The sequence below is a fragment of the Lagenorhynchus albirostris genome, chromosome 12, assembly GCF_949774975.1.
Source record: "Lagenorhynchus albirostris chromosome 12, mLagAlb1.1, whole genome shotgun sequence".
NCBI classification, from domain to species: Eukaryota; Metazoa; Chordata; class Mammalia; order Artiodactyla; family Delphinidae; genus Lagenorhynchus; species Lagenorhynchus albirostris.
Window position 1 is genome coordinate 61,667,625 of NC_083106.1, and position 144,179 is coordinate 61,811,803.

Here is a 144,179-nt window from a genome sequence, read left to right on the forward strand (position 1 = left end):
AACAAAACAAAAATGCCATCTACTAAATGGGAGAAGGTATTTGGAAACAATATATTTGATGATGAATGATTTGCAAATTGTATGAGTAACTCATGAAATTCAATATCAAAAACACAAAGAACCTAAGTTTTAAGATGGGGAGACTTTTGTGGTGATAATGTGGATTAAAAATTAGTGGCTCACAGCATCATAGAGAAACACTGTACTTACTAAATTAAAAACATTTAAGGAACATGGTTGTAAATGCACTTGGTTGTGGTGCACATGTAACTCATAATTGCATGAAAACTGATTCAATATTATACAACTTAAAATAAAATTTGTAATTATTGTTATATATTTCTTATCAAACTAATGCCAATTAGAAAAAGAAAGTCTTTTAACTTGGCAACGTGCACTTTTTTGTCCCTTTGCCTTTCACCAGTTAAATTTTAGATTTCTAGTTGTTAGACAAGTTATTTTAACAGCAAATTATTTTGCAACAGGATTTTTTCTTATGAAGAAATAATCGCCAAAAATAACAAGACAGCTGAAGGAAGAAAGAGGGGTAAAGGAAAATTCTGTATAAGGCCTCTTCTGGAGTTCTGAATTTTGAAATTCTCATTCAGGACATAGGTGTAATATCTTGGAACATAACTGCAAGAAACTGGGTTTTGTGTAAGCCCAGCCAGAAAGAGAGCTTAGAGCCAGTCCTGGGGAAGTCAAAGCCAGCTTAGTTCATTCCTGGAACCTAGAGATGGAGCCATTCTGGTCTCCCGAACTTGAACTTAATAACCCGAAGTACAGCCACACACGTTTATGTTATCATAACCATATACCAAAAAAAAAAAAAAAAAAGGGCCTCTCTCTTTCCCAGGCTTTAGTGTCCTGGTGTAAAGGCAAAAGTTCTTAGATAATCATAGCTAGAAAACAGCTTCCTTCTTATCTTAGACTTTTGGAAGGATGGTGAACACACCACATCACATAATTTCTAAAGCACATGACTTGCAAAAATGAATGGAGAGCAGAGTAGTTTGAGAGATTTTATAAGTCAACTTTGGGGGAGAAATAATTTTACAAACTACAGAACTTGGGTAGTAACTTTGTTTTATGGGTGTCATAAACATAGTTCTAATACCTTTCTATATGTTCATTATGGGTGTTGATGAATAGGTTTTTGGTTTTCTTTGTCAATAGATTAGATGAGTAATAAACTGAATGTAGCTGTCAACCAAGTTTTTATTATATGTAATATTATTGACTTTTCAATTTTCTAACCACAAAGGATTTGACTCATAAGACACAAAGGAGGGTAAAAGACTGAAGATCCTAGGAGGCCTAAGTATGACCATATTGAGTAAATATGAAAACAAAGAGTACAGAAAGTTAAAAGTAATTTGAAATCTTCAAAAAAAATTTTTGAGGCCCAGATTCCATCTATTTTTTCACCTAAACCTTTTTATGTGAAACTACTTTATATGTAGAATTTCAGAATTTCAGATGTGAAAGGAAATCTCAGATCAAATAATCATATCTGTACCAGTGTATAGGGAAAGAAAAGGCACAGGAGAATTATTTATTTTATATAAGATTATATATTTCTTAGTAATGACAATTCTAGAATGTAGCTCTTCTGGATCCCCATCTACTATTATTTTTCATATTATTTAATGTTTATTTCTATAATTACTTTTAGTGACAGGGTTGAGGGATAGCAGATCTATTGTTTATAAGGGTAGTCCATGAAAAGGAGAAGTAAACAATGCTTATACACTAGTCCTTAATCAGTGACATCCAGAACACTTATTTTCTTGTTTTCTTTTTCTACTGTTTAACTTCTAGATAACCATAGCTAGAAAATAGCTTCTTTCTCATCTTAGAGTTTTGGAAGAATGGTGGACAACTGCATCATGTAGTTTCAAAATCACATTACACACAAAAATGATTGGATAGGAAGACAGTTTAACAAATTTTATAAATCATGTTTTGGGGAAAAATAATTTAAAGATGTAATTATATGATGCAGAACAATATTAATTCTACCATATGATTAATTAACCATATGATTAATACCATGGTATTAATTTTTCTTTTCTTTGAACTGCCCCATGTATTACTATAACCAACTGACCCCATACTCCATAATCTTATCTTAAAGCATACCAAATGACATCTATATACTTGTTTTTTACATTTTACTCTAAGTTCCTCATAATATGATGTTTATTCAACAGTTTTCTTCCAATACCTTGCTCCTTTCTCTAGTAAAATCGGTCCTTTTTGCTTTATCGAGATATTCTCATTACTAGTCCCCTCTTAGACTTCTAGAAAGCATTCTGGTTTTTTGTGGCTGTAAGTAACTATGAAATCTAAGTGGTACACAGATGATTCAGGGTTGGCAAAACTGTCATTTAGTAACAAAGATGCTCAGGATTTTAGTGATTTAACGCAGCAAACGTTTGTCACCCACTCTGCATTTCCAATGTCAGTTGGAAGACTTCATGCATAATCACTCATGAGGGAAGCTGACCGACTAAGTGAGGGAAGCTGAGAGTGAGGCTGGGAGGCCTCATCTCAACACAAGCTTTCACAATCACTGAGGCAGGAGAAAGGAATGTGGTGAACTGTGTGCTGGTTTTTAAAGCCATATTGTAGAAGTGATGCGTGCATTTTGACTCTCCTTTCATTGCCAAGATTAAACAATAGCTGTCTCTAACTTCAAAGAAGGATCTGCTGGGAAATGGAAACCTACTCTTTGCCTGGAGGGAAAACCAGAACATTTATGATAGCGGGTCATGTTCTATGTAATCAAACCTTAAATTCTAGTCTCACATTTTTGTGGCAGGATTCTGAGGTGACTTCAAGATTGTCTGGAGTACAGTCAGTACAATCTTCCTTTTTCATTTTTTAATTTGGGCAGAATCTGTAAATATGATATTACTCTCGTGATCAGGCTGAATTAGATGGCAAAGCTGAAAGAATTTTGCAGATGTAATTAAAGTCCCAAACAAGTTGATTTTGAGTCAGCCAAAAGGGATATTATGTTAGGCCTGTCTTAACCAAGTGATAACTCTTAAAATAGGACTGGACACTTCCTGAAGAGGGAAACTATTTCCAGCTTTGAAGAAGTAAGACTGCCATGTTGTGAGGTGGTCAGAGAAGATTTTGGTGAGGGCCACATGGCAAGGACCTGAGAGAGGCCTCTAGCTAACAGCTAGCCTAAACTGGAGCCTAGGAAGACACTGAGCTGAGAACCCAGCTAGATATGCCCAGACTCTGGAAACACGGACCCTGTGAGTAGTAAATACATGCTGTCTTAAGCCTTTGTATTTGTGGTAATTTGTTACACAGTAATAAAAAAAATAATAAACGTTTCCATGCTCATTAAGAATCATCTATTTTATATATTTTTTGTAATTTAATAGATTATATATTTGAGTGTAGTGTATTTTTTTAACATCTTTATTGGCGTATAATTGCTTTACAATGGTGTGTTTGTTTCTGCTTTATAACAAGTGAATCAGTTATACATATACATATGTTCCCATATCTCTTCCCTCTTGCATCTCCCTCCCTCCCAATCCTACCCCTCTAGGTGGTCACAAAGCACCAAGCTGATCTCCCTGTGCTATGCGGCTGCTTCCCACTAGCTATCTATTTTACATTTGGTAGTGGATACATGTCCATGCCACTCTCTCACTTTATCACAGATTACCCTTCCCCCTCCCCATATCCTCAAGTCCATTCTCTAGTAGGTCTGTGTCTTTATTGCCGTCTTGCCCCTAGGTTCTTCATGACCTTTTTTTTTTTTTTCTTAGATTCCATATGTAGGTATTTGTTTTTCTCTTTCTGACTTACTTCACTCTGTATGACAGACTCTAGGTCCATCCACCTCACTACAAATAACTCAACTTCATTTCTTTTTCTGGCTGAGTAATATTCCATTGTATATATGCGCCACATCTTCTTTATCCATTCATCTGTTGATGGACACTTAGGTTGCTTCCATGTCCTGGTATTGTAAATAGCTGCAATGAACATTTTGGTACATGACTCTTTTTTTTTCTTTTTTGTCTGTTTTCTTTTTTATTTAATTTTAATTTTATTTTTTATCTATTTTTTTATTGAAGTATACAGTTGATTTACAATGTTGTGTTAATTACTGCTATACAGCAAAGTGCTTCAGTTACACATATATACAAATTCTTTTTTTTATATATTCTTTTCCATTATGGTTTATCATAGAATACTGAATATAGTTCTCTGTGCTACACAGCAAGACCTTGTTGTTGATCCATTCTATATGTAAAAGCTTACATCTGCTAACCTCAACCTCCCACTCCACCCCCCCCAACCCCTCCCCCTTGGCAACCACCAGTCACTTCTGTTTGTGATTCTGTTTCTGTTTCATAGATAGGTTCAGTTGTGTCATATTTTGCATTCTAGATATAAGTGATATCATATGGTATTTGTCTTTTCCTTTCTGGCTTACTTAGTATGATAACCTCCAGTTGCATCCATGTTACTGCAGATGGCATTATTTCATTCATTTTTTAAGGCTGAGTAGTATTCCATTGTATATATGTACCATATCTTCTTTTGTGTGTGTGTGTGTGTGTGTGTGTGTGTGGGAAATGGAATTTTATTACAACCTTCCTCCTATGCAAATGCCATCAAATTTTCTTTATCCCCACTAATCACTTGGGCAATCATTTTAACCCAAATGATTTAATAAGAAGTCACATCTTTGCTACTGCTGTTCAACTTGCATGATATGCCCTCCCTCACTTTATGTTTTACATCTTGATTGGAGTATAATTGCTTTACAATGGTGTGTTACTTTCTGCTTTATAACAAAGTGAATCAGTTATACATATACATATGTTCCCATGTCTCTTCCCTCTTGCATCTCCCTCCCTCCCACCCTCCCTATCCCACTGCTCCAGGCGGTCACAAAGCACCGAGCTGATCTCCCTGTGCTATGCAGCTGCTTCCCACTAGCTATCTACCTTACGTTTGGTAGTGTATATATGTCCATTCCTCTCTCTCGCTTTGTCACAGCTTACCCTTCCCCCTCCCCATATCCTCAAGTCCATTCTGTAGTAGGTCTGTGTCTTTACTCCTGCCTTACCCCTAGGTTCTTCATGACATTTTCTTTTTCTTAAATTCCATATATATGTGTTAGCATACGGTATTTGTCTTTCTCTTTCTGACTTACTTCACTCTGTATGACAGACTCTAGGTCTATCCACCTCATTACAAATAGCTCAAGTTCGTTTCTTTTTATGGCTGAGTAATATCTCACACCAGTCAGAATGGCCATCATCAAAAAATCTACAAACAATAAATGCTGGAGAGGGTGTGGAGAAAAGGGAACCCTCGTGCACTGTTGGTGGGAATGTAAATTGATACAGCCACTGTGGAGAACAGTATGGAGGTTCCTTAAAAAACTACAAATAGAACTACCATATGACCCAGCAATCCCACTACTGGGCATATACCCTGAGAAAACCACAATTCAAAAAGAGTCATGTACCAAAATGTTCATTGCAGCTCTATTTACAATAGCCCGGAGATGGAAACAACCTAAGTGCCCATCATCGGAGGAATGGATAAAGAATATGTGGCACATATATACAATGGAATATTACTGAGCCATTAAAAGGCAAAGTAAATTCTCTTTGTCCTGAGTATGGAAAATGCTAAAATCTAAGCAGCAAGAGGAATACTGGTCTTGGAGGAGGGGCTCCTTTAAATCTCAATCCATCAGTGAGTTTGATGTTATTCTACCTGGATCTATCTGAGGACAGCAAACGTTAGTTGAAGGAATTTTTTAAAAGTCCCTTTGCAGGATTTGGTCATTATTCATTCTTCAGAGGATTTTAAATGTAAGAAGGTCTCACTTAGGATGGCCTAGGTCTACAGGCAGCAATGTGGTCTGAAATTTCCCAGTGAATTTCATTCTTGATACTGTAAGGCTCAGAGTAAGGCAGATAAAGGGCATCCGAACAGAAAAATATCAGAGGACAGTATGAATCTTAATTTCCTTGGAACTGTTTCTGGATTTATCGTAAGTTTTTAGGAATGTTGCAAGGAAGTCAGTGACAGGAATAAGGACAAAAACTAACCACCCCTTTTTCTTTTCCAGCTTCGGTCAATCAAAAGAAAGCATGCTGTCAACAGCCTTCACCGCAGATATCTAGTCAAGCAGGCTCAGCCAGAGATTGATTCACAATTGAACTATGTTTTCACATGATTAACCTACTCATTCACACCTGAGCCACATTATAAGGCTGGCATGGGGAAGCTTTAACTTTTGCAGCTCATGCTCCATCAATCCTGTGAACAGAGGCCTCATGATGACATTGCTCCCTATCTTGTGCTATGTACTAACAGAAAATTAAGTTTGGAGGGGGGAAAAAGAGGTCAACTGCTAATTTTATTGTTTAGCATTTAGTTTTGTGAAATGAATTTCATCTTTAAACATCAACTCCAAATTTGATTTTTGATTTGTAACACCTGAAAAATAAATCTATTGTCTCAAATTTAACCAGTTTAAAATTTGCAAGTGAGGAAGTGATTTGAAATAAATTGAATCTAGGGTTTCTCTTTCTTATTTATAGTTTTGGCATTTTTGTAGGGAACATGCAATATGTGGCATTCCATAGGAAGAGGGGAGAACAGACAATGATTCTTTCTAATTTGTTAAAATATCAACTTCATGGAAAAATCATCCTAAAATGTAATATAAAATTTTAAATTTGATTAAGTTGTTTCATCTATTACTCAAAGTTTTAAAAGCTGGAAATAAGGTTTGTTTCTCATTTAGAGTCTTCACAATGCTTTTGAGCTAAGTTAAAATTGACTGAATTAAAGACATTATACTTTAATTAAAATTGCACCCATATTGTAAGAGTCAGCTGAAGCATTAGCTGCATCTCATAATCATTTCCTTTAGTTTTATTATATTTAAAAATGCAATAGATGCCATATAATTTCTGTTAAAAAGTAGTATGAATTGAAAGTCATTTGTGGGTATAATATTATCCTTTTTTAATTTTTAAAAGATATCCTAATCTCTAGCTCATAGTTTGAAAACTGCAGTCGTTAAGTTTGCCAACATAAGCTTTAGTTCCATTACAAAGGAAAGAAAAAATAATCCCCCAAAGGCATGCCATTTAATCAATCCCCAGTGACTGTACAAATCATGATGTCTCACAAAACAAACAAACAAACAAAATGTCTACTTTGCTATTAGATATTGTACCCTGGCAGCCTTTGTGCTAGCACTTCTGTAAAAGTAGCCAATTCCACCCTTTTGACCAAATAAATATATTTTCTTCTCGAGGAGTGAATCTCAGTATTACAGAACATTTGACTTTTCACCATACCTCTAAAATGTGAAAAGATCACAGTTAGCAGTGTCAAAGCAAGTAGAAGAGGGAGGCTGTGTGATGTTCAGTGATTTCCCAAATACATTGTTCAGTATCTACCTACTATTTTCCATTTTATAAGTTATTGCCTCTATTGAGACAGCAACAAGATTTTGAATGCAGAGTTTAGTGATGGGGAAATGGCACTAACATGCTTTAGTGGGTATCATTTAACATAATTTTACATTGAACCACTGTCATGTTGGAGAATATTTTGGCCAGCAATTAATATGATTCAGTGCATAACTAGCCAGGTTGTAATAGGAGTATACTCCAGTTCTATTTCATATTATTTTTGCTTCTACTTTGCTCCAGGTTATGTACATTTTTTTCTTTCTCTAATAATGACACTTCATGTTAGGGATCTTATCCCCCTGTTTATATCGAGGAAAGTAAAGCTTAGAAAGATTAGGTATATTCATATTCATATTCATTCATTCATTTATTCATGCATGTATAAATAAATTATCTAGTCGTGAATTTTTTGATACTTTGATTACCCAGCTATGTGTAGGGTACTGTCCCAGGTGCTAAAGAATCCTAACAGAATTCTAAATCTAGAAAACAGCAGTCCCAGGATTGTGAACAGAAAACTACTGTCTAAAGCTTGTGATTTCAAAACATCTTATTATGAAAAAGAGGCTAAGTTGAAGTTTCACTTTAGAATTAATGTGTTGAAACTGCAGTAGTCTTTGGAACCTAAGAAGAATCTCAGTAGCCCGCACATCACTTTGCTGAACTAACTTGAAGCTGTTATGTACTGTCCAGCGGAGTGCAGTAATTCTTTCTCTGCTCTTGGACTTTTTGATCTTGTTGTTAGAGATTGTGGTGTTTTGGGACTGAGTTGAGCCCAAGGTAGAGTCGCTTCAATAAAAGGCAAATGTAGAGGATTACTTCCATTTTATGACACATTGTTACTCCCAAAACTTCAGTGTGATTACTGGGATACAGTAATCAACCTGAAAAATTCACTGAAAGGCAGGAATTCTCTGGACAGAACAGCATCTCCTTTGAATCCACGTCTTTGGCACCATGTAAATGGAGTGCTCCAATGTGGAATTACAGGCCTACTGGGAAATTCACTAAGGATTTTAAATTAAAATCAAATAAATCTTGCATTAAAAAAGACAATTTCTGTGAATATGATAGCTAAATTAACTCTTATTTCCCAGGTTGAGGAGTTCTGACAAACAACTGCAATGCTACGATAATGCCTTTGACAGTAAACAATACTGTGAAATGAAGCAAGTCGTATTTTCTAAGTATCATAATAACGCTTTAGTGTAGCACAGATTTTAATGCATCATAAAAGAAATGATGTGCCAATATATTTTATTAAAGAGTTTAGCAGTGGGAGTAAAACTCAATTAAGGGCAAACTCATTAACACAATTTTATTTGGGCCATTATTGCTTGTAATTGTACAGTTTCTTAACTTTATCCCTCACTCTCACTCGTAATTCTAGTAAGCCTTACATCTATCACGGAAGACAGTACTTCTCTGTGAAAAGCCCGTGGTCAAATTTTTCATTTGTGAAAAGACATGCGATTTCTTTTACTGCTGACATTCCCCTGATTTAAGAGAGCCGGTAGGGAATCAGATCCTTGTAATTGTGAAGATGCTTCCAACCGATCTGAGACAATAGAAGGAAAATGTAATTGTGACATATATCAGTAGCTTCATGTACATGGCATAAATAATACCTGCAGTTTTTGAATAGGCAGGTACCCGTGGATTTAAGCCAAATCTAGGATTTTTAGACATGTGTAAGTAGTCTGACATTCATTTGGAGCTAGTCATTTCAAAGTTGGAAATTGTACTATTTATTTGAAAATAAAATACTATGATAGTTGTGTTGGTTTTCTCAGAAGACATGTATTACTCTATTATGTCAGTACTTTTATGAAGAAATGTTAGTGTTCCTGTATTCCATATATAAGTAAAATTATTATTTCAGAATTTTATTATAATTTATTATATATCTAAGCACAAAGAAAAGTACAAACCTTAACATTACAAACACCCATGTAACAACAGCCAAAAATCTAATAAACATTAAAATCTTACCTTGATAACCTCAAAATTATTTATAAGTAAACAGTTGTCACAGATAACGTTGAGGAGATGATGTTCCCTTTGTACCTGTCCTCAATCTTATTCCTCTCCTTTCTTCACAAAAGCAACCATTATCTTGAGATTGATGTGCCTCTGTGTTGCAAAATTTTACTAGTGTTAATTGTATTCATAAGTAATATATTGGATGGTTGTGTGTGTATATTTTGAATGGCAAGGACTCTCTAGATAGAAAAAGGTCTTTTGAAGTCTTTTATGATACTATGCCATAACATGCTTATCATTCAATAGCTTGTTTCTTCACCTTGGTGTTTTTGATATATGAAGTTTTGATATATGAAGATAAGAAAAGAAGATACATAATTCTATACATATTCTTCTACTTGCTTGCTTTTCTAAATAAATTGTTTTTGTGATTTAGCATTTTATATAAATGTAAATCAAATATATTATTATTATTATTTAGAGTTTTTATTATGCTTTTCTTTATTTCCTCCCATCTTCTCCTCCTCTGGAATAGATTTTTTAGTCTCCCTTTTATTTGATTTCTTATAATAGAAAAACATTCCAACTCTATTATTTTAATGGTTACACTTAAACGTTTTAATATAAACACTTAAGTTTGCTGAATAGTCTAAAGTGTCTTTTATAAGCACACAACACAACAGACTGCTCTTAATTTCCTCTTCTTATTTTTCCAGTTATTATGTCAATTTCATTATTGTTGTTTAAAACCCCTTGAAATTAGTGGTAGATTGCTTTTTGGAAGTAAATAATAAGATTTTCCAAAATCTTTAACTGTTTATTTGCTTATCATTGTTTATTCCATCTATATCTTTCTTTATCTTTAGTTTGTTTTCCTTGCTGAAGTGTTCCTTTGTTCCTTTATTCAGTGAAAGTATGTGAAATGTAAACTTTTGGCTTTTACGTCTGAAAAATAATCATTCAGCCTTCACATGTGAATAGTATTTATCTAATTTAGTATTAATATTGCTAACCTAGTATGGATTCCTAGACTGACAACTATTTTCTCTAAATAATTTGAGGGTATTATTACTTTGTATATTAACTTCAAAAGTTTTGCTGAGCACTCTGCAATAAAGTTTATTATCATTTCTTTGAAAATAATCATCTTTTTTTTCTTATTTTTTCCTTTGGTACCTCTCCAAGATTTTTTCCTTATATCTTATACTCTGTATTTTCACTATAATATAAACAGATATGGGCTTATTACTTATACATGCTGATTGGTTTTCTGTGGGCTTTTCATTCTGAGGACTAATGTATTTTTTTTTCTTTATAAATTCTGGAATTTTTCATTTATTATGGCTTTGAAAATATCCTCTCACCTTTTAACTCTATTCTCTACTTCTGGAACTCTTTATTAGTTATATGTTGAAACTTCTTAACTTTTCTTTAATGTCTCTTAACAGCTCCTTTATATTTTCCAAGGTCTTATTTATGTTGTATTTTTTCTATTTCTTTAAATCTAACTTCCCATTTTATAATTCTTTCTTCAGTTTTGTCTAGTCTACCTATAGAAACTATTAACAACTTTTTAAAAAAAATCAATGCCTTTAATTTTCATCCTATAAATTTTGTTTGTTCATCCTATAGTTCCCAAAATGAACTATTTTTTTCCTGTATGGATTATAGTTCTTCTCATCCTTTCTTTGAACATTTTAAAAGTGCTAAAATTCCCCTGGGTGGTTCTATTCTCTGTCATTCTTAAAGTATGAGTTTTTTCTTTTGTTCTCTTTGATTTTGCTCTTTTTCTTTTTCTCATAGCTGTTTACTCTCTGTTCTGGGCAATTTGCTTCTTATCTCATCCCCAGTGTAAGTCACTTGTTTGCTCTGGTGATTTTCTCTTGCTTTAAATTGCAGTGGTATTCCAGTGGGGCTTCTCCATGTTCATCATGAGTTTTTGAATGCCATCCATCCTGTACCAGTTTTTAGGTCAATTTTGGGGCTGACTTTTTTGTATGTCTAATTAGATAATATGATTTTAGACTCCATATTTAATGGTAACAGCTTGGAGTCTCATCTTTCACTGGATGCTTCTTTTATTTCTTCCCATAAAATTAACAGTAGGAAAAGTATTTTTTAAATGGTTTTACAACCAGGCACCTGTGAGAATTCATGTAACCTTCTAGGTGATAACAGTTTCCAGTAACTTATATGATCTATTCTGTTTAGTACCTGATGAAATTTCCAGCCTTGAATTCTTTCCTTATCATTGAGATTGTCTTTTCCTCTTTTTAAACTCTACTGTATATTTGAATTATTTTGGCATTCGACAAGAGACTACTTTTATTAGCTTGGTGGACCATAGTGACCAGAAGTCTCTCTGAAACTTAAAACCCCTTACTGGAACTTTGTGTGCTGAACCATGTACTTTTAATACCCCAGTTTTACACATAATTCAAAATACTCCCTCAAAAACTTGTCCTGATCTTTCTAACATCTAATTTATATATTTTCTATAGAAATAATTAGCAGAATACAGTCACAGGGCAATGAAAATCTCAAAAATAACACGAATAAATGCGTACTGGGGATTGTTATAGTTATGATGATATTAGAAAATATTAAAAAATGACACCTGGTGTTTCCCTAATCAATTATCATTTTTAAAGCACATTCACAGACATAACTTTTAAAAACTTGATATCCAAATAACATTGTGAGATATACAGGCAAAAATAAAGTCAGAGCTTTGGCATTTAAATATCTGTCCAAGTTCATAATGTTATCAGATTCGGGGCTGGTATTAGAGTCCTTTCCAACATATGATTTGAAATTTAGTATTTTTATAAATTTTTAAATGCTGCTTAAGTAAAATATCTGATTTTAAACACTGAAAGCCAAAATTTTAATTTTATCTTCAAATCTAATACTGATCACTCTCAGGAGACAAACTGAACATTTATTCACTAAAAGTCAAATTCTGATATCATAGCCAAGCCTAGTTTATGTTCAGGCTCATTTTCCATTTGTCGATTGTAATGCAGATAATCTTGCCTCTTATTGTTATCCTGATTAATTGCTTGCTTATCTGGCAGTTCCTTCTGTTAGCTTGCACCCTTTCCTTTTTCAACTTTCAGGTGTAATTGTTCACACTTTTTCTGCTTAAAGCTCACTGGACAAGGGGAAACAAAAGACTAGCGTTCTGTTTTGTACCAGCTGGAAAGCAAAATTGATTCTCAGGGACAAGGTGAATATGAGTCACGTATTGAAACTAGGTAGTTTCTAATTTCATGTCTTGATGTTTCAAATGTTTGAAAAGGGTCTGAGATTAAGTATAAATATAAGTAAACAACACATTCAAGTTTTTCATATTTTATTTTATTTTTTTTAAGTCCTTTTTTGTGAATGCCAGTTTGCGTTAGGTTTCTTTTTTTTGGTCACGGCATTTTTTTTTTTTTTGCCATAGCAATTAGGTTTTTTTTTTTTTTTTTTGGCCACACCTGGTGGGGGGGGTCTTAGTTCCCTCACCAGGGATAGAAGCCACAACCCCTGCAGTGGAAGTGTGGAGTCTTAACCACTGGACCACCAGGGAAGTCCTTGTATTTTAAATAAATAAATTAGCCTTATCACCATTTTGTTACAGATCACAATAATTAACTGGAATATAACCACCCACTCTCACAAGTCAGAATAAAAATTAAAATTTTTACTTGCAACTCTGAATAGCAATAATTACCAAAATGGTAACAGTATCAGTCAGTTTGGTTTTGGTATGTTAATTATTTATCATATTATTTCATCATTATTTATCCAACACTTAGTGCATATTAGGCACAGAGTCATGCACTGAGTGTGAAGAGATGAACAAAGCTTAGCATCTGTCCCTTGCTCAGATTCATGTAGTGTGTCTCAGGGTGTGGCTGGAGAATTACTTGCCTCAGAATCTACTTGGTATATTCATTTAAAATGCAGATTCCAAACCATAATTCGAAAAGATACATACACCCCAATGTTCACTGCACCACTATTTACAATAGACAGGACATGGAAGCAACTTAAACATCCATCAACAGATGAATGGATAAAGAAGATGCGGTAAATATATACAATGGAATATTACTCTGCCATAAAGAAGAACAAAATAATGCCATTTACAGCAACATGGATGGACCTAGAGATTGTCATACTGAGTAAGTCAGACACAGAAAGACAGATATCATATGATATCACTTACATGTGGAATCTAAAAAAAGGGTACAAATGAACTTATTTACAAAACAGAAATAGAGTCAGAGATGTAGAAAACAAACTTATGGTTACCAAGGGATAAGGGATAAATTGGGAGATTGGGATTGGCATGTACATCTACTATATATAAAATAGATTACTAATAAGGACCTACTGCGTAGCACAGGGAACTCTACTCAATACTCTGTAATGGCCTATATGGGAAAAGAATCTAAAAAAGAGTGGTATATATATATGTATAACTGATTCACTTTGCTGTACACCTGAAACTGACACGAAAGTGTAAATCAGCTATACTCCAATAAGAAATATAAAAAATAAAATGCAGGTACCTACACATCAGCTCAAAATTATGACTGAGAATTTGGGGAGGTTTCGCCGTGGAATATTTCTGGTTTGAGATACATTGTTCCACTGGATTCAGAGTCAAAATATTCAGATTTAGTTAGTTCATTTTTATTAAACTGTCCTCCAAAATTCAATATTTGAATTTTTCTGACCCATCCGTGCTATTTATTTCTTTCAAATTGAGCAATTTGAAATAAATTAAAATTTTTAAGTAACATGATTGTAATAATTATATTACCATAGTGCCTTTTAGTATAAAGGAATACTGTCCATTCATACAAGTATCATAGTAATAGCAAGTAGTAATAGCAATGTGTTTTAGGATATAGTATGCATCTGTGTGTATATTGCCTCATATAATTCTCAACAATTCTATAAAAAAGAAATTATTACCTCAATTTATATTTGATGAATCTAAGCCTTGGAAATAAAGTAAATGTTTGATTCTTGGTCTTTATAACTCCAAAGCTTTTCTCTTCACTGCTGAGCTGTATTATGCATTATACATGTTCCCAGGTACTGATTGGATAGAAAAGTTGCCTAAATCCATCTTGAGCATTAGCAGAGCCACCCAGTGTAAGTTTGCTGCACTCAGATAAGGTGTATCAGTTACAAGATGAAGGAAGATTTATTCATATAAAAATAACACTGAAAATCTAATAGACAATGAAATTGAACAAATAACTTGAATGTCATTTCATCTGATCAATCATTACATGTGGGCATAGGCTTATTATTTGAAATACTTGATTGTTTTCTATTCATTCCTAAATCATTTTATCTAAAATAATGAAAAGTATTTTGATCATTTTGTAAATTCTGGTTCCCCAAGAAAAATAGAAGTTCAAGGGGATAAAAATACTAATTAGAAATGTAACATAAATTATAATTCTAAACTCTAATGATTGTACATAAAGTTTTGTTAATTATAGAGGTTCCCCCAGACATTTAGTGAAGTTGATTAGAATCACTTGTAGACATGAGAATGCTCATACAATCAAATGAAAGTAAGTGTGGTATTTTAATTATCCACACCTGCAAACATTTGAAGAAAAACAGCCAGGGATTTTTTTTTTTCAAGTGTAGAAAATAAACATCAAACTTGTGTTCAGTCTGAAATTTCAAATAAGTCTTCCAAGCTTTATTCTTTATGAGGCATAAAAACAAGTATTTCTCAATAATTCCATGTAAAATATTTTCCTATTTGATTTATTTTTCTCTGTCACTTCTCCATCCCTTCCACTTGTCACTTTGCTGTTAGTGTTACCTTTCTACAACTATGTTTTGATTTTTTTTTAAGCCACTAGTACTATACCATTTCCTGTAGAAGAATCTATAATATTTTGGCATAGTATATGCAATCATTCAGAAATTGGGTCCAAACTTAATTTTAAAACTCTTTGGTAGCCATTTATACTCACTGTGCTACAAATTCAATTCTAGATCCCTCTAGAGAGGGGTCCATAAACCAGCATCACTGGCATCCCCGGGAGCTTGATAAACATTCAGAAAATCAGCACCACTCCAAACCTCCTGCACTTTAACAGCTCCCCAGGTGATTTAGTTGAAAAATACTGATAGACAAGTCTCAAAATGTTATGGAGGATGTTCTTTCCACTTCTGTGGGTGGGGTGGGGGGCAGGGGGCTGTCTTAAGGACCATTTTAAGGAAAAGAAACTCATTTAAACTAGCTAGGAAATTATTGAAAAGATACAGAATTGTCATAAGATCCAAGCCAAAGATACAGCTGGATCTGACCAGGGACTTGAATTACCTGTCTGCTTTTCTGAGCCCCAGAAGTTCAGGCTGATTGGTTTCCCATTTACTTCTCTTTGTAGCTTTTTCCTTCTTTTCTGCAGTCTAGATTTTCTACTTTTATTTTCAGAAAATAGCCTTTCTATTTATAGATATATGCTTCCCCCCATTCTCTATTTCTCAAATCTTAAGTGCTCTGACTCATGCTGTCCTAAATCCTAATTCTTAGGAGAGACTCAATCAGATCCATTTGAGGGCCAATATCCACCCTTGTCTAATCAACAATGGCAGGCTGGTAGGAGGGGTCATGGTCACTTCAAACTAACATGAGAGGTAAACCCAAAATGCTATAAAGAACTGTAGGTAATAATTAGTTCACACAGAAGGTAGTGTGACCTGGACACAGTCTCCTCCTCCAGTGCCCAGCCCCAATCTATAGGAGCATTTTCAAAACACCATCATTTTCCCCCAAACATAGCCAGGCCCACACGTGAAACGTCTCTGCCGAGGGAAGCCAGCTTCAGTCTCCAGGTTCAGGGCTATTATGTTGAGCTGGTCACATGATATGGTAATGGAAACTCAAGACTCCAACAATAAAGCCAGGTGTATCACCAATCTGGGTGTTCACACAAAACAATCCTGATAAGTCCTGACAAGCTGGTGAAGCATGTCCCATTGCTCTGAATACCCGCAACAACATTATTAATCAACAACAGAGAACATTCTCTGGGTCACGGTCCTGGGGGTTGAGCAAGAATCAATCGTGTTTGCAGATACCCCTGGAGCCATTCAAAGATTGACCAATCAGACTTGCTGTATTAACTCTTTCCTCACAATAACATTATCAATAAGGCCTTCTCGTATATATGTAGTACTCCCTAAACATATTTTTTTCTCCATGACACTTGTCATCATCTGAAATTTCTTGTGTTTCTTGATAGTCTTCTCTCAAGTAAAGACCTAAGAGGGCAGAGATTTTTCTCTCTCTCTCTCTCCTATCTTTTGTGTCCCCAGGACCCTAGAAGTACGTAGATGTTCAATAAATATTTATTGAATGAGTTAATGAACATAGCATTTTTTATGTCCTTTAAACTATTTTTCCCTTTCTTTTCTTTATTGAGATAAAATTGACAAATTTTATCAGTTTACAAATACTTTCTCTATTTACTAAGTTGTCTTTTCATTCTTTAGATTGTTTTCCTTGCTGTGCAAAAGCGTTTAATTTAATGTATTCCTACTTTTTAATTTTTATTTTTCTTGTCTATGCTTTTGCTGTCATACCCAAGAAATTATTTTCAAGACCAATTTTCAAGACCAATGTCAAGAAAACCTTATGTTTTCTTCTAGTCATTTTACAATTTCAGGTCTTATGTTTAAGTCTTTAATCCATTTGAGTTAATTTTTGTGTATGGTAGAGATGAGGTACAGTTTCATTTTTTGCATGTGGATATCCAGCTGTTCCAACAATATTTGTTAAAGAGACTATCCTTTCCCCATTGTGTCACCATTGTCAAATTTCAGTTCACTGTATATGTGTCGATTTAATTCTGGGGCATCTATTCTGGTATATATGTTTGTCTTTACGCCAGTACCATACTATTTTAAATACTCTAACTTTGCAATATGTTTTGAAATTAGAAATGTGATGCTTCCAGTTTTCTTCTCAAGAAAACATTGGCTATTCTGGGTCTTTTGTGGTTCCATATGACTTTAAGGATTTTTAAAATATTTCCATAAAACAATTATTTGGGATTTTGATGGGGAGAGCATTGAATCTGTAGATTGCTTTAGGTAGTTTAGACATTTTAACAAAATTAATTCTTCAAATCCATGAACAAAGAATGCCTTGTGATTAGCTTTTAATACCTTCAGAAACTTCCACTATAATGCATAACTGATCCCTAAAATTTCATACTGCTAATGTATTCAGAATATATTTATGTCCACACACTCAGTGGGATTAAAAAAAGTCATACTATTCTATTCTTTTAAGGAGCTAAAATAAAAATCTGACCCTAGATCTGAGTTCCTTCCCTGAAAGTCCAATATTTGTCAATATTAGTTCTCTTCTCCCAGCATTAAGCAAGGTCACTGAAATTTCAGTAGGCTTGGGCAGTACAGCATAAGTTTTCAGGCTAGAAACCTGTCTGTTTGGGTTCAAATCATGTCTCTGCCACTTGGTTACTTGTGTGATCTTGAGCAAAGAATGTAGTATTTCTTTGTCTTAGTTTCTCTGGTTGTGAAATGGGGTTAATGCTAATCTAATAGTATTTGGTTGTGAGAATTAGGTATGCTTATGTGTACAATGCATAGTAAATGTCAGTGTGTGTTAGGCTTTTTTGTCAGTCCACAGGTTGCCAACAAGAAAACAATTTCTCAGCTTGTATGGCCATTTATAACCTGGCAGCTTGGCTACTACTGCACCAATTGTGTTGCATGGATACCATTGGAAACCTCAGTGCCTAAATACTTTGTTTTCCTTAATGAATAATCAATGCTTGCTTGCAAGCTCTGTGGGCTGCTGCCACTAAGTGGTATATAGATCTTACTATTCTGAACCCCTCAACTTCTGTCTCCTTCCTCAATTTGGAAAAAGTCTTCCTTTCTCTCACCTTGCTCCCCAGAGCGCTTCTCTTTCTCCTACCCAGACACATGGCATCACTTCTTCAGAGTCCCCAAGTTTTTAAAGTCTTCTGACACTCTCCATAATTCCTCCTACAAAACATCCTGAGGCATGACATTTCAAAGGGCCTGCTTAGAATACACCTACTTTGAACAGGAATGAAGGGGAAATAAGGAGGAAAACACAAATTGATATCTCAAAAATGATTCTGCCATGTTGAAATTGTCACTCTATATTTTTTCCTTTTTAGTGTAATTTTAGCAATCAGTAGCTGAGTTACAGCCACACTTTAATATATGCTTTAATTTACCTCATACTATTAGGAGATAATTTCCTGCATCCAATCATATTAATTTTTAAAATAAACTAAGCATAGTAAAAGAGGATCTTAAGATCATTAATGAACTAATGGGGAAGATTACACTATAGAGACATAAGAGCATAAAGTAGATAGGAATAAGAGTCACAGAGTCAGACAGATGTGGAATTGAATGCCGATTATTCCAATTAACTAGGCACTTACTAACTCCTGACCTTTGGAAAATGAGTTGCCTTACTTTTAAAATGGAATAAGGCAAATCGATAAAGATAGACTGCAGATTAGTGTTTGCAGGGGACTGTGGGTAGGAGGAGAAACTGACCCTGAAGCAGAACAAGAGAATTTTAGGGGGTGGTCAAAATATTCTGTAACTTGATTAGGGTGATAAGACAAAACTAATTAAACCAGATGCCTGCAATGAGTGAATGTTACTATATGCAAATTATACCAAAATAAACCTCATTTAAAAGAAATGGGATGATGACACATTTTTAGGGAAGTATCTGACTCCAAGTGATCACTTAATGAATATTAGCTTGTGCTATTATCACTTAGGATTCTCATAAGAAATGATATTCACCTTAGATATTTTTAAAGTTTTGTTATAACACGCCAAGTACATAACTATAGGAAATCAGGAGGCAGTAGCATTGTCTCTCAAATCTATGCACATGGAGAACTGAATAGAAGGACATGGTGTTGAGAGTGGAGCAAAGAAGGTGGAAGTAAAAAACAAGAAAAACAGAGAACAATTAGATCATTACTTGCTTTCTCTCTTTAGCTATACGAATGATTTGTGGTTTCTCTATCACTGGATGTCTGGGAAGTGGACCTCTCTGCCACCTTTTTTATACAATGGTTTCTTTTGATTGTCTGATTTAAGCTGCCTTCTAGATCAAAGCCAGAAATCCAGGGCTTCCTTTTAAAGTGATTATAAAAGGAAAAAGGAATGAGATACTAATATTATACTAAGCTACTTATTCAGAACTTAACTGAAGTGTGTAATTGCAGTATTCTGGAATATATAATATATTCAATGCTTCTGTAATTCTAGGGGTTTTGAATAACTTTCTGTAAAATTAGTGTGTTTATTTGGGGATTGGTTCAGTTTAATAGACACAAAAAATTTATAACCCCCTTCAGTGAGAATTCACATCATTTTTTAGATAGTTTGAGACCTTTTGCTGGCTAACAACCAATACACAGTTGGTTTACGAGTAGAAGAACAAGCAAGCCAGACACTTTCTTAGGCTCATCCAAACACTTCCTAAATTGCCTCCACCTGGCCATTGGCTACCTGTTTATTCATTATTTGGAAGCTGGAGTTCTCTTGGGAATATTTGAACAGGAGCATAAATACTTAAACTGAGGTGTGTTTAATTATAACTATCTTTGAATTTCAGCTCTGCTAAATCACTAGATATATGACCTTGGACAAGTTACTTAACAATTCTGAACTTCAATTTCCTCTCTGCAATATTGGAGGAATTACTGTACCTCCTTCTAGCGTTGTGAGGATTAAATCTTATATATCAAGTAAAGTGCTCAACAAAATGCCTACATGTAAGAACTCAGTCAGTATTCTGAATGTATTATTTTTTTATTTAAATAATTTGATGACGTTAGGGAAAGAAGCTCTAGCCCCAAAATTTGGAAGAAAAGCAAACTTGATATGTGAATACTACTTTCCAAATTACATTTGTTTTCTCTGTCTCTTCCTGTATACTTCTTTTCATCTCACAGGGGTGAGGAATTTATGCCATTAAAATGAGTGGGTTTGGGGGGAGAAAATATATATACAAAGAATAACAATAAGTAACATTTATGGAGCACTTATTCACTCCAGCCCTACTTAAGCAATTTTTGTGTGCTTAATAAATTAAACCTCACAACTCTAAGAAGCTAAGTACTATCATTATGTCCCTTTCAAAGATGAGGAGACTAAGGTTTTACACAGGTAGTTTGTTCAGGTTACACAAGTATAATATGGCTCAAAGAGTCTTTGATTTTAGAAATGGCTTCTGGAAATAGAAAGTTAAAATGATGGTGTGTGTGTGCATAATTATTTGTTATTATTAAAATAGCACCCTGACCTTCTTCCTTCCTCCACTGTTTTTCTTTTTCTATTATTTATGATGTGCTTATTATATTCCATGGACAGTACCAGAGAGCTCCCATATATTACCTCATTTGATAGGCATGAGTAAATGAGGTCAGAATTACTCTATTTGCAGATGAGAAAACTGACACTGAAACTTGCCCAGGCTTATTAAGAGACAGTATCAGGATTCCCACATCAGCCTGCTCGCACAGTCCGATGTTGTTACCTGGTGTATCACTAAAGGATGTGATTGAAATGCTGTCTGACCACTGTTCTTACATGACATGACATTGGAGACACAACTGGGAAAACATATTGCCAATTTCATTCATTCACAGGAAACAAAATAGCATTGTAAGATGGTGGTTAAACTGGTAGCTATGTAATTATTATTATAAATCTTATGCTCAATAATTTCTAGGCCTCAAAACAATTACTTTTCTATCAAAATGCACCACTAGAGAAGTAGATTTAAGTGTCTGGTTCTATGTCTCTGCACAATGTCACCTGTTTCTATCTCTGACTTTACCTTCCTTCTCTATTAGATTGGATTCAAATATTACTACAGGGAGATAGACTCTCAGAGACTTATTATCTTCCTTTCTCCAATGCCCTCAAGGGTGCTGTGGAACAAGCCCTGACACCTGCTTATTACCTCCACAGGCCTCATATGATTGGGAACTACTGCACATTCACATACCACCACAGACACACACATACACACATGCAGACACACACTTATGTATACGTTTGCTATTCTTTTTTTCAACTGGGCAAGAAAACATAAAGAAACTTTACTTCTAAAAATGACTGCAGATTTCACTTTTATCATATAAAATGAAAGAATGTCTGATAAAATGCCTCCCTGTTCCCTTGAATTTTCTGTCATTTCCACCTTGACCTAAATTCTATAATCCTTTACCACTTGACTCATCCCTGTTGATATACTGTCAAGTAGATAATTCCCTCAAAAGTGTCAAAAATATCTAGTGCCTAGTGTTTTATTTCTTTGTTCTCGTCAAGAAAAACAAAGGTCACTCTTACTTAACACCAGACCTTAGAGCTCACATTTTATAGTCTGAAGCTTTAGTCAAATTTAGGTTTCATTTTAGACTTTTTACTACTTAGCTTAATAACTTTATATTACACATTTAAAAAGATATTCCTTGTTTATAAACTTCACATAATATCAACAGGCTTTCTGTTATGAAATATTGAAAAAAATGAAATAATTTAATTCCTCATACTTCCTTACCTGATTCACCTTCCTAAGTTTTTGCCATTATATTCTTTAATTTTTTCTTATTATAATATTTTAATCCTTTAGATACAGTTGAATTGTATTTAGCAATCAAATATGCTTCCACCACTTTCTATTGATTTATAAAATTTAGATAAAATCTATTAACTGTATACTAAGAAAGATATACACTATTCATAAAAACTCGTCGCATTAATATTCTCTCTTATCTCAAGTTCCACCTTTTTTTCTGTTTTTTTTTTTTTTTTTTTTGGTTAGCTATCCTAATTGTGGTCATTGCACTTTCCTGGCTAAACGTATTTCATATGAAGAAAGAATATGTGATATGGCTTTTTCCTGCTACCTTGGCCCAGTTGTCCACACGTCAAGTTTTCACTTAGAAAAATTTTACTCTTTTTTAGCAATTCTTGTTCTGCTCTAAACTCCTTGAAATGGCTGCAGAAACTATTTCACACATATGTTTACTCTTCATGGAATTTCCCAGGGCTTATGTGAGCTCCATAAAAACTTTAAGTGGTTGACAATTATAATTTTTTTATTACTGAAACTATCAGTGAAATTGCTGTGACCCTAGAATACTAAAGCACTGTGTCCTTTACGAGAGAGATATTAGTGTTACGTTTTTGGTAAAAACATCTTTAAATTATCCGTATGTTAACATGAGCAAACTACAAAATGGCAGTGCCTTTTCCTTATGTCTCTTAATTTGAGGCACTTAAACCAAAGCAACTAAAATGACAGGATTTTGAAATAGTTTATTGTTCTTGCAGTCTAACCCGAGAACATATTGGGTTAGAAAATTTTGTTTATATTTTAGGGATTGTCACATAGTAAACGCTCAAAAATCTCAGCTGTAATTTTTATCATGACAGAAGGAATAATTGTGCTTCAAAGCAAAATGTGGTGGTGGTAGACAACATACAGATCTTCCAAGCATTTTCCTGTGCTAACTGAATTATAGTTTAGTATCTTTCTCTACCAAGAGAAGGGCAGCGATTTGTCATAAAGAATAAAGAAAAAATTATGCGCTTCACATGGAATTGTTGAATGGGTTATCTGGATAATCACCTCCCTCTCTTTGCATCAGAGGTAGAAGCTGATCTGAGTACTGCATTAGACACATTGATCAAGTTCTTGTTTCCAAACCTTATCACTCTATCACGTATATGTTTTAGAACTTTTGAAAAAGTGTCTGGCGGGAAATTGAGTTGGTATAGATCAATAGAGACAAGAAGTGTGCCAGTGGGAAGGCTATGGAGGTGTTTCATATTTTGAACATATGTGTAGGGGCTTTTCACTGTCAGTGTTTTCACTGAAGATTAGATGGGAGAGAACCGTGATTTATACCAAGAGTTGTACATGTTACTATAACTAAAGAAAGACTCTTCGTCCACTTCATGCAACTTGGTGGGACACATTTTATCTCAGGACGCTAGAAATGATAACGACTTTCTGAATTTGCCTTTTGTGTAAAATGCAGAATTAAGTTCATTTCATCTGGATACTGATAGATACGATTTGCCTTCCTAAACTGGGAGCAAAGTAACAGGGATTCTCTTTTTAACATGTATTATACATTTAACATAGGCTCTTACGTTGTATGATTTAGTGATTTTCTGTGGTGAGCAAAGCAATGGGTCAGCAAATATCTGTGCCTCTACTTACAAGCAAAAGTGTACAAGCAAACTGCAAATAATTAGTCTTAAACTGATGTATGTCTTAGCCTGGATGTAGACAAAAGTAATATATTCTTCCATCAGCTTTTTTTTTCATCAGGATATACGTAATGGGAAACTTTGAAGCAGAATTTAAAATTTAGAAAAGCTAAAATATTTGAATAATTCTCTCTATAAATTTCTTCTTAAAATGAAAAAACAAGTTATTGAACATAGAACTCCAAAATCCTCTATTTCTATTAGCTACATGAATTTTGAAGGTAGTATTAAATAAAACAGATAATGTCAAGAAAATAGTCTGATATTGGGTTTTGCCAAGAGCTATAAATTAATGCTATAGAAGGATAGGCTTTTTTTGTTTTTTTTCTTAAGTAAGAAAAGTAGGCCAGTGAGAAGATGTGGAAAACAAGAACAAGAAAAACAAAACTTAAATATTTGACATATTTGGGACAAGGTATTCTTGATGGACCATTGTCTTGGCTTGTTTGCTGACCCACATTGTACCTAATATCAGTGAGAGAGAAAGTCTTCTGAATACAACCCCATTTATGAGTACTTCTCCCCAGCACTCTGGCAATGGTTAGGAAAGATTTGATTTATTCACTCAGAATTATTGTCTATTCTATCATGTTTTTCCCTGTTCAAATCATGTATTCAGTATTTCCACAAATACAAATTTAAAATTGCAAATAGGGACTTGAAAGCACTGGCCTGGATATGGGTATATATTCTACATAGATCCAATCTACTGGTAAGAATGACTGTTTCCACAGAAATTCAGCATAAAAATACCATAAATGTAGATCTATGTTAAAAAAATTCTGATACAAGACACATCTCTGTTCATAGTACACCTGATACCAACGAATCCTGTGAAATTATGAAATTGCTGATCCAACAGAGCATTTCAATACAGTTGAACATTTAGTTTTACCCAAGTAATTGGAAAAATGTTCTTATTCAGGTGGGTATTTTGATGTCATTTGGATATAATCTATATTATAATATCAATTCTAAACATTGTCAAGGCTGTGTGATATAATAGGGTTCAGATAAAAATTATAAAATACCAGTAAATTACTAGATGTTTTGTCTAAAGAAATCTAAGAGTGCATATATTTACAAGCATTCAGTCAATAATTCTAGTTTTTAAATTTTCATCTAGATAGTTAACATTAATTACTGAAACTTTAATTCAACATATTGTGTACTAGGTTTTTTGAGAGAGAGAAAATGGATTAAACAATAGTGATTTAGAATTATTTTCATTAAATACTTTTTATTTTAAATTACTTTGTATATCATTTGAAATGCCATAAATAAATATTTTACCTTTAAATACATGGCTTCCTGTAGACAAGTTTTTGTGTATTAATATCACTAGCAAAGATAATCCTGAAGGATGAATCTTTTGTTCCTTGTATCATAGTTTTCCTTTAATTTCAATGTGAAAAGCCAAACTTGCACTGTAATACAGGACCTGACAAGAAAAGAAAAACATGTGCAATGATTTTATTTGTGATTCTATTTCCTAAATTGCATTAGCTGCAACATAAAACCTTTTACACAAAACATCAAAAGAACTTTATTTTAACAATTAAAACTTTCATGAAATAAAGCACTCCCAGAATGAAAACTGATCATGTTTCCAACAAGCAGTCTGTGTTTATTTTATCTACCTGAAACATTTGCATCTCTAGGTTAAGTAGTTTTGCTAATCGGTTTACATCTCCAAGTAGGCTGTAGTTCCTTAAATATTTATACAGTCTTAATGTACACCATGCTGGTTTTATTAATTTTAACCCCAAAGCCTCTTCTATCAGTTACCACTTAATGACTGTATTGTTTTTCCTTTTGATCGCCTTTGTTCTTTGGTAAGATATTAAAAAAGCGGGGCGGGACATAAGGCTGAAATAGAACAGCTAAATAAAATGCCACTCTGAATGATTCACCATGCAGGACCTCACTTTTCTGACTCACCTGTCTGTTGCAGGCTAACTTCCCTGTTTTGGTTTTGTTTTATTTTTCTTAATCCAAAGTCATACGCTTTCTTTTTATCCTAAGAAAACAAAATTTTAAAAAATCTTTCTGTTTGATGGAGTTGATTTTAGGCTTGATGTAGCTTGATAAAAGCACATCAAAGTCCTTGAATAATCCTATATCTCTTGACTGATCAGCAAAAGAAAACGGTTATGCCTTTCAGGAGCTTAGTAAGATCATTCAACCAAAAAATATAAGCTATTATCCTGGTGAAACTTACCTAATATTTTATTTTACAAAATATGCTTGTCAATAAAAATTCTATACTATTATAATTTACAAACTGGAAACTGAAAAATTCAGTTCTTCTTCCCAAAGGATATGGTTTAAAACTATATTTTATATATTTATACATATTTTAGTGAGATTTCATATACCTATATAAATATATCAATTTTATCTCTCTTTATATTTATCTCTTATTCATCTATCTATGCATTGTGATATGTGACATATATATGACCATTTATACAAAGTTTATATGTAAGGGCTATTTAAAAATATTTCTTATATTTCTTATTTATCTATGGCAGTGGAGGAACAGTCTGAAATGCAAAAAGTTACAAATGGATCCATTTGTACTGTATTTTTTTTTTGTACTGTATTTTTTTTTAAAGCTTGATTTATTATTCATCTTAGTTGTGCTGTTAGGAGTCACTGGTTGACATAGTTATCCAAGTTGTGAGACAATTTGGTTGCTTTCAAAATGATTTATACTCATTGTTCCTTCTATTATCTCAGGTCCTTATAATTGTTCTAGGTTTCTTTGTTTTGGGTGGTGGTTCTATTTAGCAGGCAACCTACTGAAAATAGTGTGAAAAAAGAATTTTATAAATTATATATAAGAAATCTACATTAGGTTTAGTACTTAGTCCTAAAACTACTAAAATACTTATTTAAGTATTTACATTGCCTTCTAGAAATGAGAAAAAAAAATTGCATGTTGCCATTAATATACAGTTTCTAACATAAATCTTTTTAATAAATAGCGCTTACATATAAACCTTACAGAAATATTCATATCAGTGCCTGACACATAGTAGGTGCAAAAAAAAATCTGATGCATATATGAATAGATCAATAAGTAAATTCCCTAATATAAGTTTTCAGTTAATCTTGATCAACTAACCACGGGGACAACTTTCACGGTTTTAATATGAGTAAACATGTTGCTAATATTTTCTCTTTAACATGCCATCTTGCAAGGATTCATGTATTGCTTTTTTCTCCTATTTAAGTTGTACACCAGCCTCAACCTATTCAGCTTTCTGGGGTCACAAGGTATTCAGGACCCTTTCTAGTCTGTCCCAGATGACTTTTCTAACCCTTTCTCCCACTGTTCCTGGGCATGGGGCATGAATTCTCTTCATTCTTAAGAGAATAATCTACCAGCGCTTCCTCAAACATATCTAATTCACTTTAAACTTTACAGCTTTGTTGCTATTGAAGCCATTATGCTCTGGCTTCTTACACAAATCATACTCATTCTTTAAGCCCCAGATCAAATCCTTCCACTCCCAGGAAGCTTTCTCGACCGCTGTGGTCCCTTACTTTTCTCTGAATTCCTACCCTGTGTTATGACTCAACCATTCCTTTGTTTGGAGTTGTGATACATGCTTCTCTTCTTTCTCTGGAGACACAGACAGTGGATTTTTGTAGAAAAACTAATTCAGTATTTGTATATAAATGCTCAATACGTTTTAGTGAGTCAAAATAAGCCGATCAGTTCTGCTGGGTAATTAGCTCATAATCAGTCACATCTCCATACTTACTAAAGCAGAGTGAGGGGCTATCCTGTAGAAATTGCATAGATACTACAAAGATTTGATCTTGTCATTTGAAATAGAGCAATCTTTCCCCACTGTGTCAATCCTTTCCCGCCCCACTTCCATGCCAAAGAAAACACTTGAATTGTCTTTTTGTGTCTTCAGAATCGCAGGTAGCTGAACTCTACTTGGTCCCAACTAACCTAACATGTGTGAATATACATCATTAAATCAGCACCAAGCCACAAGCTGCTAGGTTAGTGTAAGATTTTGTTTTTTAAACACATCAAAAATGGAAGGCAATTTGCTTTCTCTTTTTGGCTTTTACTTTTTGGTTTTTGGAAAGGCAGATATCACCAATACAAGAAACGCTATTCTAATCTGTATTTTGGTACAAGAAAATCAAGATTACAGTATAAAGATTTTAGAGTACTTCTTATTTTGAAATCTGACAGTCAACTTTTTTTACAAGGACTTCAAGAGATGAATCATCTATTTTTATATTCTGGAATTCTGCTGTACACGGAGGACCGCATTGCTTGAAATTTCCTTCCCTCTATACATAGATATTTTTATAAAATATTCATAAGAAATTGTTGACTATAGAACTATGGCAATTCTCTTGAGTGATACTGGGAGTTTTTCAGTCAATGAGCTCCATGCGGCTCTGGCAGCATGAGCCATGCTCCATAAATCAGACTAAAACCATTTTAGGCTGCTTTTAAAATTACTGCTATCAACAAAGCCCATGAGCCTGAATTACTTAATCTATGCAGATGTTGTTAACTGCATTAATTATTTAATTCTGACAATAAAACAGCAGTTCCACTTGCCTTAATACAGACCATTCACGCTGCTAATTTTTGAAAGGACATTTAACCATATGACCACTAGATGGGAGTAGACAACTTTTTAAGCTGCATAAAGCACAGTATGAAAATGGCAGTTGCTAAACTTAGATGTAAGGTAATTCTAGGTTACAGTATTGCATTTCTAACCAAAGCCCATGAAATACCTTTTGTTAACTAGTGTAGGTTACATTAAAATTGAATTACTTTCCTGGAGAACCGAATTGATTCAAAGGAACTTTCTTCTTCATTGCTAGCGGAGTCATCTTTATGATTTCATGAGGAATAAATAATATAGAAACTTTTTTCTATCCTTTTATTGACATGAAAACCAATTTTACATACCAGTTAGATAGCTACTAGTTTGATGAATTAAGTGGTCCCGTTTGAAATACGATTGTATTTTTTAATGATCATAATATTAACTAGAAATTAACAAAAAGGAATTGCACGGATTATTGTCCCCTTTAGACTGCTGTTTAATTGATTACTTCTTGCACATGTGTTGAATATTAAGCTTCCCCAATCAGACATGAGCATAAAGCAAAATGATCTTTTTTTTTCACCAGGACATAGTGAGCCGTGGTAGGTCAATGAAATTATAATTGGTTCTAATTAGCACTGTTCAAGCTGTTGATTTTTTTCTTTTTAACCTGCATCTAAATCACACAGGAAGAAAGGTAAAAACTGTCTTAGGAAATAACAAAGATTCCCCCAATACATGGCTCTTTAAACTTGAGTAAACATCTCCAAAGATTAAATTCTTGATTCTTTTTTTTTTTTATATGTCTTTTGGGTGATTTCTGGAAAAAAAAAATTCACTTTCAATTGAATTGTTTTTTCCAAGAAAAAGCACATAAGGATGTCATTGTAACAGTCATGCTCTTTTTGTTATTGTTGTTATTATTTATAGCTACACAGGGAGTGAGGTCATTAACTTGAGGCATATGTCACATTTTCTGCATAAGCTTTGAGCTTTCTTACTTTGCTTTGTTTCAAGAAATGCTGGAAATCTCTTATTCTAGCTCCAGTTGTCTTCACTGAGGCCTGCCACACATGTGAGATGAACACGAAACTGATTGTTCTTTGTGCAATGCAACCTGACATAAAAAATTCAGATATCTACTTCTCTTACACATGTCAAATATAAAAAAATCTTGCAGATGCATGGTCAGACTGTCTAATAAACTGAAATCTCTATGACTTTTTTCAATGCAGTGAGGTTCACCTCTGTTTTTAAATGTGAATGTTTCAATGTCAAAACTTTGCAAAATGTCTGAACAGATGAGAGAATTGGAGCTGTTCTTTCAGGTTTATTTTCTCTATAATGCCAATATGCTTTTTAGCAATCACTTTTGAATCAGCATTTATTTTTATGTAATGCATTTTACTTTATTTCCGATTTTTTCACACAGATTTCATCACAAATTTAGTTTCTAATAATGTCTTCTATGATTAAGAAATTATTCATAAATTTAATCTCTTACTCTAGGTTTCTTCTATTTGATTCTTTAACCACAATTTTCCTATTTCAATTTTACATCACAGTTATAATTTTAATAAATTCACACTAAATCTTCAAAATAACTGTATTTGCAACAAATGTTAAGTTTTACTCCAATGTTAGTATGTTTTTCTAAGATTAAATATTACATGTTTTAATCGATAGAAAAGTGCTTAGGTAATATGTAAAAACCTGCTTTTATGGCAATTGTGGAAACAAATAATACTTCTAGTAACTTAAATATGTCTGTTGTCCCCTTAACTTATAATAATATGTCTGCCAAAGGATGAGCAAGACAAAGGAGTCTTTGCCGTATAAGATAAAAAAATGACATTTTAGAAGAAAGTTCTAATCAGATTTCAATGCCTCCAGTATTCCACCTAAGATAGTTGAATTATGTGGCAACATTTTTTAACAGTAAAATTAACACTATGTGTCTCAATATATTGTTAAAGTAAATGTTTTCAGTCATACACATGATATAAAAATACATAAGCTTAGACTATCAAATATATGAGTCCATTTTTATATGGCTTTAAAAGTCTGATAAATTTATTTCAGAAAAACAAATATAACATCATGAGACAAGCTAAAAAGAACTTGTCAGTTCCAAACCAGATCTGATTTAATTTGCTTGTTTAAGTGATCTTGACGACATAGTGGCTAGAGAAAGTCTTAACTTACAATTTATAAACCTCAACAGAATAACCAGAAAGTGAAAGATTGCTGTTAAATGATGATTTCTCCTTCTTAGTCTTTATTTACTAAAATTAAAACAATTCTGTTTTCTTGTGAAGTTCTGTTTGTGTAAATTTCCAATTTTGACATTTAAATTAATTTAAATAGATGAATTTTTAGAGTATTAGTAAGAACTGGATTTTTTTTACATTTTCTTAACCATTTTGTTGAAAGAAATTGTGTCAAAGGTCTGTATAATTGGACAGGAGGAACTATATTCTAGATTACTTTTTATTATCATGTTTAGGATCTTACATGGTATTAAAATCTTTGCTGATAGAAGCATGTTTTTGGCACATATACAGCATTCTATATTTTCCAATTAACTGATTTTTATTATTGTTCCTTGGTTGCAAATATTAATGAGGCAAATAAATATATTTTAAAATAGATGAATATTTATAGAATATATATTTTAATTTCTATACAGTCTTTCTGCATTTACATAAAAATTGAGATGTCTTAATAGAAACCCTCTATCTCTACCCATGTGTTCTAATTCATAGCCCTGCAGTCAATCATCAATACAGCAGAAAACACCAAGTTGACCCTGCTGTGGACAACTGAACCAGGCTACACAGAATTTGGCTCTAGGTTTTGTTATTTTCAAAAATGTCCAAAATGTTTAGAAAAATGTACAAATCCTGGAGACAGCAAGCCATCTTCAGTTTAAGTATGTAAGTTGCAAATGCAGCCAAGTAATACATGTATGTACAAAATATAAGGAAAAAAGAAACCAGGTATGAGAGCTTGCTAAATTTTTGCTTATAATTTATTTACATTTTGTTTTCTTAAAATAAAGCAAAATGTGTTATTGCCTGGGAACAGACCAAATACTTAACGCCACAGGCAGGAGATTCCGCTCCACCCTTTACCTGCTGTGAAACCATCTGCCATCTCCTTAATCTTCTGAATACCTCAGTTTCTCCATTTATCAAGTGACAAGAGAACACCACCTGCCCTCTATGCCACTTTTATTTTAAATTACAGAAATGTTAGAATTAATGAAATCAGTTTTGCAAAAACACACTGAGACCTGAGGACAAGGAGAGGGTAATGACCTGAGGAAATCTGACATGATGATAGCAAAGAAAATGCCTTTTAACAAAGATACTACAAATATTTGCAAGAGGTTAACAGAACAACCAGTGTGTGTTCAAAGAAAGCAGTATTTTAGAGTATCTGACTTTTCTGCATGCAAACCTAGAGCTTTGGGTTTGCCAGTTAATGCTGTCTGAGGATTATACAACATCAATAACTAAATAGCTTAATTGCTATAAATATTTTTGGCTAAAGCTTAAAATGAATCTGTTTATTTTCATTTAAATTATTAGCAAAACTGTATGTTATGAAGAGGTAGAATAAACATTGTCTTTTGCTGTTGGTGGTGGTGGTAGCAGATGTTATATTCTATTCTGCCATTTGTGTTTAATGATAGTTACAATATATGTATTTAGGAAATTGCATATAGCTAAAAGCTGATCTACTAGTAGGAATCTAGGATTCCTACTGGGCATTTTAAAAATTAGGAAATTTATTTATAATTAGATTTTTCGAAATGGAGTATATGAACAAAAACGTAGTGCAGCTGTAACTATTGAAATTGACAACTTCAATTAATGTAAAACATCAAATATACATAGACACAAAGAATATCACATAAGGAAAAGATATACATATTGGTCTCACCAGCCATTTCAGTTTATCCAGTTAAGATATAATCTCAAGCCCTATTCTGTTAAACAAACAATAAGTAGTAAAAGAGATTGTCCCTTGCTTCAAAAATGAAATATACATGTAATTTTCATAGCTCAATAATTTAAATACATAAATGCATATTATGTAGTATATTATATTTTATAGTCACAATAAAGATATCTCACAGAAAAATCATATTCAGATTACATAGTTGAGTGTGAATGAGAGCATGGAAAACATTACAGAAGTCAAAGAGGACCAAGGGAGAATAAAGCTATGGCTTCAACATTTGCAAAGAGAGTAGAACAAACCTCTCTAAACAAGCTTATTTGATTTGGGAATTTTCCAAGCTTGCTTAACATAAACTACACTTTAATTCCAGAATAATCAGTCAGAGGGAATGGTTTTATAGTTGACACATAAGGTTTGAGATCCTTGGACTTCCTGAGACTACAGGTTCAAATCTCAGTAGTGCTCCATTCTTCAGTGGTGGCTGAGTTAAGTAACATGCACGTGTACATACATGTGTGAGGGGATTTTTTTTACAGATGAAACGTCCTAAACGGGACCATTGCTTGCACTGTGTGAAGATCCCAATGCAGTTTTCCTAAGAACAGAGTGTGTGGCTCATGAATGACTGCAGCTTCTGGGAATCTTGCCAAAAACCTAGGGTAACTGAGAGTGTGGCTTTGCTCTAAAAGAGATTAAACTCCCTATTTAAAAGCTCCCTATACTCCACCATTGTGAGGGTTACACTCATTATTTTTTCCATGTTAGATGGTGAGTTAATACACATGCCTAAAATGCAATATCTTAATTCTCCTCTCCCTCCCTGTCTGACGGAGTTGGCAGACTTGCCACACACAGCATTCAAGGTTAGTGATTTTCAAGAGCACTCACAAAATGCTATTACAAGGGAAATATCGTATGCACTGGATGGATAACCACGTAAAAGATGAAAAGTGACCCACAGCAGTTAGCTCAGTAACAATATAAAAACAAATATGTTTTAAAAGCTAAGGTAATGAGGTCAAACTCCCTGTGAGCCATTCAGTTGCACGTTTTCTAACTGTGGTCTGTGGTCCCTAAATATCACTATTTGTTGCAGGTAAGGAAATATGAATGAATTAACACTGTATGTCTTTTAAAGTTTATTTCCTACTGTGCATTGGCCAATATAGTTGTAGTTATATATTTATGAGGATTTAGATCAACAATAAATACCTCTTGTCAACTTACCTCCTACTTAGTATTGGTCAATATAGTCCATATTTATTTAGGAGAGAAGTTTGTTTTAAAGGAACATCTAATACTTCTGAAATTATTCAGTCATAGAGAATGTGAGATGGGGCATGAGGAAGAAAATGTTTTTGCTGCTGTTCCTTTCCATTAGGAAAACATCTTTATTCTTTAAAAATATCACTGTTATAATTTAACAGTGTAATACTGGAATAAATATGATATAGGCTTCCAACAACCTTTTTTTCTATTTTTAATAAAATTCACTAAATTGTTCCCCTGTAAAATAATCCAATAATACTTCATTTTGTAGAATCCATGGGATCAATTGACATAATGGATTTAAATGTTCTCTGAAAAATGTAAAGTACCAAGATAGTATATGATATTATTATTTTCTAATCTTAGGACTTGTGTTAACATTAGCAGTTTTTGAAGGGACTAAAAGAAAGAAGAACGTAACACACAAAATATTTATTGTACAAGTATTCCAAATGTATCATTAAATTGTAAAACAAATTATGGTAAATACAATTAGACTACGTTTAGCATTGGAGGTCTTAGAATTAGTGATGCAATTGGTTTACCAGCATGCTCAAGTCTTTTTTTATTTTTAAAAATCCATTCTTGGGCATAGAATATTCGAAGTTAGGGTGTTTTATTTTATCATTAAGAAAAAAACTTTAATTTGCTGTAGTTGCAAGGTTAATAGCGCTGAATGTGGCAGACAGGGTGTCAGTTTTTGTTTTGCCCTTTCATTTATATGCAAAAGGTTGAGGTGTAATTATTCACAGATGGCATAATTATCTACATAGAAAAAAACAAAAACATACAAATAAGCCATGGTTTCTAACAAAAGATTCTACTGAGTTTGTTGTATTAAAATCTTAATATAAAACTTAGTTGAATTTCTATACACTGGCAACAACAATCAAAAAACCCGTTAAAGTAATTTTAAAAGTATGCCACTTGTGGTACATAAGAAATAAAGTGCCTAGAAGAATATTAACATGCTATTTATGAAAAAAGTTAAAATGTTTCATCAGAAGACACTAAAGAAGACTAATAAATTAAGACATATACTAGATTCATAGATGGAAAGATTCTATTACATGTAAATGTCAATGCTCCCCGAAATGATTTATAGATTTGACACATTTTACATCAAAATCCCTACAGTTTATTTTGTGGATCTTATGCAGATGACTCTAAAGTATATATGTGAGAAAAAATGCCAAAATTTCCTGTGAAGAATAAGGAAAGAGAAATTGCCTCATGAGATATTATAAATTATTATAGACCTACAGTAAATGGACAGTGATATTGGTTTATGAACTAAGAAAACATCAAGAAGTAGACCAGAAAACCCAGAAACAATCCACAAATACATGGATTTTTGATTTATCACAAAGCTGGCTTTGGTTCTTCGTAAACTGATAAACTTTTAAATAAATGATGCTGGTATGATTGGTTATGTTCACTTATATGGATATAAGTAAAGCTGGAGTTTTATCTTATACTATACACAAAAATAATTTCCATGTGGATTAAAAAAAACTTTACTATAAAAGGAAAAAGAATTAAACTTTTGGCAGACAATATAACTGAAGACTTTGTGACCTCAGTAGAAACTAACTTAATAAAAATCAAATAGTAAAAGTAAAATAGGGATTAATTTGACAATACTAATATTTAAAATTTCTATTGTTCAAAATATCAAATAGAAAATAAAATGACAAGGTAGAAGCAGCAAGAATATTTGCAACACATGTAGCAGCTCTCCCCACAAATTATGATGAATAAAAGAAAATGACTATTCAAAAGATAGTCAAAAGTCCTGAATAATCATATGAAAAGTGACCCAGGGACATGCAGATATTCTAGAACTATTTAAAAATCAGGGAAATACAATTTAATACCAATGAAATACAATTTCTCACTCGGGACTTTTGAAGAAAATTTTTTTAAAGTTTTGACAATAGGAAGTAAAGATAAAGCTATGGAAAAACTGGAATGTTGTTATACTGTTGGTGAGTTAAAATTAGTAAAACCACTTTAGAAAAAAAATACTGTCATGATCTCATAAAGCTGAGGATGTCGATGACGCAGCAAATGCTTTCCTTGGTATTCACCCTAGAGAAAGATGTGTACCTAGAGACATATAGCAGAACGACCCTGGAGACATGTAGCAGAATGTCCATGGCAGTGCTATTTGTCTTAGCCAAAAATAGGAAACAATTGTCCATCAACAGTAACATCCATAAATAAATGATGATGTATGAAGGAAGTCCATACATCAGTAAAAATGAATAAAGGAGAACTATAATAAATAACATGGTTGAAGCTCAGGAATGAAATATAAGGCACCAAAAACAAATTGCAGAGAAATGTATAGATTTGTTTCAATTTATATAAATTTAGAAAACAAGACAAACTGAAAAGTAATTTATTAAGTATAAAAATAACTTTAGTAGAATAATAAATAAAAGCAGGGAAATGATAAACATGAAATTCAGGAAATAATTTACCTCCTTAAAGAAAATAAGATGGGATGGGAAAAAGTCACATAAGGTATTTCAAAGTAATAAAAATACGTATTTTATTTCTTATATAGCTTGGCTAATAATGGGTATTAGACTATATGATTAAATATGTTATATATATATATAAATATATGAATGTAAATAATCTCTTGCATCTTTCATTACTTAACAATTGTCTTTCATGCTCCATGATAAAAAGAAAAACTATATCAAATAGTCATAAAATTATTTTTCACTAAAGACATTTTAACTAGGCTGTCATAACTCTAATCAGACGAGATCATTTGTAATTGCACAACATTTTAACTGCATTCTGTATTTGGGCAACATTTTGAGTACATTCTAGGCTTCTTTTCCTGACATGTGAACTGAAACTGTGACACTGGACTTTACTGTTACATGATAAGAGGAAACTATTATGATATATTCATGGTATTCATAGTTCAGACTTTCTTAAATACAGCATTCACTACATCATACATTATTCTCTCATCAGGACTAATGAAAAAATTTGTCTCAGCACTAAGCTTAAAAACATTTATTTCCTTAATAAATGATGCCTAAATTAATAGTGTGGACCTGGGAAACTCTTGTGACAATGTTTAACTTAGCTCTGAATCTTTATTTCTGGCTTTAAGGCCTCACTGAACTTAGGTATGGCCAAACTTTGGTCACCAAATAAGAATTTTATAGTAAGAGCTTTATATATTTACCCTATATTTTACATTATTTTCCAGCACTTATTTTCCTTTTAATTCCTGAAACCGGTATATCTTAACTTTGCTCCATACTCCATATATGCATGTATAAGCTGTTGCACATTCTTATCTGAATGAATCAGAGTATATATAATTGTCTCCAGAATGTTTAAAGTGTTTAAATCTTGTGACTCTATCTTTTATCACTGAAAAATCGGAATCTGAATTTTTGAGGATGTTCTCCTACATAAGTGATCTTGACAAAAACACACCAGTTTCAATATTGAGTAATCCAGGATATGGACAAAATTTGTAAGCCATTTACAAAAACCTTATGATAAAAAACCCTCTATAGAAACATATGATACATATTTGCTTTTCTTAAAGAGACAAGTATCAAGAAGCCATATTTGAAATACAAGGAATACTAACATAATACATGCAGCATGTACACTATGGAAAATAAGAAAAAAGAAATAAAAATTTGTTTAGATAAAAACAAAACAAAAGAAAAACCTATATCCCTTGATATCTAAAAAATGACTTGAGAGCTGTCTTTTCAAACTGGCTTAAATTTTTGACTGGCGCCTCAAATCACCTTTCTGAAAACTAGGCAAATTTCTGCTAAACATTTTTGAAACTGAGTCCGTAGCTTAAGCCATACAAATGCATCAACATGCTTGTACAGCAAAGCACAGCCAGCTTCGTAGTGTTTGGCATCAGGTAGAGGGTGAATTTCAGCATGGGCTTTTCCTTTCTTCAACTGTCATCAGGAGAGTATACACATTCCTCCTGCCTCCATTATGAAAGGAGTTATCTAAAAAGGACTTCAGTATCCATTATTGTGGTAAAGAAAGTGAGCAACCAACGTTAAATATAGTTAAGTACTGTGCTTCCCTTACCAAACCATCACCTTTTCACCAATACCATGCCAGGGCAAAGCTCCACCATAGCTCAGAATGCCAGGAATGGACCTTAGTTTACAGTCTCCTGTGCATTTTTATAATGTTTTGGGAGTTTTGGGGTACTTTTTGCAGTATTTTCAGTAATATAGTTTTTTCTTTCTGTCTCTCTCTTCTTTCTTTTTCATTATTTTTCTCTTTTTTTCTTAATATCATTTTTATTGGTGACACACACTGTTATAATTCATTGTGTTTATAATTATGTTCCACCCTAAATCAAAAGCTATTTTAAGCATATTTACCTGTACTAATGAGAGATGTCAATCAAGGATTGGTATGTTCTAGTTATCTTTTTCAGGTTTAGAGATTTTCTTAATTGATTCCAGTCACAACATTTTCATCCCAGATATTTCACAAAGCAAGTGAATCTTAATTAAATCATATAGAAATATGATAGATTCAAGACTGACCCTCATCAAATGGCTCTATAAGTTTTAGAAGTATGTATAGTACTTCCAATCTGAACATTTCTAGCCCAAACAACCTCAAGCTTCATCTGCTTATCTTTGTTTTCATATTCCCTCATATTATTATATGAATCAAGGATAGTTAATTAAAAATATATATATATAAATTTTATTTACAAATTGTCATAAGCCCACAAATAAATTTAAGATGCTTGTATTCTTTGGGTGCTATTCTTTTTTTCAGTAGTTCATTATTTACTTACTGAAAATGTATATATCCTAGACACTGTTCTAAGTTTCATGAATGTATGAGTGTGGAAAAATTGTGACTTCATCGAGCTTACATTTTATTGGAGGGAAAAATTAATTGCTTTTAATGTGCTAGACACTGGGAATTTTACATGCAATAATGCATTTAATTCTCAAATCCAAACTGTGAGTTTGATATTATATCCCCATTTATTTAGCCAACAAGAATTGCTTGTCTTTTATATGTCACGCAGAGTTGCTGCCCTTATTTCACATACAGTGTAGTGGAAGATATACATATTAAACAAAAACCACAGGAAAAAATATAGAATGTTTGTGGGATTTATCTTAGACAAGGAAGGTTTTCTTGAAGAAGTTATAATTGAGATGAAAACTGATTAAATAATAGGAGTTAAGCAGAGGTTATGCTAAGTATTCCAGGCAGAGGATACAGTGTATGTGAAAGCTCTATTCCTCAGATATTGTTTCCATAACAAAGTATACCATTTCATTGTCAGTAGGTATTTCATCATTTTTTCAAAATGAAGTAGAATGGGATTATCAAGTCCTGTTTAGTTAACAAATGATGCAGAGTATGGATGGCTTGGAAGCATATTTATTATTACAAGAAAATATTTGGTTTGGGCACATGTGAACAACCCAAGCATTTGTTTCAGTTGAAAACATTTCTTTCAGAAGAAATTTGGCTTTCATATTTGTATGCAAGTTTCCAAATTGGTTTCCAATTGTAGTGAAGTAAGCATTTGGTTGGTGGCAGTTAGGATAGCCAAATGCATCTGCACATGTTCATAGAGGCCTGGGGACACGCCTGAGGTCCAAGTCCTCTTATTACGTTTTCACTGGTTGTCTGATTAATGATTTATCACATAGCTGTGCAATTATAATCACCCAAACTTTCATTTAAAGGAAAATTAAAATTTACAGAAACTTACTAGAAGTTAAGCAGGCCTCCACCGTCTTAGCAAAGGACATTTATTCTTTCCTCAGACTATAAAACTTTAAAGAAACAGAGGGCATTGTGCAGACAGTAACTATGCTATATTATTTATGTATTTATTTACCACCCATGGAAGTATTTTTTAAAGATACCCTAAAAATTTTAAAGATTTTTGAAGATTCTTTTGAAGATTACCTTAAAGAATCAAGTATGACAAAATGAGTTATTTGTTGAGATTAATAGCAGAATATTCCGTGTTTCTCCTACTGTTTATTAAGATAAGATAGTCAAGTTTTCGGTTTATTGAAGAGAAACCTAGAGTAAAATTTTAAGATATTGTAGAAAGTTGCAGTTTGTCTCCCATATCTATTCTCAATTTTTCCTTAGCCTATGAATGCCCAGTCAGTTGCTATATTCTCCAGGCTGCCTTATGGCAAGGTCTGGCCATGCAATTAGGTGATTACCAAAATGATATGAAAGGAATAAATAAAACTTACATCTGACCAGCTTCTTAGAAAATTCCTTGTCTTGGACTTCCCGCCTCTCTTTTTCCCTACCCACAAGCTGAAACATGGATGGGACAGCAATCTAGTATCACAAGCCAAGAACACTGCCATAGGTGGTCGGATCACAGTAGGGTAGACTGTACCATGAGAGAGAAGTCACTTCTCTTAGCAAAGCTATTGTATTCTGGGGTCTCTTTATTGCAATAGTCCAACAATTATGTGAACTATTGTAATGAATATCTATTCAATCAGATTGCCAAGGTGGTAATTTTAGAATGATGAGAGTGTCTCTTATATAGTTATTAGAGATTATTAGTTAAGTTTAAATATAACTAATAGTATCTGAAAACATAAAAATGTTGCTTCTGTCAGTCCCTACTATTTAGGTAACTAAACCTCAAGGATACATATATATCTATATGGACTTTTACTCAGGATCCCAACTGAATGTATATTTTTTAGTTTTTAATTTTAACTAAAATGAAAATAAAATTACCAAAGATGATCATTTAGGAACCATTTTGGCCAGAATATTAAAATAAAATAAAATACTATATAGGAAATTTAATCAAGAAAACATATTAAGACAAAATCAATAGAGAAATCAAATTTTGTCTTAAACAGAACCTGGAATTTAGCAGATTATATATTCAAGGATAAATTATCTTCCACAAGCAAGAAGCATAAAATGAAAATTAAAATGCACCCAAAATGCAATCTTTTGTGTAGGAAATACCACAAATTACATGGAATGTCAACAAACAAGCAAGCCAAGTCAACCTAATTGTAAAGAAGCAATATATTCTGACAGCTAAATAAAAAAACATTTAAAAAATACTTGAACATATATTTGAAACCAGTTCTCTATCACAGGCTATATCAGAAAATAGTTATGATACATTTTAATTTTTTCACAGATATATGTAAAAGAGATAATATTAATTTTATGTATCAATGTAAAAATCACAAAATCTAGATGATACACTGTCCATATTAATGAATATACCTACAGTGAAGGGTGATGGATACTAGAAGTTAGTGTTTTATTTTATAAAATATAAATACGTTTGTTTAATTCCATGGTGATACTAACAATATTAATACAAGTTCAATTGTTTTTCACCTTAATATTTGCTTTTACATTATCATATCGTTTGATCCTAACAAGAGTAGACACTGTGTCTTGTTCATAATTGATCACCAAAAGAATGAGCTTGCAACAGTATTTTTTAAACGTTGAAAACAACCTGTGATTTCTGTTACTAAGACAAAATGGCTTAGGTTCACTTGTCTCAGTTTATCTCCTCTAAATATGAATGCATACCCTGGAAATAATTCCACAAACATAAAAGAATTCTGTAAGGTGAAAGGAAGCTGCTAGAGTAGCTAGAGATGTCAAGATCTATATAATACTCAGGTAGTTTTCTGGCCCTTCTTTGTTATATCCTATATATCCTGGATGAGTACTACAAAAAATTCCCACCCCCAGTTGCTAACAATCATAGAAACAAAACAAAACAAACAAACAAGAAAAATACAATAAAACAAAACACACGCAAAACCCCAACAATTAAACCACATGAAAACCTGGTCTTTTTGGCCAAGAAATCAGAAATGGGGAAGTCCAGTAGGGACCTAACTGGAAGACCATATCTAGTGGCCACAGCAACCAGATCTGCCTATCCTCCCTGACCCTACATCCCTGACAGGGGAGCAGCAGCAGCAGCAGCAGGATCTGCATCAGCCCACACCCTGCCTTAGGGCCCCACTCAGTAATATACCTGGCAGGCCCACTCAACTCATGTCCTGCATCCACTGGCAATAGGTGGGCTCCTCCACTTGTACGGGCAGTGCCAACAGGCCTGGTGTCTCTCCATCTTCTACCCAGTGATGGAGAGGCACATTCCTGACCCTCAACTCCAGTGGCAAAAAGAAACCTAGGTCAAGAATCTCTTAGCCCTCCATCCAGTGGGAGGAGGCAGTCTGGGTAAGTATTTTCCTCCTCCCATGCCACCTCCAGAGATATAAAGGGAAGTCTAATGGCACTGGGTGAGAGGCTCTGCATTGTAAGGGTTCAGTGTCCCCCATCTAAGGGCCCTGGGGATACTTTCCACCTCTGCTAGCAACACCAACAGGGAACCAGCAATCAGCCAGAGCCCACACAGAATGAGAAGAAGAAAACAGACCAGAACAGTATTGTGAGGGCTCAGAAAACAAATTGCCATTGAAATTACAGCCTGCAAAAATAGGCCAGGACCTACATAATAAACCTAAACAGGGTGGCTGCCTGCTAAAAGAGAAGATTTTAAAAGAATCAAGTCTCCTAGCATAAGTTCTAAAATGTCTAGGAGGCAGTAAAAACAATCACTCATTATATCAAGGACCAGGAAAATCACAACTCGAACCAAAAATGACAACACACTGATGCCAACACAGAGGTTAAGCAGATATTGAAGTTATCTGACAAAGATATCAAAATAGCCATCATTAAAATATTTCAACAATGAATAACAAATTCTCTTTAAACAAAAAACAATTAAAATGTCAGCAGAGGAATGGAAGTTATAAAGTTATAAATAAGAACCACAAGGAAATTATAGAACTGAAAAATACAAAAAATCAGAAGAAAAAACTTGCTAGATGAGCTTGATAATAAAGAGGAGATGATAGAAGATAGAATCAGTAAATTTGAGAAGAGATCAAGGGGAATTTATTCAATCTGAACTATAGCATCTAGACTGATAAAACAAACAAACAAACCTGAACATAGTTTCAGGGATGTGAGGGACAAAACTAAATATTAAACATTTGTAATATTGGAATCCCAAGGCAAGGGAGAAAGAATATAGGCCTGAAAAAGTATTCAAAGAAATAATCACTGAAATTTCCTAAATTTGGTGAAAAATATAAATTTAAAGATTCATGAAGCTGAGTGAAACCCATATAGGGTAAACCTAAAGAAATCCACTTTATGACTCATGATAATTAAACTTCTGAAAATGAAAGATAAAGAGATATGTCTTAAAGGCAGTCAGAGAAAAATGATGCATTACCTCTAGGGGAATATCAACTCAAATGAAAGTGGATTTCCCACTTGAAACCATGAAAACCAGAAAAAAGAGGCACAATATTTTTTAAGTTCCAAAAGAAAAGAACTACCAACTTCAAGCTCTATATTTGGCAAAGCTATCCTTCAGTAATAAAAGGGAAATAAAGCCATTCTCAGACAAAGGACCATTAAGATAATTTGTTGCTAGCAACTTATTCTTAAAGAATGACTAAAGAAGCCTTTTCAAATAGAAAGAAAATGATAAGAGAAGTTTTGGAATTTCAAAAGTAAAAAAAAAAACAGAATAGGGAAAAATAATAGGCTTTTTTTTCTCCTCATAGTTTTTAAATCAGATGGTTGAGGCAAAAATTATTTGGTGCTTAATGTTTGCAGAGGAAATAATTATGACACAAATTGCGAAAATGGGGAGAAACAGACATAAAGAGAATAAAGGTTTCAATATTTCACTTGAAGTGCTAAATGGCAATAACAGTTGATTGTGATAATTTAGGTATGTATATTATACTATAGAGAGTAACCACTAAATATATGCAGAGTGATACTTTTAAAACCACTACAAAGTTTGGAATTCTACAAAATGTTCATGTACTTCAAAGGAAAGGAAGAAAAGGAAAAATGAGGAATGAGAAACAGAGGAAATAGACAGTAAACAAATAAAATCACAGACTTATATACTACTATACCAAAAACTACATTAAATATAAATAATCTAAGTAGGCTAATTAAAAGACAGAGATTGGTAGAGTGGATTAAAAAAAAATCATGATCCAACTATACACTGTCTGTAAGAAATTCACTTCAAACATGTCATAAGTAGGCTGAAACTAAAAGAATGGAAAAAGATCTATCATGTTGAAACAGGAGGGAAGGGGGCAGGGCACAACCTTTAAAAGGATAACATAGCCATAGTACATGACGAAAACCAGTGAGAACCAACTAGGTCCAAGATGGAAGAAGATGTGACTTCCAATGGACCTTGAGCCTCATTATACGCTCATTGTAATATATTAGCACACAAAATGACACACACACCAGTGCCATGACAGTTTTGAGGCCAACCATAAAAGGTCAAAAAGTGGGCGGTGGCCCAATTCCTGGAAATCCCCACCCCTTCCTCGAAATAGTTGGAATAATCCTCCCACTCATTAGCCTATGAAATTACCCAGCCCATAAAAATTAACCATGCTATGTTTTGAGGCCTCTTGCCTTACGAGAAGGCCCACACTCTGTCTGTTGAGTGTTTCTCCCAAGCTCTCTCTCATCTTCTGAGATGGCCCACACTCTGTCTGTGGAGTGTGCTGCTCTCTAAATAAATCTAATTCTTACCTATCACTTCGTCTCCAAAGTCTTTTGCAATGAAGGAAGAACCTTAAATTCACCGGGAATGATGTCAACATCAATTTAAAAACAAGTAAGAGTGACTATTTTAGTATCAGAAAAAGTAGACCTCAGAGCAAAGAAAATTACTAGAGATAAAGAAAGACATTACATAACGATAAAAGGATCAATACTCTAAGTTTTATGGAATTGTGCTACACCAAAATTCTTATGTTGAAGCTTTTTCTCCCAATGTGACTGTTGGAAGATGGGGCCTTTAAGGAGGTAATTAAGGCTAAATGAGGCTGAGGCCTTAATCCAATATTACAAGTGTCCTGTAGGAAGAAGAGATACTATGAATGCAAATGCACAGAGGAAAAGCCAGGTGAAGACACAGTGAGAAGGTAGCTATCTGCAAGCCAAGGAGAGAGGCCGCAGGAGAAACCAAAAATGCTGTCAGTTTGATCTTGGACACCTAGCCTCCAGAACAGTGAGAAAATTTTTTTTGTTGTTTAAAAGCATCCAGTCTGTGGTATTTCATTATGGCAGCCCTAGCAAAGTAATACAGTTCCAAAGTGATCATTAACATACATACATCACAAAGCAGACCTTTGAAACACATGAAATAAAAATGGATAGAGTTACATGGTAAAATAGAGATATTTACAGTTATAGCTGAGAACTTCAACACCCTACTTGCAGTAATTGATAGACTTAATAGAAAGTTGGCAAAGATACAGAAGAACTGAACAAAACTGTCAACAAATGGGATCTATTGTCACATATGCAATTCTTCACTCAACAAAAGCAGAATGCACATAAATGCCTACGGAACACTCATCAATGTAGATTGTATCTGGGGTCATAAAACAGTTTTCAAAAAATTAAAATAAATTGAAATCATATAGAGTATGTTCTCCAGCCATAATGGAATCAAACTAGAAATTAATAAAAAAAAATAGAAAACTTAAAATATTTGGCAATTAAACAACACATATCTAAACAATTCATGAACAAAAGAGGAAGTCTCAAAGGAAACAAAAAATACATAGAATTAAATGAAATTAACACAATGCATCAAAACATGTTAGATTCACCTAAAACAATGTAGAGAATGAAATTTATAGCATTAAATGCTTCTATCAGAAAGAAGGTGACAAATCAATAATCTAAGTTTCTATTTTAAGAACTAGAGAAAAAGCAAAATAAAGCTAAACCAAGCAGAAGAAAAAAAGTACTTGATGAAATAAGAACATAAAACAATGAAATCGATATAGGAAAAAAAATAATGATCAATAAAGCAGATGCTTATTTTTCAAAAATATCAATGAAATTGATAAATCCCTAGCAAGACTGATAAAGCTTAAAAGACAAAAGATACAAATTACCAATATCAGAAACGAAACAGGGGAAGTCTTTATAGATTCTTCAGTTACTCAAAGGATAATAAAAGAATCCTATAAACAACTTTATAGTCACAAATTCAGTAACTTAGAAGGAAGAAACTGATTTCTCAAAAAAGTGCAAAATACCAAAACTGAACCAAGATAAAATTGATACTAGTCTTATAATCATTTAAAGAAATTGAATTTCTAATTAAACTGTTCAGAAATAAGCAGTTTCTGTTTATTTAGAAATAAATCTCTAGCCCCACAAGTCTTCACTGTTGAATTTTACTACACATTTAAAGAAGAATTAACACCAACTGTACACAATCTTCTCCAGAAAATAGAAGACAAAGGAACACTTTCTTTTCCATTACATAAGAAAAGAAAAAAAGAAAGAGAACAGACCAAAATCTCTCATTCTCTCATGAATTTAGATCCCAAAATTCTTATCAAAATATTAACAAATCAAGTCTAGCAAAGAATAAAAAGAATTCTACACCATGAAGAATTCTAACAATTCTACAGTGGGATTTTTTCATGTATGCTAATCAGGTTCACCATTTGAGAATTAATCAATGTAATCCATCATATCAACAGGCCAAAGTAGAAAAAGCATATAATTATATTAATTGATACAGAAGAGCACTGGATAAAATTCAACATTTAATCATGACAAAAACCCTCAACAAACTAGGAATATAAAGAAACCTTATCAACTTGATAAAAATCATCCATAAAACACCTATAGCTAACAGTATACTTAACAATGAAAGATAATACTTTCTCCCTAGGATCACCTTAGGGAATTCCAGCTCTCACCACACTGATTCAAAACAGTATGAAAGTTCTAGATACTGTATTAAGTCAAGAAAAAAGAGGTAAAAAAGCATACAGTTTGGAAATGAAGAAATAAAACTGTCCCTATTTTCAGATGACATGGTTGTCTATGTATTAATAGAAAATCTCAAGGAATCTATTAAAATACAAAAGCTTCCTCGAACAGACTTTGAGCTTACCAAGATTTCAGGGTACAAGTTCAATATGTAAAAACAATTCTCATTTCTACATACTAAAAATGAACTGTAGAAATCAAATTAAGTACAATATCACTTTTATCCAAAATAAAATAAAGTACATAAAACTTAAAGAAAGCTTGTAAAGGGTGTGTATCCAGAAAATTAAAATATGCTGATAAAAGAAATTAAAGACCTAAGTAAATGGGGAGACATACTTGTGTTCATGGAACGAAAGACTCAACATAGTAAAGGTGTCAATTTTCCCCAAATTTATCTATAGAGTTAATGCAATCCTTATCAAGATTTCTGCATGATTTTTTGTAGATACAGATAAGCTTATTATAAGAAAACACAGAAGCCACAGAAAGGCTAAAAAATCTTCACCAAAAAAATAAGTTGGAGGATATCACTCTACCTATTGTTAAGGTTTACTATACAGCTATGATAATCAAGAGCAGTGGTCCCCAACATTTTTGGCACCAGCGACCAGTTTTGTGGAAGACAGTTTTTCCACGGACTGGGGGTGAGGGTTCAGGCGGTAATGGGAGTGATGGGGAGTGGCAGATGAAGTTTCCTGGGGGTTGGGTACCCCTGATCAAGAGTATGGAATTAGAAGAGGGATAGACACATTGATCAGATGGACAAAACAAAGAACCCAGAAATAGATCCTCACAAATATATTCAACTGATGTTGACAAATGTTCAAAAGCAATTATTGGAGGAAAGATAGCCTTTTCAACAAATAGTGCTAGAGTAACTGGGCATCTATGGACAAAAATATGAGCCTTAAAGTAATGCATATTATATATACAAAAATATGTTTATGAACTTAAATATAACACATAATAATATAAAACTTTTGAACACTCCTACACTGTTGGTGGGAATGTAATTTGGTATAGCCACTATGGAGAACAGTATGGAGGTTCCTTAAAAAACTAAAAATAGAGTTGCCATATGATTCTGAAATCCCACTCCTGGGCATGTATCTGGAGAAAACCATAATTCAAAAAGACACATGCACCCCAGTGCAGCACTATTTACAATAGCCAAGACATGGAAGCAACCTAAATGCTCATTGACACATGAATGGATAAAGAAGATGTGGTATATATACATGCACACACACAATGGAATATTACTCAGTCATAGAAAACAATGCACTAATGCCATTTACAGCAGCATGGATGGACCTAGAGATTATCATACTAAATGAAGTGAGCCAGACAGAGAAAGACAAATATTACATGATATCACTTATATGTGGAATCTAAAAAAAAAAAAAAAAAGAAAGAAATATACAACTGAACTTATTTCCAAAACAGAAATAGACTCACAGACACAGAAAGCAAACTTATGGTTACCAAAGGGGGAATGGGGGTAGGGGGAGGGATAAATTAGGAGGCTGGGATTGACGTACACATACTGCTATATATAAGATAGATAACTGACAGGACCTACTGTATCACACAGGGACCTACTCTATCACACTATACTCAATATTTTGTAGTAACCTATAAGGGAAGAGAATCTGAAGTAGACTATATATATATATATAAAACTGAATTACTGTGCTGTACACCTGAAACTAAGACGATATTATAAATCAACTATACTTCAATAAAAAAAGTTATAAAACTTTTAGAAAAAGCATAGGATAAAATATTTGGAATCTAGGGCTAGAGAAAGAGTTCTTAAATCTGATAGCAAAATGATGATACTTAGAAGAATAAATGGATAAACCAAACCTCATTAAAATTTAAAACTTTTGTTCATCAAAAGACCCTGTTAAGAAGATGAAAAGACAACCAGTTAGACTGGGAGAAAATTTTTGGAAACTGCATATCAGACAAAGGACTCATATGTACGATATATAATGAACTCTCAGAATTCAACAGTAAAAAACAAAAAGCCAACCCATAACCCCAAAATCAATCCAATTTGAAAATGGGCAAAAGACATAAACATACATTTCACAGAAGAGGTCATACAGATGGCAAAGAACATAAAAATAACATTAATGAAATATCAACATCATTAACCATCAGGTAAATGCCAATTTAAACCACAATATTACTACATCAGAATGGTTAAAATAAAAAATAGTGAAAACATCAAATGCTGGCGATGATGTAATGTTACTGGATTACTCATATATTGCTGGTGTGCATGTAAACTGTCACAGCCACTCCAGAGAACAGTCCGGCAGTTTCTCATAAACTATCATTGGGCTTTTATCTCAGAGAAACAAGAACTTTATGTTCACACAAAATCTATGCATACATGTTCGTAGCAGCTTTATTCATAAATAGCCAGAAACTGAAATTAACCCAGATGTCCATCAAATGTGTAAATGGTTAAAAAAACTGTGGCAACCCATATTTTGTAAGACTACTCTGTAGTATAAAGGAATGGACTATTGATACAGAATAAATCTCCAGGGAATTGCACTGAGTGAAAAAAATTAATCTAGAAGTGTACATACGGTAGGGTTTATTTTATAAAATATTCTTGCTACAAAAATATTATGGAAATGGAGAACAGATTAATGGTTGTCAGGGTTCAGGAACAGGAAATGTGGAGGAGTAGCAGTGTGGCTATAAAACAGCAACAGAAGGGATCTCTGTGATGATCAAATGTCCTGATTCTTGACTGCATAAATGTCAATATCCTGGTTGTACAAAATTTATATTGTATTGCAAGACATTACCACTGGAGGAAACTGGGTAAGGTATACAAGAGCTATCACTGTATTATTCCTTACAAGTGCATGTGGATCTACAAAAAATCTCTCAAAATAAACCTTTAGAAAAAGGACCCACGAGAGACATAAGTCAATAATTATTTTCCTTGAGGAAATCAAATTCAGAGAATGAGATTACTTTTCTGAGGTCATGCAGCTGATCTATATTAGAATTGGGACTAACACGTAGGCTTTCTTAGATATGGTCCAGCATTCTTTTCTCTCAAACAGTCCATGCCAACACTGATTCCTTGTAAGGCAAGGCCTAAAATTAAGGGCCAATATATGTGCTGACTAGACCAATAGGGGAAACCAGGAGAGCCACAGATGGCCTAGCCACAAGTTGTGGCTTGTGGCTCAACTTAAGGTCCCCTCAACAAGAAACCTACTTCTCAAACTGAAGAGGAAGCAAGTGCAGGCCAGTTTTGGTTCCTTGCCAGCCTGCAGAAACATTCAAACAACCACCCATGGGAACTAGGGGACACCTAATCCTCTTGATACTACAGTGCCTGCCTTCCACAGCCCTAACTGTACAACCCCTTCTAAAGTGCAACTCTGGGGTGGCCCTGTGTGGCCCTATATGCCTCTCCCCGCCTCCCTGCACTAGTTATAAAGTAAGCAGAGCAAATTACAATGATGAGATTGAATCACATTCATGGGCTTCCTAAAGAGTTTGTTGTAATGGAATCATGTAAATAGGTGGAAAAGGTTTTAAGAATTAAGCTCATGATAGCCTTCACATGTCTGAGTCCTCTAGGAGATTTATACTATTGGAATTCAAATAAAAACATATTATCATCAATTCATGAAGCACAGAAAGATAGCTCTGGATAATTCCTGCTTGGGGGGTGGGGGGACTGCTTTAAAAAAATCTAAAGTAACATAAAGAATATAATTTTGAGGTTGTACCCTGGACCATAAGTATTTTTACGAAGAGGGTAATATTACAAAGATAAGTAGTTTAGTAATAGCCCTTGATTTACAATTTACAATAGCCTCTCAATAAAAATATTTTTCTGTTATGCAGTTTTTCTTTATATCATCTGGCTTATAACTTAAAACATGACCAAATATTAATGTCCTAAGGAAAGTATTAATCCATTTTTATTTAAAAATTAGATGATTGGTATGCAAACTGAGTGGAAGTGCCTCAGAAAATATATAGTATAAATGCTCTAAACTAACTCATAGTGACAGCTGTGTTAAAGTCATATGGTGTCTAGGTTTTCCAAATAATAGTGAGTCTAATTCAATAGATTAAAACATTTAAGGTAGTTATGACCTATACTTTGCTTAGTTGACCAACTCACTTAAATGATAAGATATTTCTCAAGTTTAGGTTGATTAGAGTGAAATTCTATGGACTCCTGAGGTCTTCACTAGAAGTATCAAGGATGTTTACTTGTTTATATTTCTGGCCAGAAAATAAGTTTTATAGTTTAATGGCTACATGGCCATTTGCACAAAAATTTGGAATGATTATATATGGAATTATATTCCCAAGCACCCAAATTCTGATATATTTGTGCTGGGGAAAAAAAATTAGAGGAAAACAATAAAAAGGAAGTAAGAAAAATGTTCTTACTTGATATATTGTTGGCAATTGTTAAGTGTCCAGGAATTATGCCTTAAAATTGCTTAGCAAATGGACCAATACACCTATCACATTAGCACAAAGAATAAAAAGAAATAACATAAAATTCCAAATCATAATTCAACACAAAAATCTTTATAAATGACTAAATGTCAATTTGGCATCTTCTGTTCTTGATTGTGAGTGTCCTTTAAAGTATCGATTCTTATTGCATAATGAATATTTTGGCACTAAACTTGGCTAAATTTTAAAGTATTTTATATTTAAATTTACATATACCATAATCTTAAACTTCCATGTGAATTGAAAACAAAAAGTTTGATGAAGTAAATAATTCATGGAATTAACAAGGAAAGTTTAATTGTGTTTTGCAGGTTTTTCAAAACGTGATTACCCAGGTAGCAGAGTTAATCCAAAAGATTATATCCTTCAATATCTGCTTGAGCCTTTGCATGGCAATAGGATTTTTATCCGGTTGATAGTGTCCCAGAATAAATACCACATTCTCCGGCCTTTTTCTCAGGCAGCAGTGGCACGAGACTAAGGAAACTTCTGACAATCTTCTTTACAAAAGAACTCAAGAGCGCTTTGCCCTTTTTTTACCCTGCCCTCTATCCTGTTGATTAGAATGTGGATGAAGTTACCGAAACCCCATCTTGAACCTTAAAGATGGAAGGCATACCCTAAGAATAATTTAGCACAAAATCAGAGGTAGCCTAGATTCCACATGACAGCTGACACTCAAAGACTCTCTATATCTGACTTATACAAAAGAAAGAAATGAATTTCTATTTTGTTTTCATTGCTACTTTTGAGAACTCTTTTGCTCATAATTGTATTTAGTCCTAACTAGTTCAATGTATACCTAGAAAATCCTGTTGCTGTGGGGCAGGATGGAGGTGGGATGTTGTAGGTTTAAAATCTACATAACATAGACAAATTTAACCCTGATGGAAAGTTATATTTTTCATAATATATTCATTTAAAATATTTTAAAATCTTCTTATTCACAGTATCTATCTCTATACATTTAACAATTTAGTATTTATCATGACATTTTAACAAAAACATTGGCAGCAAAAAAAATACAACTCAGTTCTTTAAAAAAGTTTCTTTTCCTCTAATTAACATATTATATATAGTTGACATATTATATTTCATGGATAAAATTATAAATACTCCTTAATTATAAGTATAAATATTACATATAGCTGACCATAGTCTCAAAATCTTCTTAATCTCTCAATATGTAAAAGATATTGTGATATGCACACTTAAAAATGCAAATGCATTTTCTCAACATTATTTAATCAGTCTGTAGTTATATATTTTTTCTATTTGGGTTGTTCTCTTGTATAATGTTATTTTGAGTTGGATAAATAGTGTTTATACTCCATTCCACTTAAAGATGATAACTAGGCCCTTGGTGATGTTATTTGCTTGTAAAAGAAATTTAATCTTAGATTGATGGAATATAAATTTTAAGTATATAATTCTGCCTTTGTAACTTGTATTTGTTTTGGTGGAATATATTCATTCTATCATTTACGTTGCTTTTATAATTCTATATGCTAGTTATCAAAGAGAAAGATTTGTCCTGAGTTGATCAGTGTGCTTATGACAGTTCATATGTTTTTTCTTATGGCTTTTTCTCAATTTATGAATATTCTATCCAAACAATACTTTATTTAGTGTTCTTATAACAAGTATTAAAAATAACTTTACTAGTATAGTAATAGAATCAAATTTTGTTTTATTCCTACTCAATCCTACCTTGACCCTCCATTAGGCAATGGCCTATAGTTAATCCCTAAATATTTTATAAATTATTATCAATTTTTTCAGATTGCTTACAATAAGAAGTCATAGTGTACATAACTAAATAGATCAGTAAGATTTGTTTTAATAATATAATGCCCACATAATGTCCACAGTACCCTGTAAACATACTCAATAGTTTCCCAAAACTTTTAGTTTAAAATTAATAAAGTATAAGACTGAATGGTAGTTCAAGTACATTATCTTTGCAGTAAAGCACAATATATTAGAAAAATATCTACATGGCTTTGAGACTGAAATTGATTTAATTTTCCAAATTCATGGATTCTAGGAAAGTTATGCATGAAAACGTTTCCCCCGCATCTTTTAATTACATTTTTCATTATAAGCAAACTTATATGTACTTAATGTTAAAAATATTCAGTTAAAGAGTTCTGTAAGTTCTTCACACTCCCCTCACCTACTGCTGATTTCCAAAAATAACTACTTCCAACTGATTTAGCTATTTTTCTTAATTTTCCTTCATTTCTCTAAATAACAGTGTGTGCTTCTATGTGTTGATTGTTTAGTGGGAGGCATCATCTATTCACCTTACACAATGAAAGCTCACAGCCACCACCCAAAGTATTTACATTCACAAAATCCTACACATTGGTACCATTATTTAGAGTTTTTTTAATTAAACCGATACTCAGATAAGACGAGTCTTCAACAATGCTATAAAGTTTGTGATTATTTTTGCTTTCTTGCACAATATTTTGTTTGCTTTGCTGTAAATAATTGCCTTGTAATTTTTTTCCCTTAGTTTTCTATGTACTTATCACTAATTCAACACCAAACTCTTAGCTGACTTTGTAAATCTCTCCTCTATATGTTCCCAATGTCAAGTATCCTACCAATTTTACTTTCTTTATGAAATCTCTGCTAGACCTGCTCCAATCTGAACCCTTTTTATCTGGTGAACAATTGTCATCCTGGAATCTCCTTGCACCACTTTACTGAGCCGGCACACCATTAACATTTGACAGGCACAAGACAAGAGAACAAACAGAGACACATTGTTCTATATCTCACCCCCTCGCTCTTCCAATCCTGGTTCCAGGGAACAGACCCAACGAAGAAGCCAAGAAGCCATCCACACGCTGGGTCTCAGTGAAACACCATTTTAGGCAGGGAATTCCTTGCAGTATCCTACCTAGAGCATATTGGTTCTATGGGAAGATGCTGTGTGTTTCAGATTCAGTATTTTAGAACTTTGTTGAAGTCTACCTTCAACTGTGTCAGGTGTCCCTGAGTTAGAGATTTATTTTTTCTCCTCCAGTTTTCTTCTGAGATGAGAGAAGACCAGTCACCTATTTCTCAGAGTGAAAGAGGAGACCTAAGGTTCTGCTTCTTAAACACGTATTTATTCAGTACTATTTTAGACTTATCTTAAATCTTATTGTCAGAGATACTAGGTATCAACTATTCCATAGCCTTTAAGGGGTTTACAGTATACATATCTCTGAGTCTTGCATTTACACGATTGTCTTGGAAGAATAATGTAGTATTAGTAATTTTACCTTACACCACTTTCTCCCTGCTCCAACCGTGGTGAACTTCTCCCAGTTCTTTAAACAGTGTTTTAAAATTTTCTTTCAGCTTTCACATATGCATTTCTCTCTGCTTAGAGCTCTTTATCCACATATCATCCCTTCATTTACATACACTCAGTGATCCTTCCCAGGTTAAATATCACTTTCTTAGGTAAATCTTCCCGAGGCCCCCAGATCAATTAGGCCCTCTTATTCTATCTTCCATTACCTCCATGACTCCTCTTTGGCAGCACTTGGCATACTTGTCATTCTGTACTTAATGATCTATAATGATTTGTTTATTGTTTCTCCTCCCCATAGACCATGTTACTATAAACTCAAGAACTGTGTTTGTTTTCTCAGACACAATCTTTCTAAATCTTAGCTCAGTGTTTGTATCAGTTTCTTGTGGCTGCTGTCACAAATTGTCACAGACTGGGTTGCTTGAAATGAGAGAAATCTATTCTCTCAGTTTTGGAGGCTAGAAGTCCAAAGTCCAGTAGGGGCATCTCCCTCTGGGGCCTCTTGGGGAGAACGAGTTCTTTGCCTTTTCTAGCTTCTGGTGGCTACACCAGCATTCTTGGGCTTATGAATGCATCGCTTCAATTTCTGCATCTATGGTCCTGTTGCCTCCTCATCTTCTGTCCCTCTAATCTCCCTCTATCTAACTTACATAGCAATACTAGTCATTGGATTTAAGACACACCAGGATAATCCATGATGATCTCCTCATCTTTGGATCCATAACTTAATTACATCTGCAAAGATTCTTTTTCTTAATAAGGTAACGTTTACAGGTTCCAAGGATCAGGACATGGACATACTTTTGGGGGGACTGCCATTCAACCCACTACAGTGCTTAATCTTAAATGTGTGGTACTGCATATTTGTGAGAGATAGTCCAAGTTTTTTCAAAGTGTCAATAATTTTTTTTCTTTTTTTTATTTTGCTGTGTTGGGTCTTCATTGCTGCGTGCAGGCTTTCTCTAGTTGCAGCGAGTGGAGGCTACCCTTCATTGCAGGACGTGGGCTTCTCATTGCAGTGGCTTCTCTTGTTGTGGATCACAGGCTCTTAGGTGTGCAGGCTTCAGTAGTTGCAGCACGTGGGCTCAGTAGTTGTGGCTTGCAGGCTCAGTAGGTATGGCGCACGGGCTTAGTTGCTCCACAGAATATGGGATCTGCCAAGACTAGGGATAGAACACATGTCCCCTGCATTGGCAGGTAGATTCTTAACCACTGCACCACCAGGAAGTCCCTCAATAAATGTTTAGTTGTACTATATTTTTATTTTGAAAAGTATTAAGGATAAAGAGTCACCTTCAGTTGTTTGTGACTTGGGTTTCTTGACAGAATAGCTCACAACATGACAGCAAGTTTCCTTTAGAGCAAGAAACAGTGCAAGAGAGTGCCCAACAGATGTGGAAGTACATAAAATGAAAGCCAACCTACATACTCTATAATTATGCTACAAAGAAAAAAATTGATCATGTAATTATAGCACTTGGTAGTAAATATCAAGGACTTTAATGCAATATATTGTCAGAAAATTTTGGAGACAATTTAACTGATGGGGTAATGTGATGATGGGGACAGATGATGTGGATACACATAGCTGTATATCAAGGCTAAAATGAACAGCAATGATAAAAATAAATTTCTTGACAATGAAAGTTCTTCAGAATCACTGTGATTCAACATCCCTTACTTAACTAATTAAAATTCATAAACAGAGTTTGGTATTCTGACCAGGACTGAGCAACTAATCCAACATTTTAAATTGAAATTAGGAAATTTACAAATCTTTGAAGCAACACTATATTGTAAGTTCTGTTTTTTCCACATGTAGATTGGTAAATTACAAAATTCATTTGAGTTATTACAATATTTGATGAAAAATGCTAGCTTCCTACCATAGGTAGGGTGAAGGTTAGTTTTTGGTGTCAACTTGACTAGGCTGTAGCACCCAGTTATCTAATCAGACATTAAGCTAGTATTACTATAAAGGTATTTTATAGGGCTTCCCTGGTGGCGCAGTGGTTGAGAGTCCGCCTGCCAATACAGGGGACACGGGTTTGTGCCCTGGTCTGGGGAGATCCCACATGCCGCAGAGCGGCTGGGCCCTTGAGCCATGGCCGCTGAGCCATGGCCGCTGAGCCTGCGCGTCCGGAGCCTGTGCTCCGCAACGGGAGAAGCGTACCACAAAAAAAAATAAAAATAAAGATAAAGCTATTTTATAGATGTGATTAACATCTACAGTAAATTGACTTTAAGTAAGGGGAACTACCCTCAATAATGTGGGTGGGCCTCATCAAGTCAGCTGAAGGCCTAAGAGCAAAATCTGAGGTTTCCTGAAGAAGAAATTATGCCTCAAGACCACAGCAGTAACTCTTACCTGAGTTTTTGGCCTGTCATCCTGTTCAATAGATTCTGGACATGTCAGCCCCCATAATCTTGTGAGCCAATTCCTTAAAATAAAATAAATCTATATCTATACACATATAGCTATAGCTATACAGATAGATCATATATATCAATACAGTTCTACCTATATTTATATCTATCTATATCTACATATCTCCTATTCTGTTTCTATATATTTTTTTAAACATTGTTTTTTATCCGTGGTGATTATGAAAAAAAATATTAGGGGTATTTGTCAGGAGCCTACAATGAGACAGTAATCACAGGACAGTTAAATTTGAACTTCTGATAAAAGTGAAAAGTCAAAGAAAATCATTAGCAAATTCTTGGTGAGATGGTGCCAAGCTTAAGTTCTGGAATCAGACAGTCTCTGTCCAAATTCGGGTCCTGCCATTTTAGGGGCTCTTGGGTAAGCTACTGACTTCTCAGAATTCCAGTTTCCCATTTGCATAATGACATTATTAATGATTCCTACCTCATGGAGTGTTGCAAAGATTTAATGAGGTCCTGGATAGAAAATGTTAGCACAATGTCTTCACTGTAGATAAATTTAGTGGTAATCATTATTTCTCAGTTTTAGAATAGGGAATTACGCCAACTGTAGGCACAAAGAGAAATAAAAGGATAATAATCTGGTTAAAAATATCTAATGATACCTTAAGGAGAAAATATATGCCAGAAATTTGCATAAAACTCTTCTATTTCTAATTGATAAAGACATATTAATAGGAGAGGGAAAAAAACTCTTCTGAAATAAAAAAAAAAATATTCCCTAAATGAGAAAAACTTCAAAATCCAAATGGTCTGGCAAGTCAAGTGCAAAATAGAACTGAAGAAGCAAAAATGAATTTAAGAAGTACACTATAAAGAACTCTGAAGGCAATGATAAAAGACAAAGGGTCAAATAAAATATCAGAGGAACATTTGCTTTCAGCTTATTTTGTATTACAAGTATGTGTTTCTTGAGGCGCATAACAAACTTGTCAACAAAATAACATAAAGCTATGGTTTTCTCTTTAACAGCATTCATTCACTATTCTGACACAGTTAGCTATTATTTTCAGCAGTCACTGGGAACGTACCACGAGCCTAAGTAGAGCATAGGCAGTCAAGAGTACAAGGGTAGGTGTGGGTGATGGTCTGGGCTTGTATGGAAGAAAAATGTATTCCCTGAGAGTAAATTCCCCATAATTGACATAGCTCCCTGTAAGGGAACCCCGGGGGAAGAAGAGATAAAAGCATTGCTCCTGACCTTGCTACCCATTTCCCACAAACATCACATGAGGCTACTGTTGCCACAGCCATTGGTGTGGAAATAAAATGAAGTAATATCTAGATTGGTTATGCTAACGGCTTTCTCAGATTATAGTCATCTTCAAGGAATTATGGATTCAGTATTTGAGATTTGCAATTAAGTTCTGCAAAGGATTTTTCATTCATAACTAATTTGAATGTAAAGTAAATGCCTTCTTTCACTTTTCTTTTAAATCGCCTCCATTTATCTGTTCTGCACATAAATTTCTCAGTATAATTGTTTAAATATCTTTGCAAGTCTATTTTTATATTTTTATAATGAAATATAACAAATTGTTTTATCATTATGGAGTCTTTTTCTATGCTGATTTCTGCTAATAAAAGCAGTCATAGAATGATTCTGTAAATTAACTTTAAATCAAACCTTAGTGGAGTTTTTCTTTGATTTATTTTTTGGTTTTTTGTTTGTTTTTAAAGGTTGCTGGTGCCAACCCCCAAAACTCTTCAATTTGGGCAGGTTTTACTAAGGAAAAAACAATAGTAACAACAAATAGCAGTTTGACACACAAAAAAGGAATATTATGACAAAGCTGCATGAGTCCATTAGAAAAATAATATTTTGCCTGAGCCTTTACAAAGTGTTAAGAGGATCTGCCGTTATGCAGAGAAAACCCTGAATAATGTCTTAAAACACTGGAGATAATTTCAACCTGCTCAGGCTTCAGTACCCTTACCAAGTTGCTGCCACTTCCCACTCCACATACTCTCACCACACTTGGTTCCAATGCCCCATGACAGATGCTACCACGACCTCCTGTTACATATATATTTTTTCCTGTTACATATATATATATATATGTGTATATATATATATATATAATATTTTGCTCATGTCCCTAACAGCTTTCCTTGTTAATCATTCCAAAGCAAAGAAATAACCCAGTAAGAGAATTCTAGTCACTTTAAGGACAATCTGAGTGTAGCATAGTGGCTGTCACTTGAATCCCAGCACATTCTCAAATCTTCATTACAGGGAGACAGAAGGCTTTACAGAAAAACATCAAGCAAAATATGATAACATTTTATTAAACTAATTTTACTATTTGACTAAACTAATCCTGGAGACAAACAGCACTGTTTGAAACTCCTTCAAAATTGCATTATAAGCAGCAGAGACTTGTTTTCCCATTACACCAAACACACATTTTATCCAAGGCCAGAAGAACCCCAATTTTATCTTTCTTTTCTTTTCTATTGTCAGAGAAAATGGTAGAAATTAATGGCTTCTGGTATAAACTAATTTATGAATATATGCGTTTTGAAAAACTATGTAGGGGTCTGTCCTCCCATCATGAAAACAGTCTATATCCTTTAGAATTGCCTTGATTATTTCTCTGCTAATGGATTTGTACTATTCATCTATTGCTGTGACTCTTGCTGTGTAACAAACAAGCCCAAAATTCCAATGGCTTTTAAGAAGTAGCACTTACTTTTCTTTTACACAAGTCTGTGAGTTAGCATGGACAGCTCTGTTTAAGGCAGCAGGTCTATTTCAGAACAGCGCCATGTGTTTCTCATTCTGGGAGAAGCAGTTACGGGAGGCAAGCTTTTATCATGCTGAATGGCAGAAACACAAGTAGACAAGAAAAACCATGCAAGTACACTGAGGCTGCTTCTAATATTCTTCTGTCTATAGGGGTAAGAATGTATATTTTACTTATATTGTATAACAGCAAAAATGGAGAGTGATGAAAGAATTGTGGAAAAAGAAAACAATGCAATCTATTTCAGGGTTTTTCAAGTTGCACTCAGCTATTATAATGTTGACAAACTGCTAAATCATTCAACAAATAAATGATTTCTTCTAGGTTTTACATACAACATAATCTCTTGGTGTAAAAACATTTCCATTTGATAGGAACTTAATGAAACACAAGTATGACAACAGTGACTTTTAATAAAAGTAATATTCTACTTTGATGAAGAACTCTAAATTTTACATGAAGAGTTCTAAACACTTCCTTAAGCTCTCAGTCAATAATATGTAGTATATATTTTTATCTATATAAAAATACACTCAACAAATATTACAGACTAAAGTAGAAAGACTCCTAAAGTTTCAATAATTTCTTTGATATTTTGCTAAAAACAAAAATGTTATATATGCAGAGTTGTGGGATAGTGTGGTATTGTTTAGTGATAATATCATAATTGTTCATCACTTTGAAGAAAGTGGCTCACCAGCTGTGGAATTCTAGGTGTGCCAACAATAATCTATTCTGAAACGTCCAAACATATCATTCTATAATAAATTGTTAGTATATTTATTACAACCGATACGTTTTTTAATATGTGGCAGAACAATTCAAGGTGGAGAAATAAAAGCTAAATCCAAACATTTGAGGAGTGCAAGATGGCCGTGGAATTCAACCTAAGAAGAGCATCAAACTGCATAGGATTAAATATAAAAATACTGGTTAATGAATGGTGACAAAGGAAAAAAAATATTTGGGGAGTTGCTATATGAAAATAATAATAATTATTATCATTATTATTATCATCTAAATCATGTAATCCTCTAGACTTCTCATTCCATAAACATCATCTTTTGGCTTCTAGTACCCAATTTTAGTGTTGGTGTGTGTGTGGTTTTTGGGGTGTTGGGTTCCCCCACACCAATAAGCAATTCTCAGATGTCAGTAGGGTGTCAAAGAATTCAACTCAATTCTGATACCGATTTACAAGGAGATAGCATGAGATTCCACAGGTTATGGGTGCAGTCTTAGAAGACTGTCTCCCTCCCACCTTCACACACCAGTGGGAAGTCCAGGTTGTTACCTGTACTCCTGATTGCCCTGTAGTCTGGCTTTAAATCAGAGGTTTCCACAATCCCCTCCTTGCATTTAATTAATTTGCTAGAGCAGTTCACAGAACTCAGGAAACTAGATTACCAATTTATTGTAAAAGTATTAGAGCAGGCAGATAGCTAGATATGAGCAGAGTAAGGGGGGCAAGGAGCAGGTGGCAAGAAACCATACATCTTGTAAACAATAGGGGTCCTTGGGAAGACAAAGAAAAGTGGGAAAAGGCAGGAATATCTGGAATGTAACCTTTTGCTCATTATGCCCTCATTACAATTAAATTAGCCTTCAGACAGGAAGTACCCATCATGCACCAATGCCATGACATTTCTAATCAAGACCAAATAAGGACAAAAATCCCTCTTCCCCTTGGGAAGGTGGAGCTGGGATGAAAATCAGGAAATACCACCCAAAGCCCCTCCCTTCTCAATGAATATCCCACTCATTCATTTCTACACCCCATATAACCAGGTTACTAAAGAATCTCAGGGCAGCTACTCACTTAAGTCTGCCCACTCTCCCCTTAAGAGTGTACTATCACTTAATAAATCCTCACCTTGCTTTCCTGACCTCCATGTTTCCTCTCTTAATTCTTTCTGTGATAGGCAAGAATCTATTCTCCGGTAACAAAAGGATACAACTCAGGAACCGCCAGATGAAGAGATGCATATAGCAAGGTATACAGGAAGGGGAGCAGAGCTTCCATGTCCTTTCTAGGTGCACATTCTCCCCAAATATCCATGTGTTTACCAACCTGAAAACTCTCTAAACTCTGTCTTATGGGGGTTTATGGAGGCTTTATTACATAGGCATGATTGATTAAATCATTGGTTGGTTGTGTTTGAGCTCAATCTCCAGCCACCCTCCCCTCTCCAGAGGTCAGGGGGTGGGACTGAAAGTTTCAGCCTTCTAATCACAAGATTTTGTTCTCCTGGCAACCAGCCCCCATCCTTAGGTGGGACCCAAAGTCACCTCATTAACATAACAAAAATACCTTGGTTACTCTTGTCACTTAGGAAATTATAAGCTCTGTGCCAAAACTGGGGATAAAGACCAAATATGTATTTCTCATTATAAATTACAACATCACACATCTGATATCTATTTATGCTTGTACTTTATCATTAATTCCTTATCACTGAATTAAAAAATACATGCTTATCTTAGAAATTTTTATCCTAATTTCCTGGAAATGAGTTGTAGATCTGGGATGGTTAAAAAACTGCAGAAATAATACAAATAGAGAAAGTAATTTGGAAATTAACTTACTCCTTACAACAGGGTCCAACAAGAAAGAGAGTTTACAGATATTTAAAATGAAGGGATTTTAAGTGTGAAATACAATTCGTATTTTATGGCAAGGCAAGAAAAATTTAAACATAAAAGATTCTTCTCTGCCCTTTGGATTCCTCCCCCTAAACTGTGCAGTGTGTATCTGCATTATGCATCAACCAAACCTTCCCCAACTCAAAAAACTTATATAACTGTGCCTCGACTTCTAATGGGCAGGACAGTTCTCAGAGCTTTCTGAGATGCTCTTCCTGGGTTATAATCTTCAAATTTGACTTGAATAAAATTTTCCATTTCTTTCTTAGATTGCCTGATTAATTTTTCATTGATGTAAGGAAGGGACGACTTATAGGTGTGTGAAGGGCAGCAAAAAAGGAGGAAACATGTAAGGTGAGGCAATTAGAAGACAGAGCAACAAGCCTTCCTGGCGGTTAGGAATGAAGGAACAAAGGGAAGAAACAGTGCCGCTAGTGCCCAGTGAGAACTGGAAGCCTATGGGAGTGATCAGCCAGGTGAGATGTGGGCCTGCAAGAAGCACACTGCTAAAAGAAATAGAAGGCAGAGAAGAAACTTTCTGACCTGTCTTATACCCCAATCTCCAAACTTCTGGTTTTTCCCATTGGTTAAACCTAACTAAAAGCCAGCTAGCAAGAAAGCCCTGGTGTTGCAGTGGACAGAGCTCAAACTCCCAGGGCACAAATCAGGATGGAGAAGGATGAGGAATGAATCTGGAGAAGGGAAAATCCAGCATATACCTTCCTGTGCAAAAGTGATCACTGGAGTAGAGAGATAATAATGACTAAGGTCAGTGGTGACAATACAGAGAGCATACAGCCCTGCAAACCGAATTGACAATGACCAGCCTGCAAGAGCAAGGTGTAAAGCAGTGAAAGTGTCACTGTTGATTCTCTATCAAGAAAACATACGTGACATCCTAGGGCACTATCAGAGGAAAGGAAAGCAAGTTGTGGTAATTCAACTGAGAGGACTCATTTACAAAGAATAAATCTGCCACTAAGGGGGTGAAACCTGGGGAAAATAACATAATAATCTTAAAAACTATAAATTAAACCTACCTTAATTAATGAAAGATGCTGTAGTTGAATATACTGTCTACTGAAAAAAAATGCACAACCTGAAAGTTAAGAATTATGTTTTATTCAGAGGACTTTCTGAAGACATACGCTTGGAAGAGAGCCCTTCAGATGGTTCTGAGGTACTACTATTCCAAAAAGGTAAAGGAGAAACCAGGATATATAGGAGTTTTTGCAACAAAAACCAGGTAGTTGCAACATCAAAAGATTACTGTTAATTAAAGAAAACCAGACATCTCAAGTTAAAGAATTTTTCACTTTTCCATATACAGGAAGACATAAGAGTCTGCACTCATTGAAATCACTCCTTTGGAATGCACCTTAACTCCCTAGGGCCACTATCCTGCTTTTCTCCATCCTGATCTCCTCAGGGTGCACAGTTGGGGGCAGCTGCAGTGACTGATGGCTTGATGGCCGCAAGATTCTTTGTTTACTGATATGGCAATAATCCACAATATTGATATTTTTAAAGGCTCACGAAATGTTTTTCTAAAAGCAAGTAATTCCTTAGTGCCTTTTAATCTTATCTAATATGTCTTGTATCACTATAGGTTAAGTGTTTTTACATAAGCATTTTCCAAAGCTTTAATGAAGAATTCATTTTGTGTATGAATACCAAATATACATTTCTTTGCTCTAGTTTAAACATATAATATTATGGAATTTTGTATAACAATTTATACACTACAGATTTTATTTTCATATTTATAGCAAAGTGTGTAGTTTTGAGTCATTTTTCATCTTGTTCAGGAATTTGAGATTGGAGCTTCCTTTTTTATCTTCTGGAACTTTGCAGCATTAGAGAAAAATAATATATATGAACTTAAAAATATTCTGAATTACTCTTTACCCTGGAGTGGTATTTATTAACACACATTCCTTTTTAAATGTGATGATCTTTTTGTTAAATTGATGAAGGTAAAAATTATCATTTTCTCTTGAAGAATTTGAAACAGTATTCTGAGTTGAGAAGAAGCAGTGGAATTTTTTTTTTCCAAAAATTATGTTTAATAGTAGCTTGAAATCCCTTAAGCTTTTATATTATCTCATTGGAGTTGTTAAACTATGTCCTGAAGGCCAAGTCTTGCCCACTGTCTGTCTTTGTAACTAAAGTTTCATTGTAACATAACACGTTTACTCATTTATATGTTATTCATGGTGTTGGGCTGCATCCCTAAGACCTGTAAGGCCTGTACTTGCCCAGCTTCAAGACAGAAAAAAGAGCTCTAAGTTAGCAACAGAGCTATCAATGATTTAATGGATAGGGAGAGCTTACATGTCTGAAGCAAGGTCCTGGAGCAATGCTGCACCATGTGCAGTGGATGGCAGGGGTCTTTGCTTCTAGGGGAAAGGGGAGATTGTGGTTATACAGGGAATTGAGGTCAGGTCGCTCATTGGTTACCAGGGAAACTAGCAGAGGGGCACACCCCTCACAGCCCCTTTGATACAAAAAATCACTAGCTGGGGCCTGGGGCAAGGCTATAGGAAGGTCAGCCATGTGAGTAGGGTATAGGTAAAGCAAGCACTGGTTGAGCAAGTATTGTATGGAGAGCAAGAGAACAGCCACCCTGAGTGGCATGACAATACACATGGCTTAGAGAAAAACAGCAGAATTAAGTTGTTGCAACAGAGACCTTATGGCCCACAAAGAAATTTTGTCCACACCTAGCACGTAGTGATATCCTCCACTGATATTAAGAAAGCAATGCAAATGAAGCAACTGACAAAGGATTCATCTCCAAAATATACAAACAGCCCACGCGGCTCAATATCAAAAAAACAACCCAATCCAAAAATGGGCAGAAGACCTAAACAGACATTTCTCCAAAGAAGATATACAGATGGCCAAGAGGCACATGAAAAGATGCTAAACATCACTAATCATTAGAGAAATGCAAATCAAAACTACAATGAGGTATCATCCTATGCCAGTCAGAATGGCCACCATCAAAAAATCTACAAAAAATAAATGCTGGAGAGGGTGTGGAGAAAAAGGAACCCTCTCGCAGTGTTGGTGGGAATGTAAATTGATACAGCCACTATGGAGAACAGTATGGAGGTTCCTTAAAAAACTAAAAACAGAACTACCATATGACCCAGCAATCCCACTACTGAGCATATACCCTGAGAAAACCGTAATTCGAAAAGACACATGTACCCCAATATTCACTGCAGCACTATTTACAATAGCCAGGACAGGGAACCAACCTAAATGTCCATCAACAGATGAATGGATAAAAGACATGAGGTATATATATATACACTGGAATATTACTCAGCCATAAAAAGGAGCAAAACTGGGTCATTTGTAGAGATGTGGATGGACCTAGAGTCTGTCATATAGAGTGAAGTAAGTCAGAAAAAGAAGAACAAACATTGTATATTAACGCATATATGTGGAATCTAGAAAAATGGTACAGATGTTCATATTTGCAGGACAGGAATAGAGACGCAGATGTAGAGAACGGGCCTGTGGACACGGGGGTGAAGAGGGGAGTGGGATGAACTGGGAGATTTAGATTGACATGTATACACTGCCATGCGTAAAATATACAGCTAGTGGGAACCTGCTGTATAACACAGGGAGTTCAGCTTGGTGCTCTGTGATGACCTAGATGGACAGGATCGGGGGTGGGAGGGAGGAGATATATGTATACATATAGCTGATTCACCTCATTGTACAGCAGAAACTAACACAACATTGTAAAGCAACTATACTCCAATAAAAAAAAAAAGAAAGCAAGCAATATATTTTTGCCTGGCATACTTCTGATGTAGCAATAATGACATGTAATTCTAAAGTAGCTACTTGGTTGCAATTCTTCCACTGACAGATGGAATTTATTACACAAAAACCTTTTGGGAAAATAAAATCCTTCTTATAAAACTATATTAGGCCAGCACAAATAGGCACTCCATGAATTTTTATTCCACTGAATGCAATTAACTACACATTGAAGAGCTGCTCTATAAATATATTTTTAGTATGAATGACATATTAAATCAATTAATTAATGTAGCTATAAAATCTGCCTTCATCCAATAAAGTCCCTTCATATTAGGCCCATATTTTTGGAGAATAATATACATTTAGCATTCTACTTCATAAAAGTCTCTAATTCTATGATTTAATATTAATAGATTTAAATATCTCTATAAAAATATATAACCAATAATTCCTGAGGTATCACAAAGACCACGTTACAAGTCAGGCTATTTCAGGCAAAGATTGAGAATCATACCCATGTTGTAGCTTCCCTTTTCTAGCAATATTTTAGAAATTATTGAACTCAATAAACCAAATAAAGAAATATATAAACACAATTTTGAAAATAAAAATAAGTATTGATTATCTATCAGAAACCATGAAGAGCCTTTGAAAGCAGGCAAGCAGACAGGATGGGATTCATGAAGAAAACCATAAGCAGAAAAGATGACTTGAGAGGGTGAGGTAACTCGAAGTGTGATGCATGGAGGTGGGGGTCTGAAAGGCAGGAGTGTGCCAAGAGGTCACTATCTAGGTCACTAGGGATGGAGGTCTCTGCAAGAGCCTTCATCTACGAACGTGCTTCATACACTTGGGACAGGTGGCAACAGTGGTGTTTTTCTCTTCACTGTTAGTGGTAACAAGATGGTACCAGGTGGACCAGTAGGAACTGTGGCTTTCACATTCATAATGCTGGTTAGGGAAACACTCCACCCAGCAAGACTGGATGTTCTGGGCTTCCCTGGTGGCGTAGTGGTTGAGAGTCCGCCTGCCGATGCAGGGGACACGGGTTCGTGGCCCGGTCTGGGAGGATTCCACGTGCCACGGAGCGGCTGGGCCCGTGAGCCATGGCCGCTGAGCCTGCGTGTCCGGAGCCTGCGCTCCGCAACGGGAGAGGCCACAACAGTGAGAGGCCTGTGTACCGCAAAAAAAAAAAAAAAAAAAAGGCTGGATGTCCTTCAGTTGGTCTCTGTTTATGCAAGCAACCATTCTAACTTCTGAAGCAAGTCCTGTCCAATCCAACATTTACATTCATATGTGCAAGCAGACTTAGCAAAGTCTAACAAGTAAACAAGCACAAACATTGTACACTCATACACACACAGTGGCTATATACGTGTGAATATATATGTATATAGATAATATAAAAGTATATATATTTATATAAATAATTGAGGGGAACCTACCACACAAAGGAAAGATATGACAATAAATAAACAGAAATAACTTATAACAAAAGTAGTAGTGATAACTGACCAAAAAAAAGAGGAATATAGGGGCAATATATTTAATACCCTCAGGGAGATGCATTAAGGTACAGAATACATACAAGGAATGAAACTGAGCAGGACGCTGCAGGGCCCTGCTGGGTGCAAAAGCCTTTCCATGTCCCTCATTTCTTTTTTGTAGGAAAAGGGCTTCAGCCTCCTGGCCCTCCCTGAATTGCAAAGGGCAGACTCATACAGTTAGTGATTAGAACAACAGAGTTACAGGACTCCTAGTTCTTCCTGAAGGGATGTACATAACAATCTGCTACACATCTCTGAGTTCTTCTACAGGAACTAAGGCCCCCACCCAGGTGGCTGATGGTAACTACAAGCTGAGCACAAGCACGTGGACCCCAGACTGGTTGGAATCAGAAGTCTTGCGACTGAGATTCCTGGAACACCACCCTGTTACCTCACCGTCAACCAATCAAAAGAGAACCACACACCCTGCAGCCCTTACCCTCAATTTGTCTTAAAAAACTCTTCCCTGAAACCCATCAAGGAGTTTGGGCTTTTTGAGCACAATTCACCCACTGCCCTTGCTTGGCCTTGCAATAAACCTTTCTCTGCTCCGAACTCCAATGTTTTGGTTTGTTCAGCTTCACTGTGCATGGGACACACAAACTTGAGTTTTACACCATAATTCCAAAAGAGAACATGGAAATTAAATTTTTGATCACTCAAATTAAAATAAACAATACAAAACATAAAAGGTAATCATAGACATGGCTGAAGAGGATACTTGTGATATTAGGTATTATCTAAGAATTAGGAGAGCAAGAAATAAAGGTTAATTAAAGTAGAATATAGATCTAATGCTTCTTCCACCTTTTAAAAGAAATTCCAAAATGAATGACTAGACTAAATAGATGAAAGTAATCTTCAAAGAATTCATACAAAGTTTCCAAAAACAGGGGTTAAAAAAAAGAACACAGATTTAAAGTGCCCAGTGAGGACTGACCCACTGAGTAAGAAAAATTAATAAGAATAAAATAACAACACCTGTTACTATCCAAAAGCATTGTTAAGGTTTAATAGAGAGGGAAAAAATTTAAGATTATCTACTAATCAATAAAAATGAGATTTATCTCAGATTTCCCATTGGCAAAACAAACTACTTCTACTAGTACAACTCTTACAACTACTATTGTTAATAACAATAAAATGGAATAATATTTTTAAATCTCTAAGGAAATCAACATTACTGCTAGGATTCTATAGCCAGTGCTTCCTTAGTATATAAAAGGCAATACAAGTATACTTTTAAACAACAACAAAAAATGGCATTAGACAATTTACTTCCTCAGATCTTCTATGAAAAATTATTAGAGAATTTATCCCACTAAAATGAGCATGTAATCAAGAGAAAATGATAAGCTAAGCAAGTTGTTTGTATAGAAAAAGCAGAAGTTAGCACACTTATTAAGTCTAAATAAATTAGATATATATTTATTAAAGAAAATATATAATGGTATAGAATAAAATCCCAAATAATGCCAACTTAGAAAGTGGTAGGGAAAACATATATCAGGAGAAAACTGAAAATATGAATAGTCATATATATATATATATATATATATTTTTTTTTTTTTTTTTTTTTTTTTGCGGTACACGTACCTCTCATTGTTGTGGCCTCTCCTGTTGCGGAGCACAGGCTCCGGACGCGCAGGCTCAGCAGCCATGGCTCACGGGCCCAGCCGCTCCACGGCATGTGGGATCTTCCCGGATCGGGGCACGGACTCGTGCCCCCTGCATCGGCCGGCGGACTCTCAACCACTGCGCCACCAGGGAAGCCCAGTTAGTCATTTTTAATGTTCGCTCACTTTTCTGTTCAAATGTTACCTCTCTGCTATGTTTGTGCTTGATTGTCCTAAGACAGCACATTTTGTCATCCTATATCCCATTGCTCTGCTTATTAAAACTATTTCTGAAATAAGTATCACTGCCAGGAATTCCATACTTACTCATCAAGTAGTCTATTATTTGTCTCAGTCAAAAAGTATATCAGGTCCATTAGATCAGAAATTTTGTTTTGTTCACTGTTATAGAATGGGCCCTGAGAATATTAAATATAATGTAGGTACTCAATAGACATGTCTTAAATCAGTGAATAAATGATTGAGTAACCTTACATTCACACAATAAATACTAGGGAGCCAATAAAAAGAATGATATAGTTCTAAAATTATCAATATGGACTAATTTAAAAATGATATTAAGTGGAAAAACCAAGGAATACTAATTTAAATTGAATAATCTCACTTGTTCATTTTACTTTATGAGCTTAAATAAGACATTATAATGAAAACAGACCAGAAAATAGACCTTTAGATCCATTTTGTACATAAGCAGAGAGACTGAGAAAGATAATATCAAAATCATAAGTATATTAACTAAAAAGTAGAAACCTGATCATATTGGGTTTATTCAAAAGTTCAGGTATAGTTTAACACTTAAAAACATGTTATATGTAATGACACCTATTCTATAAATAGAGGAAAGGAAAAAGGCATAACACAATTATCCCAATAGACCACGAAACATGTATTCAATAAATTAAATTCAATAGGTTTTAAAAAGAAATATAAATTTAAATTAAATATTATAGTAAACTAAAAAGAGGACAAACCTTCTTACACAGAGAAAGTGTCTGTCAAAGTAAATAGCAAAGATAATATATGATATCTAAATGTTAGAAATACTTTTATAAGAAAAAGACTAGATTCTGGTTCTCACACTGATATTAACTTTGTACAGGAAGTTGCAGCCAATGTAATTAAATAAATGGAATTAGTGTTGAAAGGAAGAAATAAAATTCATTATTTCTAGATGATATGGTTGTACCCCTAACACATCCAGGTGAATCAAATGAGAGCCATAAAAATTGTGTCCTCATAATATCGGCTAACATTGATTGATTACATTAAATATGTCAAGTAGTATCAGAGGATCTTTACATGTATTACCTCATTTTATTTTAACTTTTAAATCTGACAACTTTTCAAAATAAATGCTATCATTATCTCCACTTTAAAAAGGAGGAAATTTATAATTAGTTTCTCCACTGTCATGTAGCTAGTAAGTGACAAAACAAGGCTTCAGTGTGGCTCTGAAGCCCATGGATTGAACCTCCAAGTTTTACTGCCTCTTCTAGTTCAGTCATGGCCAATTAAGGAATATATTAATAAGAAGTTCAATATCAATTGCAACTGTAAACTACAAAGTACTTAGAAATAAATCTCAGAAGAATCTGTGACATTTCAGAAGAAAATACTGAAACTTTGCATAAACATGTAATAAAAACATGAATAAATGATATATGATATAAACTGACATAAAGACAGGGAGAGTTAACAGTGTAAAAATGCCAGACACTCCAAACTAATTCATAAATATAATCTAATCCCACTAAAATTCTAATACAATGATTATAAAACTTGTCAAACAAGCTTTCAATTTCATCCAGCAAAGTTAACATGAAAGAAGAGTGAAGATAAATTTGAAAAAGCAGAACAAGAAATAGACCTTACCCTATAATGTATCAAATTACATAGGAGGTACTAATAAAATAGCAAGGTAATCAATAATAAATTATTAGATTAATAGAACAGCATTTACAAAGGATTCATGTGTTGGGAAAAATATTATGTATAAAAATGACATCCAATTTGGAAGAAATTAATACCATCTACAATAAAGAATCTCATAATAAAAGGATCTAAACTTAAAAAAAAAGACAATAATATTGACTGTAAAATTAGTAAACACATCTGTGTACTTCTCTAGTTTCAGAAGAGAATACAGGAGAATATCTTTTAAACCTCAAGAAAGAAAGCCATATTTAACCAAGACAAAAGTCATGAAGGAAAATATTAGTAAACCTTTTTCTATAAGCAAAGCATCGTTATTAAAGTTAATATATAAGTAGACTAAAGGAAGAAAATATTTGCTGCATACACATAAAAGGATTAATACTTAAAATTAATAATTTTAACAAATCAACAGCAGAAATTGAGAATGGGAGATAGAAGTGACAAATAAATATATAAAAAAGTTGATCAATGTCATTATTATTAGAAAAACCCATATTAAAGACACAAAATACCTTTTTCATTCATCATATTGCCAAAATTAAGAAGTTTAATCGTGTTAAGTATCAATATTAGTGAAAGTATAGAAAAATTGATACTCTTCTGTTCTGCTGCATGGAAAGGAATTGATAAATCCCCAGATAGGACATTTTCATCTATTAACATTTAACATATACCAGCACATTAATGGAAATCCCTCTCTTGATATCTACTCAGAAAGACACTTGCACACATGCACAAGAAGGGATCTAATAGGGCTACCCCAGTTGGAATCAGGAATCATCAGACACAGATGAAGTGCTCATCATTAGGGGAAATACTGTGTGATTCATACTTTGACATACTAAAACAGTTAAAAAGACTGATGTGGATCTACATAAATTGGTATTAAATAAAATTTTTAAGGCATATTGGCAAATTGTTGAACAACAAAACCAGCAAAATTTTGAGTACAAGCTTAGAAAGTACTAAACCAAAAGAGAATTGCAGTGTTATCCAACAATGAGAAAAACTAGAGTATCTGTAAATTCATAAAATTACTTGACTTCATCAGGTGAACTGAATTCCAAAGAGTGACAGGTAACTCCAAAGAGAAACAGTATTATAAACTGCTTCACTTTGAGCAGATCATGGGAAGAAATCAGTGGGTAAGAAGGAGTTAAAAATTTGAATGACTTCTTAAATGACCGCTATGAGAGTTCACAATCCCTGAGAGAACTAGACACAAGGTGGTACAAGTTTTTGCTGTTAAGAACAATGAAGGGTCTGATTTTACCCTAATTTCAAGCTAAACTTTTAGCCTGCCATAGCTTCATGGATGCTGGCAGAAGACACAAGACTCCTGGTTCAGAGACAGATTTTATTATTCGTGGCTCAAGATGCAGAATAAGCCTCATGTTCACACTAGTTCTCCTTGCCCCTGAAGTCCCACAGGGATGAAGTGGAGTAGGCCCAAGTGGATGCTGTCTCTAATAGATCAAACCAGGGTGGAAGATAGAAGGTCCAGCAGCCAGGGAGTCTAAGACAGTTGCACTGGTTTGGGAGAACAGCATCCTGACATTTTCCTTCTGGAAGAAGCCTTCACAGGCAGTTATGAAAGACAAAAGATAATTAATGACTCCCTAACATGTTTCCTAGACAAAGGGAATTGTCTTCCAACTCTTACTAGCTTGTTAACATGGCTCAACAGCAGATGTTCTCAAGAAATATTGGAGGCAGAACAGGAAAACTGATTAAGCCCCTACAGCAGTACATACAATCTCACAATATTCCAGACCCCAGTCTCTTATTAAATACATTCTTCAGCTGCTAAAGAAGTAGCAGGAAACTCTCCCAATTAAAGAGCCTAGAGGGGGCCTCCCTGGTGGCGCAGTGGTTGAGAGTCCGCCTGCTGATGCAGGGGATGAGGATTTGTGCCCCGGTCCAGGAAGATCCCACATGCCACGGAGCGGCTGGGCCCGTGGGCCATGGCCGCTGAACCTGCGCGTCCGGAGCCTGTGCTCCGCAACGGGAGAGGCCACAACAGTGAGAGGCCGCGTACCACAAAAGAGCCTAGAGGATTATGTACTACCTTGGAGAAGGAAAAAAACAAGTGGTTTAGTACTAGGGAAGAGGTAGAACATCTTGGGCTGAAGATGCTATACTAATAAAAGAGTTTGATTACTACCCTGAGAGCATATGTAAACTCCATTCCAACCCAAGATCTTCCACAGATATAAGGAAGACCTTGGCTGCCATGAGAAGGAGGAATGGGGACACTAAGAAAGCTCTGGTCTTGGGGCCCAAGGCCTGCAGCTATGCCAGGAAAATTGAAAACTACCCTGTCCCCAATACTATTCACCTATTTAGTGAAACTTCACAGCAATCTGCAGCTGGGGGAGGGACAAGAATGTGGAAGAAGAATACTGTGATGCAGGCCTACAGGCCTTACAGAAGCAGAGGGTGAGACATTAAGAATGGGTTAGTAGCATCCTGCCTCTAAAGGAAGTTGAGTTTGTGGTATGTTGAGGTAATTATATAATAACAATATTCAAAACCAGCTCAACCATTGACTGAATTTAATTTCCATACCAAAAGCCTGAGAAAGGAAGAGGCATCACTCTGTTTACCACGGTTTCTAATGTTTTATATCACAAAATGCCCACTATTCAGTAAAAAAATAATTCACTAAAAAAATCAAATCAAGAAGAAACAACAAATTGTCAGGAAAAGACATGGTTCACAGAACCAGGCCTAGAGATCACCAAGTTGTTAGAACTATCATACAAGGACTTTCTAAAGACTATGACAAATGTTTTAAATGAGCTACTTCAAAAAAGTACAACATGAAAAAACAGAAGAAGAATTTTGCTAGAAAAATGGAAAAAAGGAAAGAGTCACATGGAAATGGTATTATATACATATATAGTATATTATATATAGTATATATTTATCTTTCAAATACAAATATTCCTTTGATAGTATTTTCAACTGACTGGACACAATAGAAAAAGGAATTGTAATCAAGAGAAATTATCCAAATTGAGATACAAAAAAAGAAAGTGATTTAAAATGATTCGGAACACAGCACCTGAGAGCTATGGGGCAATATTAAATGTCCCTACATATGTATAATTGAAGTCTCAGTAGAAAAGGAGTGAGGGAGAGGGCAGAAGAAATATTTAAAGAGATAATGGTGTAAACACACAAACATACACATACACTTAGTCAATCTTAGTCAAACTGCTGACACCAACAATAAAGAGAAAATATTGAAATCTGAGAAAAAAATACAAAGTACACAAATTAGGACAGTCTTCTGTTAAAAAGAAAATGCAAGTGAAAACCAGAGGATAATGGAGTGGCACATTAAAAATTCTTTAAAAATAACTGACAACCCCAAATTTTATATCCAATGAAAATATATTTCAAAACTGAAGCCAAATAAAAACATTTCAGGTGAACAAAAGCTAGAGGATGCATCTTCAGCAGAACTGCCCTATAAGAAATACTGAAGGAAGGAGTATGATATAAAGTGTGAATTTTGATCCATCCAACTAATAAGTACAATAAATAAAGGAAACATAAATGTGAAAAATGAAGATAAATGTAAAATACATTTAAAAAATTTCTTTAAAGAATAACCGATTTCCTAAAACAAAAATAGTAACAATGTGTTTTGGGGATTATAATATATACAGAATAATGTATGAAAACTGTATGGGAGGTGAGAAATAGAAAGCTTCTGACACTGAACATGAAGTAGTATAATAATATATGAAGGCAGAGTTTTATAAATTCAAGAAATATATTAAACTTTTAAGTAAACACTAAATTGAGTTCTAACTAATAAGCTAACAGTGAAGATAAACAAGCCCATATATTTTATGTTATTTTAGAAAATAAAAATCCTCAACAATTGGCAGGAAAATAGGAATAAAGTAACAAAGAATAGATGGATTAAAAACAAAGCAACTATCAATAGAGGAAATTCAAATTAAACCATATAAATAGTTTAAGCACCCCAAATATAAGAAGAGATTGTTAGATTGGACAAAATAGCAAGAAATTTATGGGTCAAATTTGAAGTCACAAGGAAAAGAGAAAACAATCTGAAGTAAATGCAAATAAAAATACAAATACAGTATGTTAAAGATTATGGGATCAGGTACAACAATGCTAATAGGAAAATTTACTGCATTCAGTATTTATATTAGAAAAGAAGCAAAATCTCAAATCAATCACCTACATTACCCTTTTAAAGAAAACAGTAGAAATAGGGCAAAATAAATTAAAATCAATTAGAATTATTAAAATAATAAACACAGGAGCAGAAATGAATGAAATGAAACAGAAAAAAACCCTGCAAAAATCAACAATATCAAAAGATATGTCTTTGAAAAGATCAAAAAAATCCATAAAACTCTAGTAAAACTGACAAGAATAAAAGAGAAAATTCAGGCTTCCCTGGTGGCACAGTGGTTGAGAGTCCGCCTGCCGATGCAGGGGACATGGGTTCGTGCCTCGGTCTGGGAAGATCCCACATGCCGCGGAGTGGCTGGGCCCGTGAGCCATGGCCACTGAGCCTGCGTGTCCGGAGCCTGTGCTCCGCAACGGGAGAGGCCACAATAGTGAGAGGCCCGCGTACCGCAAAAAAAAAAAAATAAAAGAGAGAGAAAATACAAAATGACCAATATTAGGAGTAAGTCATTACTGACTTTTAGGCATGAGAGCCATGAAAATAATAATAAATGGATACTGTAAACAAGTCTATGCAAGTCAGTTCACCAACATAGATACAATTCAAAATTTATATGAAACACAAATAACCAACGTTCATCAACATGAAATATATAGCCAGAATATTATTTTCTATTAAAGGAAATGAATTTATATTTCACCTTCTAAAAGTCTGCCTGCATGGTTACTCTCAAGAATTTTATAAAACGTTTAAGAAAGAAGTAATATGAATTCTACATAATCTCTTCTAAAAAATAGAAATGAAGGAAATATTTCTCACTTATTATTTGAGGCCAGCATTACCTTAATACTAAAACCAGAAAAAGAGAAGGCAGAGTATTAAAGAAAATTGCAGAGTAATATCCTTTATGAACACAGATAAAAAATTTTCAACAAAATGATAGCAAACTAAATCCAGCAAAATACAAAAAGAATGATGCATGACCAAAAATATGGGTTATCAGAGTAATGCCAGGCTGTTTCAACATTCAAAAAGGAATTAATGTAATCCACCATATTAGTAAAAAAAAAAGGGTAAATATGTGATTATAGGAATTGAGGCAAAAAAAAGACTGACAAAATTATACATCCATTCTTATAAAACAAACAAAAAACTAAGGCTAACATCATACTTAATGGTAAAAGATTGAATGCTTCTCACCTTAGCTTAGGAGTAAGGCAAGGATATCTATTCTTACAGTACCTATTTATTTATTTATTTATTGGCTGCACTGCATGGCTTGTGGGATCTTAGTTCCCTGACCAGGGATCAAACCCATGCCCCCTGCAATGGAAGTGCAGAGTCCTAACCACTGGACAGCCAGGGAATTCCCAACATCATACCTATTTAATATCTTACTGTGAGTCTTAACCAGTGCATTAAAGCAAGACATTTTTAAAAGATCATTTTAAAAAGGTAAAGATTGAAAAGGAAGAAATATATAACTGTCCCTATTCATAGAGGACATGATTGTCTACATAGACAATCCCAAGGATTCTAAAAAACAGATCCTAGAACTAAAAAGTGAACTTGTCAAGGTTGAAAGATTAAGGTCACCATATAAGTAACAATTATACTTTATATATTATCAATAGACATTTGAAACTAAAATTTTTAAATAATACAATTTATAATACCTTAACAAGATATTTAGGCATAATACTAACAAAACATTTCTAGGATATATACGTGGAAAACTACAAATACTAAGGAAATAAAATTTAATTTTGTTTTTTTTTAATTGGAGACACAGTCTTTATGAATTGGAAACCCAAACTTTTTAGACGTCAGTTTTCCACTAACTAATCTTTAGATTTAATGCAATTTCACTTGTGGGTTCAGAAAAGCAGTGGCATTCAATACTTACATTAGAAGTAAGAGTGGGAGGTTGGGGTGAGCAGATATAAGGTGTTATATATGGAATGGATAAACAAGATCCTACTGTATAGCAGAGAGAACTATATTCAGTATCCTGTGATAAACCATAATGGAAAAGAATACATTAAAAAAAGTATATATATAAATCACTTTGCTGTACAGCAGAAATAAACACAACATTGTAAATCACTATAATTCAATAAAAAAATCAAACACTAAAAAAAGTACATTAGAAAAGAAGAAAATTAATTAAAATTCATTCATTCATTCATCTCCCAGGAAGAATTTCTGTAGATATTGACAAGATGATTTTAAAAGTTATATGAGTTAGCCTAATTTTAAAAAATTGAAAAAGAACAATATTACAGTGTTCACCCCACCTGATTTTAAGACTTAGCATTTAGTTATAGCAATTAAGACACTATGGTTATAGGAAAATTTATCTACCTGTTGATTAGAATAAACAGTCTAGTGAAAGATTTACAGAAATATGGCCAATTGTGACAAAGGAGCAAAGCATTTCAATGGAAAGAGGATAGTCGTTTGGTCTTTTTAACAAAAGGTATAGAAACAATTAAATATTCATATGCAAAACAAAAATGAACCTTGATCTATACTTCCCGCTGCATACAGATTAAATTTACTGTGTATATATTATGCTTTCAATAAACCTGACTAAAAGTATATAACAACAGTATGATGTCCTTCAGTTTTTTACAGTAATATATTCTATACACATGAATATGTGTAAACACATGGTATAGTTCAGAAATATACTAAATAAATATATAATTCTAAGCATATTGTGATTGGCACTGGTAGTCAAAGGGAACTTTCGGCTTTCTATAAATATTTAACAATATTAATTCAGTACCTGCTGTGTGCTAGCACTGTTCTATAGCTTTACACATATTAACTCATTTAATTTTCAAAGAAACCATAAAAGGTAGATACTATAATTATCTTCATATTGAAAAGGAATTAAGGCACAAAGATGAAAAATAGCTTTGACGAGGTTACATTTATTGCTCATGGTAGATGAGTCATTCAAACCCAGGCAGTCTTAATCCAGGTTACATGCCCCTAATTGTGAAGCCAGGTTGTATTTTTGCTATGCTTCACTTCTACTCTGAACTTTACAAAAGTGAAATTGTAAATAATTTATGAAATCAAAAAATAACCTGATAAGTGGGTGGAAAAATACAAGTCACAGTGTTTCAAAACCTCTGCATGGGCTTTTAAAATAATTACCATAAATAAGTCATTAAAACACATGGGCAGGAATCATACACAGGCTCTATCAGTTCTACTATTGAGCCATTTTGAGGCAAAAAGAAAAATGTATTGCATCAGAACTTATTGATATTTGTTTCATTTCTCTTCAAAAGCCTCAAATTTCTTTTGGAAGCTTTTTACAAAAAAATCAGTGATTAAGATCTCTCCAAGAACATAGGAAAGCTTTACTTGGATGAGTATACATTCATATATGAGGATAGTAGGTGTTGAACAAGTTGCAAGTATCTGCATATTATCACCACAGCTTGTGTGTCCATGAATTAGTAGATATAATGTGTAGAACAACTAGATAAACCACTAGGACCAGACTCTTGACTATAATGAAGAGGTAAAATATTCCCAGTCCAGACATCTATCTATGACATCAAGTTGAGGAGTGAAAACTTTTAATGACTTTATCTTTACGATGTAGGTCAATGCCCTCTAGCTAAATACCAGTAGGAATGTATCTGTACTCAAATTTGGTTTATTGCATCACACATGGAGACCTCACACTAAGGGGGATGGGGGTGTTAGAAAGGACTTCTAGGATTTAAGTTCATGTTAGGTTTTTTAGGGGTGGAGCCAAGGAAAAAAGGCTTTGTTTTGGATTCTATCTGGTCAAGAAGAAGCAGAAGTGTGTATACAGATACACCAGTCATTCATAGGATTCTAGGATAGGGAGTTGCTTGGTATATTGTGGTTTAGACAATGTTCTTGTTTCTGTTTTGCTCAAACATGATTGCAGAGTGGTCTTATTTTTATCTTGATCAATCACAGTCACAGAGTGGCCTTATCTGATGCTGGTGTTCTGTGAAATGGTTTATGTCCATCAGCTATTAGCGTCAGGACTAAGTCAGCAAAATTAAGCCCATGGAGCTGATAGTTCCAGAATAGCTCCCAGCTGTCAAGGTCTGCTTTTATCTTGACCAAGACAAAACAAACAATTAAGAAGAAGGATGCACTCACTATTAAAAGAGAACTCCATACATTTTACTCTAAAATTTACTGAAACTATTAGTAAATAATACATTTAATCCAATAAGCAATACGTGTATCAATAATGATTTCCAATTCCCTACTCATTAAAGAACTGCAAAAGTCAATAACAAGAGGTGACAAAGTAATGGTCTGTGCTCAGATCCATTCTGTTTTTCTTTTCTTCTTTGCTAATCCCTTTTGATATTCTTTTCTACTATGCACGCATAGATGGTTCCTTACCCTAGGCTCATTTTATTATTAATATCGGTGGGAATTTCTCAAGATCTGTTCCTTCAATTGCTCAAAATTCAATGTTAATGAGAAGTCTCTATCATTGGCTTTCTACAGAGATTTGCAGTCTATTCTGGTATTTAAAAAATACCTGTATAAATATTTTCACTTTTTCTAGGTAGAGCCCTGTGTGTTCTCTCTACTATAATTGTGTTCTAAATAATTTGGGTGAAGTAAAATTGCCCCCTCTTGCTTTTTTCCTTTATTTACCTGCTCCCCCCCGTCCCCCCGCCACCGCAATGACAATCATCAAATTCTGTTCCCAGTTAGTGCAAAGAATTACCCCCTGATAATTTGGCCCCAATGAGAAATTATGACTCAAGTGGGAAGAAACAAGAACACCTTTATTTCCTGTCTCCTGAATTAATCTTCTCTTTACAGTTCTGTAACTTAAATTTTACCACTTATCCACTGAATATGAACATCCCTATCAGAGATATCTCTTTCAGTAACTTTTTTTGTTAATTTATTATTTTTAGTCATTATTTTCCAAAGGTTAGCATAAAATATATACTTTTAAAAAATCCTGTTTGGGTTCCTCCTCCATTCTATTCATCAAATAGGGGATTTCATAATAAACTTTGCAAGAGTAAATACTAAAATGTATAGTTACTTTGTTGATGTGAATGTGTGTCTACGTGTATGAATGTATATATATTATATATATGTGTGTGTGTATATACATACACTGAGTTTACTCTGCATAATTATTTTGTAGATAAGTTGTTTGATCTTGTTGCTCAATTATTCTTTAAGAAATTTATTGGGCTTCAATTATTATATATTATCATCATAGCTTATATAGCTGAAAAATCAAATCATATCTATAACCTGAATTATCACTAGAGGAAGAAGCTGTCACTTGATTCCTTTGAAAATGAGGGCTGATTGGCACACGTCAAAATGCAAACAAATTCCACAGAGAATAGGCTGTCACTAGGAAAGCAGGCAATTCTGGCAATAGCTGTGTGTGTGTGTGCGTGTGTGTGTGTGTGTGTGTGTGTGTGTGTAGTGAGAGAGAGAAGGGACCTGACTGAACAAGGAGCTTACAGAACACATTCTGGAAAGTGACATTTAAAAAGTAAACCCTTACCTAACTTATATTCCTTTATTTGTACTTTTTAATTTCTTGTTTCTGGAAGGATTTGAAAGGACTCAAATCTTCCTGTTTATTACTTTGTAGAGTCTTTACTCAAAGAGATCTGTGTTCAAAGTACCTCAGGTCACCTGCAATGTATCAGGAATATTATCTCTGATATTTCAGGGCTTTTGTTCCGGTAGCATCCTACTAAATCCTTGGTATTCTTTTGACTCCTGATACTACTTTTTATTGCTTTTTCATTACTGTTGTATTTCCATTATACTAAACTGTAACATTATAGGAATAAAAATGACACACAGATCATAAAATAGACATCAAATAAGACCATACAGGCCACTGACATGTTGCAGAAAAGAAACATAAGTCTTTCAAGGGCAGTAACTCCCTTGGGTGCCCACTTGTAACAAAATTGGGACTAGAGTGTTGGTGCAATTCAACATCAGGCTTCCTATCCGTACTGCCTATCCCAAACTGGATTGCTGCTAATCAAGTATTACTCTAAACTTTTATAGCTATATTAAAATTTTAATCAGAATAGTACGTTTTTCAAAGCTGTTTTTTCCCTTTTTTTTTTTGAGAGGTGATAGGATGCTACTTTAAAGAAATATATAACTACTGCAACAAACTAGACATTTAAAATAATCTCTTTGGGGTAAATTTTGACATATTTGTATTTTATACTAGTATAATAATTAAAAATATTTCACAATTTCCTCATATCTCCTTTTGTCGCTTTAACATGAGGTTCAAAAGCAAAAGAAATATTCCATTTACTGATATTTGGACCTAAAACATGGGCAAATAGTCCCACAGCATCCATCTAAATTTATATAACTGTATTCATTAGTGATCAGCCTAGTTATAAACTATTACTTACATATTTTTATACTTGTATTTATGATAGCTATACTAAGTAAACAATAGCACATATAAACATTCACTACTTCTAGCAAAGTAATCTAAAATGGGTAAATAGAATAAACAGGTAGAAACTGCTAAATTTCTGGTAGCTTTTTAACAATTTGGTTTTATGAATCAATTTTAATTATTTCATTACAATATTTTATTTTTGTCTCTTTTTTCTTAATTTCCACCATAAAGAAATGTTCCCCATTCTATTATATACAACAAATAATTTAGTTGTTGAATCAGATCAGTGTACCCTGCTTTTCCAAGTGGTTGCTTGTGGCCTCTTGGTATTCAATTGGTGAAATAAATTTTCCATCTGTTGTCGTGATACATCTGTTATTTGACTTAGGCATGATTTTTTAAAACTTTCGTATAAATACATAATAATTTCTTATTTTGACTTGACACTTTAAAATTCCCAACCAGTCTATTCCCAAGACTAGTTCTTACATATTTTAATTTAAAGTGCTTTTCTAATGATAATATAATATTCAAGCCAGTTTACAATCAGGTAGATGTTATCTCAAGAAGCATAATCACTTTTATAATACTGTTACTTCACTTCACTGCATGACATGGTACAGAATTATTTGGTCCTTAGATATACACACACTTTTTTGAATAACTTCTATAATACCAATTATTTCTTTTTTACAAATCTCTTTTTTCTTGATTTTTTTCTATCATCATGGACTTATGCTTCTATGTAGAATTACTAACCCTCAGATTAAGCCATTAAAAGATGAATCTGTCATTTCTAAGGGTGAAAAAATGTGACATTTGAATTTTTTAAAAAAGGAGCAGGTCAAATATAGGCCAAAGAAGAGACCTATAGAAAAATATTCTTCAGCTTTCCCTTAAGACATTCATCTGATAATAAAATGAATAATTTCTCATTAAATTTAAGCCTTTTAACATATTATTATTATGTTTGAAAATGACAGTACTTTTGCTACTATTTTTTGCACTTGGAAGTTTTTGCCTCCCTTATACAAATGTTATTTTTATGTATTAAATAGTTCCTGAATTTATTTACACATTTTATATGAAACCACCATTATTTTTCTACGGTGTTTCTTCTCTGAGCATCACATTCACTATCTCGTCTTACCATTAACAATCCTACTTTCCATTTCTTATCTCATTTCTCCTAGCTCACACAACAAAATATTCCCTAGTCCCACACAACGAAATATTCCCTAGTCCCAACAACGAAATATTCCCTAGTCCCACACAACGAAATTTTCCCTAGTCCCACACAACGAAATATTCCCTAGTCCCACACAATGAAATATTCCCTAGTCCCACACAACGAAATTTTCCCTAGTCCCACACAACGAAATATTCCAATTTTATCACCTGTAAATTTAATACAATGCAGGTGCTCACCATAATCTGTGGTTTTGGAACAATTCTCAGAAGTCTCAGAACACGATGTGTTTTAGTACTGAGATAGCTTTCTTATCAAGTGCTTTTATTAGGCAATGTTAAACACATACACAATATAATCTATCTAAAATCACCCTCATTAGAAATGTCATCCGAGAGCAGAGGTGGTCACTAATCCAATAAAGCTTAAGCTTTGGGGTCTCTAATTAGCATGGTGCCCTTCCAAGGCCTTGAAAGGGGCCCCAAATTTTTATATGACTAATATATTTTTCTTTTTCTAAAGAGCCTCAAATTTTATAGGCTTCAGGTACTACAAAATCTAGATCTTTCCTTGCCAAGAAAGTATAGGGGATGATTAGACATCCATATTGTTTCTAAAATGTAGATCCCCACCCCAACCTTCTAGAGTCATTCAATCTGGTAATCTTCCTTTGTATCCTTGAACACAAAGCTTGAAATCTCAGAACTTAGACCTGGATATCTACTTTGGGCTCAACTATAAGTAAAGAGATTTTTATTTTGTGGTTTCCAATTGCAATACCTGATCTGAATTCTAGCTTGATTCTCAAAACCATATGGGCAAGGTAATGATAAACTGAAAAACATTAATAATATCGAAGAAAGAAAAGTAACCTAGCAGCACAAATATATAAGAATGAAGAATTTATCATTAGACCAGATAAATTAAGCAAAATCAGATGACTTGAGGAAAAATTCAATTAAAGGAAAAGTACATTAAAAATCAGTTTTATAAATTGTAAGTTTAAGTCTGAAGGAATTGAAGAATGAAAACTGAAAGAATACTTGTAAATATAAGTATGCAAATTATTTTAGATTTTTCCCTATTAGTATTTCAATGGTGAAGAAGACAGAAAATTTTAAGTTTGGATTTCAGTTTGAGAGGTAACAGCTTTGTTTGTATTATTAATTGAGGTCAGGATGTACTACAATAGTTCATCTGAGAAAATCAAAGTTTTCATTAATTTTTTCAAGTAAAAACATATAAAAATGAAATGACTAAAGATAAAGGACTTAGCAAGAAAAGACCAATGCTCATTCTAAAAGAAATGCAGTAAAAATCAGGTCTGATTTTAGGTTGTCAGTCTGAACTGCTAGGTCTCATTAAGATTTCCCTGAGGGGATAGAGCCTGCTACTTCCAGGTTTTCTCTCTCTGGGGGAGACTGAAAGACAGGTGACAGAAAATCAGATCAAACAATCAAAATGTCAGAGGTGCCTGCTTCTGCTGCTCTCACGCTGGGCACATAGTAGGCACTCAATAGGCTTTTGAATGATGAATTGTCCGGTTAACATTTAAAGAGCAAGGCTAGAATTAAGAATAAGCATTAGCATAAAGACTTCCATTATAAGAATCTTCTAAAGATGTTAAGGTTGTGTTTTGTTTTGTTTAAAACCCAGTGCTTGGCTACATCTCAGCTTGTATATTCCAAATGTAATCTCTTATTTTCTAATTCTAAGGGATGCGTCCTTTTAACCTCTGCAAATGTTGACCAGCTATACAGGAATTTAATTCTTTAAAAATAGTCCAACACTGCCACATATTTTTGCTGTTATTTTATACCATTTTCAAGATTTATTTATGAAATTCAGTTTCCTTTTCCATGAATTCTAAAACATTTCTACTGTGTTGTGTGTGTGTGTGTGTGTGTGTCTGTGTGTGTGTGTTGTGTGTGTGTTTATAAGAACAGTGACTGTGAGAGGGAGAGGTCGAGAGAGCAAGAGAGTTTTCTCAATAGCTGCTTTTAGACATTTGTTATCATATATTTCAATTTCTATGCTTTTCATCCTAGCATATGATGGATTCAGTAACAGTTAAAAATAGTAGTAGGCACTTTTCTAAAATCTTACAAGGTTAATAATATTACTACATCCATATACAGACAAAGAAAATGAGGCACAGAAAGCTTAAGGATGTGCATATTTAAAATTTGATAAAACTCTTTTATTATTGTTGTTTTATTAGTAAGGCTGGATAATACAACAACCAATAAAAAAAGAACGGGGAAAAAAATGAAAACTTTTCAATTCCAATGGCTTCTTTTGCCAGAATCATTTGTTTTGTTTCCTGATCCTATTTAAAACACAAAGCAGTGAATTTCTACTTCTCACAATATAGTAGACAATATTCTGAAAGACCGTCTAGAGTGAAGAATTATATGCTAAATAAATAGCTAAGAAAAATAGTTTAAATTTCTGCTCATGTGAAAACAGAAGTGAAATCAGAAAGTCTGGCAAATGAGCATGTACAATACTGGCTTTCACTAGGGAGGTTCTGCAGAGCCCAACATCAGGCATGCGGAATAAGAGATAAAGGCTAGACCTCTGTTCTTCCCAACGTACCACGCCATTAACGAGTTTAACAGAGTTTGCAAAAACCTGAGACCCCAAGCGTCAATGCCATCAGTATACTTCTATTAATATCAAATTTTCTGGAAAAGGTTGATCAATGTAATGTCATACAGTTGATGAAGGTGCAAGTTGCTGCAACTACTTTGGTAAGTTTGTAATTACCTATTAACTTGAAAATTCACATGATCTTATCATCAGCCATTTCTCTAAATGCAAGAAGCTTCACATATTCTTATTTACCTATTTGTATATAATCTATCAAAATTCTTGAATATAACAGCCAGAGACACAAAAAGAAATATTTATAGTTATATTTTACATAATAGTAAAAACGTGGAAATACAAGTATCCATCAATCTAGTAATAATAATCTAATAATGAATTACTAAATTGTGGTGTGTACATAAAACAGAATACTTTCAGCAACAAATATTGAATAAAATTTAACTAAATGCAACAGCTTGAGTAGATCTCAAAAACATTATAGTGAGTGAGCGGATCGAGTCACAAAAGAACACACCTATTATTATTTCATTCATATAAAAAACAGATTGAACTAAATGTTTTATTTTTAGCAAAGGAGTATAAATGCACAATTATAATAGTGGTAACTTCTGGGGAGAAGAGAGAATGGGATATTTTGGGAGGCAGCACAATAGGTTTTACAGTACTTGCAAGCATTCTATTTATTATTGTGGAGGGTGCTTATCCATTTTATTTAAATTGTACATATTTTAAAATTTTGTATGTATAACATATGTCACAGTAAAAATAAGAGTCAGTAAAATGAAAGATGAGAAGTGAAAGGGATACACAGTAAGAAAAGCAGAATGAGGGAGTATAACAGTGGTCTTGAGTAGCAATATGGATAAGGATAATGGATTAGAAATTACTAAATATGAGAGTGACCTTTGTTGAAAAATGATAGGTTGAATATGTGTCTTTGCATTCACTCTTCCTTGAAATCCCATTATACTGACACTAGGCCTAAGTCCTCAAAGACCAACAGAGGTGGAGAAGCAAAAACACAAACTATTGCATGTTGAAGCCTAGTCTTCTCTTTTTCTCTCTCTCTCAGCCCATATAGATAGAGATGGAGATAGACATAGACAGAGATCTAGCTAGCTAGCTAGCTATCCATCTATGTATCTAGAGAGAGACATTAAAATTAAATATAAAATTTTGAAGGTAAGACCTAAAAAACATCATAGAAAGAAAGAAATCACAAAAGCAGCCAAGAAAAGAGAAGAGGAAAGAATATTGGAGGATAAGCAGCATTGGTGGTACAGTAGTGAACATTGCTGCCTTCCAAGAATATTTGAGGATCAATCCCAGCAGTCAAGCTGTCATCCTTTAGAGTAGTAGGGGTGGCAAAGATAAAGAATGTCTTTCCTTGTGAAGGAAATTAGTCAGTAAAGAGTTATAAGATAGGAAGACTGAAATGTCCAGATTGAAAGGGCTTACTGATTGACTGGGAAAAGGAAGTCTAAAATGCCCCCATGAAGATATAGCATTATGAAATTTTAGAACTCTAGGGATAAAAAAAAAAAAACACTCTCAACAACATGCTGAAAGAACACTAAAAGGCCATGTATAAAAACTCAAGAATTACAATGACATTGGATTTTTAACAATATCAGGATTAGAAGGTAGAGAACAGTTGAGAAATACCTTGAAAAATCTGAGGAAAAATCTTTTTTACCTAAAAATTTTATGTACAGGTAAATTAAGATTCAGATAGAAAGTAGACTAAAGACAATTTCAGATACACAACATCCTGAAACTTTCTCTTATATAGAATCTTTCTCATCAAGATGAAGAATAACATGGTCATAGAAAAAGGAGAAAGTAAAGGAAAGAAACTGTTATCCAACAAAGAGAAAAGATGAAAAGAATCCTCAGGATACTGACAAAGGGAGACTCTAGGATTACAGCCAAGCCTGGAGAAAAGCAAACCCTGGCAGGAGCAGAACGTTGGAGGGTTGCTGGAAGATGAATGTCAATTTACACTTCCAATGAGTTGGAGGACAAGTTATTGTTCCATATGAAGAAAACTAGGCAAGCAAACGTTAATGAGGAAATATAATCACAGTACACTACATGTCTCAGCTTGGCATGAATAGGGTGGAAAATCAAGAAATAGAAGAAAAACATTTTATTTTTAAGAAAAATACTATAAACTCATTGCTTCAGTAAATCAGAAACCAAAGCTGGGGAAACAGTGATACGTAAGAAAACTGGTTTTCATTATAAATCTCATAGAATTATTTGTTTTTTAAAAGGTATTAGGTATAAGATCTAGAATAAACCTAATTTTTAAGAGCAAATGACAAAAGAATGATAAAGATAAATATAAAAAGTAGTGGAAGGAGGGTGACTACTTCCATGGCTATGACTATTCCTCTTCCTCTGGTCCTAATGTTGTTCCTTCTGATTTCTCTTTTTTCCTTTTCCTGGACTCCCTTCCATATTTTTCTTTCCTATTTAGTACATAATATTGATTTTTTTGTCTCTTTAATTATCCTTGCCTTATTTTTTCTACTCCCCTAATATCATAAGTTTTTATTTAAAAAGTATCAAAAGTTGGAACATGTTTCATTACCTGTAGCTTCCCCAAAATATTTTAATACTTTTGGATGTGCCTCTTTTACTTACATTGGTTCTATGGTCCTCAAAGAATTCAAAGTGTAATATGGGGAAAGTTTATTAAAATTACCAGAGGAACATTTTCAAATTATACCTACCCTTATATTCTCATTTGGACAAGAATCCCTAGAGTCCTATACTTTGATTAGTATCTATAGATGGTTCTAATAATGTTTTAGACTATACCTCATTATGGACTTTTTTAGGTCTTATCCTTTTGTTAAATTAAACTTTATGCTCAAATTATGAAATGCTCTTAGCAGCATGATTGAATATCCTTTGGACAGCAAGACTAAAATATTCCTCAGTCAGTAACCCAATAATAGGATCTATAAGTTCATTTCTATTATTGAAACACATACCTTACATCTCAACTGGGGCTTTAAATAATTTAATTCACAGAAAGCCATTTCAATAGCTAGCTTTTTGTACAATGACAACTGATTTATCCCATCCACTTTTAAGATAACAATCTGTTTCAAATAAAAGTACTTGATAAGTTTAACAATAAAGGCCAAAATTTAAACTTGACATATAGCAATTAAATAAAATGAAAAATTATACTAACTGATAATGTAATGAAAACTTATTTTCAAAAAAGATATAATCTGGAAGAAACAATAAGTTAAACTGTTCCTTTACTATTCTCCAATATGTCATATATTTTCAAAACTCCATTTTCTGCATATAAGGATTATTGTGTGAAATGTTCTTATCTCCATTTATCATCCGCCAAATTCACCACCCTTTACAATCATAGCACATTTAAAACTTTTTGTCAAAAGTATAACAAATATTTACAGGCTTAAAAATTATACCAGTATAATAAGACTCTTGAGGATGGTGACCTCATTTTGTACTTTTTTTTATATCTCTGGAGTTTGGAAAATTAATATATTTTTCACTTTTTATTGAAAAATTTTTGAGTAAATGAAATTAGTCCAAATAGTATTGTGAGTCCCCATATACACATGACTCATAATCACCAATATCTATAAACATATAAAATTTCAGTGTGTATCTCTAAAGACAATGCCTCTTTTTTTAAACAGTACCTAAAATATCACTGTTACACTTATAAAAGGTTTAAAATAATTACCAAATATCAAAAAATCAAAAGTAGTACTCAAATGTCCTCAATGGTCTCATTTTTTTAATGTACACATAAAACAGTGGTGTGCTTGAGCCAGATCATAACGCCTTGTAGGGGCCTCTTGTTGTATTTTCAATAATTTCGTGAGCTCAGTGTGAAATACAGCCATCATTAAAAATTAAATTATATAACCATACAATTAAATGTATTTAAAATGAAGGTAAGAAATACTAAAAACTCATCTCCTCGCTTCCTAATTATTTTACTTCATTTTTCTAACATTTTTCTAACATTTACTTCATTTCTAACATCTAACATCTAACATTTTTCTAACATCATCTTCATTTTTCTAACATTTTTCTAACATCTAACATTTTTCTAACATCTATTTTTCTAACATCTAACATTCTAATTATTTTACTTCATTTTTCTAACATCTAACATTTTCTAACATCTAACATCTAACATCTTGAGGTCATTTACATATATTGTATCTGTACAGTGAAAATGTTATATACTATTGTGGGACAATGCATCATTTCTCAACTCTGCTTTTAGTGACACCACTTTAGTAGCCTGAAGTCAGCCATGGTGGGAAAAAATACACACACATTCATGTCTGTTCCTAGCTGTGTCCACTGAAAAATCTAGAAACAGTGAACAACTCAACAGTAATGAGAAACTCTAGTGCCCAGATTGTGATCTTTAATAACAGTTCATTAGAAAGAATCAAAGCTCCTTGGAGAAATAGCTAACTCCAGATTGGGAGTAGAATATATACAGGAGGAGCATGGAACATCTTATTATATAAAAATCATGGAAGCTATAAAGACTAAGAGGATTATAATAAACAAAACAAAACTTTACTAGACACCTTCAGTCAAAGATGGGACAATATGAGCATCAAAAACAATAACTGCAGTAGACTGAAACACAACAAATATGCTAATATTGTTGGATTAATAGTTATATTAAAATATATGTTTGTCACATTTATTACATGCTTGGGAAGTAATTATTATTCTAAATAATTGGTAAATATGAGAACAATTCAAAAATTTATTTTGCATTTCCCACGTGAATTACACTTCATGATACCTAGAATAGTGTCAAGAATTCCAGATAATGAATGAGGAAGATGTGATAGAAGTAAAATACCTACACTTTTCCACCTCTAAAGAAATAATGGAAGTAGACAATCATTATCAATGGCAGCTAAAGCACTTGGGTGAAAGAATGACAATGAGTTTTATACGGATGGATCAAACTGAGAGCATCTAGACACAGTGATCAAAATTAACCTAACAAAACCAGGTATGATCAGGCATCACATCATGTATCTCTTGATAAGGTGCTCTAAGAAGTATAGAGTACCTCTCTGTTATTATCAAAACTGCGCAGTATTAAAGATTTGTGAATGGATGTGAAAATAAATGGAATTTTTTAAATTATCAGATGAATATTTCTATTTCTAAATGTCCATTGTCTAAAATTAAATGAAATCACATGTTGTACATGAAGAGGAACAATAGAACAATATATAATGATAGAACAATATTTTTAAAAATCTGTTTGCTTATTATTACTTTTTAAAATTGAAATATGGTTGGCATGCAATATTATGTTAGTTTCAGGTGTTTGTACAACATAGTGACTTGGTGTTCAAATACATTACAAAATGATCACCAGGGTAACTCTAGTTACCATGCAAATATATTACCATGCAAAGTTATTACATAATTATTGACTATGTTCTTTATAGCATACATACAATCCCGGTAACATTTATCACTCGAAGTTTGTACCTCAATCTCCTTCATCTGTTTTGCCCAGCCGTCCACTACCAACTTCACCTCTGACAACTACCTGTTTGTTCTCTGAATCTGAGCTGTTTCTCTTCTGTTTTGTTTGTTCATGTTTTTGTTTTATAGATTCCACATATAAATGAAATCATATGGTATCTGTCATTCTCTGACATATTTCACTTAGCCTAATAGCCTCTAGTTGCATCCATGTTTTCACAAATGGACAGATTTCATTCTTTTTATGGGTCAGTTATATCCTATTGCATATATACCGCATCTTCTCTATCCATTCATCCATGGATGGACACTTAGATTGCTGCCAGATATTGGCTATTATAAATCATGCTGCAATGAACATAGGTATCCGTATATCTTTTTGAATTACTGTTTTTGTTTTCTTCAGGTAAACAGCCAGAAGCAGAATTGCTGAGTTATATGGTAGTTCTATTGTTAATTTTTTGAGGACCCTCCATAGTGTTTTCCATAGTGGCTATATCAACTGACATTCCCACCAGCAGTGCACAAGGGTTCCCTTTGATCCACATCCTTGCCAACACTTTTCATTTGTTGTCTTTCTGATGATAGTCATTCTTATAGATACGAGGTAATATCTCATTCTGGTTTTGATTTGCATTTTCCTCATGATTAGGGATGTTGAGCATCTTTTCATGGGTCTGTTGGCCATCTGTATACATTCTTTGGAAAAACATCTGTTCAGGTCCTTAGCCCTTTCTTTCATCAGATTTTTAAAATATTGAGTTGCAAGTGTTCTTTATATATTTTTATATTAACCCTTTATGAGATATATCATTTGCAAATATCTTCTCACATTTAGCAAGATGCCTTTTCATTTTGTTGATTTTTTTTCAAAGTCCAAAAGTTTTTTAGTTTGAGGTAGTCCTATTTGTTTATTTTTGCTCTTGTTGCTCTTAACTGAGGAGACAAACCATGAAAAATATCATTAACATCAATGTCAAAGAGCATGTTCTCTTCTAGAAATTTTATGGTTTCAGGACTTACATTTAAATCTTTAATCCATTTGGAGTCTAGTTCCCTTATTTTGCATGTAGCTGTTCAGTTTTTTCAACACCATCCATTGAAGAGGTTCTCTTTTCCCCATTGTATATTCTTGCCTCCTTTGGCATAAATTAGTTGACCATATATGTGTGGGTTTATTTCTAGGCTCTCTACTCTGTTCCATTGTTCTATGTGTCTGTTTTTGTGCCAGTACCATACTGCTTTGACTACTATAGCTTTGTAGTATTATTTGAAATCAGGAAGCATGATACCTCCAGATTTGTTCTCCTTTCTAAAGATTGCTTTATCTATTCGGGGTGTTTTGTGGTTCCATACACATTTTAGGATTATTTGTTTTATTTCTGTGAAAAATGCCATGGCTATCTTTTTTTTTTTTTTTTTTGTGGTACGCAGGCCTCTCACTGCTGTGGCCTCTCCCACCACAGAACACAGGCTCTGGACACTCAGGCCCAGCGGCCATGGCCCATGGGCCCAGCCGCTCCACGGCATGTGGGATCTTCCCAGACCAGGGCACAAACCCGTGTCCCCTGCATCAGCAGGTGGACTCTCAACCACCGTGCCATCAGGGAAGCCCCTATCCTTTATATTTCTGTGGTGTCTATTATAACTTCTCCTCTTTCATTTCTTATTTTATTTATTTGGGCCCTCATTTTTTCTTGATGAATCTGGCTAAAGGTTTATCAATTTTATTTATCTTTTCAATGAACTAGCTTTTATTTCCACTGATCTTTTCTATTTTTTGTCTCTATTACATTTATTTCTGTTCTTATCTTTATTATTTCTTTCCTTTTACTAACTTTGGGTTTTCTTTGTTCTTCCCTTTCTCTAGTCCCTTTAGGTGTAAGAATAATTTTTTTTTTTTTTGAGATTTTTCTTGCTTCCTGAGGTAGGCTTCTCTCTCTATAAACTTCCCTCTTCAAACTGCTTTTGGTGTGTTACACAGATTTTGGATCATTGTATTTCCCTTTTTTATTTGCCTCAAGGTTTAGCTTTTTAATTTCCTCTTTGAGTTTTTTAATGACCCATTGGTTGTTTAATAGCATGATGTTTAGACTTCATGTGTTTGTGTTTTTCTCAGTTTTTTTCTTATTGTTGATTTCTAGTCTCATATCACTATGGTTGAAAAATATGTTTGATATGATTTCAAACTTCTTAAATTTACTGAGACTTGTTTTGTGCCCTAATATATGCTCTATCTTGGTGAGTATTCCACATACACTTGAAAAGAATGTGTATTCTGCTGTTTTTGGATGGAAAGTGCTGTGTATATCCATTAAGTCTAACTGGTCTCATGTGTCATTTAAGGCAAATTTTCCTTATTAATTTTCCATCTGGATTATCTATTTATTAATGCAAGTGGGTGTTACAGTCCCCTACTATCATTATATTACTGTCAATTTCTCCCTTTATGTCATTTACTTTATGTATTTAGCTGCTCCTATGTTGGATACATATATATTTACAAGTGTTATATCTTGTTGTTGGATTGATCCTTTTTCATTATGCAGTGCCCTTTGTATCTTGGTATAGTTTTTGTTTTAAAGACTATTTTATCTGACATAATTATTGCTACCCCAACTTTCTTTCCATGTCCATTTGCATGAAATATCTTTTTCCACCTGTTCACTTTCAATCTCTGTGTGCCTTTAGGTCTGAAGTGAGTCTCAAGTAGACAGCATATGTATTGGTCTTCTTTTTTTTTTTTTTTTTAATCCATTCAGCCACACTGTCTTTTGATTGGAGTGTTTAGCCCATTTACATTTAAAGTAATTATTGATAGGTATGTCCTTATAGTCATTTTGTTAATTGTATTCTGGTTGTTTTCACAGTTCCTTTTTCTTCCTTTTTTCTACTCTTGCTCTCTTCCCTTGTAATTTTATGCTTTCTTTAGTGTTATGTATGTACTTCTGTCTTTACTTTTTGTTTATCTATTATGTTTTTGGTTTGTGATTACCAAGAGGTTTTTATATAAAAACCTATGTATATAGCAGTCTGTTTTAAGTTTATGATCACTTGTATTTGAGCATATTCTAAAAGCACTATATTTTTACTCTCCTCCACCCATTTTTTTTGATGTCATATTTTACATTTTAAAATTTTGTGTATCCATTAACTAATTATTTTAGATATAGATGATTTTACTACTTTTAACCTTCATACTATGGATAGCTATGTAAGTGGTTTATCTAATAGTTTTACTGTATGTTTGCCTCTACTAATGAGACTTCCCCTCTCATAATTTATATATTTCTAATTAAGGTATTTTCTGTTTAAATAAGTCCCTTTAACATTTTTTGTAAGGTTGCTTGAGTTGTGATAAACTCCTTTAGCTTTTGCTTTTCTCAGAAACTCTTTACCTCTCTTTCAGTTATGAATGATAATCTTGTAGGGCAGGGTATTCTTGGTTGTAAGTAATTTCCTTTTAGTACTTTAAATATGTCATGCCTTTCAAGTTTCTGCTGAAAAGTCAGCCTGTAATCTTATGGAGGCTCCCCTACATGTAACTAGTTGTTTTCTTCTTGTTGCTTTTAATAGTCTTTCTTTATCTTTAAATTTTGACATGTTAATTATATTGTGTTGGTGTGTATCTCTTTGGGTTCATTTTGTTTGGGACTCTGTGCTCCCTGAACTTGGATTTCCATTTCTTTCACCTTGTTAGAAAAATTTTCAGCAATCATTCCTTCAAATAGATTTTCTGTTCTTTCTCTCTCCCATCTTTCCTGGGAACTTTATACTGTAAATGTTAGCATGCTTGATGTTTTCCAAGCAGTCCCTTAAACTATCCTCATTTTTTTTAAATTCTGTTTTCTTTCTGTCATTCCAACTGGATGATTTCTACCACACTGCTTTCCACACTACTTATCTGTTCTTCTGCATCCTTTAATCTGCTGTTGATTTCCTCTGGTGTAACTTTCATTTCAGGTATTGTATTCTTCAGCTCTGGTCCTTTTTTAATCTAGAATTTTTTAAAATTCAAGTATAGTTGATTTACAATATTATGTTTCAGGTGTACACACAGTGATTCAATAATTTTATAGAGTACACTCCATTTAATGTTATTATAAAATAATGGCTATATTTCCCTGTGCCGTACAATATATCCTTGTAAAATATTTATTTTATACATAGTAGTTTGCACCTCTTAATCCCCTACCTATATCTTGCCCCCCTGTCCTCCCTCTCCCTATTGGTAACCACTAGTTTGTTTTCTACATCTGTGAGTCTGTTTCTGTGTTGTTATATTCATTCATTTTTTAAATTTTTTATATTCACACATAAGTGATAACACAGCATTTGTGTTTCTCTGTCTGACTTATTTCACTAAGCATAGTACCCTCTAGGTCCTTCAATGTTGTTGCTAATGGCAGAATTTCATTCTTCTTTATGGCTGAGTAATTCTCCACTATGTACATACCACAAGTTCTTTGTCTATTCATCTGTTGATGTATACTAAAGTTGCTTCCACATCTTGGCCATTATAAATAATGCTGCTATGAACTTTGGAGTCATGTAGATTTTTGAATTAGTATTTTCATTTTCTTCATATACAGTAAATCCCCTACATACAAACCTTCAAGTTGCAAATTTTCAAAGATATGAATGTGCATTCGCATGTCCAGTCACGTAAGTTAGTTCACATGTCTGGCATACATTGTCATGTGTGTGAATCCTCTGCAAGTGGTTGTGCTTTTGTGTACTTTACTGTACAGTACTGTATACAGTAGTACAGTATCTTTATTTCAAGCCCAAGATGTCAAGAAGCAAGCATAAAAGCAGCAGTGATGTAGCTGGTACTGCTAAGAAGCTCCAAGCAATAATGATTCGCCATAAATGGGGTTTGAAAGAACCTTTGCCCACAGTTTGTTCACAATTTTCATGGATTTGAGAAGGTGGATGAGGAGTCCAAAGAGGTCTTTACAACTTAGTGACCGTCAGTGAGAAGCTGGAGCTGCAAGAGGACGACTTCATTGAACTCCTTGCTGTGCTACACTAGGTGCTTACTAATGAAAACCTGATGGAATTGGAGGCCCAGAGAAGGGATGAAGAGAGACAAGAGGATGAAGAAGTAACTGAAGAACTGAAGAGATTCACAATGCAGGAAATGGCAAAGGGATTTTCTTTATTTGAGACACAAGACCCAAATGTAGAACAGTACACGGAGGCTGCAGCGGCCATTCAGAATACAATCCAGTGCTACCATGTCATCTATGACAAGAAAAAAAGAGCTACTACCCAGACATCACTGGATCGTTTTTTCAAGAGGGCAGATAGAACTGAATCCAGCAAGGAACCAGACCCTGTGCCATCAGCGTCAGGTGTGAGTGAAATTGCAGCTTGCCCTCCATCTCCTATTGCTGATGATCCTTCAGCTCTACCATCTCCCACCTCCTCTCCCTCCTCCAGTCAGTAACTCTTCTCACCTGTTCACTTGATGCCAGTCCCTGAATGTCAGCTGTTGTATTACTGTACTTTTCAAGGCATTGTACTGTAAGATTAAAAATGTTTTATTTTTTGTTTGTTCTTTATGTATTATTTGTGTGAAAAGTATTATAAACCTATTACAGTACAGTACTATGTAGCTGATTGTGTTAGTTGGGTACCTAGGCTATCTTTGTTGGACTTATGGACAAACTGGATTTACAAATGCACTCTCAGAATGGAACTTGTTCATATGTAGGGGTCTTTACTGTACATCTATCTATATATCTATATCTATATCTATCTATATCTATCTATCTATCTATAGATAGATAGATAAATATATATATATATATATATATATATATATATATCTCCAGTGGTGGAACTGTTGGATCATATAGTAGTTCTCTTTTTAGTTTCTTTGAGGAACCTCCATTCTGTTTTCATAGTGGCTATACCAATTTACATTCCCACCAACAGTGTACTAGGGTTCCTTTTTCTCCACATCCTTGCCAACATTTGGTATTTGTAAGCTTTTTGATGACAACAATTCTGACAGCTGTGAGGTCACATCTCATTGTGGTTTTGATTTGCCTTTCTCTGATGATTAGTGATGTTAAGCATTTTTCCATGTTCCTTTTGACCATATGTATATCTTCCTTGGAAAAATGTCTGTTTAGGTCTTCTACCAATTTTTTTAATTGTTTATTTGGCTGTTGAGTTATATAAGCTGTTTATATATTTTGGATATTATTTGATTGGTTCTTTTTTATATTTTCCATCTCTTTGTTTAAGTTCTTACTGTGTTTCTCCATTCTTCTTCTTTGTTTGGTTAGTTGTTTTATAATCATTACTCTGAATTCTTTATGTGGTAGATTGCCTCTCTCCACTTTGTTTAGTTCTTTTTCTGATGTTCTGGCTTTTTTTTTTTTTTTTTTTTGCGGTATGCGGGCCTCTCACTGTTGTGGCCTCTCCCCTTGTGGAGCACAGGCTCCAGATGCGCAGGCTCAGCGGCCACGGATCACAGGCCCAGCTGCTCCACAGCATGTGGGATCTTCCCGGACCAGGGCACGAACCCGTGTCCCCTGCATCAGCAGGCGGACTCTCAACCACTGCGCCACCAGGGAAGCCCTGACTTATTTTTTCATTTGGAACATATTCCTTTATCTCCTTATTTTGCCTAGCTCTCTGTGTCTATTTCTATGTATTGGGTAGATCAGCTACTTCTCATCTAGGAGTAGCTTTATGTAGAAAGTGTCCTGTGGGACCCAGTATCATGGTTACCTTTGGTCAGCAGAGTCAGGTACTCCAAGAGTGTACCATGTGATTTGCATGAGCTCTCCTTTTGCATCTGGTCCTCAACTGCTGCTGGTGAACTAGTGTGTGGGGCTGCCCCATATGTGGCTGGGTGTAAGGCCCGTCCTTGGTAGTTGTGAGCACTCTGTGCTGGGACTCAGAGTGAGTGATTTTTTGTGCACACTCTTTAAAAGCAGAGTCTCAGTTTCCTACAGTCCTCTGGCTCTCCTCCACATAAGCCCAGCCCATTTTTAAAGCCAGACTTTACTGTGACTCATCGTTCTGGTGTAGGTCTCCCAGACTGGGGAGTCCAATGTGGAGTTTGGATCCCTTGATCCTCAGCAAGGACCTCACAGCTGTGATATCCCTCCCACCTCTGGGTTGCTGCACCAGGGTGTGAGGCCTGGCCAGACCATGTCTTTGCAACTCCTACCTATCTCAGTGTGGCTTGTTCTTTATATCCTCAGTTGTGGAAAATCTTTTCTGCTGATCTTCAGGTTGTCCTCATAGATAGTTGCTCTATATGTAGTTATAGTTTTGGTGTGTCTATGGAAGGAGACAAGCCCAGGATCTTCCTACTCTGTCATTTTGTCCCTTCAGAAAAAACCTATTTTTTTTAGAGAGACTAGTATTTTTCCCTAAATGGCTATCATGGCAGTAGCAAAAAATTTTAAAGCTCATGGTATCCAGGTCCAACATCTGAAATGACCTCCTTGTTATCAGATAATTCTTTGAAAACTCTTTGGAAGTGAGGCTTATTAGTTCATTATTAATTAGATTTTATATCTGAAAACTTTTGCAGAGAAAATGAATGATAATTGTTAGTATCTAACTTGTTATGTTATAATCTTATTAATTTATATTTATTATTTCAAACATGAAATACATATTTTAAAGAAATAAAGCATGTTTGATCTATGAAGAAACCAAAGCTTAAGATACAGTAGCTGTAAATAAAAACTCACTATACTCAGATCAGAAAAGTAAGGATATTAGGTTAATAATAATATATTATTATATCCTGCCTAAAGATCTAATAAACATATTTTATCTTTATTTTTATCCCTCTCCCTGTCTCCTGCTTTTCCCTTATATACATGTGGGGATGTGCACATATGTGCCCACTATATCTATCTGTCTACTTTCCTTTGGATAAGAGATCAAACAATTTTTGCTTTGAATTTTATGGAATTTCACAATTTTATATTTTTCAAATTTTACTTATTTCTTACATGTGAACACACTAACAATTTTCATTTCCATATTTCCATGTGTATATTATTAGAATATGTATTAAATAACCCTTTGGTTAATATAGTTGTTTATATAGTAGTTGACAATGCAAATGTCAAACTCTACTTGGTAATTGACAGCATTTCCTACATGTGACAGAAAATATTTGGCTGGCAGAATTATCTTCCTGCCTACTTGAAGCAGTTCTTTTTTGGACTGTAAATAGATGGGAGGGATAAACTACACAGATGAAAAGAATTAAGGACAACATTACCAGTCAATACAAAGATATCTCCCAGAATCACTGGCATGGTAAATTATTAAATTAAAAAAAAAACATACAGCACCTGCCATAGCAAAGCTAATGGTGCAGATCTTTAAAAAGAAGAAGCAGCCTTAGGTGGTGGTATTTATACAGTCTGCACCTAAAGTGTTCAGTTTTTCCTTTAGAAATAGGAAAGGAAATTGATTGGCTAGAAATGCCTTGATTGAAGGAAATAAGCCTTTAACCTTTATAAAAAAAGGCCTCACGTTGCTGCCCTAATGTTCTAAGTCCTCAGTTTATCTTTGTTTCTAGCAGTGTGACTCTAAATCAAGATTAAAAAGCAACTCAACATGAGGCAAAATGAAAAAGAGGTCATTTAATCACCCTGTTAGCTTCAAATGATTATGGATTCTTGGAGCTGATATCTAATTCTGCCAGAAAATCCATTTCAGTAATGATTACTGCCTCAGTTTTATCTATGATACTGGAGGTTATTAAAAGTAGGACTCTCAAGGGATGTATACAACTTTAGGCCATTAATATCATATTTAATATTTTTTTTATCAGAACAGTTTCTAGCTCTACCCTTTATAAGAATCAGAATAGTCACTTAGGAATATGTGCTTCATCACAAGTCTAATTATTATATACAGTCCTTTGGGAAACAGAAGCACATCGAAATACCAGATAGGTAAATATCAAACAGTGTAGGGTATATTGAACTACTCATTATTTCTTATTATCACATATACAGCACTCAAGCAACATGCCTAGAAAACTGGCATTAGTCTATTGCCTTTGTTCACTCAAACTATTTTAGAGTCATGCCTGAAATGCTATTAGAGTCACAGATTTGCAGATATAGTAAAAAGAAATTCCTGAATACAGGTCAAAAAGATAAATGCAGACAATATAGGTGTCTCTAACACAGATAACTAAAGCTAGGATGACCCATGTAAGGTTTGTTAAGGGTGATGGGCCAAAAAAACAGAAATTTGTTTCTTTGAGCATGTCTCCATACTTGTAGTTGTTTAATGAAATCAGGAAGAATAAGAAAGAAGGACATTTAGGGAGCATAGTCTAAAAATCTCAAGTACATATTTATTATTTAAACTTCTATTGAACTGCAACCCAAAATTGACCTAATGAGCAACAGAAATCTCATGCAATGGAAATGGAGAAAAGAGATATTTGAGACTAAATTCATTATGTATTTGGTAGCAAGTGTACATTGATAAAGAGAAAATAGAGTGATCCAAAATGACCACAATATTTATGAAATAGCCAACTGAATGATATCTCAATAATATGAAGTATAATAGAAGGGATAATTGGTAGGGAAAATTATGAGCATAGTTTTGAAGAAAATAAATATGAATTTGAACTTTTTATTTATGAGGCCATTGAAAGTATGACTCTAATGTTCTTAAGGTAAATGTAGCTTGGAATTGGAAATCTGTTTACATATCATCATGGTAATGAACAGGCTGCTGAGGAGATAAGTAGTAAAATAAGAAGGTAAAAGGGTAGCATAGAAGTTATTTTAGCTCCTTCTGAAATATGTCTTTAAAGTACTAGATATCACGTTTTGTTTAAATCAGAGCTTAGTCACATTAAGTGTACTAAATAAGGGGCCCTTCAATTATAATTATAGAAAAAGATACGTATTATAAAATAAAATGAGAAAATAAATTCTAATATAATATTACCAAATATAGGTGTTTTTAACCCTAATTTGCAGAGTAGAAAATATTCACATGAAACTATCTGTTTGCAAATGATGCTGTCAAATGTTGCTGTTAAGTATTTATTCACTGAATTTGCATAACCCTATTTCATGGAGGTTACCCTCTAGTCAGGAGAGACAGATAATAACAAAAATAAATAAGTAAAATATTAAGTTAATTGTGTTATATGCAATGGAAATAGCAGGGAGCTGGGGGAATATATGACTATGGAAATGCAATTTTAAATACAATGATCAGGGATAGCTTCACTGAGAATAAAACCTTTGAGATAGGAACATTCTGCTTTCATTATAATGACATAAAAATAAAATTGCAGTCTAGATAGATCAGATTTATCCAAATTGTAAATCAATGAAATCTTGCCAAAAGATAGGCATATCTATATTTGAACTTCAAATTCACTTTTTATTCCTCTCCTGCAATTATAGAAAATACATTCTAAAATATTATACATGTATGTGTGTGTACATATATAGGTTATACAAATATGTTTACATGCATATTCATATATAAAGTTTATTTTATTTTAAATTTCACTGCTTTTTTTTCTGAACACAGATTGAAAAGATCAATAAAACTGGCAAAACCCTAGCAATACTGACAACAAAAATAAAAGAGAAGATACAAATTACCAGTATTATAGATTAAGTAGGGGATATCTCTACAGACCTGAAAGATCTAAAATGATAACAAGATGATATTATGAATAACTATACAAATATTAATTTGAAAACTTAGATCAAATGAACCAATTCCTCAAAACCATAAACTACTACAATTCGTATGATAGGAAATAGAGAATTTAATAGCCTTTTAACTCTCAAGGAAATTGAATTCATAATTTTAAAACTCCCCCCCAAAATTGCCAATCGCAGATGATTTCACTGACAAATTCTAACATACTTTAAGAATTAACACCAATTCTATAGAATCTTTTACATAAAATATACAAAAATTAACTCAAAGTGAATCACAAACATAAAGATAAAATGTAAAATTAGAAAATTTTTAGAGAGAGACATAGTAGAAATTTTGGGGGATATAGGAATAGATAAAGCATATTTAGATTTGACAGAGAAAGTACAATCTCTAAAATGAAAAAATGATAAACTGGACTTTACAAAAATTAAAAACATTTGTTCTGTGAAGGATCTTATTAAAGGGAGGAAAAGATAACTACATTCTAGGCGAAAATATTTTTAAACCACAATCTGAAAAAGGACTTGTATCTAGAATATTTAAAGGACTCTCAAAACACAACCATAAAAACAAAACAAAACAAAGAAAAAATCCCATCAAATTAGACAACAGAAAAAGAGAGATGAACAAATATTTCACTGAAGAGGATATATAGAGGCTAATAAGCACATGAAAAGATGTTCAACATCTTTAATCATTAGAAAAATGCAAAATTAAACCACACTGATATATCACCACATACCCACCTGAATAGCTAAAAAGAAAAAAAAAAAAGTGACAAAACCAAATGCTGCTAATGGTAAGGCCACTTTGGAAAACAGTGTGGAAGTTACTGAAAACTAAACATTCAATCACCATGAAATCCAGCAACTGTATTCCTGAGCATTTATCTGAGAAAAATGAAAAGTTGTGTTGATACAATATCCTGTAGATAAATATCTAGAGAAGTTTTATTTAACACAGCTTAAACCTGAGACAACCCAAATGTTCTTCATGAGGTAAATAAACTAATGGTAGTACCTTCATACCATGCAACACTACTCAGCAATAAAAAGGAGTAAAGTATTGATACACATAAGAACCTAGAAGAATCTCCAAAGAATTATTTTTGAATAAAAACAAGACAATCAGAAAAGGCTACGTACTATATTATTCTATGTATAAAACTGTCTATTTATAAAACTGTCAAGTGACAAAATAATAGAAATGAAGAATGATTAGTGGTTCTAGGATTTTAGATGGGATTGGGGTATGAGGAAAGTGGGTATAGTTATAAAAGGATAATATGAGGAATCGTTTTTTCATGTGTGCATTTCTATGGATTAATTCCTGAAAGGGATTTATCTGGCTAGAATGTCAATTTGAAAATTAATGCGATTTTATAGTAGATTTACTTTATAAAATTGTGTGAGAGTAAATTATTCTACATTCTCTATATTATTGCTGTACAAACTAAGTTAAAAATATTTCACTCATATGGGAATATTTCTAAGCTGTGTTCAGGCAAGGATGGTATAAAGAAATCAATTTAGATTCCTAAAGTTGCATATTGTGTCTCCTAAATTGATGTACTATCTTAGGAGCTCATGAGGACAGTACATCCAAATCCCTGGGTGAATGTGAGACAGACTTGTAAACTTCAAGAAATTTGAAATCAATTCCCAAGTCATACACCAATCCAACGGGAAAGGGTGAACTAGCACACCATCTGAAAGATCAGTGGTTGACCATTAATACATGCTGACATAGGGGTGAATACTAAGACTTTAAGTTTAAAAAAAAAAGGAAAATAAATTGAGCATGGGCATCAGAAGCTGTACACCATAGGAGACATGGATTTCACAGAATCAGAGCAGCAGATTCACTGAGCAAACATACAAATGAACAAAAAGAGCAATAACGATAAGCCCTGAGGAACAAGAAATAAGAATCCAGAGTTGTGACAATATATTACATAAAATATTCAGTTTTCAACAAAATATTATGTGACATGCAAAGGAAGGAAAGTGTCACCCATGCCCAGGAAAATCAGGCAATAGAAAATGCCTTTGAGGGGTTCAGATGTTCAACTTAGCAGACACAGATTTCAAAGCAGTTATTATGCGTGATCATAGAATCACAAGAAACTATTTTAAAAGTTAACAGAGGGTTTCCCTGGTGGCGCAGTGATTAAGAATCCACCTGCCAATGCAACAGACATGGGTTCAAATCCTGATCCGGGAAGATCCCACAAGCCACAGAGCAACTAAACCCCACGCACCACAACTACTGAGCCTGCGCTCTAGAGCCCACTAGCCACAACCACTGAGCCTGTGTGCCACAGCTACTGAAGCCCACGAGCCTAGAGCCCATGCACCGCAATAAGAGAAGCCACCACAATGAGAAGCCCGCGCACCACAATGAAGAGTAGTTCCCACTCGCTGCAACTAGAGAAAGCCCAGGCACAGCAATGAAGACCCAATGCAGCCAAAATTAAATAAATAAAATAAATAAATTTATTAAAAAATAAATATCCATTTTCAAATACTAGAAAATAAATAAAATAGTTAACAGCAAGTCTCATCAAATAGAGACTATCAATAAAGATGTAGAAATAATTGAAAAACAAATGGAAAATCTGGATTTAAAAAGTACACTAAATGAGATGAAAATTTCAGCCTACGACTCAACAGATGTAAGCTGGCAGAGGGAATATTCAATAATCTTGAAGATAAATCAATAAAGTTTATACAATCCAAAAAAGAGAATTGAACAAAGCCTCAGAGAAACATGGGACACCACTAATGCCTCAATTATTCTTAATGGTAATACCAGAAAGAGAAGAGAGAGAGAATGGGGAAGAAAAACTATTTAAAGAAATAATGGCTGAAAACCTCTCAAATTCTCCCCCTCAAAATAGTAATGTACATCCAAGAAGGTGAAAAAACACCAAGCAAGATAAAAAGTATCCATATACAGACACATTACAATTAAATTGTTGAAAGCCAAGAAAAAGCGACTACCTTGGAAGAAGCAAGAAAAAAATAAAAAACCAAAAAAAGGAGCCACAATAAGATTAGAAGTTATTTCTTATAATTTCTCATCAGAAAATATGGAGCCCAGTAAGGAGTGGATGACATATTCAAAGTTCTCAAAGGAAAAAAAATTATATTATACAAGTGTCTTCTATGCAGCAGAATTCTCCTTCAAAACTGGAGTAAATAAGGACATTTCTAGATGAATGAAACCCGAGAATTTTTGTGAGCAGACTTGTCTTACAAGAAATGCTAAAGGAAGTTTCCTGGCTGAAAGGAAGTGACCCCAAACAGTAATTCTAATCTACATAAATATAATACAGGAAGAGGTAATTATGTGCATAATTATAGAAGATGGTATAATAACATTTCTTCTCCTTTATTCTCTTGTGGAACTGTAAAATCATACAGTCATCCTATAAAATAGTTTGCCAAATGTTAAAAATAGAATTACCACATGAGCCAGCAGGTCCAACCCTCCATATCTATCCAAAAGAAATTAAAACAAATGTATATATAAAAGCTGTACATAAATATTTAAAGTAGTATTACTTGTAAGAGCCAAAGAGTGGAAAGAACCCAAATGTTTACTGAAAGATTAATGGACAAACAAAACACTGTGTATTATTAAAATAGAATATTATTCAAAAATAAAAAAGTACTGATAAGTACTATATGGATGAACCTCTAAAACTTTATCAGTGAAAAATGCCAGCATAATGCCACAAAAGAAGGCATATTATATTATTTCATTTACATGAAATATCTAGAATAGGCAACTACATGGAAAAAGAAAGTAGACCAATGTATGCCTAGGGCTATTGGGAACGGATAAGAAGTGACTTCTAGTGGATAGTAGGTTCATTTTTTGGTACTGGAAATGTTTTAATATTAGACAGTGTTGATGGTTGCATAACTCTGGGACCATTTTGTTTTTGTTTTGCTCTTTGGGTTCTATTTTCCTTTTTTATATTTTCCATGAATGTCTCATAAACTATAACCTTGCATTCACATTTAACAGGAAGACTCCAAAAATCTGACTGGTTTACATCTGCTAATCCCAAACTCCCAGTCCTGAGGTTAGCAGATGCAAACTAGTATATATAGGATGGATAAACAACAAGGTCCTACTGTACAGCGCAGGGAACTATATTCAATATCCTGTGATAAACCACAGTGGAAAAGAATATGAAAAGAGTATGTGTATATGTATAACTGAGTCACTTTGCTGTATAGCAGAAATTAAACACATCATTGTAAATCAAGTATACTTCAATAAAATTTTTTTTAAAAAATCTGACTGGGAATACTGAATCCACAGTATTTCCTCTCTCTAACAGTAGACTAAGTTGATTGCTTATGTAACTGACTCTTATCCTGGAAACTTTAAATTGCCAAAATGTGATGGTGTATTTCTGGAGTCATTTAATCTATCTGATGTTGGTAGGGAGAACTATCTGGCTAGGATTTTCCTGTTTTGAAGGTGGTGAGGCTTTATCTTTTTTTAAACCATATCCCCAGACATGTATTGATCTTTCTGTCACTAATTCTAGAATTTTTTTTAATAGAATCATACAGTATGTACTTTTCATTTTTTTGATCTGCTGTCTTTCATCATAATTATTTTGAGATCCATTCATGTTATAGCATATGTGAATAATTTAATACTTTTTATTTCTGTAACAATAGTTCATTCTATTTTATTTATCCATTATACAAGCTGGCCACAATTTGTCTACCCCTTTACCTGTTGATGGGCATTTGGGTTCTTTCCAGTCTGGCTATTACAAATAAAGCTGCTATGAATATTATGTACAAGTCTTTGCATGAACACGTTATATTTCTTCTTTGGTAAATACCTAGGAGTGGAATGGCTGGGTCATAAGTTAGGTGTATGTTTTCCAAAGTGGTTGTATAATTTTACATTTTTCACTATCAGTATATAGACTTCCACTTCCTCTACATCCTAACCAACACTTTATGTAGTCAGTCTTTTAAATTGTATCATTCCAACAGGCTGTAGTTATATCTCATTGTGATGTAATTTGCATTTTCCTAATGGCTAATGATGTTTAGCATCTTTTCATGTGAATATTTATCCTCTGTATGTCTCCATGGGTAAAATGTCTGCTCAAATAATTTGCTTGTTTTTTAAAAAAAACTAGATTGATTATTTTATTATTTTTTGAATATATTCTAGATTCAAGTAATTTATCAGATACATAATTTGCAAATATTTTTCTCCCAGTACATAGGTTGTCTTTGCATTCTCTTAAGAGTGTTTTATGAAGCGCAAAAGTTTTCATTGTGATGAATCCCAAATTATCAATTTGTTCTTTTATGAATTGTACTTTTAGTGTTTTATCTAAAGTATCTGATATTCTGTCCTTTTTCTAAAAATTCTATTTTCTGTCTGTATTTTTGTCAAAAAATGTGAGGGGCCTAGGATTTTACCCTACTTGTGAACTAACAAGTTAGTCAGCCACCATCTTACACATGTTGACAGAAGGCAAGATACCCCCGGGTCAGAGATAAAGAACGTTATTACTAATGGTTCTTACTCATGAAGCATGCAGGAAGAGCTTCAGTTCCTTTTGCCATCCCAACCCTACATGTGCAATGCGGAGGTGAGCTCAGCAGGACAGTAGACACAAACTGAAGTAGTGTATTTGTGCAGCTGAGAAACCTCAAGCTTGGAAATTAATTTTTTTTAATTATGTTTTCCTGCTTATGTTTTCCCTCCATTCTTTATAGCCTGGAAACTCTCTCAAGGCAATAAACTTAGGTGATAATTGGGTGCAACTTATTTGTTTCCTGTGTTTCAAGGATCAAGGATCAATGTCCTTCATTGCCTCAAATTTGATGTCTTAGAAACTGTGATTCAATATATTTTGTTGATTTTTGATTTTTTTTTTTTTTTGTGATTTTCTATCTTGGCCAAAAGTGTAGAGGACGCTTAAAAACTGTGGTTATATATTCAAAGTGAGATCAGACAGTGTGTGTGTGTGTATGAGTGTTGGTGTGTGTGTGAGTGTGTGTGTGTTATGGTAACCAGCCCTCCCTATTTGCCTAGGAATAAGGGATTTCCTGAGATGTAGAAATTTTAGTGCAAAACCAAGATGGTCACAGACAAACAGGGAGAGTTGGTCATTTCAGTTTGTGTGTATTTATGTGTGTGTGTGTGTGTGTGTGCGTGTGATTCAGCTACTTTTAGTGAGTCCCATTAAGATGAACATTGCACATATACTGTTATATATAAACATGACTTTTGTGTATTACAATTTCTAAGAAACTTGTCGATATGATCTGCCGTGCTTTTACTTTGTTTAATTCAATCAGATTTAACAAATATGCAATAAGTGAGAATGATGAGATTGGTTCTTTCATGTCTTCTCCTCACAGTCTTGACATTTAAATGAGCTGTTGTAAATTGCAAAAGCTTCCCTGGCCTGTCTGATTCATACAGAGTCTTTCAAAATGATGGTGAAACAGCTTTGCTGTGTCATAAATTTAGACAAATAAGTTATCTGTAACCGTGCTGATCAAAAGACCTAAGTCTTTAGCCTAACTTTAATCATTTACTTGAGAATTTTATTTTGTGTTAAAAAGTATAATATGATGCAAAAACATCAATTGCTTATTTTTTAAGTTTTGTTCGAGACAAGTAAATCTTATGTGACTAAGAGATGTGTTAGATCAAATTTAAAATGATCACTGCAGAATATTCTATAATTTATAGAAAATCATGAAACACCATTCCCTATTTTTAAGGTAGATTTCATGGTCATAATTAATCAGAACACTATTTGTTTGTTCATGTCAGATCCAATTGCACTTTACATTTCCAGTATATTTTACAAAAATTGCTATTGACCCTGTAGAGGGAGAAAAAAGAATCTCAGCTAATAAACTGGATGCATAAGGTCCATTAGTGCTAGCCAACACCACGGTATGTGATTAAGTGGAACAATTATCCAGTACCAGACTCAAAGCTGGCAGATCATTTTACGTTGTCAGGTAATTCACTGTCAGTCTTACCTCCTGTTGATCCTGCTCTAGCTCAGTTTTAAGCTGTTGATCCACTGCAGTGATGAGACATTTCATACTTTACTAAAATTCCACTAATACATCTAGATATTTAATCTCCCCGTTTTGGTAGAAATCTATTTCTTAATCATTAATTAATGCATACTGCATTACACTGAAATTCTCTAAAAAAAAACCCACAAAAACTACTTGTCATTATGTACAGTCATGTTCTTTTTCATTTAAATGTGAACCCTTTTACAATTGTAGCTGTCCTGTTTAGAAGGAAGACAATTTGTTAGTTATTTCAGTTTCATTTTCAAAGGTTCCACAGTATTAATATTATTAAAAAATGTTATCTACTCAACTCACCAAATCCATTAAATGTTACTGAAGATTTTTAAAAAGGAAGGAAATACATTTTGACCATTAAACATGCCTACAATATTTCCATCCCATTCAGTAAATCTTATAATGAAGAAAGAAGTCTGAGATGGTTGAGGAGGAAAGGGGAAACAGATCAAGAAAAGACATAGAATGGAATATGACAGACTACCCTCCTCAATGTAGCAAAGAGCAATCAAGTTCAATAACACCAACAATTTATGCAATATTATTTTTCTACGTTATAGTTAATGACTTATTTAGAGAAGGAGGCAGTGAGAGCTAGAATGATGTGCATGTACCTAACTCAGCAAATTTTTTCTTGTTTCTCTAGGGAACCAGCTACTGCGCCTGTATCCACTTGTTTGACACACAGGTGTTACAGTCTGTATTTACAAGACTGTCTGCCCCCCTGAAGACCCTTTGTTATGAAGGGTGTAAGCCACTGTGATTATAGGCACATAAAATTGAAAGAAGACTGTTCCCTAATCCTCCTCACTTCCATCTGTCTGGTTGCTAGTTCTCAGGTGTAATTTAGACAGGCAGATGTGCAATCTGGGAATCCATCCAAATTCACTTTATTTACTTCCTTTTTAAGGAAAGAGGAACATTTAATATTGTCTTCAGAAAACAATTCTGTTTCTACTAGTGTTCTCTCCAATCTGTGGTTATATTTTATTCTCTGATCATAATGTGGAAAAGTTTGGGTCCTGAGGGTTTGACATTGGTCCTCTGTTTCTTCTGCTTCTTTTGTCACATCAGACAGTGCTGTTCCCTGGCAGCAGGCTCCAGCACTTCCTCCAGAGAAACTTCTTCAGTTATGATTGTGGGTCTCTGGCTGATGGCAAAGGGCTAGGGCAAACCTGAATAAAATTCCCTGTAATATGTCTCTTCTGCTAACCCAACTGTGAAGGAAGCCAAATCCATTGCGTAATGTACATAATAGTAAGGTTTAGGGCTATTTTAGTAACCAGACACAACTGGATATCCAGAATACTTATGAAGCAACAGTTAATCACTAAAAGTCTCATTAAGGGAGGCAGATAAGGGAGAGATGGGAGACAAATGAACTCTTCAGCTACTCGCGACCTGTAGTATTAGTCAAAATAGGCTAGGTTATGTTATGGTAACTAAATTAACCCTGAGACCCTGGCTACTCGAAAAGACAAATGCTTCAGTCTAGACTAATGCTTGTGTCCTTACAATGAATTGGTCATAATGTCATATGACCTTATTTAACAGCAAGTTGGAACAAAAGTGTAATTTTTATGGAAGGAGAGGTGACCCAAATATGCACAGAACTGTTCACACACTTCACCACACTGACCACACTGTTGACTATTAATCTTTAAGTTGATTGATTCTTTAAGTTCTCTGTTGTTTCCCATTAGGCATGCGTTCTGTGAAGCAAAAGCAACAAAAAAGTCCATATTACCTTTATTTCTCTATGTGTACTTCACTCAAAATTAGACATATTTTTCCTAGTTACTAGAAAATTCAGTGAATCCCATATCTATTGTACCTCCACCAAAAAAAAAAAAAAAATTAGGTGTATAGAAGAGGTGGCCAAATAATGTTACCTCAGTTATGAAATATTTAACTTTATTTTCAAAGGACATTTCCATCACTGACTTAGTGGTGCCTGACTTACTGAAAATGATGGCAGGACCATGTTTAGAGAGGTCAACTGGATGCAAGAAAATGTGGTGGAAGATGGTGACATAGTGTGTGGGAGATAGGGTGGTGTGAGAGGGAATACACAAATAGAAATAAAAAGATTAACCATAGGTGACAGCTGCTGGTGAGGGAGTTGACAGATTTTTTCTTCCGGTGTCCAAGACGTTCACCACATTTCTTTTAGAATTAGAAAATGTGAAAACAGCGTTGGCACTTTTGTTCTCTTTTGGCATTGCCAGAGGTTTTGCATTACTGTCATCAATATAATAAGTCAAGAATGGATCCTTTGAAATAACTGACAATACCAGAGAACTACTGACAACCAAGTGCACCTGTCCCCTTTGCTTTCATCCTACTAAATAACTGTTAAAGAAAAATCACACTGTCAACAGGAAGGAGGCAAATGTCAAAAGTTTTATGTTTCATTCAATTGTATTAAATCTATTATTATAGATACCATGAAAGAGCTTGCAATGACTCAGAATTGATATAATTTAATGGAAACAATATGACTCATTGATATACTATTCATAAATCACACTAGAACAGTGCCTGGCACATAGTACTCTTAAGTATTTCTTAAATATACAACTTAAAAAAATTGTTGGTCAAATCAGCACTATTGTATCTGAGATGATAAGCAACTATATGTTTCTTGCAGGTCAAATGCAAAGGAATTTTTCATAAATATTTACTGTTTATGGTGAAGTTCTAAAAAGTTTGGAAAACAACTTGGGTACATAAGATTACATGAGTTTAGAGATAGCCTCACCACGAGAGGGCAGAGAGAAGAAGCAAGAACTACAATCCTGCAGCCTGTGGAACAAAACCCACATTCACAGAAAGATAGACAAGATGAAAAGGCAGAGGGCTATGTGCCAGATGAAGGAAAAAGATAAAACCCCAGAAAAACAACTAAATGAAGTGGAGATAGGCAACCTTCCAGAAAAAGAATTCAGAATAATGATAGTGAAGATGATCCAGGATCTCGGAAAAAGAATGGAGGCAAAGATCCAGATGATGCAAGAAATGTATAAAAAAGACCTAGAAGAATTAAAGAAAAAGAAAACAGAAATGAACAATACAATAACTGAAACGAAAAATACACTAGAAGGAATCAATAGCAGAATAACTGAGGTAGAAGAACGGATAAGTGACCTGGAAGACAGAATGGTGGAATTCACTGCTGCAGAACAGAATAAAGAAAAAAGAATGAAAAGAAATGAAGACAGCCTAAGACACCTCTGGGACAACATTAAAAGCAACAGTATTCACATTATAGGGGTCCCAGAACAAGACGAGAGAGAAAGGATCTGAGAAAATATCTGAAGAGATTAGAGTAAAAAACTTCCCTAACATGGGAAAGGAAATAGCCACCCAAGTCCAGGAAGCGCAGAGAGTCCCATACGGGATAAACCTAAGGAGAAACATGCTGAGACACATAGTAATCAAACTGGCAAAAATTAAAGACAAAGACATTTATTGAAAGCAGCAAGGCAAAAACGACAAATAACATACAAGGGAACTCCCATAATGTTAACAGCTGATTTCTCAGGAGAAACTCTACAAGCAAGGAGGGAGTGGCATGACATATTTAAAGTGATGAAAGGGAAGGACCTACAACCAAAATTACTCTACCCAGCAAGGATCTCATTCAGATTCAATGGAGAAATCAAAAGCTTTACAGACAAGCAAAAGCTAAGAGAATTCAGCACCACCAGACCGGCTCTATAACAAATGCTAAAGGAACTTCTCTAAGTGGGAAACACAAGAGGAGTAAAGGACCTACAAAAACAATTCAGAAAATGGTAATAGGAACATACATATTGATAATTACCTTAAAAGTGAATGGATTAAATGCTCCAACCAAAAGACACAGGCTCGCTGAATGCATACAAAAGCAAGACATACATATATGCTGTATACAGGAGACCCACTTCAGACATAGGGACATATACAGACTGACAGTGAAGGGATGGAAAAAGATATTCCATGCAAATGGAAATCAAAAGAAAGCTGGAGTAGCAATACTCATATCAGATAAAATAGACTTTAAATAAAGAATCGTACAGGAGAAAAGAAAGGACACTACATAATGATCAAGGGATCAATCCAAGAAGAAGATACAACAATTATAAATGTATATGCACCCAACACAGGAGCACCTCAATACATAAGGCAACTGCTAACAGCTGTAGAAGAGGAAGTCAACAGTAACACAATAATAGTGGAGGAATTTAACAACTCACTTAAACCAATGGACAGATCATCCAAACAGAAAATTAATAAGGAAACAGAAGCTTTAAATGACACAATAGACCAGATAGATTTAATTGATATTTATAGGACATTCTATCCGAAAACAGCAGATTACACTTTCTCCTCAAGTGCACATGGAACATTCTTCAGGATAGACCACATCTGGGGTCACAAATCAAGCCTCAGTAAATTTAAGAAAATTGAAATCATATCAAGCATCTTTTCTGACCACAATGCTATGAGATTTGAAATCAATTACAGGGGAAAAAAAAGTAAAAAACACAAACACATGGAGGCTAAACAATATGTTACTAAATAACCAAGAGATCACAAAGAAAGAAAAGAGGAAATCAGGAAACAGCAAGAGACAAATGACAATGAAAACACGATAATCCAAAACCTATGGGATGCAGCAAAAGCAGTTCTAAGAGGGAAGTTTATAGCAATACAATCCTACCTCAAGAAACAAGAAATATCTCAAATAAACAATCTAACCTTATACCTAAAGGAACTAGAGAAAGAAGAACAAGCAAACCCAAAGAAATACAAAGAATACAAATTAGAAAAGAAGAAGTAAAACTGTCACTGTTTGCAGATGACATAATACTATACATAGAGAATCTTAAAGATGCCAACAGAAAACTGCTAGAGCTAATCAATGAATCTGGTTAAGTTGCAGGATACAAAATTAATGCACAGAAATCTCTTTCATTCCTATACACCAATGATGAAAAATCTGAAAGAGAAATTAAGGAAACACTCCCATTTACCATTGAAAGAAAAACAATAAAATACCTAGGAATAAACCTACCTAGGGAGACAAAAGATCTGTATGCAGAAAACTATAAGACACTGATGAAAGAAATTAAAGATGATACCAACAGATGGAGAGATATACCATGTTCTTGGATTGGAAGAATCAACATTGTGAAAATGACTCTACTACCCAAAGCAATCTACAGATTCAATACAATCCCTATCAAATTACCAACAGTTTTTTTTTTACAGAACTAGAACAAAAAATCTTAAAATTTGTATGGAGACACAAAAGACCCCAAATAGCCAAAGCAGTCTTGAGGGAAAAAAACGGAGCTGGAGGAATCAGGCTCCCTGACTTCAGACTATACTACAAAACTACAGTAATCAAGACAATATGGTACTGGCACAAAAACAGAAATAGATCAATGGAACATGATAGAAAGCCCAGAGATAAATCCACGCACCTATGGTCAACTAATCTATGACAAAGGAGGCAAGGAGTGGAGAACAGACAGTCTCTTTATAAGTGGTGCTGGGAAAACTGGACAGCTACCTGCAAAAGAATGAAATTAAAACACTCCCTAACACTATACGCAAAAATATACTCAAAATGGGGGGCTTCCTTGATGGTACAGTGGTTGAGAGTCTGCCTGCTGATGCAGGGGACATGGGTTCGTGCCGCGGTCCAAGAAGATCCCACATGCTGCAGAGCGACTGGGCCTGTGAGCCATGGCCGCTGAGCCTGTGTGTCCAGAGCCTGTGCTCCGCAACGGGAGAGGCCACAACAGTGAGAGGCCCGCGTACTGCAAAAAAAATAAATAAATAAAAACTAAACTCAAAATGGATTGGAGACCTAAATGTAATACTGGACACTGTAAAACTCTTAAAGGAAAACATAGGAAGAACACTCTTTGACATAAATCACAGCAAGATCTTTTTGGATCCACCTCCTAGAGTAATGGAAATAAAAACAAAAATTTAAAAATGGGACCTAATGAAACTTAAAAGCTTTTGCACAGCAAAAGAAACTACAAACAAGACAAAACGACAACCCTCAGAATGGGAGAAAATATCTGTTAACGAATCAACAAAGGATTAATCTCCAAAATATATAAATAGCTCATGCAGCTCAATATTAAAAAAACAAACAACCCAATCCAAAAATGGGCAGAAGACCTAAACAGACATTTCTCCAAAGAAGACATACAGATGGCCAAGAAGCACATGAAAAGCTGCTCAACATCACTAATTATTAGAGAAATGCAAATCAAAACTACAATGAGGTATCACCTCATACTAGTTAGAATGGGCATCATCAGAAAATCTATAAACAATAAATGCTTGAGAGGGTGTGGAGAAAACGGAACCCTCTCGTACTGTTGGTGTATATGTAAGTTGATGCAGCCACTATGGAGAAGAGTATGGAGGTTCCTTAAAAAACTAAAAATAGAATTACCATATGACCCAGCAATCCCACTACTGGGCATATACCCTCAGAAACTACAATTCAAAAAGACACATGCGGGCTTCCCTGGTGGCACAGTAGTTGAGAATCTGCCTGCTAATGCAGGGGACACAGGTTCGAGCCTTGGTCTGGGAGGATCCCACATGCCGCGGAGCAACTAGGCCCATGAGCCACAACTACTGAGCCTGCGCGTCTGGAGCCTGTGCTCTGCAACGAGAGGCCCGTGCACCGCGATGAAGAGTGGCCCCCGCTTGCCACAACTAGAGAAAGCCCTCACACAGAAACAAAGACCCAACACAGCAAAAATAAATAAATTAATAAAACTCCTACCCCCAACATCTTCTTAAAAAAAAAAAAAGACACATGCACCCCAATATTCATTGCAGCACTATTTACAATAGCCTGGACATGGAAGCAACCTAAATGCCCCTTAACAGACGAATGGATAAAGAAGATACGGTACATATATACGATGGAATATTACTCAGCCATAAAAAGGAAAGAAATTGAGTCATTGTAGAGACGTGGATGGATCTAGAGACTGTCGTACAGAGTGAAGTCAGAAAGAGAAAAACAAATATCGTATATTAATGCATATATGTGGAACCTAGAAAAATGGTACAGATGAACTGGTTTGCAGGGCAGATATTGAGACACAGATGTAGAGAACAAATGTATGGACATCAATTGGGGAAAGTGGCAGGGGGTGGGGTGGTGTGATGAATTGGAGGATTGGGATTGACACATATACACTAATATGTATAAAATGGATAACTAATAAGAACCTGCTGTATAAAAAATAAAATAAAATGCAAACAAACAAACAATAAATAAAGAGTACATAAGTTTAAAAAGGTCTAAATCCATATATGCAATGTAGAACAGGGCTAGTAGCACCTTCCAGAAGGAAAGCAGTAATGGTATATAAGCAGAATTAGATGTCCAGGATAGCTGCAAAAATTTACGGTTTTCTGTCACTACCCACCCCTTCCTCTGCCTTGTTTTTGATGTGATGTGGGGATCTCTAGTAGAGAATATTTTGGGCAGAAGACTTTTTTTGATTTCCTGCAAGAAAGAAAATGAAGAGACGCAGCTTAAATCACTGACTATAGAATATTTATTGACAGTGAACAGAGATGTTTATTTGCTGGAAGACAGAAATTCCCAGCTACTTCCACACTCATTAAAAACCTTGGCAAAGTGGGAAGCTTAGCAAACAAAAATAGGAAAAAATGTACAAAGTGAGGTGTATGTGAGTTGATTGTGTTTTGTGGATTGTGATTCCCTAAAAATTCTCATTGGTACTTTATATTCTTATAATAAGGGCTGTTTCAAATGACAACAGAATTTTTATTTGAGAGTCTCACTGTAACTTTGTGAAAAAGTATTTGTACCCTTGGACATTAAAAAAAAAGAGAATAAATACCCAACTCTATTTTCATGTAAATTACAATAAATTAGGGTGACTAATAAAAAGTTGCATGGATAGAGGTGTTCCAGATCAATGGATTCGACTATTGTCAGTGACCAAACGATATCTTGGAGTCAATTTAGATGCTAGAGTGTGGTTGGATTAGAGAGCTGTAAAAGCATATTTAATCCTTCAGTATAATATTCATGTTTACTTTTTGTGAATAATTCACTAGTCTATGTCTGCTTTATACAGTGAAGTGTACACTGAGAGAAGATAGGCCAGTACAGTAGGTATCTCTACCTAATAGCAATATTATTCTTAGAAATGTTATGACCCAAACTAATACTTTTGTAATCATGGCACTTCAAAGTCATTACAATCTCTTTTATGGTTTTCTGTTTTCTACAGATAACCTCTTTTAGATTATTGTGCTTTACATGTTGTTAATCTGGCAGGATACAACTGAATACACTACCGCAACAAAGATAAATCTTTTCCTCAAGAACTGAGAAATTAAATATCCATTCATCAGACAGGACAAAATTACACTTGAGTTTTTAAAGATTAATCATATTTTAGAGAAGTAGTTTTTAACTAAATACAGAGAAGCAGCAGGTGTCATTTATACAGCTTTTCTATCCTCTCAAATTTAGGTCACCTTGTTTTACAATTTCATTTCCTATGATGTATTTTACAATTGCAGTTACCACAATTGTAATGAAAAAATCTTTGATGGTATCTGTGCAGCATCTGTTTCTCTCACTGGATTGTAGGCTCTACTGGGCATTTCTATCGTGTTTATTACTCTGTCTTTATCATCTAGCATATTGTTTCATTTATCAAGTCTCAGTTTCCACATGTGAATTATAGAGTATAATAGCATATACTTTATTGGGAAATAGCATGAAGTTGTAATTAAGAGCATTGACTCCGGAATCAAACTTAGTTTGTATATTAGCTATGGCAATTCATAATTATGTGAATCTGGAAAATTCCCTAGAACATCCAGTAAAGTGTTAATTTCACATACTGTATTTTTCCATTCCAAAATTTTGACTGGTGCCTTTGGGGTGCTCTTTTTCATAGATTATATATTTTATAGAGATCTTAATCTGTCTATTCCAATATGTGGGTTATTTTAGACTTGCTCATTAATTTCCTTTTGTGATGAGTATGGATCATGTTGTCTTGTTTTTCTCTTTTTATATGTATGTCTTCTAGAGATTTTATCATATATCCTGGAAACTAAATGATACATTGTGTAGATTCTGGGTCCTGTTATATTTCTCTGAGTAGTATTAAGATTTTCCTTGCTTGTTTGCTTTAGCAGACCATTACCTTGGCTGAACTCAAACTCCAAACTCTCACATGTAGGGTGCAGCCACTGACCTCAGCATCTATAGTTAGCCTGCTTAGAGTCTGTCCCATGCATTCACAGAACAGAGATCAGCTAGAGAGTTGGGAAAAGGAAACATGCAGAATTTGGGGCCGCCTCTCTATGGCTTTCTCCTTTGTACAGTTTCACTCCTCACATTCCAGCTGCTGTCATATCCCTGCTATCTGTTCCCTAATTCCTAAAGCCATTAAGATCACCAGTTCTATCTAAGTTGTAGCTGCCTGTCACGATTGCTGGCTGGAGACTTTCGTTAGGCAAAAACTGATTAAAATGGGAAACTCAGAGCTATTGTCTTCTTCCTAATGTTGATTCTTCCCCAGGGTCTGCTGGTTTTAGGTCACACTTTAGTGCCTTCAGATATTTTTCTACTATATTATTTAGAGTTTATAATTTTTTACAATTTATAATTTACAGAAGTTTACTCCATTGACATAAGTAAAAACCTCCTCCCAAACTGTGAAAATAATTTTCACACATTTGTTTAAAAAAAATAGCTGAATAATAATTATAACACTTCATTAGGCTGTGGCAATTATTGATTGAGATAATATCTGTCAGTAATTCAGTAAGGCTGGCATGTGGAGTGTTCAATATATGGTAATAATGATTATAATAATTACATGACAGGATTAAATGAGGAAGTATATAGTACTTTCAAACAGTGAAATATTATATTCTCAGGATTAATTAATTTGATGATTATTTGGACAATAAAGAAAATATTACATTGAAAATTATACTAGTATAGATAATTAATTTCTTCTGGGAACCAAACTCATTTAGATATGTTTCAATTACTGTGCTATATTGCATCCTTAAAAACATTTTTATTAATCAAAGATTCCATGTACATCAATCATCATAGTAGATTTTTAAGCTAAATCTTTGGATGTGGTTGGGTTACAGTTATCATCTTTATTTCTTTATAGTAACAAAATTGAAACCTAGATTTTAAGCAGAAGTTTATCAAAACCATATAGAAAATATTTAGGTCAGCCAGTTGGAGATTTTGAATAAACATTATAAGCTTCCCAGTCTCTATGTTACTTTCTCTGTTTATTTTCTTTAAGAGCAATTTCAGATTCTAGGAAGCAATATTCTTTTATTTTTCTGCACTCAAGAGATGATGTTGATGGTTTTATATGCTACATTTTCAAAACATTTTCTATTTACAATGTAATTTAGTTCTCATAATGCCTTTGTGAAGAAGCCTTTCCACCTGTGTGTTTCTTCATTGTATTAATGGGGATTATCATCCCATTCCTCTGCATTTTATTCTGTCACTGGGAATAACAACACTAGAAATTACACTTGATGGCATGCTTAGATATGAAATAATTACTAGCTTTATAGTCAGTCATCCTGGTTCCAGTTACTGAATTTTCCTTGAGAAAAATATAGAGCAGTTTTAGACAAATCATGTGACAAGAAATTAGCAATACTGATTTTTACACACCTGTCTTAGAATTAAAAAGTTAAAAAAAAGAAAGGAAATTACATCTCTTCTATAGAAATTTTCTGGGGTGCTCTCTTATTTTGATTTCATTTTGGGTATTTTATTTTTTGACTACTTTGACTCCATTTCTTTCTCTGCATAAATTGTAGCCTTGTTAAATAATACTTAGAAACATTTTAATAATAACAATAGGGCAAAGTGTGTGAATGTATGAATATATGTATAAATATAATATATACAATATATAATTTTACATATATACAAACATGCACATATAGAGACACATTACACTCATACTTTTCTTAGTTCAGGCCCTTTTTAACATATGCCTTGATAATTACAATAGACATAAAATCTTTATTCAAGATTCTAGCTTGGGGCTTCCCTGGTGGCACAGTGGTTGAGAGTCCGCCTGCCGATGCAGGGGACACGGGTTCGTGCCCCGGTTCTGGAAGATCCCACATGCCGCGGAGCGGCTGGGCACGTGAGCCATGGCCGCTGAGCCTGCGCGTCCGGAGCCTGTGCTCCGCAACGGGAGAGGCCACAACAGTGAGAGACCTGCGTACCGCAGGGGGGAAAAACAAAAAAAGATTCTAGCTTGGCTAACTCTAAGAATTTGATTGTTGGGTGTTATCATGGAACCAAGGAGAGTTTTAGGAGTGTTTGGGTACGGAGTCTCATATGTGTGTGTGAGCATGTGTGTGCATATGTGAAAGTTACAGGTAGACTTGGAGTGAAATCCAAACTCCATCACGTAGTAGCTATGTGAACCCTAGTTCACTGTGTGTAAAATGAGGATATTAATAACTACCACACAGGATTAGGTGATTAAAGAAGATAATACACCTAAGTGCCTATTTCAACAACTGTGATATATAGTAGATATTCAATATATTCATTTTCTTTCATCTCAACTCAGTTCAGTTTCCACTTTTGCTTAAAAGTTTTCCCTGAGAGGCTTCCTTCTCCGTGATTACTTCAATGCTGAATTTCCTTAATACCCATGCCTTTACGACACTTTCTTAGCAGATGCTACCTAGTATTTCCAGTTACATATTGATATGTATCTTGTATTCCTCAAGTGAGATTGTAAGACATTTAAGATACTGTTGAGGACAGGAGTGGTTCATTATACCCTTCAGTATACCAACTAATCACCCATGAGTCTAATGTATAGCAAGTAATTAGTTTTTGGCAGTACTGATCAAACAAAAAGAACCATAGAATTGTACAGATTTAAAATTTAGAGCAATCATAGATACCATCTAGACCAGAGGTTTGCAAACAGTCTTTATAAAGGGTCAGATGGTAACTATTTTAAGCTTGTCAGGCCAGATGGTCCTGCCCTAACTATCTAAGTCTGCCATTAAAGTATGAAAGCAGCCATAGACAATACATAAATGGATTCAGCTGTTTCTAATAAAACTTTATTTACAAAAATAGGCCACAAGCCATAGCTTGTCAATCTCCAATTTAATAGATTCATTTAATCCACAGAGACACAGATTCAGAAAGATATTTTTCCCAATGAGGAAACCGTCAAAAACGGCAGAATGAGAATTAGGATATCTTTGGCAACAGTTGAGCTCTCTTTCTAGAAACCAAACAGCCAAAGGAGCTAGTAGGTTAAATGTGCGATAATATTCCAGTATATAAATAATATAAAATTCAACTTAATATAATGAGGTTTTTAAAATTTCTTTGGAAATGCCTTATAACTGTGTAGGACTAGAAATACCAATTTAGCCTTTTGTTTATCTTATCAATTGCCTTAGAAATACAGTAAGTTTATCTAATCACTCATATTTTCCACTCATTTTACTATAATCATTTGAAAAATAACTGATCCATTGTGTGGTTTATTTAATGTCACAAACTTAAGAGTAAAACATCAATTTGAAATTGAAAGGTTAAAAAGTAGCTCAGAACAGAAGGTAACACAAGGGTGTGCTTTCTATGTCCTTGTAGAATGGGAAAAGAGACAGGCGCCCAATTTCAGTGAGCTTCTGAATAAGTGGAATCCACAAAAATAAGATTGTTTGCATTTACAGAAAATAACTTTAAAAATAGTCTATTCATATTGAAATAGACTCCTGATTAAGATGTCTGTGCCACTTTAAAACTATTATTCAGTAATGATTTAAGTAGCCTCATGCTGCAAAAGGATTGGCTTTACCAGATCTGCAGAGCTGCTGTATTAACTCTACTGTTAACCGAAAGATTTGAAAACAACTATTATTTAGAATATACTTTAAGATCAATTTTATGATATACAAGATTTATTTTGTCTTTATCTTATGTGAAGATATTTTTAATAGTCTCTTATGAAAAATATTTGACTATATTTAGGTATATAATAGATTCCTTAGAAATTTAAAGTCTTGTCATATTTCAAGGTAAGTCTGTGATTATTAGTTTATCAACATCTTTTATACAATGTTTCCTAATAAACAAACAAAAATAAGTACAAAATATCATAGAGAAAATATAAATGATAATAACTTCCCATGATTTATTCATCTAAAATGTGTATATTTTCTTTAAAAACTGGTATCCATGTGCATTCATCGTTTTGGCCACACATAATAGAAGTCTACATTCAGAGTAGTGTATTAGCAGGGAGAATAATGTTCTTTAATAGTTAATAGCTCTTTCATTGCCGGGTGTGATCTTGGGTGTCATATTTATCTTTTCATTACTTTCTCCAGCTGCAAGCTAGGACTAATACAACTAGCTGTTTCTAAAGAGGAGGTTTTGTGTGATAGTAATATATCATGCCAGTAAATGGCTTAGCATGGGACTTGGCACACTATACGCATATAATAAACATTAAATGTCATAGTTATGAGTTCCGGGAATCATCCTGCAAGAAGAACACAGACAAACTAGAGCCCATAACATATGATAGAAGAGGAATTGTGTTCCATTTCCCCATTAAAACTAGTTTATTTTTTTATACAGTAAATGTGTGCCAGTCCCTTGGTTAGGTGTTTGTGATGCATTAATGAACAATACAAGCAAAATTGCTGCCCACAGATGACACACATAATAAGGACGTAAATGTATAGTATTTCCAAAGGTGACAAGTATAATATATATGAATATGTATATATATGTGTGTATGTATATATGTGTGTGCCATATATAAGAAAAGGTAAAGAAAAATGGAAGAGTCAATTGATCATTGAGATGATACAATATATGTGGTAGGATAAGCAATAGAAAAATTAGTCTAGAACTGACTCATTGAGAAAGTAACATTTGTACAAATATGTGAAGAACGTGAGAGAGTTATCAATTGAGAAATTTTGGGGAAGGGCAGACTAGACAGAACACAGAGACTCTACAATGGGAGCATGCTTGGCATATTCAAGAATCAGCAGGGAATCCAACATAGTTGTAACTGAGTGAGAGGAAGAGGAATTAGGAAATGAGGTCAGAAAGATGTTGAGAATCAGGATCTCATAGGCGTAGAGGTCATTACTTGACTTTGGTGTTTAGTTAGTGAGGTATGGAGTCATGGTAAGTTTTGGAACAGTATGATATGAGCTGATTGTGGATCAGTCCCACAGTTGTGTTGATAAGTGATTGCAAGTGAACAAGGGAAGAATCATGTAGACCAGCTAAGAGGCAAAAGCAATGATACATGCGAGAGGTGAAAGGTGACCAGATTCCATATTAATTTTGATTACCTGATGGAATGAATGTAGGCAAATAGAGAAAGAAAGGGTCTTACTTAACTTCAAGTTTTTAGACATGAACAACCGGGAGGATGGATTTGCTCTAAAATGAGATGCAGAAGGCTGCCAGTGGAGACGGTTTTTAAAAGGGTCAGTAGAATGCTATTTAAGTCATGGCGATTTGAGATATGAAATAGACTTGCAAGTACAGATGTGAAGCAGGCAGTGGATATAGGAGTTTGTAGGTCATAAAAAAAATACTGACTGAAAATAAATATGTAGGGATCACTAACTCATAGATAGTATTTAAAGCTCTGAGAAATCACCAGAGAAGAAGACCTAAGTCTGAGCATCAGGACTCACTACCAACAGGCTGAGAGATCGGGCAAACAAACAGAAAATTGGGAAGAAGCATACCATGTGATTTGAGGAAAATCAAAATGTGGTACTGTCCTGGAAGCCAAGTAAAGAAAGTTTATCAAGGTTAAATGCCATCACAGGTCAAATAAATAAAGACAGAATATTGACCATTGAAACTAGCCACATGCCAGTCATTCATGATCTGAAAAGGAGATGTTGAGGTGGATATAATTAAGAGTAACAGGGAGCTCAGCTCGGTGCTCTGTGATGACCTAGATAGGTGGGATGGGGGGGGTGGTGGGAGGGAGGTCAAAGAGGGAGCTGATTCGCTTCCTTGTACAGCAGAAACTAACACAACATTGTAAAGAAATTATTCTCCAATTAAACAAAAGGAGTAAATATAAGAGACAAATACAAGAGACAATAGGGAGAGACAAATTGGAGACTGCAAATATAAACAATGTATTTAAAGAGGTTTTTGCAAATAAAACAAGATAAATTAGCGGCTGGTGAGGAAATGGGGTTTAGAGCACACTTTTTAACAGGAGAGATACAGCATCATCTTTTCATGATGATGTAATGAGACAGTGTACTGTGTTGAAAAGCATCCCCCCATTCATGTCCATCCAGAACCTGTGAATGTGACATTATTTGCCAAATAGAGTCTTTGCAAATATAATCAAGTTAAGATAAAATGAGTCCTAATCTAACACCTGCTGTCCTTAAAAGAAGAAGAAAATTTCTACACAGATATAAATGGGGGAGAAGACCATGTGAAGATGGAGACAAAAATTGAAGTGACAGATCTACAAGCCAAGAATGCCAAGGATTGCTGGAAACCACCAGAAGCTAGAAAAGGGAAGGAATGATTCCTCCCCTAGTGTCTTCAGAGAGAGCACGGTCCTGCTGCTACCTTGATTTCAGACTTCTAGCCTCCAGAATTGTGACAGAATAAATTTCTGTTGTTTTAAGAGAATCAGTTTGTGATACTTCACTGCTAAATACAGACAGTAAATATTATTGATAAATGGAAAAATCAGCTATGGAAGACAGAAAATGAGAATAGTTCATCTATAGTATAAGGCAGGGAGGCAGCAGATTCTGATAACTGAGTAGATGTGGTGATAAAGAGACTCCCATTTTAAATCATTATGAGGCTTACAAGGCTACATTATAGACCATACAAATATATTTTAAAATTACTGATCTCCATGTTTTAAGATGAAAAATCAAATAGTGGCATGTGACTGTTATATATCACCTAGGTATAAACTATGTCCTCTCATAACTGATTTTCTCGTTCTTATTTTGAATGCCTTTTACCTTAATATCCACCTATAAAAATCATATTTATGCTTCTAAATTCAGATAAAGTATGAACTTCTATCAAGTTCTCCCGCCGCAGGTGTAAATATGTATAAATAATATTTTCTCTTTGCTCATGTTTTTGTTTAGAGAAGATTTTTTACCATCTTCCTTGTGAATACAGGCAATTCAATTACTTTTCAAGTTTCTTGAGATTAGGAACCATATTTAAATATCCTAAATTTCCCAGAATGTTCAACAAAGTACTTTGCACATAGGTTAAAATAGAATTTTGGTCAGGGCAAAATCAGAGGTCACCTAAAAAAAAATCCCTTTTATCAACCCATCAGGAAATTTATTTTTATGCTCTTTAGTGTACTAATGTATTTAGATTTGGTCTAATGTGTAGGAATATTTTCACCACATAGTTTTGCCTTCAGCATTTCCTAAATTATCCTTTGATAGAATGAGAATATGTACAGTGTTTACTAAAAATATTTTTGAAATCATATTTGAGTAAAATAGTCCACAATTGATGTGAAAATGAAACATTCCACCTTTCTACACAATTGAGTTGACTATTTTTCTTGGTCTTCTCTTCCATTTGGCTTCCTAAATTTTCATCATTTCTCTCTGCTCATTATCACCTGCATCTCATGGGTAGTAGGAAAGAAAACAAGTGTGGGGTGAATTTAAAATCTGTCATTTGCTTATTTCCTGGAACCTCTGGCCAGAAATTAGTCAAGGATGTGAACATTAATGACTGCAGTAAGATTAGGGGTTATTTGAGAATTTCATTCATCCGGATTTTGCCATTTCCCATTTCCAAGGTTAACTGAGAGTTGAATGAATCATGAAATGACATTGTCCCATTGGTATATCTAAAATGGTTCCAGTGGATGAGAAACTTAATATTCCCAGGCCATATCTATGTGAAACTCCAGAATCAACTACTTTACAGTTAAAATGGCCTTTCTGGATCTTCTGAGGACTGAGTTTGACACAATCGATAGGATATATCAGGAATTAAACTCAAATTGGTCATTAAAGTAACAAAAAATAATAGTTTACCGAGAACTGTCAAATAGATATAATCGGAAGTTACGTATTTTTATATTTTTGAAAGTAATAAAGTATTTTTAAAATTCTTGCATTTTAATCTAATACAAATATTTTGTTTTTACGTCTTTGAATTGCAAAGAACTTGTACAAATATTCAGTTAATCCAAGCATAAATGAGTCTCAAAGACAAACAAAACACTTAAAACATTTAAATTTAAAACAAATTTGCCTAAATTTCAGTTAATTTTTGGCACTTTCTATTGTATTTTGAAATCTGAATTTATCATATTAAATATGAACTGTTGATCATTAAATGATCTGATTTTTATGATATTGTCTTTCCAATCTAATTAAAATGATGGTACAAGGTTGATTTTAAAATGCTTTTAGAGGCATTTCCTTGTTTGATCTTCACAATACTAACACTGTGAAGTAATTAGGACATATATTATTACCATTAACCTCATCTTAGAGATGAGAAATCTTTGGCTCACTTAGTAAGCTGTGAAGGCAAAGCACAAACTTGAATTGTATAATCTGAAATATTATGCTCCTTCTGCTAACCATAGCTGACTTGGTCAGCAATGAACTGAACATTCTTAGACTTGTGTTCCAATTCTGATTCTGTCAAAAATTAAGAGCATGACTGAGGAAATTTTAATAAAATACTATATGTGAGGACACAGTTCTATTATGTATAGAGAGACTAACATCTTTTCCTATGCTTAAGTTGAATGTTTTATACATCTTATAACATGTGTGACTGCATGTGTGTGTGTGCTTATATATCAAACTCTCAGAGATATTATTGCAATTCAAGGTTTAATAAAAACAAACATAGTTCTTTATGAATTCTTAAACTTTTAGTATATTAATAGTTATTCTGAATTTCAAGCACCAAATTTTGCAATATTTATATAATTGTATATAAATGTAGTTCCTTTTTGTCAAGAAGGCCTATTGGTATTTAATGGAAGAATTATTTCCTGAATATATTTTGGAAACAATATATAAAATATATTTTTAAAAATCTAATAATGAATTTATAAATCTGCTTTTGGAATTGGTATTACTTGTATTGCTTCCTTTGGCAGGGGATGAGGGGAGAAGATATCAAAGTGCTAGAGATTACTGCTAATTTTTAATCTCTCTATACTCTCTCTCTATATATATATTTTTTACTCTCTTTCTCTTCATATATATACATTTATATTTGGTCAAATACAAATATATATTTGTTCAAAAAGTTAAAGAGCCTGAAAGATTTCTAAGATGACAATGAGTCATTTTGGATGCCAGTGCTGTATCTGGGTATCAAGTGTCTTTATGAAAAGAATATGGCTTATGGTGAATGTTATTCATTAATTGGTTTCATTCATTTGACTATGTTGTAAATAACATGATATGAGCTAGAAATACATCATTTTATGTACCAACTTCTCAACCTACTTGTTGTCTGATCTTAGAATGGTTGTTTAGCCTCTCAGAGCTGATGTAGACATCAGTAAAATGGGACTTTGCTAGTCATATTGCAGGGTATTTAGATATATTAAATGTAATTTATGTAAATTGAACTAGATTATAAATTCCTGGTTGCTTGAACCATCATTGTGTAATATGTACCTGTACTTCAGATCCTCTCACAGTGGAATTAGAACCGATATGCATGGTGATCTCTGTGTTTTAAGCTGGGGTCATGATAACCATGATATCATTTATAATAGTGGGAAAGGTAGGTGACATGGATAATACAGATACCTTCTAAGGTGTTAGAAGAACTGAAAAGTCAAAATGGGAGTGTGGCAATGCAGAATTTAGTAATAACAAGAAGTCTCTACCACTCCTGTGGCTGGAAGTACAAGGAAAACAGATGAGTTACCAGAGTCAAGAGCAGGCATCATTCACTGCCTCTATACCCATGAAGGGTACGCCTACCTGGAGATTGATGCAGTTATGGAAGAGAAAGGGCCACTTCCACAGATATCCCTGAAGCAGGAAGTGGGAGGTACTCTAGCATCTATTTCCTCATCCTCTAATCTCCTACTAGAACCTCTTGATGGTCAAAACTATCTAGTATTCGGGCTGCAAGGAAAATATAATTTGTGTACAAAGCCTGAGGAATGGATTGCGAGCCACTAGCCCAATGGAACACATTGAGGAGACTGTCTGATACTTATATGAAAATTCCAGTTAGGAAAAAGAGTGACTGATCAAGACTAGAGATTTAGATTTAGAAGCATGAGGTAGAAGTTGAAGGTTTAAGAATGAGTCCTCTTATTAATTTTATTTAAAAAATAAATAATTTGATGAAAATCAGGTCAATGGATGGGAGGAGGAGAAGGGGGAGGAGGAGGAAAAAGAAGAGGCAGAGGAAAAGATCCTATACAGAAATCTTAAAAAAAAACAAAGCAATCCAACAGAAAATGAGCAAGGAGGATATGATTCCTCTGACTGCAAAGGTAGGAAGATTGAAAAGAGAAGAGAGACTATTGAATAAATAATATCTTTTTCCAACTCTTAATGCTGTGTGTGTGTGTGTGTGTGTGTGTATATAAAATTGAATATGTAATATATATGTAGTACATGCATTCATATATTTATCTATACATCTAGCAGTATATAATTATATATATGAATATATTGTATAAATATCTATGTAATATACACACATATATATGTTTCATAAAAATTGTCAAATTTATTTCCTTACTACCTCTCTAAGGGTTACATAAAATAAGTTTCTTTAATTTTATATTGTATTTTTAATTTTCAGGTGAAAACAATGAGAAAGAAACTTAGAGGTGGAAGCTCAACCTGTTCAAAAGCTCTTAGAATGTATGAATGTCCATAGAGAGAAAGAGAAAAGGGACAGGGCTACGTTTTAATGATCTTTGAGTGTGGAAATTATCCAGTCCTCTATGGGAACCCTATTTTGTGTTTCAGGCACAATTCTGTTCTAGAAATTAATTTTCATATTCAATATAATATGTTTATTTTACTTTACTCCACTTTATTCACTCTTCCAAGGGCATAAAAAATGTTTACAATTTTCTTCTTAAAAAAAAAAAATCCTCCTATCCCTAGAGTCAATCTCATCACCTCTAGTGCTAACTTCTAGTCCAGGTACCATCATGTTTTCCCTGAACCATTTCAATAGCTTTCTCACTAGTTTCCTGCTTCCCTTCATGTCTCAATTCACCTTAATCTAAACTCCGCAGCAAACTGTTTTATCCATTCAAATGTAAATCAGGTTATTCCTAAAGTCAGAGTGGCTCAATATCTTTACTCTCATAATAAAAGCTAAAACACTTACTGTGTCCTACAATTCTCTTCAAGGTCTGGCTTACCTCCCACCTCTGCTCTCTCTTTGTGTACAAAGTACACACCATGGTTCACTCTGCCCTGGTCATAATGACTGCCTTGCAGGTCTTTAAGCACGCCGACCAAGTCCACACCCCAAGCCCATGTCTCATCCTGAAATACTTTCCCTCTATAAAAAAGCAATCATTTACTTTCTTACTTCCTTTAGGTCCCTTCTCAAATAAGATCTTGTCAGAGAAACCTCTGATTACACCTTTCTGTGTCTCTACTGAGTTACCTAACTATATTCTTCTATTTTCAAATTCACAGACAGTTCCCTCTGGCATCCCTATTCTGCTACTGAGCCCATTTAAATTTTTGTTACTTTATTTTTCAGTTATAATATTTGTATTTGCTTTTTCTTTTTATTATCTTTTTATTACTTGCTGAGTTTTTTATTTTTCAATTTATTTCAAGAGGGGTTACCCTTACTTACGGAAGCATGTTTATAATATCTGCTTTAAATTCTTGATAATTACAACATCTATTATCATTTCAGGGTTGGTATATATTTTTGTATTTTCCTTTGAGAATTCAGATTTTTTAGGTTCTTCTTATGCCAAGTAATTTTGGATTATATCCTAGACATTTTGATATTTTAAATATATATTGATATAATGAGATTAAATGTTTAAATCTTAAGGAGAATGATGTGTGAACAGGCATTTCACCTAGTTAGGTTCATTGAAACAGATATTTTCTATTTTCACAGATTTCAGTTTTATTTTCACAAATTTCAATACACGTTTTCTGGACTGTGGCTCCAATGTCAGTTCAATTCTCAAAGACTTGGCAGTGCTATTCACATATGTCTTATATATATATATAACATCTTAGTGACCAATGTGGGACTTGGACAGGGACCTACTCTATAGCAGATTCTCTAAAACTGTGGTATGCTGTTCAGGGTCAGATTACCAGATGTGTATCTTGGAGGTGAGCTTAGGCATTCATATACAACTCTATGGACTGAAACTCTTCTCTCTGAACTCTACTTATTTCCTTTCTTCCTACTTGCCTTCTTTCCCTGACTTCTAGTCAGATTTCTGAGGTACTGAGGTATGTTTATCATCCTTAGACTTTTAGATGTCACCAACTGCTCATGTCCACCTAGCTGCCACCATTGTGGTGGTATTGCCTGGTAGCTTGTCTGGGAGTGAAAGGAAATCAATAAAAAAACAATAATAATGACAGTATTTCTACCACTTTATCTGACCCATAACATTTCTCTTTCATCCTCTTTGGTCCAGAAGGAGAGGGCTTCTATAAGATCTCTTTCAGTCCATACCTGGTATACACAATGTATTTCAATCTGCCTCTGAGTTCAAGCAGGCAATAGTGGAGGAAGGTAGTAAAACCTGCACCAGATTGGTGGAACTCTGAATTCTGGTCTCTTCTTCAATCCACCTGCTATTTATATTCAGAGTTCTTAGAAAGCTGCTCCAAGCACTGTGCCCAGGATTTATAGTTGCATTCAGTGGGAGAGACAGGGGAGAGTCTGTCTACACTAACTTCCCTGAAATTAGAAATATTAATCCCATATTAATATTTATTTGGTACCAAGAAAGATTCCTTCTTTGTGATTTTATTTAGAAAATGATGTTGGACTTGAAATTGCTAAAAATACATTTTTTAAACAGTCAGCTAAAAACTCCATACAATTAACAAATCAATATGTGTTATCAGTGACAAATCTACATATTGTGGTAAATTTAGCTTTGAGGCATACCTAACAACAACTTAACCTTTTGACTTCTCAGTCAGTAAAGACAAAACTGGTGGTTCCTTTGAAAATACAACATTGAATTTCCTAATATTTAAAAGAAATACTGTTTAGATACATTACAAGGCCAAGCATCCAAAAGAGAAGGAAAATGTAGTAAAGGGGAATTTAAACATGATTGATCAGACCTTCAAATAACCCAACTGTTTACCTCTTATTTTTTACACTTGGGATATGTGGTAAATAATAAATTAATAATTGGTTCTTAAAGATTTATTTGAAAATATATACTTTTAGGCCCAATCTTTGGGTCAGTAGGGACCAAAGCCAATATCCTATACTCCCTCTATAATTCCATCTCCATCCCTATGCAATGAGAATTGATGCTTAAGATGATGAGCCTGAGGCATTGCAGATCCTGAATTATTACAGATTCAATTATCTTCAGATTCATGAGCTTGCTAAGGTAGGCAAAAAGATACATTTGAAAAAGACAGTAAAATAATAAGGATCGACCTGAAATGATTGGGGAGTTAATTTTTCGTGTTCATGGACTTTTAATGGTTACTGTTAGCCAAAAATTTTAAAATATTACTGATAACCAAGATTCGTCTTATAGATAGCCTTTTGGTTTAGAATATGATTTTAATATTAAGGAATACATTTGAAATGAAAGGGTTAAAGCTCATATTTGTGATAGTAAGAAATTCCTCTGTGGAAGCTTTCTATACCTATTGAGGAGTTCAATAGCTATTTTCTTTGTTTTTAATTTAATTAGAACAGTGTAGCAACTATGGATTTGTCAAAATAATAATGTCTGGAGAAATAAATATTATTGATCATTACTATCATTTGCTAAATGAATATTACTATTTTCTTCTTCATTTTTCATATATCAATAGTAGTCATTCTTATTTATAAGTATAGAGATAGTTGTAAATTAGAATTGATAATTGATTAGAATTAGTATTTCATTGACTTTTCCTAATACACATTTAGTTATGTAAACATATTCCTTTCCTGTCTTTGTGGATACATACAAAGAAGATCTCTGAAAATTGTCTGTTTAAAGGATGATATATTTTATTCCTGAAAGAGAGCAAACATACATTATGTGATATGTAAATTGTAACACAGCTTTTAAATATCAAATTCATAATCAGATATCCTGCTCAGCCAGACGTCATTAATCCTTAATCTTTTAGCATACTGTGTGCTTCCTGAACATAAACTACTTCTGGCACAAACTATTTCTCAGGGTAAGCCATATAGACACTTGTTGAAATAAAAACAAAATGATACATGATTTATCTGAGAACATTTAAAAACAGAACAAAGCACATTGTTTTAACCTCTGATTCTCCTCTTTATTTTGTCAAACTTTTGTTTATTTTTCAGAGTTCACAACAGGCAGACAATCATAAAATGCTCAACTGCATCCTTAAGTTGAGAATTGTTGAGCCATTTGGGATGTTTCTGATAAATTGAGAATCAAAATATGCCATGTTTGAAAGAGAAAAACTGATAGTAAGATTTTACTCAAGAAAGAGATTGATTTGTCTAATAGAAAATGCCTGTACCTGAAGCATTTTAAACTTGATCTAATTCATTATATAGTAAGCATTCAAATTATTTCTCCCCTATTGATTTTTTCTGTAAGAGTAAAGTTGGAAAGATCTTTTAAAGATATGCAGAAGAAATAAAGTAGAATTGTGCTGGAAAGTTGCAGTCTCTCTATTTGAAATAGTGTTTCCTCAGGTAAAGTTTCTGGGAAAAAATCTCAGGTAGAACCAATGTGATATAAGGAAAAACTATTTACCAATAAGATATAATTCCCTAGGATAGTGCAATGTGGTGGCCCTAAAAACAGAAGGAACTTGGTTATCTCATGACACGATATTATGTGAGACACTGGGTAATTATAGGAAATTCTGAACGTCACACCAGAAGGTAATATAGAACTGAATCTAAATGTCCATCATCTGATTCAGAGTGTTTGTTTCTTTGCACTATATCTGCTTTCTCTGAATTAGTCATTTTAGTTTTCTCAATTTAATCAAAATTTCTTAGCCTTCTGCTTACTAAGTGCCTCTGCTGATAGCCTGGGTTTGCTTCTTGTTTTTGTTAATATGTTTGTTTTGTTTTAGCTTTTCTGCCACTTATCTTTTTATTTATTAATGCAACCACTCATTCAGTGCCTATTTAGACAGTCCATGCTTTGTATCAGACACTATTACAGGTCTTTGGGCAATGTAAGTGAATAAACTAGTAAAGGATTCTTGCCCATGTGTCAGAAGAAATAAATACTAAGAGAAAAGTAAATAAGGTAATGTAAGGCAATGGGAAATTGTGAGGTCAGATGAGAGGAGAGAGATTTCAGTGCTAACTGAAGTCAGAATAGACCTCATTGGAAAGGGGATATTTCAGTCCAGATTCAAAGGACTTAGGAGTTAAGCATGAAGGTATCTTAAGGAAGATCATTCCACGCAAAGGACACAGCCAGCAAAAAGGATCTCTGGTGGGCATGTGCCTAACATGTTCCAGGAACAATAAGGTGATCAATGAGGCATGGCAGAAAATAATATAAGAAGCAGTCAGAGACTTAACGGGATGCCAGAATATGAAGCACTTTGTAGGCTACTAAAGACTTTCAGTTTTACTTTGAGCATGACAGGGAACCCCTGGCAGAGGCATAACATGATTTAACTTGAGTTAAGAAAGCAAGATGTATGTACAAAGGTTAAGAAATAGAATGGAACAGGAATTCAGAGAAATAATGAAGAACTGAGGTAGGCTGTTGTTCTGATGTGTGTTTCTGTCTCTGTTAACAGCCTCACGGGTCAGGAACACAGGGCTATCCTAAGACTGAGGTTTAGCTAAGAAAACACGGCACACCTCTATCTCCACCAAGAGGATAAAAAACACTGAGAACAAACAATAGCAATTTAACGTTGAAGAAAGGGCAAGAGTTTGGAGAGGGACACCATATGGGACACAGATTTGTAGGACAGAAATTTGAAAGTGGAACTCTAACACTGAGTAAAACCTTCTGGCAACCCAGCTCCCACCTAGACACAGACTAGAAAACAGTGAAGCCTATGGTATACTTCATGTAGTTATACAATGACAAAACCCAAACTCAGGTCAAATATTGGCTTGATGAATTTAGACCCTCCACACACAAACCAACTTCTTGAAAGAGTGGGGCCCATTACCAAATTTAAATACTACTTTCTTCAGACATTTCTATTCTATAAAATATTTATGGCATTCAATTAAAAATTATGGAATACATAAAAATCAAGAGAAAAGCACCCCATTAAGAAAAGACAAAACAATTATTAGAGTCAGAGATAACACAGATGCTATAAATCTCAGATAGAGTATTTAAAATAACTATTATAAATATGTAAAAAAAAAGATCTAGGGGAAACATTATACAACATGCATGCACAGATGGGAATTTTAGTAAAGCGAGAACATAAGCATCAAATGGAAGTGCTAGCAAAAACTGATAAATAGAAGAAAGGAATGGACAAAATTACAATTATATTTGAAGGCTTAAATATTTCTCTCTTAGTAATCATTAGAAAAGTTTAAGGAAAATTAGACCTAAATCACACTGTCAATCAACTTGATCTAATTTACAATTACAGAGTACACTACCCTAGAGTAATAAAATACTTATTTTTTTTCAAGGGCACATGGAATAGTCACAAAGATAGAATTCACAAAGAAAGTATTCACAAAGATATTTGGGGCCACAAAGCAAACCTCAACACATTTTAAAAAAGAAAAAAACATATGAAATAAGTTCCTTAATTACGATGTAAACAAGGAATAAATAACAAAAATGTATCACAAATGCACTAATATTTAAAAACTACATAACATACTTCTATAACTGATGGATAAAATATAAAGGTTAGAGTAAATTAGAAATATTTTGAATTGAATGAAAATCAAAACATATCAAAATTTGAAAGAGAGAGCTAAAGCAGTTAACAGAGAAATGTATAGCATTCATTGCTCATATTAAAAAAGAAATAAGGTCTCAAATCAATGATCTAAGTATTCATTTTAAGAAACTACGAAAAGAAGAGGAAATTGAACTCAAATTAAATAGAAAGATGTAACTCAGATAAAATCAGAAATAAATCAATGAAACTGTAAAATAAAACAAAGTATTAAGAACACTGAAAGCTGACTAACTATAAAAATAAAAAGACAAAAATTTGGCCAGACTATGAAAAAATAGAGAATACCAAATTACAAATACCAGGAGACATCCCTAAAGATCCCGATGATATTAAAAACTTATTAAAAGAATACTGTGAACATTTTAATAATAAATTCTACCACTTAGGAAATTCCTTGAAAAACTAAACTACCAAAATTTAATCCTGAAATTAGTAATCTAAATTGCACTATCCATTGAATAAATTGAATTCACAGTTAAACCCTTCCAATAAAACTTTAGGCACAGATGCTTTCAAGAAGATCCTATACTTCTCAACTAATGTTACTAGGTCATTGTTATAGTGAAGCAGAAAGAAAGAATGAGAGAGGGAGAGAAAGGAAATAAAATAAAATGGTGGCTCAATATTCATCATGTACACACGAAGTTCTCAAGTATATTAGAAAATGAAATTCATCAATATACACAAAAAATAATATATCATGGTCATGTCCTGGTAATGCAAGTTGTCCAACTTTTGAAAATTGAAAAAATCTAATTCACCATATCAATAAAATATTTGGTTAGAGATTAGATTTAAAGAAGGAAGTATCAAAGTGGCTGATTACTAAGGTGAAAGTTAAATTGGGACAACAATAATCAAAATATTGGAGTTCAAATAAATGTGGCACTATGTTCTTAAGAGGGTCTTTAACATGTATATTGAAATTTTTGAGGTTGGTGGCAAAAGGGGGAGTTGTTTCATGTTCAGCTATTTTTATTATAGTTAATTGAGAATTTACTTCGTTTGTGCATGGATTTATTTCTGCATGATTCTCTGGGTCTTTAAATACACAATAAGGCAGAGCTATTTCTCAAAAGGAAGGGAAAACATGCTGGAACTGAAACATTAATCCCTATTTGCTGACTACAGGAAAGGAAGGAAAGAGAAAGGGAGGGAGGGAAGGAAGGAAGAAAGGAAGAAACTTAAGAGATGGAAAAGAGAGAAAGAAAAGTTAAGCCTCCACATTAGCCTGTAAATTGGAGGAAATACCAGCTGTACAGAAGTTTAGTAAATAAAAAGTAAGAATGAAAGTGGGTATTTTCATCTTGATCCACAGGGAATTAAGTGGGCAAATCTCTACATTTACCTCTGTAGCCTGACCCTAGGAAGTAGAAATAATTGAGAAAGTGCCCACAGAATCCCATTATTAGAGAGGGAAATTACATAGAAAAACCTAATCCTGAAATCCTCACGCAGGTGAAGTCTCCTTGAAGACAAGCTCATAGACTACAGGGAGCTGACAAATGAAACTGTGAGACCATCAGTCTCCCAGAGACTCTTGTGTATGCTCACTTTATTGGAACAGCAACAAGAGCGTCCTTTTCCTGGCAATGAGAAGTGCCTGAAGAATTTATCATCTAGGAGGAGTGTGAAAAATACCCTGTAATAGCCTTTAAAAATATGTTCATTTGCTAGGAATGAAAATTGAGGACAGCTGCTTATAATTGGTTTGAAATTCATTCTCTAACACTAGAAAGGAAAGCTTCAGACATTTCACTAGGTTACAGAAAAAACAAAAATCAAGCACCCTTGATCATGCTGCAGAAAATAAAACACTGTACAAAACAAATTTTTTTCAGGGCATTGGCTTTTTGGAATATGATTAATTCATAATGGTAATAGTACTTTTTAAATGTAAAATGGAGAAGGTGCCGAGACATTTTGCTGCAATATTAATGCATCTCTACATTTTAGAAAAGTTAATATTGTAAAGTTCTAAATGCTTTACGTATGTTTTCTCAATGAATTATCTATAATGATTCAGTTTCTATTACTATTTCTATTTCTCAGAAGAGGAGGTAGAAGCAGAGGAGAGTGAATCCATACACTCTGGAACCATAAAAAATACTCTTACAATTCCCCCTATAGAGCCCTATTAAACTCTGGGGAAAAACTGTCTTTGGCATGACCTTATCTTTATCTCTGCTTCCTCAAATGTGCCCTTCTGCTAGTTTTGTGGGTGACCCACCTCTGCCTATCTGGTTGGGCAAAGGTCCATGCTCAGATTTTTTCTGACGTTCAGTTTTCTCCTTTACCAAAATGTATTTATTAGTGTTCATTCCCTGAGAATCTTGCTAAGTAATTCCTTCTCACAGGCTAATGGAACAATGTACTATCTTCTCAGCTAATAGAGTTTCATTTCAAAAGAGCCATTTGGAGACATTAACTTATGATATTAACTTACAGAAAAAAATGATACTGATGAAGAGACTTTCAGCCATCACTCAGGCCTCTTTCCTAATATCTGAAGTCACTTAGAAAGTCACTCTGTACTCTTAATGTACTAAGCCATCCTGGTCATCCTGGTGAAAGTCATCCTGGTGAAAGCTGGACTTTTAAACCTCTGGGACCCCTAGAGCTGTTCTAAATTGGCTTGTCAAACTATAAAATATCCATGGCGATCATGTATTATCAATTTCAGAAAAATTGTTCACTTTCAGGGGATTAAGATGTTTGTTTGCATTTAGCAGCTGGGAGGCTGGAAAATCTGAAACTGACAGCAAGTGCTAAAATGATAAAACCAAGACGTGCATTTATGACGTACTCAACTATGCGCAATCTTAGATGGCATAGCCATGAGATAGTATACAAAACTATAGGATATTTTGTTGGCTACAAATTGTCCAGAAATCTTTGAACTCTTTTGAGCAGCCCAGGTTCAGAGCTATGCATGTACTACCATTAACAACAACAACAAAAATTCTCATATTCTATTACGATGGTTTACAATATACATGATCAATTGTAGAATTTTGAAAATCTCTCTATATATACTATATGCACTATATACTATAAGTTATTGAGTATATGATATAATTTTGAATCAAGCAATTGATAGTCCAAAAATATAGGTACCAAAATCATAGAAGCTTGTTATTCATGCTTGCAATATGAGTCTATAAAATCTTGCATACGTTATGCAAATATCACTAACTGCCTTATTATATAACTGAATATTCATTAGGTGTCCTCCAAGCAGAATGTTCACGTCACATTTCAAAAGATTCAATTCTTATTAAAGGAACTCTCAGAGTTTCCTCAACAGTATATTTTAAAGTAGATATTTCCCAATACAGTTGGCCCTCCATATATGCAGGTTCAGCATCTGTAGATACAGAGGAACAAATGTACTTTGCTATTTTATATAAGGGACTTGAGCATTCTTGGATTTTGATATCTGCAAGGTATCCTAGAACCAATACCCCTGTGGATACCAAGGGAAAATTTATATTGACCTTGGAAAATTTGGGTTTACACAGTATATCTGAATTCACATGATATCCATTGATAAAAAGATTGAATTCTAATTTGTGTTTTCTGTATTGAAAGTAGCAATTTCATATATAAAATATTATTATAAATAGCATTGTATCTCAGAGAAATTGTGAAGTCAGTGAGATTTGCTTTTTGACCCTTATACCCTATAAATACCCACTTTCTTTTGTGTTTATTTCTGGAACACCAACCTAAGCTAATTTTGAAGATATGCCACACACATGAGGCCTCTCCTGTTGTTTTCCTCTTTAATCTCATGTTTCTGTTTTCCTCCACGTCTCTTTCTCACATAGGTATATGCATGTGTGTATGTATGTAGGTGTGTGTATGCATATACACACTCAATCTCCAAAGGTCCACTACCACCCTCCCTCATCTCCCACATTTCCACCACTTATTAGCTCTTCCTGGTGGCACACTGGAAATATTAGAGATGAACTTCTATTTCTTCTTCTCAGGGCATTATAATAATCCAAGATGGCAAAGGGCTGCTCTTGATAAACAATTATATACAAAGAGAGAAAGCTAAAGGTTTTCCTAGGCGGAGGTAACAAAGAGCAAGTCTTCAGTGAGTGTTGCTATGACTAGATAGAGTTACTAGCTTTGGCAAGTTTCTAATCTTCCCTAAGTTTGCTTTGTCATCTGTAATAATGAACCAAGAGGTCACAGATTGATTTGAGGTTGAAATGACTAAATTATGTATGCTTTTACACATACAAAGTGGAAGGACAGGGCCTGAAACGTAGTGCACCTTCAATGAATATCTGTTGATTTGAATCTCAGTGGAGGAAGCAGGATATAGAGTTACTGACTGGTATTGGGCCTGGGCAATGAGAAGCTAACCAGTAGGAAGAGAAGTGGGAGAACTGAATCTTCATGGGAAACGTCCTGATATCTGGACATCAATGCTTAATATGAGAAGGCAGAGGGTACAAGTGAGTGCAAGAGGTTATGAGAATTTGACCAGGGCAGAGCTGGAGCATGTGGAGGTCTGTATACTGAGCTATGAAGTGTTTTGTGGGAAAGATGGATAAGGGATGGAAGAGAAGAAGAGATGCTAGATTAACAGTTGTGGTTAAATGAGATGAAGAGTCAGTGACCTGAATATTGGTGAGGTGGTATGTATTAGTCGTGTAAGAAATAGAGATATAAAAAAGAAATAGTTTTATAATTCAGGGAAGGTGCAGGAAAAGAGGTAAGCATTGACCATAAAACAATCTCAGTGTCCAACTGTGGCTTCCATACTTTCCCTTTGTTGCTTTATGAGATCCCTTTCAAGAAGTAGCTTGATTTTCTCTGTAGGAAAAATCAAGTTCCTTAATGAAAGATTAATATATCATGGTACTTAAAATCCCTGAGGTTGATCCTACGCTCAATGCTTTGTCTACTTAAAGAAGAGCCATTTGACTCTTGTGATAAAAATTTATTATTTATGTGGCTAAGAAATTAGTCATCTAGGTTGCAGATTTGGGGCTCATACGGGAGCACAGAAGAGGCCGTACAAATTTTAAGTAACGATCTTTATCTGAAGATTCATGATATAATCATTTTAAGAATCTTTTAGGGTAGCAACTACACTGGGATCTTTTTTTGGACACAGAATATTTTATTGTTTAAGAGATGTATATGTATTAAAATTTAACCTGAAACAAAATACTTTTGTTGTATATGTCCCAGATGGCTCATTTTTTGTCCATAAGCAATTTAGAGTTATCATGTGCTGTTTAATGACTGAGGACTTTCCAAAATAGGCTTAGAGGAATCCATGATAGATAACCGCTGACTTTTAAAAGTTCAGAAAAAGCTGTCATGGTTTATTTGGAGATATCATATAGTTTACTAAAGGCTCCTGGGCTTGTTGACATCCCTGACACTTGGTGAATGAGGACTTTTTTATTCTCCCTTCATTTGTTTAGCTCTTTACCTAATTGATTTTCTGTGCAAATACACTAAAAGTCTGAAGAAGGCAGTGCCTCAGGTGTGACAGATGAAATAAGGTGCTTTTAGTCATCACTTTTATCTTCCATGTCTAATGTGTTGGTTACAGCTGTGCAATTTAACAGCAAGATCAATACATCATTTGCTGCAGGTACCTGAAAGAATTTGGAATCCCTTCAGTATTTTAACTATTAGATTTCTCCTGGAATTTTATTTATTTATTACTTATTGACTCATTTATATGTTTTCTGATACTAAATGTTACAAGGTGAGGGTTTGTTTGTTTGTTTTCTTTCTCTTGCCTTCTCCTCAAACCTTGTCTTTTCCACTAGCTAGTTAAGTTACTTTTCTTTGGGTTTTGGAACATCTGCCAGTCTAAATGAATTCTGTAAAGTGTAAAATAAATGTTTAAAAAATCTTTTCCATTTTGCCTAAATCATCGTTGAGCTGAAACATTTAGCATATGTTCTACTGAAAATGGAACCACTTTGTATTGTGCACGGAAGGCAGTATGTGCGGGGGCATTTGGGTAATTTCTCATGTAAATGGATGCTGTTATTGCCAGTTTTCCATTTTACATTGGCAATGACACGGTTTCAGACTGAAACAGAAATAAGAAAAATCCACTTAATTAGAACACTTTCCCTTTTATATATACATATATATATATGTATATATAAAATCTCCTTTATTATTCTTCAACTATTTAGTGCCTATTAGTTTTACCTTGAGTGTAAGCTTCCAAAGGGTGGAAAATGTGACCTATACTTCTTGCTACCCTATTCAGACAGCACAGGCCCAGGATATGGAGTGAAAGCAGCTTCGCAGCTTTGGAACACCACGCAGAATTTATCAAGTTGCTTTCCTCCTAGTAGGTTCTTAGAAAAATCTGTTTTTGTTTTCTTAATTGAATTTTCTCTCACATGTTATTTGTAATAAACCTAGTATCAAATCCACTACCTGAAATGTTAGCATCTAGAAAGATTAGGGATTTAAAAGGCCCATTTTTTAATAAGTGAGGACAAATGGCAAATAAATAAACCGTACTTGTGAATTTATTTTAAATGTAATTTATAGAATATGTCATAATACAAGATGTATGCTAATTTCTTCCTTGGTCTACATCGGCATATACACAAAGGCCATGTTTGTTCATAATGATGACCCAGAAATAAAGTGAGTCCTTGATTAATATTAACTGAGTTTCTATTATTTTTGTATAAATGCTTTTTAATTTATTTATAACTATAATTTTAAAAGTGTAATATTTATAAATATGTAATTTTTCTCAGTTGCCCAAAAAATTCAACTTTATAGGATATCCTAATTTTCAACCATTTCTATTGTTCTATTTTAAAATAGCTTTTATAAGTTTCATAAGTAGTATACATAATTATCAAAATGATTAAACTATTGATTTATTCTTAGATAGAAGTTAATGTTATCCCTCTTGGATGTCTATAGAATATGATGAGATTTGAATACGTGGGAAATAAAATTCTTATAGTCACACAGAAATATGTTTATATGTCTTAGCACATTTATGTTAGCAATTACTTGTGTTTTTTTTTTTTCTCCTTCATGTGAAATGTCTGTATTAGTCAGTCATCAAAGGATTTTTCTAAGGTGGAACAAGATTTTTTTCCCTGAACATTCTGAGCTAGCTGTCTAGACAGGTTCAGTTCTATTTGTAATTGTACAAACCTGTGCTTTTATTACTCTGACCTAAGCAAAGTAATGGAATGAAGCTGAAACATGCAAAGGCCTTGTCTATACAATAGAACAGATTTCCTCATTAAACTTGTAGAATTGTTTTTCTAAATTTTATGTTTGATTACTTATTAGTGAATAGTTGATTTAGTTCAATTAAGTGACTTAAAGAAGTGATTCCTTATGCCTGTTATCTTCATGATTGCATGTGTGATAATGCTGGTGTTTGACCTGAGAATGAAACCAGATTCCACAAGAATCTGGTTGAAGGTGACTGTTGAACTAAAACAACAGTACATCAGAATATTTAGTATGACCTAATCTTAAAGTAGAAAACAGACTCAAAGCCCTGTATGTTTTAGCCAAATATATCCATCTAGAGGCAGTAAAATAAAAGCCTGTTAGCGAGATGCCATATTAGTATGCTTTAGACAGGAGGACACAACTATTTCTGGGCAGGAATAGATCTTCCCTTAAGAGGAAAGATTTCTTTACATTGCTTAAATGTAATTATGTTCCTGTGAATCAAGCAGCCTCAGGCTGTGTCTGCATTTGCATTCCAATGGCTTAATATTTTCATTGCTGTGCTCAAGCTGCTTTAATCTGCTGCATTGTTTAAATTGGGGAAGTGGCCAATTTTATGGTAAATTGATGCTTTGGCAATCTTGCCCAAGATTGACTCATCAATCTTCTGAAAAATATGGCCAGGAAGTATTGACTTGATGTGGTCATTAGTCAAGAAAGTAGCAATAATCTCAGGAGACACAGAAGTAAAAATAAACAAAACCCTAATTCCTTAGGGATAAAAAGGCTTAACAGGACATCCATATTCTGTCTCCCTCTGCTGGGAAAGACTTACCTAAATGTGATATATATCTATTATGTGTCATCTTTTAGAATTATATGACTAACATTTATACAGCAACTACTATGTAATCTGTATTCTTCAAGTACATTAGAAGATACAAAGATAAATAAGACTTTGGTCATTGTACACTAGAAATTTATAATCTATTGGTAGAGATAGCCTTGTGCACACATTTGGAGAAGATAACCAATGAAAAGAGCAGATAAGGGACTGAATGGAACCCTAGGTTGAAAAATAGGTTGCTCAGTGCTGGAGTTCCCAAGAAGCAGCTACTCAACTTCATTCAGTAACACATTTCATCTAGTGCATTGGCCCAAGATGGTCACACTGCCTTTTTTTTTTCCTGGATGTACCCATGTTTATGATAATTCTATTTGTAAGCTTCATCCTGGTCAAATTATATTCATCACCTACTAATATTTTCATAGCATTCCATAACATATTTAGACATGAAATTAATATTTAGAAAACATGGTCTCCTGGTTTTTATGATTTTCATTAATCGCCAGCAGTAGATTAAATATAGGAAAAGTGAATTTCCAGTCATAGTTTAATGTGGCATCTCCGTTTCTGAAATCTACCTTTATTAACATCTAGCAAAGTATAGTACTACAGAGACATTTTTGGTGTTTGTTTTCTGCTTAGCTGTATACTATCAGGTGATATATTGCAGAGAATACACTGAGCATAGGGTACAGTGGAATGTTCTTAAGACCTTGATGGCTTGGGTCAGATACAAGACCTAGAATTTAGCTTCAAATCAAATTGATTTTTTCCAAGTAATTTTTTTGGCTGAGGCATAATTGAAATAAAACATTATATTAGTTTCAGGTGTACAACATAATGATTTAATATTTGTATATGTTGTGAAATAATCACCACAATAATTGTGGTTAACATCCATCAGCACCAGGTAGATGTAGCAGGAAAATCAGGTGCTCTTAATAGGACACTTTAAGGGCATAC